Genomic DNA, 141,410 nt, shown 5'->3' with positions numbered 1-141,410 from the left:
ACATTGCTGAGAACTTGCCCTGGGGCTGCATCTCTTCCCGGCCCTGCCCGTTGCCCAGGACCTCCTCCCTGCCTCCCTTCCCTGGCCAACTCCAGCTCAGCCCTGGCTCCCAGGGGTGTGTTCTGGGCCCGTCTCAGTGCCCCAAGCTCTGTCCTCACCCTTGTCTCCCCTACTAGACAACGGGCCCCCAGGGCCAGGACCACACCTGGGCATCTCTGTGACCGCAGGGCCTGTGCACAGAATGCTTTGCTGAAGCTAATGTCTGTGGGATAGGCAGGTTGCCATAGAAACCCAGTTGAGGGCTGTCGTGAAAGGACAGGGCCCTGTGTGTTTGCTCAGCCATCCCTCCCTCAGCATCGCCCAGTGCTGGCCGGCTACCCCACCAGACTGCCTCTACTGGTGCTGGCCCCGACAGGTGACCCCCACTGCTGGCCTGTGTCCTTGCTCAAGCATGTGTTCTAGTTCTCAGGCTGCAGAATGAATGGTCACCACTTCCCACATAGGCTTCCAAACTCCCTGTGTCCCTCTGCTGGGAATAGATCTTCCCAAAGCAAGTGGGGAGCCTGGCGTGGGCAGGCCCATCGGCAGCCCCCCAACTGCCTGCCCGCCCCTCTTGCCCCCTCTCGGGGTGCCCTCTGTCCCTTGGTCCCAGCTCTCCTTAAAGCAAGTCTCCACGTCCTGCCCGGTGGCCTCCAGGCTTCTCCTCCGCATCTGCTCTGCAGAGTCTGTCCCCGCTCGACGGCCGGCTTCTGCCCTCCTCACCCCTCCCCAGGGCCCACCCCCACCTGAGGGCCCTGATCAACATCTTGGCACATCCAAAGGCAGCTTCCTGGTGCTTGTGTACTTGGTACATGGCCACCCCCCACACACATACCACCCTCTCCTGCTCTCCTGCCTGCCTGGAGAATGCTTGGGTTTCTTCAAGCTGCTCACCTGCCCCCAGGTGCTAGTTCCTAGGTTTCATCCCTGCCTGGCACCTGCTCCCACCCAGACCTTCCTGTGCCCCAACAAGCCTCCCTCCGGTTCCTGCTCAGAAGCCCCGCGGGCAACTGAAACTCACCCAGAACTACAGCTAGACTTGGTGTCTTCATCTACGAAACTGCTTCTTGTTGAGCAAGTGGATACCCCTCCCCTTCCACGTTTACACAGCACTTCTGATCCCTGGGGGAGGCGGCTGGGCCACCCTGGCGGGAGGAGCCCTGGGCTGCTGCTCTGGCCCAGCCTGGCTCCTGGGCACTGACATAACCCTGACATAGCTCCGCGCTGCTGGGGCTTTGCAGCCATGCTCTTGCTCATGTTCCCTACCCTGCCAGTTCCTGACTGTCTGAGCCCATGGCACCCAGCCCCTGCTCGCTCTCTCGGACCTCCAGCCCGGTAGTGGGGCTCGCTGGGACTGTTCTCTGCCTGCCCAGCTCTCCCCAGGGGAGGCCTCTGAGTGTGGAAGTGGGAAAGGTCCCAAATCCCTCACTTTTGGCCTCAAGCCTGAACCATGGGCTGCTGCAGTTGATCAGAAGCTGGTGACTTAGATTTCCATTTGACTATTGGCCTCGATGTGTGTGGCCCAAGTCTACGGGTTAGAATCATGGGGAGGGAAACAGGGTCTCAGGAGTGACCCCCACAGCCTCCCACCTTCTCTGCTTGTCAGTCACACAGGATCCTGGCCACCGTCCTCCATCCTCCCCTCCCCACCAGTCTCCAGCCTCTGCCCCAGCCCCCTGCGTCCTGCCCCCTTTCTCTCCTCCCCATCTGCTCTGCCTCCACTGGTGGGAGGGGGGTTCAGGCACTATCTCACCCCTCCCCCAGACTGCCCTCCTCCACCTGCGCAGAATGGTCCCCCGAGCCCGACTGCCTGCTCCCCAACCTCGTCGGCAAGAGATAAAATTCCTGAGACGCGTGGCGTGCTGGGCTCTGTGCGTGGTCGGAGTTAGCACTCAGTCTGGGCTCGCCGTCGTCACCATTGTCGTCATCGATGTTGTTGTTATTGCTGGACTTGGAGTCAGACCGAGCGAGTTCCAATCCCGCTCTGCCACTCACGAGCTGTAGTACTGAGGCTCCGTGCTCGGCCTCCCTGAGTATCGGTTTCTCATCCGTAAAACAGGATTGTAAAGGGCCCCTTGTGTTCCTGCTGAGATGATTACGTAAATTACATGTGCAACGCTAACAGCAGCAGCATGTATATGAAGACCAGCACCCAGGGGCACAGGGCCAACGTCAGGTCCCTTCCCTCCTGTGACAGCCCTCAGGAAAGCGGATCACGCATCCCTCCGGGCTCAGTTTCTGGCTCCCAGGGAGGTAATGTGTGAAAAGTGGTTCGTAAATGCTGAAGTGCTATAAAAATGTTTGTAACGGTTATTACTAATTACAGTTTGGGGCAGCTGGGAGAGAAGCCTGGAGCGAGGTGAAGCGTTGGCCTCCTGCCTCCCAGGCCTGGGAGGTGACACACCCGTGCAGAGACCATGAGGTGCATGCTACTCGGCGCAAGGAGGCTGGATCCCTGCAGACCCCCCGGATCTTCCCACCTGAGACTGCTGGTGCATCCACCTGCCACTCAGCCAGCACGCGATGAGGGCCGCTCTGCGCTGGGCACTGCGTGGGCGCCGGGCAGGAGGGCCAGGAGGCCTGGGAGGACAGCCCTGCCCCTGCCCTCAGGTGCTCGCGGCCTGTGGGTGAGATGGTGGGACGGGCCGTTTCCAGTGAGACGCGCTCCCCGGTACACCTCCTCCACGGAGTCGCCGCCGCACGCAGTGCCAGCCCCTCTCGTGCGTTGGTTCTCCCCGAGGCCCTGTCTCGTTTCCCTGCGTACCCCAACACCCGGCACAGGGCCTGGAGCCTGGAAGGTGTTGGGTAAATGAGTCGAGTTGAGTTAACTTAGTGAAAGGATGGACCGGGCGTGTGTTACCTGGCCTGCAGGTTATTGGTTTTGGTTTCGTAGAAAACAGGGAGTTGAAGTTTACATCTTTTCAGGCAGTTTTCCTGAAAGACAGCTCCCGGAGGCCTGAGGAGGGGAAGGACAGTCACCTGTCCATTGCCACCATCTGCACAGCAGTCGGCTCGGGCTGCCCTGGGATTGGCGTTGGCGCCACTCGGTTCTGAGCGCCTCCGCCCTGCAGGCTGGCCTGCAGCCACCCTGACGTCTTTCAAGTTCTCATTTTCTCCGGATTCCCATCACTTCCCGCTGGGCCAGAAACCAGCTTGCAGAGGACAGAGGACTGTGCTGTTGGCCATTCGAGTTATGTGGTTCCCTTGGGGACTTTTCCAGTGGATCAGAGAGAGGCTTGGTTGCCTTTTGTGTCTGCTGGCAGAGCTGAGCCTCCCCCGCCTTGCATGGGCTGCCCCGGGCTGCACCCTTGCAACAGCTCTTCCTGGCCCCATTTCCTCACCTCCGCGCCAGCTATCAGACTCGTCTTTCTTTAGAAGGGTGGCACTTTTTATATCCCTCCTGTGTGCAAAAATACTTCCTACACCCATCCCACTGTCGTCTGCAGGGTACATTCCAGACTTCTCACCTTGGCATCAAAGCCTTCCACCCTACCCCCTCTCCAGCTCTGCACGCCAGGCTGCCCTGCCCAGCACTCCCGGACACAGTCCACGTCCCCCACTCCGCTGTGCCCTTCTCATGGCTTCCCCACGTCTACACGCTCCTGCCTTCCAGTGCCAGCGGGTCGTCTGCTGGAAGCCGACTCCAACTTGCACCCTGTCGCTCTGTCTGCGCCGTCTCATGGCACTCATCCCTTTCCCTCTACGCCCACACACAGGCGTGCACCATCATCTGCACATGCAGACATGCGTGTGTGTACGCCACATGTTCCAGGCCTCAGGCTCCTCCTCCAACCCACCAGCAATTGGGACGCAGCTCTTGGCTTCACTTGGAGTTACTGAAAAAAACCATTCACACAGCAGTACTGAGCAACGCCGAACTTACCGAACAGCCTGCCGGGGAGCCTGGGTGGGAGAACACATCGCCTGCCCCATAGCAGACAACCGAACACCCCACCCGCCGGGACACTTCCGATCTCCTGGGATTCCCCCTCAGGGCACAGGGTCCAGCGCTGGATGGGGGCTGGAACTGTTCCTGCGACATGGCTCCTCCCAGACCCTGCCCCGGCTGCTTACTCAGGTCTCAAGGTTTCGGGTCACCCAGGTAAGCAGGACACATCCCACAGAAGTCCCGACTTGTGGCCAGAGCTCTGCAGTCCGAGGGTGACTGTTTGCTGCCTGTGCCCTGCCTGAAAAGCACCTTAAAAACCAAGGCCCCTGTGGACCCAGCTGCTCTGCCCTGCCTTGTGGGACCAATACTTCGTCACTCGAGGAGCTAACACATGTCTTCGCCATTGGCAGTTGCTGATAAGCACAACGTTGTTTACTTTCGCTCTGCTATTGTAGAACTTGTGACTGAAAAACCAATTGCAATATTTATTCTCCCCCTCATCATCCAAGCTGAAATCATAGTCACAACTGATGTGCCATAAGTGCTCACAATGGTCCAGCCCCTGCTATAAGCACTTAGCAGGCGTCAACCCATTTAATCATCACAGCCGACTCTGTGGAGCAGATGTTAGTGTCATATCCTCTTCACAGATGTAAGAACAGAGAAGTTAATTAACTTGACCAAGACCACACAGCTAGTGAGTGACAGAGCTGGGATTTGAACCTGGCAGTCTAGCTCCAGAGCCTGATCTCTTATTTGCTCTGCAACAAATAATAATGGAAATACAGTCACCCCTTGGTATCCATGGGTACCATGTCTCCAGGACTGGATACCAAAGTCCACGGACGCTCAAGTCCCTGGTATAGAATGGCAGAGACTTGCATGGAACCTGCACATCCGTGCTGCCAGTCGTCTCCAGATTGCTTACAATGCCCGGCACAATGTCCATAGTCCTTACACTGATTCAGGGAAAATGACGAGGAAAAAACTCTGTGCATGTTCAATACAGGAAAGTTTTTTCTTCAAATACTTTCCACCTGAGGTTGGTTGAATCCACGGATGTGGACTCCACGGCTCCGGAGGCCCGACGTGCCGTACGCAGTCACTCGGGCGGAGCACCTTGCTCTGTGCGCTGTGCCGAAGCTCGGCGAGAGCCCATTTCCTTCTCGACCCACCTCCACTGCACAGCAGTTTCATCTGGGTTGGTCCGGCCAGAGCCTGTCGGGCACCAACCTGTGTCCACTCGTCTTCTCCGTGGTGAACCTGGCGAAGGCACAACTACTCGGCGTGGAGTTTGCTGAGCCGGGGTCAATGCTGTGACCCGGTCGGGTCAGCGTGGTCGGCTGCATTAGGAAGAGGCTCTGCAGACAGAGCAGCTGCTTTTGCTGCCCTTGCACGGGGAGGCCTTCCTGGGAGACGCCTCGTCGGCCTCCGCGGGGGCTCCACCGGGCTGCTTGAGGCACGAGGCCCACAAGTCCTTAGGATGGCGTGCGCCCTGCTCAGCCCACTGTTCATGGGCAGTGAGTGGAAGAGCTGATGTGCCACCTGGAAATCGACGTACACCCCAAGTTAGTCCATCCAGACTTCTGGAACCTTCCCGAGCTCGGAACCAGGCATCAGATCTGCCAGCTTTCAAGCCTGGGCTTCCTCTAAACTGGAAACAGACCCCTGAGTCAGCAGCAGCACACCCCACTCTGGAAGTAGCACAGCGAAGGGGCCCTGCTGAGAAAGGGGTCCTGAGCTCTGACGTTGGCCCCACTGGCCACTCGCTGTCAAAGAGGGACACATGTCTGTCCCAACCAGGAGCCATGGCAGCAGATGCTCTCTGAAAAGCACTGAGCCTTGAGCAAGGCCCTGGCATCTCTGGGTCTCAGTTTCCCAGCTGTGCAGAGAGGAACGTTGTCTGCGCCAGCGCTTCCCAGCCCCAGGTGCACGTTACAATTGTCAGGTGAGCTTAACAGACGGCAAGGCTGGGGCCCTGCCCGGAGACTGCATTCATTTGGTCTGGAGTGGTCCAGGGATGGACGCTTTTGAGAGCTCCCCAGGTGGCTTTGACGTGCCAGGCTGAGACGCACAGGCCAGGCGGCCTCTGATGGGGGCCACCCAGCCAATCAGAAACTCTAGGAGCTGCTGGAAGAGACGAACAGAAGTTAACTGCAGAAGGGCAGGGACAGGCTGTCAGCTTCCTTAGCGTGCCTTTGGATGTGGGAGTAGTGAAAAGTCGATTTACAAGCACTGGCTAAGATGTGATTTGCTCTCTCCTTCCGCTTACAGCTTCCTTCTGAAAATCACAAGACAAGGCCAGCCCAGGCCCAGCCCTGAGCCCACACTTCTCTGTGGCACCCACTGGACTGGACTCAGACCCACAGCCTGGTTCACAACCAGTGATGAGAAATGTTTAAACCACTTGAAAACATTTAGCTGCGGGAAGGGATTGCATTGTTTTCATTTTATTTCCAAAGGTGACCTTGTGAGCCGGTTAGGAGTGTGGCCCAGGAGTGAAACGACTCAGATGTGAATTCCACACCATTGCTTTGTCACTGCATAGCCGTGGGCACTTGCACCTGCGACCCCACTTCCTCCTCTGCCAGGTGGGAGGTGAGGTCGTGTTCCCGATTCTAACCGAGCGCCCGAGCGTCCTTTCGGTGTGATGACTGATGCTCGAGCCCCACCGCCGCGGAGGTTGCTATGCGGCCCATTCCTCCTCTTTTGTTTCTCGAGTTTGAGTTCTTGGGGTTTCCTGTTTCTGGGGGCTTCTTCCCGAGCTTCATGACAACAGAAATGGCAGTGTAGTTTGTGTTTCGAATGTTGCTCTTTGATTACACGCCGCACCCTCGGGGCCCTAGAATCATTCTTCTTCGTCATCATTTGCGTCACTCTGGTCCCGGGCTCCCTGATGAATGGCCGGCTGCATCTCATTGCACTCGGGGCTGATTGCACACCGTCTGACGCCGGGCCTCTGCCTGGCCTGGGATGATTTGTGGAACTCCGAGGCAGGCTGACTCCCGACAACCTGCGCAAACCAAAGCCTGGGGCGGGCGCAGCTGAATCGCTGCCGTGCTCGGTAATTAAATGCCTCCTGGGGCTGGGCGTGCGTTTCCAAGACTGGAGAATGAAACATGCTGTAGTTTCGATACAAATACACAACCGAAGCCTTCAAACTCTCCTGCATTATTGGCTCACGGTTGCTATTCTTTTTTGAAGAATCACTTACATTTTTCCATTGCACCTGTATGTTGTACTTCACAAACACATTTTATTTTAAATATTAAAAATGCCCACTGTTTGCAGCCCCGAGCTGGCCGAGCAGGGCTGCGCGAACGGGGCCGCCTTCTCAGAGCTCTTAGGGATTGGATCTCACTCAGTTTTCCCTTTCAGCAGGTTGTGCTGCTTCCCGGCTGGGTGACTTTGGGCAAGCTACTCAGTGTCTCTGAGCCTCAGAGTCCTCACCTATACCATAGGGATAAGGATCAGTAATTACGAGATTCAGGAATTAGATAAAAAAATGTGCAGAGCAGGCACAATGTATTTAATAGGCGGTCCGGAGATCCTGGGTCCACTCTGCTTTGGCCAAGCCTTTGCTGTGGCTCGGTTACTTTCGCATCACGCCAGAGGACCCTCCAACTTCTAAGAAAAGGTGGCCCCGGAATTACACCCTTCCTGTCATGTAGCAGGTGCCTTTGGGATCCGATGCTACATTCCTGAGCCTGCCTCTGCTCTCAGCTTCAGTGACTTGTTCCAGGCAAACTCAGACTCTCCTTGTGCCCACATCGAGTGTGGGCTCCTGTCCTCTAAGCAGAAAATCTGTGAGGCCTGTTCAGAAGTGCTCTCGGGGCTGTGACCCCATTGCCTCCAGCCGCGACCTCAATACCCTCCTAGACGTTGGCTTCTCTGCCTTCCTTGTCTCATGTCTCTACTCCCTCATTCCCGCTCCCTGGGATCTCCCCCAAATAAACCACCTGCACCCATGTCCTGGTCTCAGGCTCTGCGTTTGGGGGAACTCAGACCAAGGCAGTCAGCTTTTATGAACTTCCAGAGTAATGGCTTTGCCCTTGGGTGAGTCACCCTGCCCTGAAGGCAACCCGATTGCCTCTGTGTGCTGGGGAGTGAGGGACAGCTGAGATGTGAGGGAGAACACACAGCACCTGCAGTCTGAGCTCTGGGGGCAGGTCCTGGGTCAGAGCCCTCATCTCTGCAGCGGGCAGGGACCCCGAGCCTCTGTGCCATGTGGGCGGTAGCCAGACACCTGACCCAAGGCAGATCGTTTGGGATTCTTCCAGGATCTTTCACTTGGAAACTGTGATTCTCTCTGCATAGCACCCCAAAATAACTCCACGGGCTATTAGTGTGCCTGTTCCCTGTCACAGCAGAGCAAGCCAGTGCAGAGTAAGAAAGGAAAAAGTCACAGCCACAGGGTGAGGGAAGATGGTAAGAGCTTCTTGACAGTGCTTGGGTCCTGGTCACAGCTGTGTGTGGAGCCCAGCCCTGGGATGGCCGTTCTTTCTTCCCTTCAGTTATGAGAGACAGCCTTGACATAAAGTCCCGCTTTCACCTAGGTGACACCAATTTGGTTTCTTTCACAGGCAGCCAAATTGTGCATACAGATACAAACTCTGGTATATTTCAGTAAAATGTATGGTTCTAGGTACAGTATACTTACCCAACAGGTGAGTGGGGCTCAAAAGGAAAACTCAGGAAGAAGAAGAGAGGGAAGTAACACGGATTGAGCTTCTAGAATGTTCCAGGCACTGAATTCACCACTTCCCATATATTTCCTCATGAGAAGGAAGAGGAAGTTAAGCAGGAGACATTTAGCTGCAAGCACGTTTATTACCTGCTCACCAAAGGAATGGCAGTGGGTGGTGTCAGGCTGGTTTCGCAGCTCAGTGATGCATCAGCTACTCAGCCACTTGCCACCCTCGGACCCACTGTCTTCAGCTTGCTGGCATGTTTTCCTGGTGATTATTGCTTCATGGTCACAAGGTGGCTGCTTCAGCTTCAGGCTTCACATCTGTGTCTCAAGAGGAAAAGGGACGGCAAACCTTTCCTAGACAGCTGCAGCGTATGTTGCCTTGAAGCTCAATGGTCAGATATGTCCATGAATGTGTCCCATGGTCACTCCTACCTGAAAGCCAATATCCATCCTTCCATCCTCCAGTCTAGGAGGTGACAAGGGAGAAAAAAATTGGTTATAGCTGTGGGTTGTGTTTTCCCAGAGTAGCACAAGTACACGTAATGGCATAAAGAACGAGCTGTGTCTGGGAAAGGCAGGAACTGGATACGACTAGAACTTGGAGCGGGTGGGAAAAAGTGATGTCAACAGGAAAGAAGAAGGGGGCCCTGACTTGGCCATGGGGGCCACTGAGGCCTGGGAAGGGGGTGTTTCGGGACTGGATTTACATCGAGAAGGATCACTCTGGCCCCTCTCAGGAGGGTGGTGAGGAGGGGAGTTGAATGTGAAGCAGGTGAGAGGCGCCCGCAGTGCCCACCCTATAAACTGAAGATGGTATTTTCAGGTGCAGTACTTACACAGACTCCTTTCTGTGCTGCTTATAGGATCAAAGAAGTGACCTGACAAACAATTGAGACTAAACTGAAACTCATGAGAAACACAGGAGAACTTACCTAGTGGGGAAACAGACTATGAGATGGCACCTACATCTGATTTTTGATTTGATGGAAGTGGCTTTTATTTGCATTTCTGTGTGCATAAGCAAATTCCAGGCTACATTAAGTTACTGACTCAGCCATGTAAAACAAGCTCAAGGTTATGTCCAAGTGAGATCAAGTACAAATTACTTTATAGAATAGGACATTAGACTCTGAAGGATTTCTAAGAAGTAAAAAATAAGAAGTACCACTGTACACATTTCTTCAAATAAATCTGCTGGCTTTGTAAGAGAAGTCACGGTATACTTATATAGGTATTAAAAATTCAAATTATGAAAATTAATTTTAAGTAATATATGTTTAATATAGAAAAACTAGAAAATAGAGAAAAGCAGTTAAGAAGAAAACATTAAAACTCATAGAAACAAAAGCTGTGAACATTTAGGCTCATTTCCTTTTTTATCCCTGTGGGCAAGTTTCCTTACAATATTCATCATCATCATCAGTATACAGCTTGATGTACTGCTTTTTCATCTAGTCTCATCTTACAGGCATTTTCCTCACACTAACATAGTCTTCATAAACTTCACTACTTTTCATGGTTACATAATGCAAAACCTTCCTGCCCCTGCTACTGAATATTTGGGTGGCTTCTTTTCTTTCCTTTTGCTAAAAAACATGATGTTTATCATGCTGTATAAATCTCTGTCTTCATAGAAGACTATTTCTCGGAGATTGATTCTCAGAAATGGAATTACTATCTCAAAGAGAATAAACATTTTTAAAGCCATTGACCAGCTATTGCTGGTTCAGAAATTCAAACGTGTGATAAAAATTAACTTAAAAACAGTCAATGCAGTGAGAAAGCCCTGCTTTCTGTATTCTTTCCCTTGGCAACCTGCAGGTCTGGTCGTAATGTCTGTGGACAATTTATTGCCTTGTTTCTAAGTGGGATCAATACACCAGGATCCCTAGTGTAATGAGATTTAAAGGGACCCCGACTCCCGAGCGCATCCATCAGTTAGACCAGAATGTTGAGAACAGCGAAAGTGAAAGTGGTCCTAATGATCTTCATATTGAAACACACATTAGGGTATTTGGAGAAAAAGGCATTTTATTTCTATCCATATTTCTGTACCCCATGCGATTAGGAAGCTCATGGAAATTGAACAGAGGTTTGTCTGTTTCATGGTATATGTTCTTTCCATACTACACACTAGCACGCTGACCCCCACTACCTTACTCGAAATTTATTCCAAGAATAGCCACTGCCTGTCTGCCATGCTCCAGGAATTGTGGAGCTCCCTGGCAAACGCCAGCTCTGCCACTTGCTAAGGCCTCTGAGTGTCATCTTTACACTAGCCCTGTGAGGCGGGTATTACCACCTTCCTTTTACAGATGGGGATGCTGAGGAAGAAAGAGGTATCATGATTTGCCAAGGCCACACAGGTAGTAAGTTCTAAGCTGGTTGTATTACTCATGTGTTTTTATTTTCTGTGTTTTGTGCTTTGCTGTCTTGGGGCTTTGTTGGCCGGGGAGAGATGGCCCCTGCCAGGGATAGCTAATTCCTAGAGATAGAAAATAATTCCCCAGCAAGCACACCTTTCATACGCAACCAAACGATCTAGTGCCTGTATTTCCAGCCTCCTTTATCTAACACTCACGCCCCAAGCCAATATTTCCCCTGCCCCCAGCCACCCAGGGACAGGGGTCAGATCACGCAGGGATCACGTAGGGATACATATCCCAGAGCCTGTAACATTTTTCGAACTGTGCAATCCCGGGCTTTCCCAGGCTTGCCTACCCCGCCTTACTCATTTTTTCCTGCAGAAACCACAATGAAGGCTCTGGGCCACACTTTCTCACTCCTCTGCCTCCCACGTGGCCCTGCCGGGTGTGGCACGCCCCCTGCTCTCGAAAGCTGTGAGTAATAAACTCTTCTTTCAAACATAGTTGCCTCTACGTCCGTCACGTTGTTGTACGTTTTAGGATACTGGCACATTTTACTGTCATGTTTCTTATATAAAGACAGACGTATTTCCTTGAAAGTAATTTGGAGACATTGCTAAAAATGGTTTTTGCACTGATCCCAGCTAGTTTTCTTCATAAAGTCATATCTACTGCAGTTATAAGACATTCTGCTCATTCTGGTTCTCTCCTAGTACTTTGGCAAAATTAATATTGTTATTAATGAGAGAGAATGAATATCCCTCTCTTATTTGTTCATTCATTTGTTTTATTACACGTACACTCCTCCCCTTACCCCCACAGTGCTGGAACTGGCTCCCCCTGGCTTGCAAGAGCCACGTGTGCGCATCTCTTATCAACTCCTCCGTGACGTCATATTAGTGGCTAAAAGTCAGCCGTGGTGCAAGTATTTACACCATAGAAATTGGGAAATGCTAAAATCCTGGTCTGGTTTTTCTAAGAGCCCGTTGTGAAACCTTAGCAGCTCACCACTGTAGTTCTTCTTTTCCGTGCCCCACCGGGAACAGAGAGCGGAGAGTTGCCTCTTTGCCTTTTTACCTCTGGCAGACAAAATGGACCATGCTACTTTGGGCGGGGGAAGCAGGCAAAACTGGGCTGTCCGCTCATTCTCTCGCCATCCTGAGGCAGCCACAAGGCAGCCACCGAGTCACCTGGAACCAGACTCACTGTTTCTGACGAGAGGCCCCTCTCTGTAAATGGACTCCATGCTGTGGTTTTTAATTGGCGTGTGAAATATTCCTTCCATGGCTTCCCACATATTCTAGCCGGTCTCATTTCAACTCTGTTCATGAGTGAATTTCCCGGTGGTTAGGGCTGTCCAGTGGAACAAGCTTCCCTGGCACAGGTGGTAGGCTCTCCAACAGAGGATGCATCCAAGGAAAATCTGTGCAACCATCCATCACAGGTGCTCTGTGGTGGGGGGGTGAGGAGGGGGGTGGTGTTCTAACTTTGAGAAGGGCCAGAAAATCCCACAGGTTCAGAAGGCACAGAGCGCAAAGAAATCCATCGGGTCTGATGAAACATCTGTTAGAGAAACAGGAATGTGGTACTGCTTTCAAGTTCAGTAGGGAGGCAGCATCCCCCAGAAGAGAGAGAACACCTTGAGAGTGGGGACTGTGTCGATTTCCCCTTGAACACCGAAAGAGCTTCTTGCCCAGGGCTGGGCACGTGGAAGTTTCTCGATGAATGACTGGCAGGAAGTGAGGTAGAGGGGGCATTGGTTGGAGAATTGGAAAGCCATTCCAAGCTCAGCCATGATCAAGCTGGGCGATTACTGTGGGTTCACTTTCTTTTCTGGAGTCTGTTTCTTCAGCTAATTATGCAAGGATATATTCTAGATGATTTCTTAGGAAAAGCTAGTATGCTAATTAAAACACCATGATTTGCACCAAATCTGTTTATAGCATAATCGGATCATAAACACAAACATTATTTAAAATATAAAAATTAGTGACCAGATGGAGCAGATTGAGTAGATTCTTCAATTTCGAAGGCTTTTGTTTGAATAAAAAAGTCATGAATTTTACATTTGATTCCCTTTACCTGAGAGAAAATGCTGACTATTCCCTAAGGGAATATGTTGGAACTGGGTTGTATTCAATAAAAATCACATTAAGTTGATCTGGGCTTAATCTCTCTGTGGTCAGCACCTACCCCATTCACAATTTCTCATGAACACAATTTCTCTTGGGGTCATTTGACAAATATTTCTTTGTCTTTCTTAAGAGTGTGCGTCCTGACCGATCTTGTTTAAAACCCCAGCTCCATTAAAATTGTTAAAAATGACCATAATACCCAAAGCAATCTACAGATTTAATGCAGTTGCTGTCAAAATACCCATGACATTCTTCATAGAAATGGGAAAAACAATTCTAAAATTCATATGGAACCACAAAGACCCCCAGTAGCTAAAGCAATTGTGAACAAAAAGAACAAAGCTGGAGGCATCATACTCCCTGACTACAAAGCTATAGTAACCAAAACAGCATGGTACTGGCATAAAAACAGACACATAGACCAGTGGAACAGAATAGAAAACCCAGAAACAAATTCACATATTTATAGCCAACTCATTTTCAATGAAGGCACTAGGAACATACACTGGAGAAAGGACAGTCTCTTCAATAAATGGTGCTAGAAAAACTGGATATTCACGTGCAGAAGAATGCAACTAACTCCCTACCTTGTCATTTACAAAAAATCAACTCAAAGTGGATTAAAGACTTAACTGTAAGACCAAAACTATGAAACTACTATAAGAAAACCTAGGGGAAATGATTCAGGATGTTGGTCTGGGCAACGAGTTTATGGGTAAGCCTTCAAAAGCACAGGCAACAAAGCAAAAATAGACAAACGGGATTATATCAAACTAAAAAGCTCCTGCACAGCAAAGAAAACAATCAACGGAATGAAGAGACAAGCTGGAGAATGGGAGAAAATATGCAAACTATTCATTTGACAAGGGATTAGTATGCAGAATATACAAGGGACTCAAACAACTGAACAACAACAACAAAAACCCAAATAATTTGATTAAAAAATGAGCAAAGGGTTTTATTGCTATCAACTGATCAATTGCTTCTTCATTTCCCTCTGGGCACTTAACACTGCTTATGGTGGCCAAGGCCAGTGTGCTCAGTCTGCAAGTTCATGTGGCTGTTGCATGATGTGGAGGACTTGAATTTCAAGAGACGAACAAGGAGAGGAAGGCAGGGCTGCACGTTGCAGGATATTCTGTGAGTCTTGCCAAGAAGCTTGGCTGCATCCTAAGCAGAGGAAGATGTGCAGTGGTTTGAGGCAAGGGAATGATGTAATGGCTTCCCAGGAATTCTGGCTGCTGCGTGGAGAGTGGGTTGGGGCGGGGGCGCTGAAGCAGGCAGCCCTCTTAGGGAGCTGTCCCGGTGGTCTGGGTAAGAGATGGTGCTGGGCTGGGCAGGAAGGAAGAGGAACAGACAATCCCTGTTCTGCACTTTTCGGGTGTGTTTTATCTGTGAAGTAGGTCAGGCCAGTTCTGCGTCGATTTACAGAACAGAGTGAGAGAAAGGGCAGTGACAAAGTGGTCCCCAAGTATGACCTTCCCATCTCTCTGTGTCCGCACAGAAGGCTGCATGACCTTGGGGTTAAGTGAGGGTGTCAGGAGGAGTCGTATCCATGTTGCTCTCTCCTGGCACACTGTTCTCTCACCCAAGAGCTTTTGTCTTCATAAAGGTCTGGGACTAAGTAGGCCATGGACTACTGTCCCCATTTTTGCCCTCATTTTGTGGCACCCCAGGGCATTCTCCCTCCCCATCACGTGGTCGTCTCCCTGCCTGGGATCTCCACCACCATCTGCCTCACATGCCCGCTTCCCCACTGGACCTGCAGTGAGGCTGCAGCCTGGTCATTTCCAACTCCCCAGGGCCTGTGATACCTGCCGAAGTTTCACAGAATTGGCACGTCGCGGAGTCCACTGGTCAATGTTCCTCCAGATGAAGGGTCCTCTCTGAAGTGCCCACGTGGGCAGCGTGGTGAACCTCCAGGTCGTCCACCCTGATGTCTCTGTCGGATCTCCCTTCCGACAGGGAGCCGAAGGGAGCCCTCTGTGGCTCCCTTCTCTGACTGACCGCAGCCCACTATTATTGTTGTTAATCCAGCATTTCATTCTGTCCGACATTATATTGTGGTCATTTGTCCATTTTACTCACTCAACTGTGAGGCCCTTGAGGACAAGTGGATGTGGGTTTTATTCAACTCGACATTCCTCTTAGCCTTTGACGCGGTGCCTGGCACAGAGCAGGTGGTCATGAGCAAATGAGTGAATGACAGAGTGAGGGAGTAGTCAGCTCTCCTCGCTGCAAAGTCCTTCTTTACCCTCAGCGGAAACCTGCCTGGCGTCATCCACCACTTCGTGCCTGTTGTCTGCTCATCCACCACGCCGTACACTGCTCCGCTCTGCCCTGTGACATCGTCTCACACGGTGGAGCTGCAGCGGTCTGCTTTCTGTTCTTCAGACACGCCAACCTGTCCCTGCCAAGCTCCTTCCGCTTTAGGGCCTTCACGCTTCTCCCCCTTACGCCTAGGATCCTTGGCTACATTTCTTTCCACAGCGGATCTTTCTGGTCATTTGAGTCTCAACTCAAATGTCACCTCAGAAAGGCCTTTACTGACCACTCAGTCTAGGGAACCACCTCCCCACATTTATCGCTCTGGGCTGAATTCTGGGTGATTTCCTCAGATCTGTCTTTTAGTTTGCTAAATCTCTCTTCATCTGTGTCTAGTCTACTGTTTAACCTGCCTGTAGAGGTCTTCTGTCAGCCACTCTATTTTCATTAATGGACCATATGGAATATTCTTATTTTAAAGTCCTTTCCAGGGTCCCCATTGCATGGAATCCCCACAAAGATTTTTCCTGTTTTGTTGCTTCTGCTGTTCATCTCTCAGAAGTTGGGTATCTTTGTAATTGCTGTAATTTTTTAAATGTAATTTTACCAGGAATTACCATCTGTTAGTGTCCCACATGGCTTTTGGAGGTGACCCTATGGAATTTATTAATTCTTAAACAGCTAAGACATTCATTTCTTGGTGAATGTATGATCTATTCAGGAATTTGGGTATCAACGTCATGTATGATGTAGGCAAGGAATGATGATTTCTTGTGTTTGATGTCACTCACTTGCTTCTAGTGACAGTTGCTAAAAATTTACTTTTCTGCTTTGTCTTTAGACTGGATCATCACTCAGTGCGGAGGTACCCAGATGCCGGGTGCTTAATGCATGAGCTTAATGCTTAAGAATCCCCAAGCTAAATACATGACAAGGGAACTGGTTGGAAACACAGATTCCTGAGATTTGCATCATGCACACTGAGTCCATAAATCTGGGATTGGACCTAGGAATCTGAGTTCTTATAAAGTTCTCCAAGTGATTCTGGTGTACAGTGAAGTTTGGGTACCAATGGTGCTAGAAGCTTTGAGGATTTGAATTGGGCTTGTTTTTGTTTTGCTTATTTCCTCCCAAAAACAGATGGCTTCATGTAGAAGCCATGCTGGCTGGTGTGTTCCCTTTAAGAACCCATGTCCCTGCTTTTTTGGTTTCAGGAAAGAAGACAGCATGGAGCAAACACAGCAAGCAGAGCACAGGTGGCTCCGTGATTTACAGTCCTTCCAGAGGGCCAAATTACAAGCCAAACAACCACCTTCCTATCTCAAGCCACCCATGGGAGATGTTTCTACTTTGCATGGTACCAACTGGGCGACCAAAGAGGTGGCTATTGACTGTAAGAAGCCTGTACATATTGGCACAGGGTGGTGGAAGGAGCCTGGGTCTGGAGTCCCAAGGACCTGCTGGCTCTGCCACTCCTGAGCAGTGTCACCTTGCACAAATCACTGACTTTCTTCCAACATCCTCTTCTTCATCTGCTCGAGGGTCCTGATGCCTACTTGACAGTTTTGCCCTGAAGACCAAATGAGCTAATGGCTGGAAAGGTGCCCTGGACGCTGTAAGATTCTTCCCCATGTCGGGGCACTGTTGCACTGTAGAACACGATTCCTTCTCTTCCCGCCCACTTCCCTGGTGGCTGCTCAGGAACAGGCTCTGCTGTGAGGATTTGTTGCATTTACAGTTCCACAGTTTCCACCCAAGACAGGGGATGGGGGATGGCAGGATAATGGTTTTAAAAAATAATCTTAGTCATTGTGATGTTCTAGAGCTCTTGCAGAATCCCGGGCTAAGATGGAGTTCCCAACCGGTGCAAAAAATTGTACGCGTGTGGCACGTTCCTATGGAGGGGCCATGGAGTTCATCAGATTCTCAAATGAGACTGGAATCCCTAAGGGATCAAACACCGCTAGTCCAGGCGAAAAGGACTCTTAGGGAACCTAGAGACCCAGCTCTGCCTCTAATTTGCTGGTGACTTTGAGGCTGTCCTTTGGCCTCTACAGGCCTCAACTCCTCTTCTGTAAAATGGGTGCAACCACATGCTTCCAGTATCTCTCCCAGCTCTGACAGCTGATGAGTCTGCCACCCCTCCCTGCATCATGCCCTACATGGGGCCTGCCTTTCGCCGAGTTCCTGCTGAGTGGCGGGGGGGAAGGTTCCAAACCCAGTCTCCTTGCTTCTGGTGTAAGCGAGAGCTCTTCACTTCTAAAACACATCACTTCGGGCAACTTGTGTCCATGGATTACCCCCAACTAACCACCGCGCCCCCGAGCGCTCCCAGCACACAGCCTTGTCCGGCTCTGTTTGCCGTCAAAGAGCATCGAGGTCCGGTTGCTGTGATCGGACTGAGGGATCTGCTCCCTGTGTCATGTCCCTGTAAGCTTCAGGACTGTGAGGCCAGCTGACTCAGGCAGCCGGGAGGGGGCTGACAGGGACATTTGAGATCTCAGCACTCCCCAGGAAGATGCAGTAACAACCGAGCATCTGCATGGGGAAACCTCAGTGTTTTCTGGCCCTGCTGCTGTGCGACAGAGGGTGACGACAGGAAGGCAGCCCTGGTGGATGGAGTTGGCCACAGGTGTCTTGGACTCAGCAGAACCTGGGGTGGTGGTCAGTGAGGGGTGAGCGACAGGCAGCCCCAAACCCACGGATTAGACCTGAGAGAGATTTTAGCCACAGTGAGCACCGTCCACAAACAGTCTTGTTTGGCTTTTCCCCTTAATTGTGGTAAATATATGTAACATAAAACTCACCATCATAACCATTTTAAGTATCCGGTTCAGTGGCATTAAGTGCATTTTCATTGTTTTGCAACCATCACCACTATCCATCTCCAGAACTTTTCCATCTTGCAAAATTGAAACGCTATGCTCATTAAACACTGACTCCCCATTGCCCCTCCCCCAGCCTCTAGCACCTCCCGTTCTACTCGCTGTCTCTATGAATTTGACTCCTCTAGGGACCTTCTATAAGTGGAATCATACAGCATTCATCCTTGTGTGACTGATTTATTTCACTTACCGTAAAGTCTTCAAGGTTCATCTGTGTTGTCGCAAGTGTCAGCATTTCCTTGCTTTTTAAGGCTGAATAGTACTCCATTGTGTGTACAGACCACTCACCTGCCAGTGGGCCTCCAAGTTGCTCTCGCTGTTTAGCCATTGTGAATAACGCTGCTGTGAACACAGCTGTGAAACACCTATGCTGTATTTTTAGTATTGGAATTAGCAAATGACATTTAAAAATCAAGAGATTTCTTATAAAAATCTGGATTTCTGGCTTCTCCTGGAAATTCAGTGGATCTAGCAACATTGGGTCTCCATCTCTGTGGCCACAGTCAGGAGTGAATGAGGCCAGTCTGCTCCCTCCCCACTGAGCGGCACTCCAGCCCAGGAGGCCCCAGGACCCCTCCCCCGGTGTCTCCTCCACATGCTACATCACCTGCCTGGCCTCCGTAGGCTGTGCTTGGAGACACATGCTCAGCGCCCTAATGTTATGGCAGAAATGCAGAGGCCCAGAGAGGGACAGTAACCTGGGCCCAAGGTCTCACAGGCTGGCGAGTGATGCAACTGCCTTCATGCAGGAGGGGCCTGGACTGGGCGTCACAGAGCCTTGGTTCTACTTCCAGCTCTGCTGCCTGCCTGTCCCAGTGTCCTGGGGCAAAGCCCTTAAACTTTCTGAGCCTAAGTTTCCTCCTCTGGAGGAAAATGGGAGAAATGGCGCCTTCTCTGGCAGCCTCATGGAAGTATGGCGAGGACAGGAGAGGACGCGTGTGGACTATAAAGTGCAGTTGGAACGTGAGGGGGACCATTAGCTGCACGTGCCATGCTGGGCAACTTGGAGTTGGAGATCTGGTTCTTAATCTACAAAATAGGAAGAGGGACCCCTTCTCCCTGACAGGGCTATTCTGAGGATCACCTGAGGTAGGGAAGGTGAGGCTGCAGCAGAGGGCTTGGCACCCAGCAGGTGCTTCACAAATGCTCCTTTCTAACAGGTGAAGCCATGTCTTGGGGCAGCAAATCCGCTTCCCCCCAGAGCACAACCCAGCAAGAGCCGTGATATTGTGGGAACCACTGGCTTCAGAGTCTGTCAGGCTGATTTCAAAATCCACCTGCGTTTTACCTGCTAAGGGCACTGGGCAGGTCAGGCCACCTCTCTGATCTGCAAACTCTTCCATCATTAAGTGGAGGAAATATCACTGTCTTTGACAGCACAAGGCGAAATGAGAAATGGAAGGTGCTTGGCGCATACTAGATGCTCAATAAAGTTGAATTCCCTTCATTGCCTTCCCAAGCAGAAATCCGCCTCCTAGGCTAAAAGGATGGCATGTTTTCCAAATCTTTCCAAAAAAAAAGAGAACAAGGAAAAATGTGGTTTCCAGCTTCCCATGGAGGTTTGTCACTCACTGGGTTTCATTCATTCATTCAGTCAATAAGCATTCATTGGCCACCACTAAGTGCCAGGCACCACTATAGGCCCTGAAGTTCTAGGAGAGAACAAAGCAGACCAAATCCCTGCCCTCGTGGGCAGGCCCGCACGTTAGTCAATTGGTGGGTCCGTCCATAAGTGCTTATTAAGTGCCTTTTCTGAGCTGGCTTTCCAGGGGCCCTGGCTTTAGCTTCAAAGTTCATCTGTTGCTGGATGTGAGTTTCCTCGGTATCTGGACCCCACCTGCTTCTCTGCCAGTTCCAGATGGCTTGCCTGCCCTAGGCTGCAGACCACCGCCACCACTGGTCTTTCTATCCACTTGTGCTGCTTCTATGACTATTTCTGTCCTTTTCGGAGTCCCCAAGGGAGGCCTCTGAGCCACCTCCAGGCCCATGAAGCACCCACTGCACACAAGACACCCTTAGAGGCCAGGTGTGGACCCCCAGCAGAGCCCTCTTATTTTACCTTTAGGCTTTGAACGAAATGGCAAATGAATGGAAAAGCACTTTGTAAACTCTTAAGTTCTGCACAATTGTACAAGATGGTGCTATTTGACTTTCTTCTAGAGAAGTGGCAGAGACCCCTGGTTTAGGAGAAAGAGGTTAGGGTTTAAAACCAGAATAACCAGGCTGCAGTCTGGGTTCTGCAACTTGTTGGCTCAAAGGGAAAGTGACTGCCCCTCCCCGATCTACTGGCCTGGCAAACAGAGGTAACTGAATACCTGCCTCAGGCCCTGCTGTGCGCGTGGGTGGAAAACTAGATGGAAACTCACCTTGCAGACTGAAGTGTTGTGTATACTCTTTATTCATGTCATTAATTTACTGCCTGTTTATTATATACCTACTGTGTGCCATTATGAACAAGGTGATCTGTCATATGACAATTTGACAAAAAGTCCCCAAGCTAAGGAAGAAAAGAATTGCTTGTCAGATGGTCATACTGCACATTCATAGATTATGATTAGCAACAGCCAGCAAGTTGGCATGGCAACGTTTCCCCATGAACTGCGAGGCAGTGTTCTTAAAATAGGTATGTCGGAGGTGTGGAAGCAGCGGGGACACGCAGAGGCTGTGTGGCCTGACTGCTGTGCAGACCGGCATGGGCTGTGTTCGGTGTCATGCCGTCACCCTTCCCAGGCTGGCCAGCAGAGCAGGAATCGAGATCACAGGTCTGGAAACAGCCATTGTTAGAGCAGGGGAGGGCCTCAGACTTCATCTAGGGCACATACCCTTCCTGTCCCCGTTTTACAGGTGAGGAAACTGAAGCCCAGAGAGGTTCACTGGCACCCATGGTCAGGGGCAAGGCACTTGGTTGCAGAGGAAACTGAACCTGGTTCTGATGTCTGCTATGGAAGGTTCTCCAACCCTGCCACAAGGCAGGCTCCTCCGATTCAGAATTCTAGATCTGGGTTCAATGCAATTCATTTTCTAGTAGGTTACAATCTATATGGCATCACCTAGCAACAGTATTAGTTTAAGGAATTCTTCCCTTTTATGTAGGATCCATGCTTGTATTTCTCCCTGGGGAAGGCCTGAATCCCAAGATATCTTGGAAACTCATCTCCTTCTTGGCTAGACATAAATGATTAAGGTTTTTACTGGCCTTTTAACAGCCTAGTTTCTCAGTGTCAAAATCAAGCAGCAAAGCTGTTCAAAAGTTTATGAATCACTTTGCAATGAGATTACTGTATGAGTTTTGTTGCCCATCGTTGCAGACGACGGGGAACCCAAGTCCTTCCAAAGATGAGTCCCTTTCTGTTTGTTTTACTCAGCAATTTATCGAGTACACTTTATAAACTCAAAGGGGCTTTGCACCTTCAGGCTGGGGAGCTGCTTTTAAGAGATTCACAGCTCCTGTTTGACTCCAGGGTGAAATTCCACGTTCAGAATGTGAAACTTTTTGAGAACTCAGTCAACTTCTGAGAATAGGGTGCTAGACATTTCTGACATATTTTAGATACTCAATCTTTTTTTCTCTGTTGAGACAATGCAGTGCAGTGGGGAGGAATCCAGGCTGGGAGTCAAGGTGGGGGTGTCACATTAGCTCTGACACTCTCCCCAATTCTCCCCTTCTAGGCCATTTACAGGATATAAAGATTGCAGTCTGTAGTGATGATTCTTCCTCCTGGTTGCATGTTGAACTCATCTGCAGAGCTTTTTAAAAGACTGAAGCCCAGGCCTCTCCCCAGGCAACTTAAATCAGGTTGTCTTGGGTGGAGTCCTGGACAGGGGTCCTTTAGGGGAGCTTACCATTACCCATGGCACCCTAACCCTTTTGCAAAGCTCCCCAGTGATCCTAATGGGCAGGTGGGGGAGAATCATCAGTAGACTCACAGTCCCTTTCAATTCTCCCATTGCCTGGCTAATTAAATTCCAAATGCCGCTCTGGGTCTCCTCCATGTTAGACCGTATTTATTTTTTCTCCTAGCTCAGAAAGAAATGTGCACTCAGAGTCGACAGGAGGGAACTTCTCATCTTTGGAGTATTTTTGACCATAAGTTGGCTTTGTAACTTTACCTTCAGAGGGCCTTTTAAGCAGCCAAAGGTCCTTGAGAAAATGAAATGTGTGATTTGCTATAGCATTGAGTCCGCTGTGGCACAGCCTGAGTGCCGTGCTTTTGGTGGCTGGTCACTGCACAGTCACATGAAAGTTCGGATAATACAATTGGGTGTTACAATAGACACGTTAAATGAGTCTCTTGGGAACAGCTGTTTGCATCCTAAACAGCTGTTTGCATCCAGAATATCCAGAAATAGATATTCTATGATAGATACAGATTTACCAGTTGTGTAAGCAGACAGAAGTAGAATTCTATTTGGCCTTTGCGCCAATGGCCAACTTCATTCCTACCCGGCTTTGAAATAAATTCTTTGAAATTCTTTGGTGCCTTAAGGAGGTGGAAAAAAAAAAACCCCTGGAGTTTGCTAATGTATTTAGTCTTCTTTTCTGTTATAAGACTTTCTTAAAAAAAAAAAAAGATAATTTGTAGGTTGGACCTAAAACTGCTTTCAAGAAGTCAATAGATGTGGGATGGAAGGCTTGGGCTTTCTTTATCCCCTTTGAACTTCCCTAAATCCTACTCTGGTTGCAGCAAGCACAGCTCCCATCTAATTCTGACTTCTGTGTCTTTGGTGTAAATGTAGTAGACAGAGTTATGGAATGACTAATGGAAGAACTGATAGCACAAAAATAAGGTTTTCTTCAACATCATTTTTTTTTCTCTGAAAACATCATCAGACTGTGCCAAAGGGTGGGCTGATGATACCCTTATGTGAAGGTAGAACAAGGAAAGAGAAAGACAAAAGAATGTGATTGTTAAAAATGGCTGAACACTTGATATCAACTTTGTATCAATATTTTCTTTTTAAAGTAATACAATATTTGTAAATATGACATTAAAGGTGATGGGGAAATTAATGCCTACACAGTGATATTATAACCATTAACTTTTTATTAGACTTTTCACTGGGACACGGACAAGGTCTGTACCTAACAGAAGTAGGAGAGTGAGTCCGGGTGCGGTGGCTCACGCCTGTAATCCTAGCACTTTGGGAGGCCAATGCGGGAGGATTGCTTGAAGCCAGAAGTTTGAGACCAACCTGAGCATGAACAAGACCCTGTCTCTACAAAAAAAATAGAAAAATTAGCCAGGTGTGGTGGTGTGCACCTGTAGTCCCAGCTACTCTGGAGCCTGAGGCAGGAGGATCACTTGAGCCCAGGAGTTTAAGGTTGCAGTGAGCTATGACCATGCTACACTGTAACGTGGGCGACAAAGCAAGACCCTGTCTCAAAAAAAAGAAAAAAAGAAAAAAAAGAACCAGTGTAGAAGAGTAAGTTCTAGGGCTAGATACCCTGGGTTTGAACCATGCCTCTGCTGCCAACTAGCTTTGCAAACTTGCATGGTGCATTTACCCCTCTTAGTCTCAAAGTCCTCCAAGAAACAATGGAAAGATTTGGGGATCAATGAGATAGCACATGAGATAGCACGTATTTCTTAAAGCACCCAGCACATGTTAGTGAATGTCAGGAACCTTCCCTCACCCCTTTGAAAATGGGCTCTGCACAGACACATTTCAGTGGAGACTGGTGCTCACTCCACCAACCTAAGTTTGGGGACTAAGATGAACTCTTCCATGGTTCAGGTTTTCACAACCAGCTTTTGATGGTCAGGCAGAAAAGGGGCATGGGTGTGTTACTGGCAAAGCAATGAGCAAGGCTTTTGAGTTCATTTTGACAGAACCTCTGTGGTCTCCTCATTCCCTCCAGGTTGAAACCTGGGCAGAAATCACCTGAAAGCTGTAAAGCACAGTCATCAGTTTGGAAATTGTGTACTTTCTCATTGGATCCCCAATGCACAATAATTCTATACCATGCAGTTGCATGAATCTAGGAGGACTCCTACACGTCTAAATTAATAAGTCCAAGGGTCAGAATTTTGCTAGTCCAAGTCCTGTTCCTCCCGCCAGTGAGATGCATCTGTTCATGTGGGAGTGGTCTGGTGACACAAGCAGACCTCTCCCCTTTGAATGCTCCTCAGCAGGACGCTCCTGGGGTCCTGGGTGGTGAGCTGTCCCCTGCCTGCCACGTGCGGTGGTCAGTCCTCGGAGAGCCTCATCAGATTGCTGGCCAGTTGTGAGTAGGGCTCAACCCTTCCTTTGGGATTTTTCAAAATTTGTAATGATTGCTTAATCTTGTGTAAAATAGGCTGGCATTTTCTCTTGTTATCGAGATGTATTTTTCTATGTTAGTAAAATGTATAATTTGTGTAATTTTGTACATTAAAATGTATGCTTTTTCACAATTAAAGTTTCTTTTCCCTTTTGAATGTTTAATTTATTAATGGTTTGTTACAAAATGTTGTATACCCTGACAAAACACAAAAAGACAATGAATCCAGGACCCTTCTCAATTTTTGGTGGGGAATAAGTTATTTTCTCAGTAGTTAAATCTACTTTACACAAATAATTGTTTCCCTTTATGATCCATTGTATGCCTATATTTCTATTGCTGCTTTGACAGATTACCATGAACCCAGTGGTTAAAAACAGCACACGTTTATTATCTTACAGTCTGAAAGTCAGAATTCCAAATGGGTCTTGCTGGGCTAAAATCAAGGTGTTGGCGGGGCTGAGTTCCTCGGCAGGTGCCCACACTCTCAGGCTCATGGCCCCTCCCTCCATCTTCAAAGCCAGCACCGTGGCATCTTCAGATCTCTCTCTAACTCTGACCTCTGCTTCTGTTCTCTGCGATCTCCTTCTCTGACTCTGACTGTTCTGCCTCTTTCACTTAAAAGGACACTTGTGAGGCTAGGTGTGGCGTCTCACGCCTATAATCCCAGCACTTTGGGAGGCCAAGGTGGGAGGACTGATTGAGGCCAGGAGCTTGAGATCGGTCTGGGAAACATAGTGAGACCCCATCTCTACAAAAATAAAAAACTTAGCTGGGCATGGTGGTGTGAGCTACTTGGGAGGCTGAGGCAGGAGGATCACTTGCGCCCAGGAATTCAAGGCTACAGTGAGCTCTGATTGTACCACGCACTTCAGTGTGGGTGAGAGAGTGAGACTCTGTCTCAGAACGAAAATAAAAAAAAAGGACTTGTGACTACATTGGCTCCACCAGATAATCTGGGATCATCTCCCCGTGTCGGGATCTTTGGTTTAAGCACACCCCAAAGACCTGCCTGCCGTGTGAAGTAACATATGCACCGGTTCTAGGGATTAGAATGTGGACATCTTTGAGGCCATAATTCTACCTACCACAATCCCCTGTGTACTGAAAGCAGAAACTTAGAATCAAATGGGCCTGGACTGGAACTGCCTCTCTGTCAGTTGCTGGCCATGTAACTTTAGGCAGCTTGCTCAACTTCTGTAAACCTCTCTTCTCACATCTAAGGTAAGCGCAATAGCCCATTACTTGCCTTGCAGATTTGCTAAACATATTATACATCTGACAATAAACTACTATTCCCTTTCCTTCATTTTTTGAAAACATTTGTTTTTACAACTAGTGCCATTAAGAAAAAAATTTTTTTTTGTCTGCCTAAAAAAAATCTGCATTGGACCTGAGCTGGCCTCTCCTTTCCTCTCTCTGCCACCATCTGACACGTCCGTTTCTGTTCTCTGCAGTCAGCCTGAAAGGCTTCATGGTCTGACAGGAGGAGCTCAAGGTTTGTCCTTCAAATGTCGCGGTATAATTCACTTATGAGAATTCCTTCCCTGTAGGACTGGGAGCACTTGGAGGACACGGTGGGGGTGGTTTCCTCAGGCTTCCTGGGCTTCCTCTGCTGGTCTCTGCCAGGCTTTGCTCTCCTCAGCCTCCCTGCAAACTGGTGGGTGCATTTCCTAACTTATACCCTGGGGGTTGTTTCCTGCCTCCCTTTCTCTGCTATGCTTGGGTTCCTGACCTTGAGATGAAATGAAGTGTTGTCGAAAGGGCTCAGGCAAACCTGAGTTGAAATCCCAGCTCAGTCACTTTCTGGTGGTTAACTTGAGCATTCCAACCTGAAGAGGGAGGTGGCATGATCTGCCACACGGGGCTGCTGAAAAAGCCTACAATGTCAGAAATGAACGATGTGCACAAAGCCACTTACGCATGGCCGTGTCCCACAAGCATCAGATCTCCTCCTTTGTGGGGGGAGAGAGCAGTGAGTAGGAGTGATACCAATTCTGTGACAGCACTGGGTGCCCCAAATGTGTGTTGGATGAACACTGAGTGATTAGTTGCCCAAGATTGCACAGAGAACAGGATTCTAACTCAAACATCTAGACTCTTCTGAATACACCAGCTCCCTTTATCTCTCCTCTCCCACTGGGACTGCCTCAGTCAGGCTTCTCAGAGAGAGAAAAGCATCGCAGTTAAGGTGTCAGGCTACCACGTTTAAATCCTAGCAGTCTCACTTGCCAGCTGTGACCCTAGGCAAGTTATTTATGCCTCTGAACCTCAGTCCCCTTATCTGTAAAATGAAGCCAAAATGGTACCTCAAAGGTTGCTCTGAGGCATAAAAGAGTTCCTGTATGTTAAGTTCCCACAAGGGTCCCTAGTGTGTAGTAAACTTTCATAAGTGGAAGCTGTTAGTATCCATTCTTGCTTCTGCATAAAGACAGCTCTTTCTCAATTCCTTCCCTAGATCATTCCCTCTGGTCCTGAGAATTGCCCAGCTCTTTCTCACAATGGAAAAGGTTTTCTTAAAAAGTAGTAAGATCTCCATCACCATCAGCAAAGCCCGGGAGACTGTCTTCTCAAGACATTGAGAGCAGATTCAAGCGTGGAGTAGGAGGATTGACCTCAAAAGTTCTAACTCAGATTCTTGGATTTTCTGGTATTTCTATGGGTTAGGTCACTATAAATATTTGTGGAGCTTTAGAAGTTTCTATGTGGTCTGCAACACGAAATCTCCTTGCCTGGGAATAGTATTTCATGGGACGGGCAGACATTTTCGTAATGGAAAACACGTGCAGCCTGGAGTCCTTTGGACCTCAAGAGGACCGTCTGTGACAGAAACATGTGCAGGGTACAGGAGGGAGGGACAAGCGGAGGGAGGAGCCGCGATGTGGGTTGGGTAGAAGACAGTGGATCCAGGGTATGTGTGAGATACTTTCTGTTCTTGTGTTCAGCGCTCTCTCCCCATAAAAATATGCATTTGTTGAAGGCAGGGACTTTATAAATATTCATGTGTCCCCCACACTAGTCTCTCTCAGGCACAGAAAATGGACTTGCTACATGCACATTGAGTAGGTGAACCCAAGATGCAGGCCTGCCTGAGTGGCTGCGAGATCCGGGCAGAGGCAGCCGCTTCCCTCCTCCTTGCCTATTTCCTCGCCTGCACAGTGGGGAGTCACCGTATCTCCCTGCTGCCCAGACTGGCTTGTCCTAGGGCTGAAAGACAGTAAACGCAAGGAGGTGTCAGCTGAGGCCATGGATCCGAGGTCCCCAGAGTCCTCAGCCCATGGGTCCCAAGAGTCACAAAAACCAGAGTGTGAATCCAGCTCTGTGTCTGGGTGTGTTAGGGCTTGGCCAGGCTGAGCTCATGCCTGCGCCGCCGGGTGCTGAAGGACAGCTCCCAGCGCTGGGAGGCGGAAGGGGACTGTGCCAGGCACTTATGCTCCCCGCTGCGGTCCCCACCCTGTCCTGACTCAGCGCATCTGGACTCACCCGCGGAGGGTGTTGGCAGCTGGCCATTCCGCCTGTCCAGAAAGTGCAGCTGGGACCACTAGGTCCCCAGGGGCTCTTAGGCCCCTCTGCTTGCTAATCATGGAGAAACAAGGGAAAGTGTCCAGGGGAGGCGCATGGAGCCTGGCCGCAGAGAGAGCAGAGGAAAGCCTCAGTAGAACGACCCCAGGTCCCCGCGCTCTCCCCTATGCCCTAGTCAGAGGAACCCTGGGACCCCCAGGCTGCAAGCTCCAGGAATAGCAAGGGTATGCTCTACCCGGGATCTGAGAGGTGCTCCTAGAATGCGGACTATTTGGGTGACTGCCAGGTGTATGTGTGTGTCATGTGTGCAGTAATCTATCTCTTTGTGTGTCTTTTTCTGGAGCGTTTCTATTTAAGCTTCCAACTTCCCTTATTTCTGGCGTGGATTTGTGTGTGGGCGTCCTGTCGGGAGTTTATGAGTGCATGTGTGTGGAGTCGCCTTATGAGTCCGCCTTTGGAATTGGCATGAGAAAATTTCTTTGTCATGCAGTGTTACTGGAGTGAGCATCGTGTACGTGTGTGAGTCACTGGTTCACGTGTAAGAGTGTATTTCTCTTGCGTGCCTGTGGGAGTGTGCTACTAGCACGTCCCTCTTTCGCGGCTGCACCAGCCTTCCTGGCCCGTAGCATCCCTGCGTATATCGTATGAGCGCTTTTTGTCTCCTTCCTCCTTAGAAGGTCAGCTCCAGGAGGGCAGGGACTTGGTCCATTTTTGTTCACGACCCTGTCCCCAGTACCTACCACAGTGCCAGGCATTAGTGAGCACTCCATAAACTAGTGTGGAGTGAATGAATGGTGTGCCCAATGTGTGTGTCTCTTGGTTGTGCAATTAGTCTTGGTGCGATGCTGTGTATGCATGTTGTTGTGTGACAATGAGAGTTTCCGGTGTGTGTGTACTGAACTTAGAATGTGTACAAGCATCTATGGGTATGTGTGTGCAAAATTGTCTATGGTGTTCGTAAACGAGCCTGAGTCTCGGGAACGTGTGTGTAATTGAGTCTTGTGTGTGCACCAGCACGGTTGTGCATTTCTCACGTGTTTGGTGTATTTGGTGTGAGGGCATGAACCGGTGTGTGCCTCCAGAGTGTGTGCACGTGTGTGCCGCTCGCTCTTCTCGCGCCCTGCACTCCGCCGGGGGGCGGGGAGTGGGGGTGCGGAGAGGGCACTGCGGTTCTGCCGCCCGCCCTCCGCGCTGCGGCTCCAGCACGTCACCGTCGCTCCCCGCCCCAGCCACGGTCCCCGCCTCCCGGTCCTTTGTAGCCGGCCATTGCGCTAGCCCGCAGCCGCCCGGAGGCCCCGCCCCGGCCCCGCCCCGGCGCGCGCCCAGCCCGCCTCTCCCCTCCGCGGGCCGCAGTCGCGCCAGGGCCGCCTCGGGCCGGCACCGAGGCGCGGAGCGCGGCGCACGGCGGTGGCGAGGGCCGCGGGCGGGCGGCCGGCCTTGGACCGGGATGGCGGACCGGCGGCGCGCGTGGAACACGGAGGACGACCTGCCGGTGTACCTGGCGCGGCCGGGCAGCGCGGCGCAGACCCCGCGCCAGAAGTACGGCGGCATGTTCGCCGCGGTGGAGGGCGCCTACGAGAACAAGACCATTGACTTCGACGCATACAGCGTGGGCCGCCGCGGCTCGGCGCGCACGCCGCGCAGTGCTGGCCGGCCCGACGCGGTCGGCCTGCCGGGACCCGGCGGCAGCGAGGACACGGCCAGCGACGTGAGCGAGCCCTCGGGCTCTGCGGTCAGCTCACCAGGCGAGCGCGACGAGCGGCCGCCGGCGCTGCACATCCGCTGCCCTGCGCCCCGCGACCTGCCACTCGGCCGGGACAATGGCCAGGTACCCTCGGGGCGCGCTTGGGCCGGACGTGGGGGGCGGGGCCCTCGAGGACCCTGGGCGGGGACTGCCCAGGGCAGTGCCCAGGCAGTAGTGCTGGGGTCGCTGCCACCAGGCTTGGGAGAGCCGCGGAACGGCCCCTCCCCCACCTCATCGTACAGGAGGTTGTGCGACTGGGTCAGGGTTGGCCCGCACAGTCCGTGAGACTCCGAAGGGGCCTCTGAGGTCCCGTCCCAGCTCCTCTTCTGCAGAAAGGGAGAGCGAGGTTGTGAGAGGGGAAGTAAGTTGGCTAAGGCTGCCGCATGGACCCTTAAAACGCGAAGGGACCTCTGGGATGAATCTAACCCAGGGCTCCTCATTCTGTTTTGTGCAAAGAACGAGAGCTCCGCTCCGTATTCGTCCATTCATCTATTCACTTACTCGACAGTAATTATAGAGCACCTAATATGTACCCGGCGCTGGGAGAGGCTCAGCGAACCGTCTGCGGCTTCAAGCTGGAAGGAGCATTTTTCCTGAGGGATCCTCATGCTTTCTGGGGGAAAAATGTGGTTGCAGATTGAGGTCATCTGGCAGTTAGAACCGGTACCCCCGCCCAAGCGGCGCTGTTGCCAAGGGCTACTCCCGAGTCCCACGGCACGACACCACTGTGCCCACTTCACAGAGCAAGCGGGAGGTAGAGCTGGTATCTGAACTGGGGTCTCTAGCCCCCAGACTGGGGGTTATTTTCCTCCTGAAAGGGGAGGTTGTTAGGGGAGGGAACACCAGGATGTAGGCCCTGTGGGTCTTCTCCCTCCAGCTAGAGGTCCCCAGGGAACGGGGGAAGACGGTGGATAGACAGCATAGCCTCTGGATGGATGGGCGAGAGGCAGAGCCCGGTGCTTGGAAAACCGAGCACCCGATGGCAATGGCGGGGAGCTGTCGGCGTGGTCCAGGACCCCGTGCCTGAGCGCTGCTAGGTGCCAGGCCCCAGGGAGCCAGTCTCTGGCTCAGCTACCTCGCTCCACCCTCCAGAAATTCCCCAGGCTAGGGTGAGCGACAGATTCATTGTGAGAATTAAATCATTTAATTCCGGTAGGCAGTGAGCATTCAATAAATGTTTGTTATTGACTTTTATTATTATCATTATCATTTTAATTCACCATTCCCCCCTTAAAAGCTATGAGAGACAGGAAGTGAGCCCGGAGAGAGGCAGAGATTGACCCAGACAGAAATCTGGGAGGGCTTCCTGGAGGAATAGGAGCTGGGGACTGGTAGACGCAGTAGTGATCTCCTCCTGCCCTTGTCCCATCGCCGGTGTCTCTTTCTGTGGCTCGGGAGCTCTCCGTGGTCCTGAACCTGTCGCCTGCGGTGGGGACGTCTACCGCACGGGTGTGTGCGGTGGGGGTGGTAGTGAGGGAGGAAGATGGTGAGAGGGCAGTCGCCTCTTCCCCCCTCTTCTTTAGCTCCTCCTACCCATCCCCTTTCTTGGTGGTCCGACTTCACTTGGGAGCTAAACTCCCAAGCCCGACTGGGAGGCTTCAGGGCCTCGGTCAGAGAAGCCAGGGCCAGAACCAGGGAACCGGGTTCCAGCCAAGGCGCTTGGCCTCCTGGAGCCTCAGCTTCTCCATCTGTGACATGGGGGGCGGCCACCATCCCCTAGCCTCCCGCAATGCGTAGTGGAGAGTCGGGGAGGAACTAGCGCTTTGTGCAGAGCCCAGAGCTGTCCCTAAGCGAGTCCCTGCTGGAGCTGCAGTCAATGTCATAAACGTCAACACCGGCGCCGGGGTCAGCCTAGGCCGTCCTGGCAGCCGCGCCTTGGCGCTTGGGGACGCTGGTCGCCTCACCTCTCGCGCTCCTGTACCCTTCTCCTTCCTCTCGCCTCCGTGGCCCCTCTGCCCTTTCTCCATAGCTTCTCAGGGACCGGACAAAAGGCGGAGCACCGAGGGCTCGGAAAGCACTCGCGGTTCGGGACTGCGGAGCGGAGAGGCTCTTGGTCTCCCTGGAGGGAGCGTTTTACTTTCTGCGGACCGAGCGGCCGTGGCGCTTGGGTTACAGCGGGCTCAGGCTCTGGGGCGGGCCTCACCGCTCCAGCGCTTTGCGTCAGGTGCCCGGCCCTTCCCCCGCCCGCGAGGTTCCTTCCTGGGAGGCTGCAGGATTTTCCGCGGCGCAGGCGCAACGCTTGCCGCTGCTAGCGGCTGAGCGGCCGCGGCGCTTTGTACTGGCGAAGTCTGCTTGGGAGCAGCGATCTGTTTGGCCGGTCGCAGGCGGGTGCTCCTCCCCGATACGCACGTGGTCTCGGCCCCATAGCTGGAGCTCCTCTGCCTAGATCTCCCGACCGACCCCGGGAACGCCCTGAGGCGTGGAACCTAGGACGTAACAACGCTGCGGAAGGGAACGTGGAGTCTGAGTCGGGGGAGGGAGGAGTGTCTCCACCCGCAGTTCCCGGTCATTGACAGGATTTAGGACACAGCTCAGAGCCAGGGCTTAATGAATGAAAGTAGGGAATGAACGCTGGGCAGGTGTGCCGAGCCTGCCTTCCGGATGCTGCTCTGCTGCAGCTGATGAGCTTTGTACCTGGGGTACGTCACGTTACCTCTGTAAGCCTCAATTTCCCATCTGTAAAATGGGGAAATTATGGCCCAGGTTCCTGGAATACTATGAGCTGCTACTTCTCTGTGAGCCAACCCCACCTCGTTTTAAGGCCTGGGTATCTCTGGCCTCCTGCCAGGGACTAGGGGGCTGGCCTCCGTGGCTCCAGGCCGCAGCTGGGATTCTGCCCAGCCCACCCTTCCTCTGGCTGGTAACCTGAAAGTAGAAAAGATGGGTCGTTTTATAGGGCTTGTGAGTTGGGATTTCACAGGCAGAAACTGAGCAGAGAAGGCATAGAGGATGCTGGCGTTTTATTCTGCCTGGTGACTTGGGCCACCTGTCCAGTGCTCAGGTGTCCTGCTGGGGCTCCCCACTTTCCTCCCTTTTCTATCTTTCCCTGTTATGAAGTCTGTCAAGCTGTGACCTGGCTTCCTGCCCACCTCTCTCTGGGCAACATCTGGGTCCTGGGGCTGGTGTCCACTCTGCTGGGAGGGAGGGGTGTCTCCTTTCTCCTCCTGAGGCCACACCTGTCCCCAGAGGCTGTGGAGACTTTGGTACCAATGGTCTACCCCTCCAAGCACTCCCTGTCCAGTAGGCAAGTCTATGGGGTGACCTGGTGGCCCCAATGCCAGGCTGCCATGTGGTGAGGGAGCAGCTGCAGGGGGTAGAGCAGGTCAGCGTTGACTGGGGCCTCTCTCTGCTGTCCCTGCTGTTCCCTCCTCCCGCAGAGAGGCTCCTCCTTAGACACCCTCTGGGAAGGCTGGTTCCTGATGGGATGGAAGGGTGGCAAGGAGAGGCCGCATAGAGGAGAAGGCATTAGAGATGGGGCTGGGAGGATGGGTAACCTTTTGTCCGGGGCAGGCTATTGAAGGAGCGCGTACAGCGCGAATAAACGCTTGGAGTCGGAATGGAAACGTGCTTGGTCCATTCCGGGGAGGCCGGGGGATGGACAAACGGAGGCCGGGGAACAAGAGCCAGGAGGGGGTGGCCGTTGGGCGCGATCCTGGAGGGCCAAGAACGCTCTTGGCAGCTTGGGCCGGTCCTCGGCACCCGGCCCACACCCCGTCCCCCAGCGCAGATGCTCCGGGAGGCGCCCAGATGCCGTGCCGCACACCTGTGGCCCTGCCCGCCCGCAGGCCGCCTGGGTCTTTGGGGAGAACCTGCCCACCGCCCGCCCCATCGCGAGAGCGAGGCCGGCCGCCGAGGGCGTGCGCGCGGGCGGGGGGCGGCGGGGCTGGGCGGTGCGGCGGGGGCGGGGTGGGGATCGGGAGGGAAGCGCTTCCTGGTTCGAGCCTAGAGGGGCGAATCGGGCTCCGCTCCGCGCCGCCGGGAGGAGCTGTGGGCCTGCAGCCCCCTCCCCCGCCCTCGCCGCTCCCTCCTCCTCCCGCCCTCCGCGCCGAGCCGGGCGGTGCTGGCAGCGAGCGGCGGCGGGCCGAGCAGCCGGGCAGCGCGAGGGCAGCCGCGGGAGCCGAGCCTCTGTCCCTCTCTCCAGCCCTCCCGGGCCTTTGTCGCTACGCCCGTGGGGAGCGGGCCGCGAGAGCCCGAGCGAGTCAGACAGCCCGCAGGTCCCGCGGCCGGGCCCAGGGCACCCGAGAGGGCCATGTCTTACCAGGGCAAGAAGAGCATTCCGCACATCACGGTAAGCCGCCCCCGCCCCGCCGCCCTTCTTTGTGGGCTGGGGGTGGTCGCCGTCAGGGTCCAGATCCGTTGGGGGACGGCGGGGGCGGCCCCCAAGGCTTCCTGCGTCGCCACGGGTGGGGCGGGGCCGGTCTCGGCATTTCAGCCCCCTCCCCCCAGTCCCTGGGGACAGTGGTGGGGGAGCCCCTCATGGCGGGGCGGGGCTGGAGCCTCGCGTCCCTCTCCCTGCGGGCTTGCAGACCCTCCCCCACGGGATGTGCCGGAGGATGGCGTGGACGCGGAGGATGCGGAGCTGAACAAAAGAGGGAGGGGCACGGGGTCCGAACCCCCTCCCCAACCCTCGCGCCAGCACGGGGAGGATGAGCTGAGGCCCCCGCGCGCTGTCCCGGCTCTGTCCCGCGCTTGCCCCTGGCAGCCGGGTCCTCCCCACCAGAGGAAGGAAAAAAGACCAAGCACCGCTCCCCACGGCCGCCGGTGCTGGGGGAGTGGAAGTCCGGAGACAGCGCCATGATGGAAGCCCGGCTCCCGCCCTCACCGCAGCTAAAAATAACCTTATGGGGTGACACTGGCGGCTGCGGCCCCCAAAGGGTTAACGCTGCTGAGGCTGGGCGGCTGGAGGGTGGGACGGTGGTTGGTGCTGAGCAGTCTGGCTGTGTCCCTGGGTGTGGCCGGAAACAAAGGAACCCGGGTCTTTACGCTTTGTCTAGGAGGTGGGGAGCTGAGGGCCCAGCGGCCAGGAGCTGGCTCCTCCACCCCACTCCCTGCCTGGCATCAGAGTGGAGCCAGAGCATTGCTGAGGGATGGGGACCAGGCCTGTGGGCCTGGGGTGGTAGTACAGGAGCAGTCGGGGTGGTAGGCAGGCTTCTGGGCAAGCAGAGTTCTCCAGGGGGACTCCTGAGGTTGGAGGACAGGAGACCCAGGATGCTTATCATGTTTGCAGAATTCAGGCTCAGGGACAGCCCTGGGGCACCTGCCAAATGGCAGCCTTAGGTAGGGGGCAGGAGCTGGCGTTTTCCACTAGGCTGCCCAGTGGCTTCGCAGTGGATTGTAGACCTTGTCTTATTGAATCCTGGCAACAGTCCCTGGAGGGAGGCCTTGTCCCTGTAGAGCTCCCAGGGCTGGCACATAGGCTGGAATCACAGCCAGTGTGAGACTGCCCTGCATCCACCCCAAACTCTAGGTTGAGTCTTGAGTTAGAAAATCCCTCCTGACCCAGCTTCAGCTCTTGCCAGCAGGCTCTGCTGAGTTCCCACCCAGAGGTGTGACTTCTGAGGGTGGGGACCACCTCTTTACTATCCCTAATCTCTGTCCTCTGGGACACAGAGGTGTAAGTGGCCAATTCATAAACACTGTAGTTGGCAAAGAGTCAATGGAAGGCATATGGTTGCCCCAGGCTAGGCAATGAGGGGAAAAAATTGGGCCATGTCATTCTGAGCAGGTCCCTGCTTTGAGACCCTCTAGCCCTGCCCCCCAGGGAAACTGAGGCAGATGATGGATGTGGGGTGATACAATAAGCTAGGAGCCCTGGGTGCCTTTGTGGTTGTGTGCCCGTGGTAGGTCTCTGCCTCTCTCAGCTCCCGAGTCTCTAGGGCAGAAGCTTAACAGGATGGTCTTTGAGGCAGGTCTGTGGGATGCTGCCCTGGGAGCTGAACTGTCAGTCTGCCGGGCCCAAGTGGTTTCCCTGCCTTCCAGCTGTGGCCCTCTGGGGTGGGGGTGAACTGTCTAGTCTGAATCTCAGTCTTCTGATATCCCGGTGGGCCGCTACATGGGACTCTTGAGCATCCCAGAAGACCCTGGCCAGGCGTCCACTGTGCACCAGGCACAGCGTAAGGGCTACAGAACCACTGGCCGGTCTGGCTGCTTTAGTCCTTCCTCTAAAGCAGTTGGTCACCTTGTGGGTACAGGAAAATCAGTGGGGTTGTTCCTACAGCCTCAGAGGGTGGTTGCAGTGAGCATGGAGAGGACAGATGCTGAAAGTGATGCTTAGCTCTTAGGAGAGAGGCCCTTGAGGAGGGATGTGGATCATTTGGCCCAGGAAGATTGTGGTTTGAAGGAGAAAACAATGAACCAGAGAGGCTAGGCCTGTGGAGCCTCTTTGCAGGACCCTTCAACTTCTTGAGGACCTTGTGCTAGTAATGCACATGTTGTGACGAAACCAAACCCTTCCCTCAAATGTCATGAAACAAACGAGTGGGCATTGCGGCTTTCCAAATGCTCCACCTTAACCTGGTCCATGGCAGTCATGTGATAAGTTGTTACTAACAGTCAGCCCAGGCCGTGCCGGGCGCTGGGGGATGTGGGAAGGAGATGGGTGGGCTTCCCCTGCTCTCCCAGACCTCAGCCAAGCTGACATCAGCCTGAAATGGCAGTAAAGCGTAGTGTAATGAGTATCCTAAGGGAGGCACAGGGGCTGGAGGAGACCCCATCAGGGACACTAAGACTAGACCTGGGTGGGGGGGAGCAGAGGGGACAGGCAGGAAGGTGGGGTTCTTCCTGTGGCCTGTGGAGGCCCAGAGGCAAAGGATTTGGCATGTCGGAGAAACTGAAGGAAAGTTTGTATCAGGAGCGCTCACCCTCTGCCTCCAAGGGCAGCATCACTGAGCAGATAGAGCAGTTCCTGTAGATGGCCAAGGTGATTTTGGCAGCCATGGTGTGTGTAGCCTGTGGAGAGATCTAGGGGCTTGAAAAAAAATCAAGGGCTGGACACAGTTGCTCCCACCTGTAATCCCAACACTTTGGAAGGCCAAGGTGGTAGGATTGCTTGAGCTGAAGAGTTTGAGACCAGCCTGGGCAATGTAGTGAGACTCCATCTCTACAAAAAATTTTAAAATTAGCCTGCTGTGGTGGTGCGCACCAATAATCCCAGCTACTTGGGAGGCTGAGGCAGGAGATTGCTTGAGTCCAGGAGTTCGAGGCTACAGTGAGCTATGACGATGCCACTGCACTCCAGCCTGGGTGACAGAGTGAGACTCTGTCTCAAAAAGAAAGAAAAAGATGTGGTCCATGGGAAGAAGTACGGGGGTAGCAGGTCCAGCTCTCAGCTGCATCCCCTGCCTCCCACCTGCTGGCTGCTGGTTCACTCTGAGCCCTGGGTGTCTCATCTGCACAATGGGGATAAAGGACCCTGCTTTGCCAGTGAATTCAGAGACTGGAGAGGGGAATTAGAGTCGGGAGGGGGAGGCGAAGAGCTTGACAGGCTGGGGAGTAGGGTGGACAAAGGCAGGGAGGCTGAATTAGAAAGATGTTCTACTCGTGTTGATTGTGTGGTAGTATCTTTCCCTCTTTTCTCCATCTCAGCCGGTTCCTGAGATGATAGAGTAGCCTGCTAGAGAAGGAAGAGGGAAAATGCGGAAACACTTAGCTTCTGCCCCCAAGGATTGTTTAAAATATTTATAAAGCTCTCTTTCATGCGTGGCTTTTTTTTTTCCTTAATGAATGGCACAGCCGGGGATTAACTCAGCTGAAGCTGCTGCTTATGCCCACTGCAGCGGTTAAGTGAGTAGAGCATCCTGGGTGTGGCTCTCAGCAGACAAAGGCACATGGCTTCATGGCCCTGGTGGCTCCAAATAGAGCCACTGAAGGGAGAGGTCTGCCTAATCGTGGGGGAATGTCAAGGGTGTCCGCCACGATGGTTACGAATTATGATTATTAAAAATAAGACTTCATGAATGCTGATCATGTGTGTTTGCTTTAGTCCAGGCATCCAGCATGATTGCCATTACCTCTCGGTTCTTAGAACAGCGAGGAAGGCAGCCGAGATATATCACCCTGTTTCCCAAAGGGTAAACTGAGAGATTTAGTGGCTTGTAAGGTTCTTGCACTGGCGTGGGGAGGAAGGAGAGCTCACATTCAAATGGGGAGGGTAGATGGGTGCGTCTGCCTGTTAGGAAAATCACTGTGTGTGTGTCTAATTGTGTGTGTATATGTATGTGTGAGTGTGTCTTTGGTGCGTAAATGTGTTTGTGTGTGTTCGATCAAACAGTGAAGGTAATCAGGGAAGACAGATTAAGTAAAGATCACATCAGGCTGAATGAGTTACTCTAAAGTGCAAGTACGCAAAAAAATGTGTGAGGCCTGTTACATTTCTTCCCAAGAGTGACATTTGGACAATCTGTAAATTTTCAGTTTATTCTCTGCCTTTCTGCACAAAGGATTTGAGATGCCTACAGTGATTTGTCACACTTGTAGTGAAATCAGGTGGAAGTCAAACACCAGGACCGAGGCTCTAGGAAGGACAGAGAACAAACATGCGAGTGATCAGGATGCTGGAGTGGCTGCAGTTGGACATCTGACACTAACATTGAGCTGCTGTCACCTGGGGCAGGGAAGCAAACAGCCTCAGTGATGTCGAGGCCATGATCAGAGAAGGAGAAGGGGACCATATTCTTAGGGAAAAAATTATTTTGCTCATATCATATTCTTAGAAAAAGTCTCAGAGTGATACTGCCATAACTATGTCACCTTAAGCATGAAGGCCCGTTTCATGCAATGAACTCGGCTAAGACTGAATATACAGAACACGCACACTCACGATATGACATACATGAGCGAGCTTGGCACATAGTCAGTGTCCAGCAGATCATAGTTCCTTTCTCTAAACTCATGCTCTATCTTTGGGGAAATGAAAATTCAGAACGGCAGCTAACCAGCAGGTGTGATGGGCAGGTAAAGTGTGTACACGTTAAAACATACACACACACACAGGATGATCCCTGACCTTAATGACCTTGCCATCTGAAGGACAAAGTGGATGAAACACCTGAAGAAAGGCTAAGGCTGAGCTGTGGAACAGAGCACAGGTGTCAGAGGAGTTCAGAAGAGAGAGGACTCAGCATCAGCAGAAGCAACGAGAGGTGGCTTCTTGCAGTTTGGAGGATGGCCCAAGCTAGGAGCGAAAGGGAGAACTTGCACTCCAGGTGGAATAGCATGGAGGAGGCCTGGGCTGGGATGGATCTGGTCGGAAGAGAGTAAGGAGTGCTACACTCAGCGAGATCAGAGGATGAGGAATGGGAACCAAATCTGAATGGGTGAGGCTGTGGGGGAGGACTCCATAAGGCTTTGGAAGTCAGGCAGCATGCACTCAAAGTGATGGAAATGACACAGGAGTTCAAGTGTGGCTCAGATACTAAGGAGTTGTTTGATCTTGAGCAACTCACTTTTTCTCTTGGGCCTTAGATTCCTTTTCTTTACGGTGAAAGAGTTAGATTAGATAATTCAGTTCCAAGCTATCGGATACTCTTGACTTTCTTCTATGGGCAATAGGATACTACTGGAAGTTCCTGAGCTGGGAGGGTGGTATGATGAAAGCAGCATGCGAGAATGTAGATTCTGAAGTCAGACCGTGTGGGTTTGAATCCTGGCTGTTTCGCTTGCTAGCTGTGTAATTTGGGCAGGTCACTTATTCTTTCTGTGTATCAATTTTCTCTGTACAAATTTACATTCATAAAATGGCAATAATAATATTTCATAGGGTTTTTCCCCCTGAGAATTAAATGACTTAATATATGTCAGATGCTTGGAATAGCACCTGCCTCTAGTAAATGTAGTGTGGGTTACTGTTGCGATTGTTGCTGTGGGATGGTGCTTTACTCAGCTTTGCTCCATAGCACACAGCCTCAAGGTCTCAACAACATGTCCTTACTTTTGCTCATAACACATGAGAGCTGTGGGGTGGCTGTAACTTTGCCCCTAGCTGCTGGTGGATGGTGGGTCTGCTCAGTGTTTGTCCTTATTTTGAGATCCAGACTGGAGGAGCAGAAATGCACAAGAGACTGGCAGCAACTTGCAGTGTCTTTAAGAACTTCTGCTCAAATTCGGCATATTTCACATCTGCCATAGTGTACTGGCCAAAGCAAGTCATTATCAAACCCTAAATCAATGGGGAGAAGCTCAAAGCCAGTCATTCTGGAGGGGATATGAGGATTAAATGTGACAGTTCTGGCATGTAAGAGATGCTAGTAAACACCTGTTGCAGCTGATGATGAAGTGGGCAGGAAGCATAGGGGTTGAGTTTGGAAGAAAAGGCCCAGCATTGGTTCTTAGGTTGAACTGGAGTTGGGAACAGGCTCTGAAGAGGTGTCTCAATGGGCAATTAGGAGTAGACTGAATGGGGGTGAGAGGTGAGAGCCAGAGGTAGACATTAGGGTCCCATGTACAAGAGGCATTGGTAGGAGATAGGAAAATGCAGGATATTCCAGCAACCAGTGATTCTCAGCCCATACGCTGTGAGCACAGTGGTGTACTGAGAAAACCCTCTGCAGCTGTGCTGCTAAATTTTGATCAGCATCTGAAGTTTGTGTTTGCTACAACCAAATCTACAAATTATTCTGGTAACATCTCTGAGGTGGAGCCATGAGCACTTAGAAGCAGAGAGGTGTTGAACAGACTCTGATTTGCTGTGAAAAAAGGTACCTCGTGCCCTGGAAAGGGAACATCAGAGGACTTTGCCCTGTGAGCATGTGAGAGAGAACTTGGTCAGGGCGTGGACAGCGCCGTGGTGCTGAAGAGTAAGTGAGCTGTTAGCAGCTGTCAGGTCCCGTGAGTCTGTCTCACTGTAGTAGGATGGCATGGTAATGGTTGCAGACTTATTTTAGGTCTTTAATTCCTTCCACAATGCCGAAAATTTTTATACTGTTTGTGTGTATGTCCTGAACATAGTAAAGTTGAGAACCAGTGCCCTAGAGAGGTGTGATGACCAATTCCTGACTTTGCTCTGAGAAAAGACAGCTCTGAATTGGTGCTGGTGGCTTGGGAACTGCAGTGGGGTCTGGGATGCTTCCTAGAGAAGCTTCTAGAAAACGAAGCAAGAAGCTAAAAGGAGGAAATGTCTGTGGACATAGGAGGTTGTAGCTCCCTACTCCTTCCCTGGGTGTGTGTCCCAGGGATCTAGAACATTCTCTTCGACCAGGCTCACCCTCTTTGGCCCTCTGCCTTTGCAGCAGCTGTGCCCGTTCTCTATGGAGGCTCTGTCCTTCTGGGGCTGGGTACTGTGAGTGCTCCCTCCTCAGAAATGTGGCTTCGTCACTCATGTCCATCTGCTCCACTTGGCCATGAGTACCTGGAGAACTGGGACAACGTCTGGTTCTTCTAAGCATCTCAGGAGCACTCTTGCACACTGGTGATTCATGGCAGGGACTCCACACTGTGTGGGTGAGCAAACGAAGCCCAGATTGTAAACTGTGATTCTTTGATGAATGAGATTTCAGGGCTGGGCGAGGTGGCTCCCGCCCGTAATCCTAGCACTCTGGGAGGCCCAGGCAGGAGGATCGCTTGAGGTCAGGAGTCCAGCCTGAGGAAGAGCAAGAGCCCTGTCTCTACTAAAAATAGAAAAATTAGCTGGGTGTCGTGGCACATGCCTGTAGTCCCAGCTGCTTGGGAGGCTGAAGCAGGAGGATCGCTTGAGCCCAGGAATTTGAGGCCGCAGTGAACTATGATGATGCCACTGCACTCTAGCCAGGGTGAAAGATTGCGACTCTGTCTCAACAACAACAACAACAACAACAAAAGAAGGGTAAAGTTTTAGCCACAACTGCATTTAGTGTTCCTTAACAAATACCCTATCTGTGGATTTAGCACTAAGGCAGTTTCCACCCAGAGGGAGATGAAGGTAGCATGAAGGAACTTTGGATTGCAAAGGAACAAGGAGCTTCTGTGGTGGTAGTTCGACAGTGGGGAGAAGGATCTGGTTTGATAATGGGGCTTCACTGCATTTCACACTGAAGAGTAAGCTTTTACGACAGGAGCTTTCCACGCACGAGCTGGATCGTCATGGTGCACATCTTCCTTTTCCCCAGGGCCTCCCTGAACAGTGACCTGGTGTCGGGTCTTGGGGTCCATCCCACAGCAAGTCTCATTGGATCTGACACAGAACTGCATAGAGCGAACAGGTGGCTGTTTGAGGAAACTTTGTATCTGTCCCCAAATTATTAAATATGGTGCCACATACTTTGTATCCTACCATAACCCTAGACCCTTAGGGCTTACGCTCTAATAAATTCTCAGCAAATATTTGATTCTATAACATAAACGTTGAAGGGAACCTTCTAAATTATGTAAAACTTGCCTGTTTGTGCATTTGAGGAGGCAGGAAAGAATGTCCATTGCTTCTCCTCTGCCCCCACGCTTCTCCCCTCTTGTGCGGGGGGACGGATGCCTCTCCTTGCCTCCCCCCCGTGCACAGAGTGCCACTTCGCACGGCAGCCTGCCTTACTCTTGCACAGCTCTCTTGCCGGAAAGCTCTGCTTTATGTGGAGTGAGAACTGCCTCCTACTCTGCGTTTGCCCTCAGAGTCTTCCCCAGTCCCTTTGCCGTGCACGCTGCCATGCCCAGAGGCCCCGGAAGGTAGTTCTCTGTTACCCAAGACCTTCTCTTCCAAACCATCCAGCTCTTTATTCATCATCTAGCACAATTTCCAGCTGCAATGTTTGGATTTTTCTTTACTTTTTTCCCCTTTCTTTTCCTCTTCTCTTATTTTTGTTCTTGCTACAGTTTATTTCTGAGCATGCAGAACTGAAAGAATCAAAAACAAAACTTTGTTAATAATTATTGGGCCCCTTTTAAACTAGTTTAAAGACTTCTTAAGGCCATAGACTCCTTTGAGAAGCTGGTAAAAGGCATGGAAACTTTTCCTGCTTCCTTAAATGCATAAACACAGAACATTTGGCAGAGAATATTAGATTTTATAGGCCAGTGTTCAGTGTATTGGGTGCTTTCACATGTTATCTTAAGTAATCCTGTGAGGCAGGTACTTGGGTTCCATGTATAGATGGGAAAACTGAAGCCAACAGAGATGAAACATCTTGCCAAAGATCACCCAGCTAAGGCACAGTGTGGGAATAAGCTGCCATCTCTGGCGTTGAGTCAAGGATCTCATTGTCTCCTGGAGGAAATAGAACACATAAAAATGGGTTGGAAGATGAAGCATCATGAACAGAGGCTGACCAGGGCTGTGGGCCTCTCGTTGTGGAAACTCCCAGGAGTGACCACCTGGTCCTGCAGCCAGGACACTGAACGATGCGGGAGTTGGAAACCAACTGGCAGAGCATTTCCGGCAGGAGATCCGTGCTCCAGGAAGGCCACAGACGAAAGCACAGGGGCTTTGCAGGTACAGTGTAGGGAGCCGGAGTGTGGTGTGAGTAGATGAACGTGCGGGGGCAAGGCCAAGAGAGGGCGGGGCTCAGGCCGGGGAGAGCACAGGAGGGTGTGCTTCGTCCTTCTTGCGAGGAGAAGCCGGTGGAGGCTTTCGAGGAGAGGCGAGACCGGGTTGGATTTGTGTTTCAGAAAGGTCGCTCTGGCTGCCGTGTGGAGGGGACAAGATAGGCAGCAGGGAGACGGATTGAGCACTGACCTGGGGCAGCTGTAGTGGGAGGTGGAATCGGCAGGCAGGTAGGAGAACATTTCCAGAGTAGAAGCAACAAGAGCTAGAAAAGAGTTAGGTTTGGGATGAGAGAGGTTAGAGAGAAGCTGCAGGTGGAACTGAGTGTTTTAATGAGATCTGTTTATTTCCCCATGTTGCAAGGACTTAAAAAAAAGGCACTGTTCTAAGTGCTATGCGTGTGTCAATTCATTTAATTTTCAAACTCCCCCTGTGCATTACGGATGGGAAACTCGCCTGCATTACGGGGTTTGGAGGTGTGGGGCCAGATAAGAGCCCAGGCAGCCCGGCCTCTGCACCACGTCCTTGGCCAGCCATCCGCATTGCCTCTTTGTTAAATGAGCTTGGAATGAGATAGTAAGTATGAGGGCAGCTGGCTAGCCGGGGACATTGTCAATGTTTATTAGGTGAGTAAGGTCTCTGCATTTAATATCTTTCCCCCAGAGAACCCCTTGCAACTTCCAGAGCCTTTAACCTGCCTTATCCTCTTTTGACTACCTTCCCAGCAGTCCTGTTGGAGGGCAGGTGAGGTGCAAGGCATGAGATATGTGTCTGATAAATGGCTGAATGGGTCACTGTGGTCTGCTGCTGCTTGTCCCCATTTTACAGAGGGGGAAACTGAGACTCAGACACATTAACCAGGTGCAGTGAAGAGAACACTGCACTGGGCTAACCACCAGGGCAGAGGGTGGTCGTGGTAGAGGTGCCAGGTGGAACTAGGTTCAAATCTGGCTGTGCCATCTCTCAGCTGTGTGACCTTGAGTAGATTACTTCACCTCTCTGATTTCCTCATTTCTAGCAATATACCCACTTCTTCAGGTGATCTAAGAACTGAAAATGAAAACCCATGTAATGCAGAACTGACACTTAGTATGAGCTCAAGGAATGTGAAGTTCTTAAGGCAATGAATTTCTGTTCAGATCTCTTTGTATAAGGCATGAAGCAGAGACCAGGAAACATAAAAACGGGCCAAGGCATAGATGGCATATATAGCTAGCATCATCCTCCCACAGGCAGTGTGGAGGCCCTGCCCACTCTTGGGGCCATGATAGGGGTGTGTTATTTTAAAGTCAGATATTCAGTCCACCTGGGAGTATTTCCTGAATGTCTGCAGGTATGACAAGGCGTCAGTCAGATCACACTGTTATAACTGCAGTTGCCATGGAAACGGGCCTGCAGTCCATGGGGACCACCTGCATTTCTGATTCATGAAGGAGGAAAAGCCGCCCTGCCCCCTACTCATGCAAGGGGAGGACAAATGTGTGTTAATTAGATTCAGTGTCATACCGGTTGCCACTTCCTGGGTTATGGCAAAGGGCCGCAGGCTGACAGGCTGTCCGGCTGTCCCCTGAGGCAAAATGCAAGGCGAACAGGAAGGTTTCTGTGGATCAATATGAGTGTGCAGCGGGCGTGGTGGCAGCACTTGCTGCTGTGAGGAGGCTGCGTGGGGGAGCTGGTTGGGGGAGCTGGGGAGGGGGGCGCCTCTATTTATTAAAGGCAGGAGCCAAGTTGTCAAAGTCTGAAGCATTTGAGCTGTGAAACCTCTCAGGCAGCAATTCCTGTGGCTCCCAGCGCACGACCTCGATGGTGTATCCATGCGCTTTGCTGCAACGCTGCCGCATAACAAGCACCCCCTAAATGCAGTGGCTTATGATAACAAATATTTGCCTATTGCATCGGGGTTTGTGGGTGGTAGACACTTAGCTGGGCCCCGCTGGATTTGTCTCCAGGCTTCTGTTTGGTCCTCATGTCACCTCCTCATACCACCTCACTCTGGGGCTGCTGTTCCTTGGCCCATGCGGTTTCCGTGGGGTAGGCTCTCAGGAAGGAGAGCTGAGCCCCACCTGCCTCTTAAAGCTCGTCGTGCTCGGACTGGTGCACTCACAGCCTCTCTCCCTCTCTGAGCTGTAGGGAGTCAGTGGGGCAGGGGCTCACTGCACCCACATTGGGGCATGGAGGGCGGGACAGTGGGAGTTGCGAATGAGTAACACAACCCACCAGAGGGTCTACACTGAAATTCCTGGGGCGTTTGTTAACAGTGTAACTTGCACCATCCAAGTCTGGTAAATGAAAGTCTTGGTAAAAACACGTAGACTGGAATTTTCAGCAGGCAATTGCCAGGCATCGTGAGGACCCGCCGGGCCGGGGTGCCGTGCTGTGCGCTGTGTGAAGGAGTGCCTGCCCAGCCTGTGCACTTCTAAGCTGCACACGTGAGCTTCTGCCTCGCTGCCTGTGGGTTCAAAGGCCTAGTAACTCTGAACACTCACCTCGACATACCCTTTGTCTTAAGAGGAAGCAGTTCCACCTGCATTCTATGCTTGGACAAGCACATTTCTACCAAAACAGAACTTTGAGGCTCATTTCGCTGCTCGCCCTTTGGAAAGGAAGGGTTTTCTCGTCTCTCAGAAGAGACTGACCATCTAGTTACCCCAAGCTTTCCTGCCCTTCCCACTGAGGAATCGGGCAGCCTCCTGCACATCTGCATGACCTCTGGGACCCTGTGTCGACACTCACCTGCTCATTGACCCAGGTTCCAGTCATTGCATTAGTGGAGCATGTAGGGGACATGGGACTTGCTTGGCCTCCCCGCAACTTCCTGGGGTGGGAGAATTAAGGTATTGAAAGGGGGACACTAGGACCTAAAAGTACTTGAAACCAGGTGCATCCATTGTGAAATGTCACGACTATTTTGGTTCTGTGAGGATGACAGACTAGAAAGTTGCCAAGAAGCCAAGAAGGAAAAGCAGTGAGAAACTGCAGAGTGGGGTGCGTAGGAGGGCGAGGGGCCTTCAGCATCCCAGGGTTTGGGGTTTGGGGAAACCTTGCTGTCCCGGTGCCTAGTGGTGTTTCAGCACCGTGGACAGACTCCCCCTGCATTGCGCACGTACGCATGGTACCTAGAACCCAGAACACTGTGTCCGTGTGTGTACTATTTATTTTTCTGGAGTGTTCCCCTTCTCCTCATTTTTCCAGCTTTGTGAACTTCTGCTTTCATTTCAGAACTCAGTTCAAATGTTCCCTCCTCGATGACATAGCCACTGTCTTTTTCTGTCTCTGTAATAACAGCTTTGGTTCTCTGCTGTTTTCCTGATAGGCAAGGTTGCTAAACCAGTGATTTTTGGTAAAGTGTTGATTTGATAAGAATAGCATCTCTTATTTTCTTCTAAGGATTTCCAGGCCTTAATTAATTTTATATCCCTTCTGACAGCCGCCTTCGAGGTGGAGATGACAGATTTTATTCCCACCATGAGGGAGGGAGCACAGAACCCAGGGGGTTTAATGCCTTGATCCAGAGCAGACAGTGATACACACAATTCACTGCGCTCAAGAACCTCCCTCCTTGCTGGGGCTGATCATTGTTGTCATTCATTTTGCTGGGTAAGAATGCATGAAGGTTTAAAGGCTAATTTGTGTAAACAGAGCTCAACTTAACATTTCACGTTCGTGAAAAGAACAAAAGTGTCGCGCCCACATCAGCTCTCTCCTCCCAGGTGGGGCTGGGATATAACAGTGAGTTTGGGGAAGAAGCTCCTCCTCTTGCCTGGCTGTCGCTCGGGTGCACCAGGCACCTGGCGGCAGAAACACGCTCGCTGCTGGCACGGGCTTTTGGTGGAGCCCTCGCAAGGAGGCCTCAGACAGCCTGCATCGCACAGGCTTTGCACTTAGCAAGCCTCTGTTCCAGCCAGTCGGGGTAGGTTTTTAGGGAATTTTTCAAAGCAGAAAAAGAGACTTTATTATGTGTCAGGCCACTCTTCTCCCCTTTCTGTTTGTTTCTCTCCTCTCTTCTTTCTCCCCTTTCTTTCCGTCTTTCCTTCCCTCTTTATCATTCTTTTATCTCATCCTCCTTTTCTTCTCACTCCCTCGTCCCTTGACCCTGGCTCGCCCCCTCTCCTGCCCAGCAGACGTTTACTAAATCCTGTGTAGGGCCAGCTCCTGCGGGTGTAGATGAAATGCCCAGGGCTGTCCCGGCCGTGGAGGGAGGTGCAGCTCAGCAAGGGAAGGCACGTGAACAATGGCCGTGAGGTGCGGCAGGGGAGGGGGTGTGCACTGGCAGTGGGGACAGGGTGCACCCCAAAGTCTCCATGGAGGTGCCAGAAGATCCACTTCCCCTCGAATTACTCCCAGATAGAGGGTTTTATAGTTTGCTTTTCCTCCTAACATTTTATTACCTCGCACTTTTGTTTGTCCTTAAAACTTCCTGGAAAATATTTTAGTAGTTGAATGCTACCCCATTAGTGGTGTGATTATAGTATTGTGATTAATTCTCGATCACATCTTTGTGATTAATTCTCGATCACATCTTTGTGTATAATTCTTTGAGCCTGTTTGGAATATTTTCCTGAGGAAACATTCCCAGCACTAAATTGGGGGTCAGAGGACGGGAGCAGCTCTAAAGCCTTTGACACGTGCTGCAAACTGGGCCACCACTTACTCTTCCCGAGGAATCCAGCTCTGGGGAGAAGACAAAGGGGATCAGTCACTTTCTTCCACATCTGCGCGGTGTGGTGTGATGTCTTAGCTCGAGGCATTCCTAGGTTTGGGTTCTTCCCTGATGCAGACAGAGCCCAGACTCCCTTCTGTGCATGGCGCTGGGGTCCCCGGGACCTGGCACCTGTGGACCTCTCTGGTTCCTCACCCCGAGGTGACACTTCAGCCAAAGGAATCCACTTAGGGTTCCCCAGGGAAAACCGGGCTCCTTCCGGCCTCTGCTTCTTTCCCTCCATGTTTCCCTCTCGGGGAATCTCTTTTCTCTTTTGCTGTGTGGCTGATTCCTTTGCTGTGTGGCTGATTCCTTTGCTCTTCAAGCTCAGAACACACATTTTCCCCTTGGAAGGGCCGGAGTAAAGGCCTCCTCTGTGCTCCTCTGCCACAGCCTGCCCGCGCTGGGCGCGAAGGCCTGCCGATGACTCAGTGTCCCTCACAAGAGCTATTTCTTTTAGCTGTTTCCACCCCTTCCTTAAACAATTCTTGATCAAGTGTAGTTCCTGCCACAGAACAGGGCAGAGAACGAACAGCGTGTAGTTCAGATTGCAGACCGTGCTGCCAGGCCTGTGCTGAGCACTTCACATACACACCTAGGAAGAAGAGCCAATGACCCCATTTTATAGATGAGGAAACTGAGGCTCAGAGAAGTCAGTCACATGGATAATAAGTGGGGTCAGGGCTGGAACTTCGGGATGTTTTGCTCTTACGCAATACTGATGCAAGGACATGAGCCACACTGAACATAATTTGCTTTAGGTCACTGTTGTCGCCATGGAAGGAACTGGCAGTTTCTGGTATACCCTAGCTAGTAGACTCAGCTGTTAGGTTCTCGTTGACTTTTTCATTAGGCATTTGATTTTCTTCAAAGTATATAAGTAGTCATTTTTATGCAGAGCATGCCATTGTTCCCATCTGCCAACTGTTTACCCCTCACGGTAATCCAGTGCAAGTCAGCAGACAGTGCCCGTATTATTTGTCAAGTGTGGGAGTTTTGTTATTAGGAATATATATTAAATAACATTATACATACAGTAAAATGTACTTTTTTGGTGTACAGTTTTGTGAGTTTTTACACCCACATTTCATGCATGAGAAAGGGAACCTTGAGCGCAAGGTCCTCAGATCACAGCACCTGGGGCGTTTCCAGGTTCCACCTTCTGTGGGACATCACCGATTCTAGACTATGGCAAAAGTGTGATTTGGTGGCCCAAACGCTGGACAGGGAGCTAGGAAACCTTGGGTCTAACCTGCGCCCTTGTTAGCAGTGTGAAGTTGGAGGCCACACCTGTCTCTGATCCCACCCAAGGCCGGTCAGACCTAACGTTCTGTGAGAGCGTTCAGTGCAAACAGCACCAAGGACACAAGCCTCTCAAAGCACGTTTCCTAAGGCGCCTTTCACGGACAAGCATCCTCTCAGATCTTCCGCACCATGAAGGGATCTAAGTTTGGAAAAGATGTAAACTCACTTCCCCTTTGGACTGTTCACAGCTCTCATCAGCAGAGGAAAGGATGTGAGAAGTTCTGTCGTAACGACTATCATTTTTTCCGTATACCCAGAATTTTCTAAACTCACTGCACTAGGGAACCCCTTTCTGGGACAATATCTACCCAAATTCTTCTGACCTAGAGTTCTGAAGAACATGGCGTTGAAAATGCCATGTGTAAAATGTTCAAGCATTCCATGTTAATAGGATCAGGGAGAAAAACAATAACAATGACAAGATAGAATAAACTTATTTTTATACTGGTAGAAAAAAAAAAGGCAAAGGAACTACCAGTTTTAAGAAAGAACATGAGAACATGAAAATGTCACATCAACTCTTACCTTACTGTGAGCTTATTTTTTCAGAAAAATGCTGGCACTTAAGAGACGCCGAGAGCTCGGAGCCCTGAGGTGCCTGTACGCAGCGTCTGGTGGTAGTTGGGGAGGGGGTGAGTTTGAGCACAAGCTCCGCCGTCTGATTCTAGAAGAGCAGAGCAGGCTGGGGCCGATCTTCTGACACACAGTGCATTAAAATACCGCCTTTCAGGCTAAGCCCAGAAAGCCCACTATTAAATGTGACAAGGCAGCCAGCTGCCTGCGGGGAGCTGTGTTCCGGAAGCCATGTGCCAGCAGCTGGTGACGCACGCTGTCCTGCTTTCTGGTGCCGCAGGAAACCTGCACTGCAGCTTGTCTGTGCCTCCTGGAGGTGCAGGGCCCAGGCCGCTTCTCTCCCTTGGGCTTGGATATCGTCCAGAGGGCTTGGCGAGTCTCCTCTCTGGGGATGCACAAATCATGTCTGGCTTCTATTTTAGGGATAAAAATAGGTTGTTGGGCCTGGGAGCAACTTAGCTTGAAGCTCCTTCTTCCAGACACCCTCCTTCTGGAGAATAGGGTGGGTTGCTTCACACTTCTCTTGCTTGACTCATGGCTGTGATGCCTTTCTCTCCCTCCTCACCCATTCATCTTTCAAGAATCAGTCCAGTCATCCATCCACCCACCCACCCATCCATCCGTCTACCCACCCACTTATCCATCCACCCATCTACCCATCCACTTATCCCTCCACCCACCCATCCATCCACCCACCCATCTGTCCATCCATCTATCCATCCATCTATCCATCTGTCCCTCCCTCCCTCCATCCATCCATCTGTCATTCATCTATCTATCCACCCATCCATCATCCATTCATCCAGCCATCACCCATTCACCCACCCACCCATCCACCCATCCACCCAGCATGCGGGCTGTGCCAAGGTATTGGAGATGCAGCAGTGCAGAATCAGACGAAGTCCCTGCCCACATGGGGCTAACAGCCTAATGAAGAAAACTGCTGGGCAAACTCCAGGTGGCACCAGACCCGTTGGTGCATGTGCCATTGGTCTCCTGTGAAGTCGTGCCCCCAAAAGTCAGGTGACACACCGAAGCTCTGACTCTGGTGCGGCAAGTCACGTTTCAGACAGACATGCAAGTATACAGTGTGTCAAATGTACTGTGACAAGTACTATGGAAACATAAAGTGGGTGGAGGTGTGTGGTGTTGCAGACACGACAGTCGAGGCGAGGGCTCTCAGATAAGGGACACTGAGCAGGGACCTGAAGGAAGTAAGAGCATGAAACTTGCCAAAATAGTGGGATTCTGTTTTAACTGGGGTCCCACCGACCTTGGCTTTCACTCTGAGGAAGATGCACTGCTGGAACAGCAGCAGCCCGCTGCGTGATCTCTTTCTGCTCAGAAAGTTCCCTCGTTCCTTAGTTTGCACTAAACTCTTCTCTGGGCTTGCAGAGCACCCTACGCCCATCTCTTACGGTAGATGCCGTAGGACCACTGGGACCCGGTCTGAGGGGCCATTCTGAGATGCCTTCTGTATACACTGCCTCAGAGGGCCCTGGCAGGCTCACGCCCACAGTGTCAGCCGGACCAGTCTGCACCGTTACTGGATTTATTCATCAGATAGATGCTGCACCCTGCCTCCCTCCAGCCCCTGGAATCACCTCTCACGACCCATCCATCCGTCTATCCATCCATCTGTCCATCACCCACCCAGCCTCCGAGTCCTCGAGGAGACACGCCTTCAGCAGCAGCTGCGCTGGCCTGTTCCTGTCCACTTCCCTCTCCCAACCCCAGGATGGGCTTGAGGGCAGACGCTGTGCTGTGCGCGTCACCACAGCTCTAGCCTGGAGAGGACACGGATGGTACCTGAGCACATGGAAAGAAATTCTCAGCTGTCGAGAAATTCAAATCAAATACTGATGACACACAAGCGGGCTCAGTGTCCTTGTGTGTGGAATGGGGCGACACTTCTGGAAAGCATTTTGGTTGTGTTCATCGAGAGCCACACATAAGGTTTATGCTGTTTGACCCCGTTGTCGAGCTTCTGAGGATTTTGCTTAACAAGTCACCCAAAGTAAGGGAAAAGTTTTGTGCACAAAGGTGTTCGTTGCAGCAATATACATCCCTGTGAAGAATTGAAAATAACTTAAATATCTAATAGTGGGGGAATAATTGAACAATTGATTATGTGTCCAGAAGATGGAATATTTTGTAGCCCTTTGAAAATGACAGCTGTGAAGAACACGTCAGCAGTTGGGACGTGCTCATGGTAAAATGCAGGAAGGACGGGGTCGTGTTCTTTTTGGTTTCTCCTATCTAAGGACAGGGTCGTGTTCTTTTTGGTTCCTGTCATCCGCTGCTCTCTGGGTTTGCATGTCATTCTCTCTGCCCAGCACTCGCTGCGTTTGCCCCCTGGCCTCCACTGCACAACTCTGCTTGGTCCAGCTTATCTGGACTTACTTCCTGGACCTGTGCTTACTTTATGGGCTCCCGTGCAGACCCCTCCTCCCCTTCTGAGCCCCCCACCCCCCATGACTTGTTAAACATCTGTCCCTCCATCTGTCGGCCCGTGAGAGCCGATTCGCGCTCTGTTCCTGGATCCCTCTGGCTCCTCGGGGCCTGGCCCTGGACTTGGAGCTGAGGTGATTGCTAGTAGCCGACGGGCGCGTGGACGAGGGAGGGATGTGTCCGTCAGGATCATAACCGAGGGAAGCAGAAGGAAGTGGGGAAGACATCCGAATGTCAATTGCAAGCTCTACTGGAGGAGGGGAGGTTTTCACTATCTTTTAAAATGTCTCTAAATTAATCATTATCATATTTAATAATGCCTTGAGAAATTCCTGTTCTACAAATGACCCAGTTTCTTTAACAAATGAATGACGTTCAAAAGGGAGGAGGGGCCGGCGCAGATGTTAACAGAGACAGCAGAGAAGGCTGAGGCAGGTGCACTGTGGGACTTGGGGTGGATCCTGAGCCAAACCAACCAGCCATCAAAAGACATTTGTCCAACCCAAGCAAGAGCAAGACCCTGGTCTCTACAAAAATAGAAAAATTAGCCAGGCGTGGTGGTGGCGCCTGTGGTCCCAGCTACTTGGGAGGCTGAGGCAGGAGAATCGCTTGAGCCCAGGAGTTGGAGGCTGCTGTTAGTTGGGATCACGCCACGGCACTCCAGCCTGGCAGACAAAGTGAGACCCTGTCTCAGACAAACAAACAAACAAACAAACAAAAAGGCATTTGTGAGACAATCAAGTAAAATGCAGTAGGGTCTGATTATTGACTGATAATTGGTTAGTTGGGTAATGAATTATGGTTATGTTTATTTAAAAAGCCCTTAACAGCCAGGGATACGTACTGAAGCATATATGGGTGGACAGATATAATGCTTGGGACTTGTTTTAAAATATATTAGCAAAAACAAAACAAAGATTTTCGGGGAAGGGAGTAGCAGATGAAATGAGAATGCTGGTGTATTGAAGGGTAGGTCTCAATGGGCTTTTGAAATGCTGTTTCTTTACTTTTGAAAATATTTGAGAATTTTTATATCAAAAGTTAAAAAGAGGCTGGGCGCGGTGGCTCATGCCTGTAATCCTAGCATTCTGGGAGGCTGAGGTGGGTGGATCACTCAAGGTCAGGAGTTCGAGACCAGCCTGAGCAGGAGTGAGACCCCGTCTCTACCAAAAAGGATAGAAAGAAATGATCTGGACAACTAAAAATATATATATAGAGAAAAAATTAGCCGGGCATGGTGGCGCATGCCTGTAGTCCCAGCTACTCGGGAGGCTGAGGCAGAAGGATTGCTTGAGCCCAGGAGTTTGAGGTTGCTGTGAGCTAGGCTGACGCCACGGCACTCACTCTAGCCAGGGCAACAAAGTGAGACTCTGTTTCAAAAAAAAAAAAAAAAAAGTTAAAAAGAAAAAAGTTTCTCTTGGCTTTTCCTCAATGATCCTGACTCCTTTGCTTTGCTTTTCAGAGTGACCGCCTCCTCATCAAAGGGGGACGCATCATCAACGATGACCAGTCCTTTTACGCCGATGTCTACTTGGAAGATGGACTTATAAAGTGGGTTGACCCAACAGACCTGTTAAGACACCTGTCTCCCCAGGCTGCCTGGCTTAGATGGAAGGGGAGGCCGGTGTCCTGCCCCAAAGCACCTGTGCCATGGTCCTGTGTGTCAGGGATAGAGGCCTCAGAGATTTGGGAAGTTCAGACTGCGAGTGGGGAAGGGACTAGCATTCACTGGGTACCCCTCTGTGCCAGGTTCTCTGCCATGCCACAAGGCAGCATCTCATTTAATGCTCACGCCGAGGCTGGGACGTGCAGACGTGGACCCCTGTTTCATTGTTCTGGAAGTGGCAGGCCAGTGCTGCTAAGGGCCAGCCCCGCGTTACAGGGTAGCTTAGGGCAAGGCCCGGGCTCCACCCTGGAACAGCTAACTCAATTCATGGCTCTTCCTTCTTCTACCTGCCTGCAATTTCTGGAATTGGGTTGAGGAGATGAGGGGAGAAAGGAGGAATGTACGGCTTCCAGACACAGCCTTGGCACCTAAAGAAAAGATCTGTTTCCTTTGCTTTCTCGCTCCCGGTGTGGCCAGCGTCTGCGCTCCCGTGTAAGGGAAGCGAGGAGGCAGCCGGCTGGCGGGCAGAGCCCTGATGTTTCACCTGGGGAGACCTGGGCTTGCATCTGGGCCCATCACTGGCTCACTGTGTGGCCTTGGACAAGTCACCACACCTCTCTGAGTCCCATCGTCCTCCTTTGCACAGTGGGATACCTCCCAGCTCACAGGGCTCAAGGCGGCAGATTAGAGTAGGCTCGCAGAGGGCCATGACCAGGCCTGAGATGAATGGGCCCCTAATTAGAGTACTGTGGCCCCCCCAGCATGGCGACCGAGTCACAGGCTCTAATTAGACCAGGCTGTGATTCCACGTTGCCAGAAGTATGTGAAGTACTCTAGAGTGACAGGCTGCTCAGACCACACTTGGCCACTTGATGGGTGCTGGTCCCACCTCTGTTGGATTGAGCTCTGCTACCACCTCTCCCTGGAAGGCTTCCCAGATGACCAGGCTGGGCGAAGCGGCCTGCTGCGTGCTGCCTGACCCTCTCTGCATTCTGCCCACGTGGCTTTCCTCCTCATCACACTGTGGCTTGTCCCCCAGCCCCTCCCCTAGGCAGGGCCTGGCCTGAGCTCTCCCTCTCTACCCAGGACCTGTGAGGGCCTGGCTCAGAAATGTTTACCAAGTGGAACTGAAGTTGCACAGGTGAGAGCCCCTTCCATCTGCCTCTTAAGAACCCAAAGTCGTCTCTGTTGTTTGCCTGCAGACAAATGGGAGAGAACTTGATCGTTCCCGGTGGAGTGAAGATCGTCGAGGCCAACGGCCGGATGGTGATTCCCGGAGGTATTGATGTCAACACGTACCTGCAGAAGCCCTGCCAGGGGATGACTGCGGCCGATGACTTCTTCCAAGGGACCAAGGCAGCGCTGGTGGGCGGGACCACGATGATCAGTGAGTGGCGCTGTCCCTGGCCCTAGGGACCTAGGCTGTGAGTTCTCTTCTTCATCACTGGCATCACCACAAGTGCTTGGCACACCCCAGGCACTTGGCTCAGGATGAGACTAAAGGTGCATTTAGAGTTTTAGAATGGAATTGATTTAAAGAAAAGTATTAAGTAAAGAAGGTGTGGATTATAGGTATATAAAGAAAAAAAAATGCTGCAAGGTGCTGTGAAGATGGCTAAAGTTTTGGAACCAGTGACATAGGTATTAATATGACAGATGGGGAGATAGAGGCTCAGAGAGGTAAAGTAACTTGCCCAAGGTGCCACAGCTTAGAAGTGGTTGTATTTGTCAGTGTTGCTGCCGTAACACCATGGTAATGCTGCGTAACAAACAGCCCCCGGATCTCAAGCAACGCTTGTTTTTCCCACTCCGGGGTCTGCAGGAGTGGGGCTGGGGGCTGGAGTGGCTCTACCTGGCTGTAGGTTGGATTCGGGGTGCCATGGATCTCCCGTTCTGGTACCTGTGACTCCCCAGCTGTCTGTTCTCCTGGTGAGTGGCAGAGTGTGGGGGGCTGGCCAGAATTTGCCACTCCTCCCCTCTTCACCTCACTTTCATGCTGTGACCTCTGCCCACTGCTGCTGGCCACAGTCACATGGCCAAGCACAAAGCCACCAGGAGTATGCTCTGCCCCAGTGACCTTAGTGAGGTTGGAGCAGGAAGGAAAAACCGTGGACATGTCATACTATTCTACCACAGCGGCCTGTCTGGGAAGCTGCCCCATGCAGCCTGGTGGTGGTTTTGTGTTTTGTGTGAGTAGCTGCTTTTGCTTGGATTCCATTTCAGTAAGTGATTTTAATTAAAAAGGCAACAGTTGATTGCAAATGTTCTTTTAACTATCAGGCTCTCCAATTGTGGGCAGCTTGTGAGCTGGCCCAGCCCTGCCCATCTCTGCCCCTCCTGCGAGTCCCTGTGGAAGTGCCCTCGGGGGGCAAGAGCCGGCCCCATGTGGGCAGAGCTGGAGGGTCCGCGCTGCCCCAGACCCCTGAGCCAGGCGGGTGTGGCTTGGCCCTTGGATCTGGGGGCTGGGAAAGGGGGAGGGCCCAGGCTTGGGCCCGGGCAGACCTGGGTGTGGATCCGGCCACCACGGTGTGAGCCTGAGCCCCACTGCTCGGGCCAGCACGCAGCCTCTCTGATCCCCAGTGTCCTCGTCTGTGACGTGGGCTTTAGGACAGGAGGCCCTGAGCTTGTTTGGACACATCCATGAGATTCCTTAATGTAGTGCGTGGCATCTGAGAGTTCTGAGAAGTGGAGATGGAAGCTCCAGGCTCAGGAGACCCACACAGGGCAGGGGACAGCACCCTGAGCAAGGAGCCAGGGTCCCTGGGATCTCCGCTTGCTCCTTCTCCAAGGCCCCGGGGAGCCCTGCCCTGTAGCCTCCCCTCCCCTCCTGTGAAGGGCAATTTTCAGTGTGTGTTTCAGCAACACCAAGAACCTGTGAAAGGACCATGAGGACTACGGTCAGGGGGTCTAACATGGGCCACTGTCCCATTTCTTCATTCAGCAGGTGCTGATCGACAGTCGTGCTACACCAGGCACTGTGCCAGGTGGACAGAAGCAGGAATGATGCTTGTTCTCAAGGGCCTTGCCGCCTCGCAGGGAGTCCCTGCTCACTGCCCGCCGGGACAACAAAGTGTGACGAGTGCTATGAAACAAAGGGGCACGGTGCTTTGAACAGCAGGGCAGGGGCTCAGGAAAGCATTCTCTGAAGAAGCAGCATTTGTACAGGGATCTGGATGAATCGGAATTAACTGGATGAAGAGGGCGGAGGGCACCAGGAGGCAGGAACAGCATGTGCAAAGGCCCTGTGGTGGGAGAATGCACCTCACACTCCAGAGGCTGCAGGAAGGGCCACAGGTGGGGTGCGGAGACTGAGGGGTAGACTCTCGTGAGGTGATACTGGAAGGTTGGGGGGTGCTGGGTCTTGGCGGTCAAGGTGAGGACTTTGCTTTTTTCATATGGGCGACGGGCAGCCACTGAAAGAGTTTAAGCAGGGAGTGATGTGATCTGTTTGGGTTTGAAGAGACCAGGGTAGAATGGCCCAGATGGGATGTGGCTGGACCAGTGGGGAGGTGATTGTACAGTTTAGCTGAGAGGTGAGGGTGGCTTGGCCATGGAGTGGACAGAGAGGACAGCTCCAGGGACATGGAGGGGACGGATCCACAGTACTTGGCGATGGACTGGATGGTAGGTATGTGAGGGAAAGGAAATGCCAGGGGCGACCCCGTGGTTTCTGGCTTGTGGAGCTGTCAGGTGGTGATATTGGGGGGCAGGTTTGCAGGTGGGGTGGGGGAGGGGACACTATTGCATGAGGTTCTGAACATTTTGATTTTGAGGAGCTTTCAGTCATCCCAGTGGAGAGGTCAAGGGCACAACTAGGTTCAGAGTATCTCGGAGGAAGTGGCCCTTTTAACGAGCAGGTGCAAGGAAAGAAAAGTTCCAGGACCAAGGCTGAGGGTCAGTCACTAAGGTTCAGTCACTTCGTGGACAAGTAGAGGACGCAGAGTGCTCAGGGACATCGAAAAGCAGCAGCCAGAGAAGTAGGTCAGAAAGCTAGAAAAAGCCAGCTGGCCGTGTGGCCATGCACAAAGGAGTGAGCTTAAGGAAGGAGAGAGTGACTCCTTGTGCCATGAGAGGCCGAGAGAGTGAGGATGGCATGCTTGCATCAGACCTGGAGAAGTGAGGGTCACATTAGCAAAGGCTGACGCTGTGGGTAGATGGAGGAGTGAGAGGGAGAAGGGAGTGGAGAGTGCTCTTCATGGCGCATGACTGTGAAGGGCGGGTGTGCAGAGAAATTGCTGCAAGGATTTGCAAGGTCAAGTGAGGTCGAAAGGACAGGCGGCTCCCCTTTCTGATCTACATTACATTTAAGATTTTATTTGAAAAATGGATGTCGAAGGTAACTTGTTTAATCTCTAAGGTTCTTTTCATCGTGACATTCTGTGCTTTGGGAGACAGCGTGGAGCAGCGGGTAAGATTTCAGCAGGTCTAAGGGAATCTTTTCCCCTCCACTTACCAGATGTGTGACCTTGGACAAGTGTGTTACCCTGTCTGAGCCTCAGTTTTTTCATCTGCAAAGTGGGGATATTAATATTCACATTACAGGATGGTTGTGAGGATTAAATGGGGTAATTTACATAAAGCCTCGGCAGTGTCTGACACAGAGCATTGGATGAATAGCTGTGCTGCTGCTGCTGTCAATGGCGGTGATGACCAAAGTTGGTGGTGACAATGTCACTGCTGATGCTGCGGTTGGTGATGGTGACAGTGATGGCAGTGTGACAGCAATGATGGTGGGAGTGATGATAGCAAGGATGGTGATGGTGACGGTGGCGGTGATGTGGCTGCCACTGGAACGCTTGGGTCCTAAGCATCGTGACACGCATTTCTCTGCCCCAGTTGACCACGTTGTTCCCGAGCCTGGGTCCAGCCTGCTGAGCTCCTTTGAGAAGTGGCATGAAGCAGCTGACACCAAATCCTGCTGTGACTACTCCCTGCACGTGGACATCACGAGCTGGTACGATGGCGTTCGGGAGGAGCTGGAGGTGCTGGTCCAGGACAAAGGTCAGTTACAGCCCCAGGAGGAGGCTTTGGAGTCCCTGGCTCCTGGGTAGATCCAAAGATCACATGGAGCGAAACATGCCTTTACCCGCACCTGCTCTGCACGATTGTGAGCTGTGCACTGCCACGTAAACAGCGAAGGAACGGGCCACTCCTTCTAGAGTCTGTGCTCTCCTTGAAGCCCCCTGGAGGTGTTCCTTGCTTGCAGAAGTGGGCCCCGTTTCCATAGCTGGGCATGCAAGGCCCTCGCGGATCTAGCCTCACTCTTCCTCCTCTGCTGCAACCCGTCCTGGGGACTTGCTGTCCTGGCTGCTGTCCCCGAAACCTGTGACGCTGCGGGGCCTTTGCTCATGCAGTTCCCTGGCCAGGAATGCCCTTTTTCCTCTGCCCACCAGATGCCACTCTCCTTCAAGACCCAGCTCAGCCAGCACCTTCTTCCATTCCCCAGTTGGAATTGCTGCGTTCCTTAAATATCCAAAGCCAGTTACTTGGGACTCTTGGGGGTACTTCTTCCATTGTGCTTGCATTGTGGGACGCTGGCTGTCTGGCTCTTCCGTTAAGCCCCAAGCTCTGTTGGGGAGGGGTCCATGTCTATACGTCTCTGCCTCCCACCTTGGCTCCCCTGTGTCTGAGTTCACGCCAGGTGTCCCTGCGCAGTGTGAACACCATGCCATGTGCGTTCTGTTGAATGGGGTCAGCTGAACAGAGGACACAAAGGAAGCAAAGGGCAACAGAGCAGAGCGAGCAGGCGCGGGCGCTCAGTCCAGAAAGGGACGGGCGGGGGCTCCTGCGCGGGCAGCCTAGACAGAGGCGCTCCACGGAGAGCAAGGGTGTGTTCGCAATTTTTGAAATACATACGCTGTGTTTCTCATTGTAAAAGTAGCATAATCCCCAATATTTGAAAAGCCAGAAAATAGAAGGGAAAAAAATGTCTTTCCCCTGGTTCTGTCGGCAGTGACAGTTTCCCCTTCGTGGAAAGGATTAAGGCTCCATCCCCATCTCCGGAGGCTCTTCTCCCTTGTGCGTCTGTCTGGTAGCTGTTGTTTGCAACCCTTCTTTTTTCACTTGACGTTTTTTGAGTGACATGATTCTTCATCAGTAACTTTTTAATGGCTCATAATACACAATGTAATTGTTAATTTGCTCAATGATATTCTTTTTGAGGGGCATTTAGGTTTTCTGTTGGTTTTATTATAAATCGTGTTATAATGAGCATCTTTGTATATAAATGTTTGTTTGCATGTCTACTTTTCTTTCTTAGATTTGCAGAAATGGAATGAGGAGGTCAAAAGTTTTAGCGTTTTTCAAGACCAAGCCACTTATCCAAAGCGGCTTCCTGAAAGATGCATCCACTTGTGCGCCCACAAATCCCATGCTGGAATTTCCAGCCCTATATGTTTCCTCCATTGGGTGTCGCTGCTTCTGTGAAATCCTTGCTAATTCTGTGGTTTAAGGACATTCTACCATTGTTGCTTTCATTGCAGTTCTTTAATTACTAATTACGCTAAACATTTTGCGTATATTTTTCCTTACGTGAATGTCTGATTGTATTCTTTGCCCACTGATCAATTTGGATCTTCATATGTCTAACATCGGGAAGGCATCATCCTTTCGTCGCAGTTACTGTGAGTCACACCACAACCACACACAGAGTCATAATCCAAGGCTATTGTCAATTTCGTGTCTTGCTTTTCTCACCTAAGGTTAAGTCCTGAGCAGTTTTCCACATCACTCCCTGGGCTTCATACAGGTTTAACAGCCTAACAGTGGATGCGGACAGGAGGGCCGGAATTCTTGCAGCAATCTCCATCAGGAGGCAGAGTGCATTTCCCCACTCCTTGAATCTGGCTGGTCTTGTGACTCAGGAAGCAGATGTTACACTACACGAGTTCTAAGCCTGAACCTCAAGAGGGCTTGTAGCTTCCGCTCTCACCCCTGGGAACCGAACCGTGAAGATGCCCCCCTGGGTGCTGAGAGGATCCAGCCATCCCGGGCAGGCCCAAGGCACGAATGAGCCGGAAGTAAACAGCAGAAGTGCCCAGCTGAGCCCAGGCCAACTGTCAGTGAGGGTCACCCAGCTCGCGGGGGGCGGTGGCATTGTTGGGGTCTTGATATCTATTACATCCCCTGGAAGAGGGCAGAGAGCTGTTTTCCTCCCTTGGCTAGTGACTCGCAAGGCAAAGGCCTGTGGACGGTTTACCTGCATACATGAGCCAGGCAGCTCCCTTCCTTGAAGGCGGTTTGAGCAGGGCTCACAGCTGAGGGTCATCTGTCTGCAGCTGTCCCAGACCCTGGGGGACAGATCCTTCATTCCTGAACTGGAGGTCTTGGGAACGCATCACTGCACCCACTGCGGGCCGTTCCGATTCTTTGCCATTTCAAATGGTGCGGTGGGAGGATGTCTGTGTGGAGACACCCAGGCTTGCTGTGCCAGTATTTCTCAGAGCAGACAGCTCTGAGTGGATGCTGGGTGCTCCTGCCCTCCGTGTGGGGGCACAGTCTGGCTCGGGGACGAGCACCAGCCTGCCCTACTGACTCGTACCAGCAGCACAAGTTGCTGGCTCTGTCTCTCACTTGCTTCCATCTTCTAAAACTGGCAGTCTCTCTTTCTCGCTCTTACACACACATGTGCAATCAGGCAACTTCCTGAGTGTCACGTGCCTTACAGGAAGCAGCAAGATGTGGGAAGACCCCAGCAGCCAGATGGCCTGGGGTCAGATCCCGCATCTCCCTCCTCCTGGCTGTGTGACCCGGGCAAGTCACCCTCCTGGTCTCCCTGAGGCTCGCTCACGGCCCCTCATCCACAGCTTGAATCTGTTCTTAGACCATTCAATTCCTGGCTTATTTTAGAAATCCCAAGGCACAAGGGGAAATTATTCTAGAACAGGCTAGTTCTGAGGCTCTGTGTGGACTTGACAGCGGAGAATGAATATCCCTCGGGATGGAATTTATTATAATAAATCACTGATAAGGGAGTTCTGCCTATGATGTCTAAGCTACAGACCCCAAACACTTAATAATAATTATTGGTTTTGTTGGATGTCAGCAGCACTTCAGTCTCAAAATAGAAACCTTAATTTAGAAACTGTTGAAAGGAGGAGAAAAAACACATTGTAGTGAGGAAAGGAACTCACATTGGCTGAGTGCTTCCTGTGGGTCGGGCCGTTGGTTACTTTTCATAGAACAGCAATGCAAGGGCATTATATAAAGGGTATAAACAGTATTATTCCCCTTTTTGCATGAACTTTCTGAATCTTTCTTCCAGAAATCTCACTGTCTCTTTATCACATTGTCCTGTGTATCAGTTAGCATTAGCTGTGTAACAAACTACCCACACCTTGGGTTTATAACATAGTCAATAGTCAGCATTCTGTTGGTTGGCAGCTTGGGCTAGGCTCAGTTGAGCAGCCTTCTGCAGATCTTGCCTGGGCTCACTGTGACATTTGGGCCTCAACTGGGATGGCTGGGGAGCTCATGAGCGATCTTTCATCCTCCAACAGCTCTGTGGGACTTCTTCCCATAGTGGCAGTGTTCCAACAGGGCGAGCATAGATGCTGAAAGGCCTCTTGAGGCTTCAGCTTGGAACTCGTGCACATCATTTCAATTGCATCCTGTTGGCCAAAGCAAGTCAAAAGACCAGCTCAGGTTCAAGGGATGGGGGAAAAGACTCCATCCCTTGCCAGGAGGAACTTCAAAGAGTTTGTGACCATTTTAATGTACTATAATGCCTCATTCTGGCCACAAATATTTATATTCCTCCCATGTGCAAAATACTCACCCTCTCCCTGCAACCATAAAAATTTCATCCAATTACAGCGTAAGGCTCCAAGTCCAGTATCTCATTATCAGCGTTAACATGGGATACAGATGAGGCTGTTTGGGTGTGGCTTCTCCTGATCCAAACACCTGTGAACTAAAAAGGTTTTAAGTGATGTTTGCTACCCACATGCAGCCAGCATACAGTGTGGTACAGTGACAGGGTAACCACAGTAAACACACTCATCTAAAAGGAGAAAAAGTGGGATGTTCCGTCATGACTCCTTAGAAGTTCTGGGGTCCAGCTGGGCATGTGCTTGCAGGTCCACCTGCGCTGGGAGCAGGAGCTGCTCCCTCAGCAGGACCCAGGCTTTCTCTCTGGGAGTCGTGCCTGAGTTCAGGGGTTGGCAAACTGCACATAGCTTGTGGGCCAAGTCTGGCCTGTGGCCTGCTTATGTATTGCCTTTGAGCTAAGAATGTTTTTTACATTCTTAAAGGCTTTAAAAAACAAAGCAAACAGCAACAGCAAAGAACAACGTGTGACCGAGACTGTATGTGGCCCACAGAACCTAAATCATTTACTAATCTAGTCCTTTACCAAAAAGTCCCCTGCACTAGGCCATTGCTTTGCATAGTGCAGGTTCCAGTCTCTTGGTTTGACACTTTGAGATATAGTTTCTTTTCCAAAAAAAAAAAAAAAGGCCCACATTTGGCACTGAGTAACTTTCTCAACTTTTCCGTACACATAGGAAGCTGTCAGACAGAGCCCCCTTTTCATTTTTAGCCATCTCAATCTCTTTTAGTCAAAGGTGGTACAACTTTCTTAAAAGCATTGTGGGTTTCCAGTGTATCAGATTCTAGTCTACTGAGCATGTCTTTTTTGAGACAAGTGTATTTTAGGTGACTGTCCGTGTGCGGTGTGACAATGCCTTTATGATTCTTAGAAGCCCTTTTGTCTAGCTGAGGAAGTTTACTGGGCACCAACTTAGATTTTTCTGAGGTCACAGCCAAGAGTTACAGATATATCCCTGATGTGATCTTTTCCCTGAGGCCATTTTTTACTTCGAGAATTTTGTAGGCAGTCCCGAGCAGAGATGAGAAACAATTTCATTTTCCAGTCCGGCGAATCATGGGCCTCCTGCGTGTCTGCTAAATTCTGCTTGCAGACTGAACACTTCCTTCTTTATCTCTTTCTCAGTTCCTTTCTCATCTCTCAGTTCCTTTTTATCTCTTTCTTCTTGTACCTCATCATATAGAGCTGTAAGAAGGCAATTGACATTTTCAGCGTTCACGGAAATCATCTCAGCTGGATTCCCAAGTTCTCGGGGTACATTTTGTTCCAAGTTCTCACAAGTGACTTTTTCTAATTATTTGACCCATTAATAGTCCCTTTTAGACTATCTGCTAAGAGTTAATTGACTGTTTTCCAACTTTTCCTAATAGTGCCCACACTACTCTTCCGACCTCTACTCACCAGTCGATCCCGAAGTCAGGGCTGCATGTTGTGGGCTTTGGCCACTGCAGCACCCAGCCTCTAGGTACCAACTTCTACATTAATTAGCCTTTGCTGTATAAAATAAAAACCACCAAAAAAAATCTAGTGACTTAAAACAGCCACTGTTAAGACCACAGTGAATACCATCTCACATCCATTGGGATGATTACCATACCAACAAAAACAAACCAGAAAATAACAAGTGTTAGCAAGGATGTGGAGAGCTTGGAGCCCTTGTGCACTGTTGGTGGGAGGGTAAAATGGTGCTGCTGCTGTGGGAGACGTGTGGAGGCGCCTCAACAATCAAGCCTAGCACTACCGTACGATCCAGTAATCCCACCGCTGGGTATATGCCCAGAAGAATTGAAAGCAGGGGCTCAAAGAGATCTTTGCACACCCATGCTCATAGCAACATTATTTGCAGTAGCTAAAGGATAGAAGCAACCCAAGCATCTGCTGACAGTTGAATAGATAAACAAAATGAGGTATATCCATACAATGGGATGTTATTCAGCCTTAAAAAGAAGGAAATTCTTACACATGCTGCATATGGAGGACATTATACTAAGTGAAATAAGTCAATCACAAAGGACAAATACTAAATGATTCCATTGATATGAGATACCTAGAGCAGTCGCATTTCTAGAGATAGAAAGTCACGTGGTGGTTGTCAGAAGTTTGCAGGGTGCTGGGGAGTTGTTGTTTAATGGGGACAGAGCTTCAGTTTTACAACATGTTAAGTCCTGGAGATGGTTGCACAAGGACATGAATATACTTAATGCTGAACTGTATAGTAAAAAGTGGTTAAGATGGTAAATTTTGTGTTATGTGTATTTTACCACAAATAGTAAAAAACAGCAATTGGTGATTTCCTCCTAACCTTATGAGTAGGCACGTTGGCCTGGGCTCAGCTGGGCACTTCTGCTGTTTACTTCCGGCTCATTCGTGCCTTGGGCCTGCCCGGGATGGCTGGATCCTCTCAGCACCCAGGGGGGCATCTTCACGGTTCGGTTCCCAGGGGTGAGAGCGGAAGCTACAAGCCCTCTTGAGGTTCAGGCTTAGAACTCGTGTAGTGTAACATCTGCTTCCTGAGTCACAAGACCAGCCAGATTCAAGGAGTGGGGAAATGCACTCTGCCTCCTGATGGAGATTGCTGCAAGAATTCCGTGAATTTAAAAAAATTGACCAGCCTGTTAAATCTCTTCCTGGCACCCATCTCTATGTGAAGCCATCTTATTTATTTGTTTACTGCTTGCCATTCCCCCTAGAATGTAGACAAGGATCCTTTATGCCTTGTTCACAGCTGTATCCCTACTTCTGGAATAGTGTTTGTGCACAGTAAATATTCAGTCAATATTTGATCAGTGAGAAGATAAATATTCTAAGAAAAAGGGCTTCTGGGTCCAGTAAGTTTGGGAAATGCTCCTTGTTTAATCTTTTCTTGAATATTCTTAATGCACATCATCATGTTCAAATTTGGGAGAAGCTCTGCAGTAATGAAACCTGTTTATTGTTGATGAATCCAGTTTTTCTTCATCCAGTGTAGATCTCAACATCCCTGTGCTTGACTGCAAACCACACAAGCCCTCCAGAACTGGGCTAAGCCAAAGGAAGCACATTTGCTTCAGTGGTAGCTGTGTGTGTCCAGGCTCCCACGAGAGAGTCTGTTCCCCCACTCATCTCTGCTTTTCTCCTTGAGTCAGCTCTACTATCTTAGCTGAGGCCTGCGTTCTCCACTGCCCTGGTCCTCACGGTGGAATGCAGCAGCCACCCTCTTTCTGGGTGTGCCTCTGTGCTTCAGAGGTCAGCCAGGGGTCCTTTGGCATCTACTGGACTCAGTTCCTCCTGCTGGTTCAGTTTAGCATCTGTCAGGTGCCCAGCCCTGGTCCGTGGTCTAGGGTCACATTGTATGAGCATGGCTGTTTTCAAGGTTCCTGGGTGGAAAGGGGAAAAGGGAAGTTGCTAGAAAAGTTATGCGAGTTCTGAGAATTGAAGGGTATTATAGAATAAATAGGCTGACAACCCAATTGGTGTTCCATACAATCGTCTAGAACTCGTGTTCCATGGACCCTCCTTGGAAAAAACATGTGATGATGGCCTTTGAGAATCTGGAGGTCTCTGTGACTGTCAGGGCCTACTGTATTTCCTGAGGCTCTAGTAGAATTATCCGGCCAGAAGTATGGAAACATTTACAGCTCTCGATATGTATTGCTAAATTGGTTTTCTAAGCGCTTGCAAACTGTGCCAATTTGAGTCTCATGTTGAGGCATATTCGCTAGCATTGGACAATAGATTTTAAAATACGGCATAATATTGAGGTTTTAATTGTAATTACTTTGATTATGAATAAGACCAAATCTTATCTTTATTAGTTAGCCATTTGCTTTTTCTTAAATTGTCTAACAATACTGTTTGCCTTTGTTGTTTTTTGCTTCTTGGTTTTTATTTTAATCCTTTTAAATATCAAGTAGAACACAGATACAGAAAACCACACAAACCAAATATGTGGCTTTATGAATTATTATGAGATTACCCCACTCAGGCAAGAAATGGGATTTTGCCAACCACCCTTGCAGACTCTTTCCTGGGCCCTGTTACAATCACAAGCCCCTCCTCCTCCTCAAAGTAACCACTGATGGATGTTCTTTAAATAGGATTTTTAAAAATCCTTTGTTAAATTTGTTGCAGATATGTTAACGATGTTGGTTGTTTGCTTTTTATTTTGAGTTTTTAAGAATGAACTCACAGAAGGTTTCCATTGATAACAAGTCAAATCTATCATGACTTTTCATGGTAGCTTTTAATTTGAGATAGCTTTACCCTGCTCCATCCCTCCCTGGCAACCAGTTCTAGGGTATATGTATTAATTATACCACTTTTTTTCTACTTCATTATTCCTACTCCTGTCTGTATTATTTACTTCTAATTCCTGGTGAATTTTCATTTTGTTCTTTTAAAATTGCTTGTTGTGGAAGCTTATTTGGTTTATATACTCTTCCCCATCCCTTTAAAAAACAATAAAATATTTAAGGCTATGAATTTACCTCTCACTGTGGTGTTACCTGTTTTCCCATCGATATTTGTTCTGTGTCTATAAACCGAGTTTTGGTTTTTGTATTTTTTAAAGAAGTTAATCTTTACAAGGAATACAATATCTATTAATTGTCATATTATTTTTATGTAAGTCTACTTGATAAATTAGAGAGCGATATTTTTATGTTCATCTCTGAATACGATTTTTAAAAATTTTCCTGATCTTTTGGGAAAAAAATTTTATTGTCATAGTTTTCTACAAAAAAACCCAAAGATTTTTGGCTTGTCTTCACTATTGCTTAGTGTAAAAAAACTGAATCCCGTTTAATACTTCTGCTTTAAATTCTTTTTTTCATATCCAAACATTTCCTGATTCCATTAGGAAGCCTTACTTGCATAGCGCATGTTTCAGATGTGCAAGACAAAATGAGATATGAGATGTGGTGTCTGTCCTCAAACAACTTGAAGGTGAATTAGGGAAAAGTCTGCCCCCTCCCATCCCCCACTGCCCCTGGCCTGCCAGTGTGCTGTGTGGTTAAGTCCCACATGTGACTTTTTCGAGTCCCCGCTCTCTTGCTCCATCCCTGCAGCTCCTTTCTTGGCTCGGAGCGGAGCCTCAGCACTCCCCACCTGCCTCCGTTTCTCCTTGCCGTTCACAGGCGTCCTCTGCACAGCTTCTGGGGTAGGCCTCCTGCCACGACAGACTGATCGTGCCACTCCCTTGCTTTAAGAGCACACGCGTTCTTAGAGAGAGGTGTGGGGTGCCTGACATTGTGAATGTACTAAATGCCATGGACTTGGGCAGTGTCAGCTGGTTGTGATGGCGAATTTTATGTTATGTGTATTGTGGCACGATTCTTAACAAATGGGATAGGAACAGCTCCTGCATTTCCAACAGCTTTCTAGGAACTGCCCAACTTGTGTCCATTCGTCGTCCTTGTCGTACATGCCCACAGACAGCCCCCTCTCAGCCTGGGGACTCCCCTCTTCCTCCTCCTCCTCCACACCTTCAGATCCAGCTTAGTTATGACCTTCCCCAGAAGCTTCCTGTGACCCCCGCCCACACCCCTGACTGTGTTAGGTATCCCCACTGTGAATTCTGATGGCCCCTTCTCTCCTGGGGCTACCACTCCACACTGCCATCCTTGATTTACTGGAAGGACATGCTTCTTTTTCCTTAAGCGTATTTTTCTGTTTTCCTTTTTATCTTGAAACAGGCGTCAATTCCTTCCAAGTCTACATGGCCTATAAGGATCTCTACCAAATGTCCGACAGCCAGGTAGGTCCCTGTCTCCTCTCCTGCCCTGCAGGACTGGGCCAATGTTGTCATTCGAGGCAGCACAGGGCAGGGGAGATGGTGAGAACTGGCAGGGAGTGCTCTGGGTTCAAGTCCTGGTTCCGGCACTGAACTGATGTGTGACCTTGTGTCAGTCATTGCTCCTACTGGGCTTTTGTTCCTCTCTATTAGAGTGGGGTGCAGTGGGGTCCCTGGCATGGTGGCTCCCCAACCCGGCTTGTCTTCAGCATCATCTGGGGAGCTCATCCAAAGTGCAGCTTCTTAGAGCGCATTGCAGACGTCAGCAGCCCGTACTTCCTGAAAGCTCTGCGGCGGGCTCTGGGGCTCAGGCAGCGCTAGGAACCATTTCATCGGCTCTGACACAGGGGAGAGCCCTGGCCTTCCCTTGCGCCAACTGCAAGATGTTAGGCAAGTCACCTCCTTTCTCAGTTTTCTCATCTGTAAGATGTAAAATCTCTGGCCCTGCCAACCTCAAACAATTGTTAGGTAGGTGCAAGGAGCTAAGGAAGATGATGGTGTAAGTTGTTCTCCAGGTGTAGAGTTGCACCTGGCCTTCTTACACCACTGGGTCTCCTGTGTTGTTTTGTTGTCACCCTCCTGCCCCTACTCGTTAGTGTGGTGGAGAGGCCAGGAGGCTAGAGCCAGGCTGCGTGGCTGCAAGCCCTGGCCGTACCAGCAGCTTGCTGTGCAGCCAGGGGCGGCTTTCCCAACCTCTCTGTGCCTTAGGCTTATAGAGCACTTGCCTCACAGAGGTTGTCAGAGGATTGAATGATTCAATACAAGTAAAGTGCTAGGGCAGGGCTTGGCACAGAGGGGGTGCCACACGAGTGCTAGTGAGCCGTTACCGGTTACTACTAGGGAATCGGTGGGCAGTGGGAGAATCACTCCATGTCCTGCCTCTCAAATAAACACTTGGGGTTATAGAAAGCAATTCGCCCCAGGGTGCCCTGGAGGGCATCAGCAATCAGCAAAAGGCATTTGAAAAACTGAAAATTGGTTCAGTTTCATGGAAAAAAGTAGCATGTGACATGCAGGCCTGTGACGTGCAGGCATAATCGTGATTCCCCCTGTCTCGTTCTAGCCACCAAAGCCCGGGCATGGGTGGAATCAAGCAGTCTTTGGGTGTGGGTTCCCAAACATGCCTCCACGTGCCCCCCGTTTGCTGTCTACATCTGAAAGCTCACATCCCGGGGCACGACGTGGATCAGTTCTGCCCTCCCCCTACCCAGCCCCTGCTTTTGGATCTGGAATGTGTCATGGCCAAGGGATGATCCTGTCCTCGTCTGGTTTGTGGACAGCGTGTTCCGTCGGTATGAGCAGAGCAGCCACGCTGTGTCTGCGAGCCGGCGGGGACGGCGGCGTGAGCAGAAGAGCAGTCTCTGTAAGCGCACGGGCTGCGACGCTCTTGTCTCACACCGATCCCTGTCCGTCTCTCCTCAGCTCTATGAAGCCTTCACCTTCCTTAAGGGGCTGGGAGCTGTGATTTTGGTCCATGCCGAAAATGGAGATTTGATAGCTCAGGTGAGTGTGCGAATTTCCTCCCCTTCCGCCTCGGTCTGTTGCTTGTTGCAAAGGGAATGGGCGAAGGGCGCTGGTTAGTGAGGTGACTAGGCAGTGAAGGGTTGAGACAGACACACCGGGTGAGAGTCACTCACGCACCTTTGGCAGGCCGCATTGCCTCCAGAGTCTGTTTCCTCACCCGTATGATGGGGTAGCATAACCACCCTCCGCACCTTGAAGGGTTTGCGTGGCGGACAGATGAGAATCTGAATGACAATGCTTTGCAAACCCAGGGGGACGAGAGGCGACACACGCGGAGGCCGGTGTTGCGCCTTGTCTTCGGGAGCTGGGGCCGGGCATAGTGGACGGAGCCCGGGATGGGAGCAGGTGCTCCATCCCAGCCTCCTCCATCTCCTAGCCTTGTGACCTTGGGCAAGGAACGCTACCCCACAGAGACTGTCATTCTCCATCCCAAAGCACCTACCTGGCAGTGTCGTTGTGAGGATTAAAGGATAACGTGTTGTGTCCCCTAAAAGTTCCTGTGTTAAAACTTTTATCCCCAGATTCCTAGATTAATGGTATTTGGAGGTGGGACCCTTGGGAGGTCACTGGGGTTTGATGAGGTCACGAGGGTGGGGCCCTCAGGATGGGATTGGTGGCTTTATAAGGAGAGGAAGGGAGGCCTGAGCTGGTGTGCTCCTACTCTCTTGCCGTGTGATGCCTCTGCCGGGCTGTGAGCAGCAGGAGGCCCCCGCAGATTCCGGCCCCTTGTATTGGACTTACCCATCCCCAGAACCATGAGAAATAAATTTCTTTTCTGTATAAATTACCCAGTCTGTGGTATCCTGTGATAGCATCAGAAAACACACTAGGGCATCGTGTACGTGAAGTTCCATGTCTGACACACAATAGCTGCAGCCGTGCAGATGTTTTGGACAGGATGAGACGTGAGCACAGTTTGAACCTTCTGGCTGTCGGGTGGAGAATTTGGGGGGAAAGATTGAAGTCAGGGTGACCAGCCAGGTTCTTTTCCAGCAATTCTCATAAGAGATGAAGAGAGGAGACAGAGAACAGAGAGGTGAGGGAGATAGGAGGGAAGCCCCATTTACAGGACTCGCGGATGGATCGCGCGGGGAAGAGGAGGAGGAAGTTGGTGGCCTCTGGGTCTCTGATGCAGAGGCAGGGATTAATCTCCAGGCCACATGGTCAAGACCAGGCATATAGGGGGAGGTTTGGATGCAGCCATAACAGTCAGTTAATGCCGGACATGATGTGAAGGACTGCGTAGATTGATACTCAAAACTACTCCGTGAGTTAGATATAATTATCCCCACTTTATAGGTAGGGAAACTGAGGCTCGGATATGAATAACTCACTCCCTGTCACATGGGGCAGTAGAGCTGGGATGTTAGCCAGTTTCCGCTGGTTCCGAAGCCTAGGGAAAGAGCAGCGTGATGGTTAAGTGCTTGAGGTCTGCAGCTTCACCATTAGTAAGGTTCAGCTTTACTTCTTCTTATCTGTGTCTTTGCAGTTACTCTGTGAGATTGAAACTCTTTAGAATTCAAAGTAAAAAATAAACAGGGCCTCGGTTTCATCATGTAGTAGAATTCTGTTCATTGATAACAGGTCGCTGAGTCCAGCCCTCACTCAGGAAGAAGGGATCACACAGGAATATCGGGAGGTGAGGTCACCAGGGCCACATCTGAAACTGCCCACCAGAATATCTTCACTTCCCTGCGATCGATGCCCCGCTCGCAGGCGGAATATAATCGCCCCGCCACTAGGCTCCAAAATCTCATCTCATGACAGCATCATCTCAGAGCCTGGGTCCTCATTATCTGAGTGGGGCCTAGGCGTGGACGCGGCTCCTCGGTCAACACTAACGCGGGCGGATTCCTGCCCCCACCCTCCCGACACACCATACGATGGTGGGTGGGGGCACACGTGCCTGTTCAACCGGGGGCAAATAGAAGGCATCGAGGAATCATTGGCTCTTAGCGACTCTGAAACACAGCTGGGCAGATGTGAGGTCTGAGAACAATCACCCTGGTTCTTGGCTCCCCGTTCCGGGCTCTTGGTTCCGTTCTCTGAGTTGTTCATCCTTTTTCATGAAAGGTAGCACGTGTTTCCAACTGAGTAGTTTCCGCAGCCTGCTTCCTGCCCGGTAAGCTTTTGGGAACCCAACTTCCTCCATTCATGTCGTGTGCCTTTGTCCCGTTCAGCCTGATCTGCCCGTGTTTCGCTGCAGCAACTCTCCCGAAGGCTTCGCAGGGCTCCTGTGAGTCCCACTGGGGTTGGCGCGTTACACAAAGGGGAGGCACAGCTTTCTCGTGGACGAGCCCCCGCTGCGCGGCTGGAGAGCGGAGGGGCATCTGCAAGCTCCCGGAGGCCCCGCTGTGGGACTGGGAGCATCACGGGCACACCTTGAATCTCTTCAAAGGGCCTTTTCGGTGACAGATTGCACTGGAAGGCCACCACGCCTTCTCTGAGTTCTTAGCGAAAGTTTGCAGAGTTGCACTGCTAGTTTTATCTGGGCGTGTTCTGGTGGGATTTGTTCAGAAGCCATTTCTTAATGTCATATCTTTGTTCTTTGGAGAGACTGAAAATTTTCAAAGCCCTCATGCTCTGGCTTTTTTTTAACAGTCCTTCCCTCCGTTTCTCTCCCCCACACACATTTTACTGTAAGCAGCAAGAAGAAACCAGGTGGTACCTTCAGTGCTTTGCTGAGAAATCTCCTTAGCTGGATCTGCCACCTCACTAGGTCTAACCTCCGCTTTCCAGCTGCAGGTGAGAGTGTCGCTGAGCTTTCTGCCGCTCCCTAGCAAGGATGCCCCCCCGTTTCCAGAGATGGGTTCCTCATTTCCTGTGCACATCGCTGGCGATGTCCTCACAGGCTGTTTCTGATAACCGTCTATTCAAGGCAATTGAATATGCTCCCTCAGAATTCTTCTTTCACTGCCCACTTCCAAAGCCACTTCCACAAATTTAGGTAACTCTTATGGTAGCACCCTACTTCTGCCACCAAAATCTGTGTAAGTTATCTATGACTGCGTCAACATTACCCCAGAACTTAGCATCTTAAGACAACAAGTGGTTATTTTCTCATGGTCCTGTGACTCAGGAATTTGGGTGTGGCTTGCCTGGACCCTCGGCTCGGGGTCTCCCAGGCTGCGGGGAGGGTGTCAGGTGGAGCTGGGGTCATCTCAAGGCTCGGGACAGGCAGGATTCACTTCCAGCGTCACTCAGGTGGTGGTTTTGGGGATTCAGTTCCTTGCAGGCCACCAGACTGATGGCCTGTGCTTACTGGCCGGTGGCCAGGGGCCTCCGTTGGTTCCTTGCCATGTGGGCAGCTGCACCGTGGCACTGGCTTCCTTCAGAGTGACAAGCCAAAGGGCAGGAGAGGGTGAGCCAGGTAGAAGCCAGAGTCTCTGTGACCTCATCTCACAAGAGATGTCCTGTCTCTCTTGTCATGTTCTGCTCGTTAGAAGCAAGGTGCTGGATCGAGCCCACGCTCCAGGGGTGGGGATTGTGTGCGGGCGCGACAGCCAGGAGGCGGGATCCTTGCAGTCGTTTAGAAGTGCCTGCCACACCACACGTGCCTAAGTCCCAGCTGGTTTTAAACTTCGTAAAAATGGAGGTCTGCCGTGTGTCCTCTTTTACATCTGGCTCGTCAGCGCAATCCTGGGTGTGTGAAATTCGTCCCTGTTGTCAGGTGGAGCAATAGCTTTCTCCGTGTGGAATTCCACTATGTGAATGTGTCACAGTTCATTCCCCAGTTGTTGGGTTATTGGATAGTTTCAAACTTGGGACTGGCGTGTTTGAAGCTTCTGTACACGTGCCTGCCCATTCTGTTGTCCGACGTACACTCAAGTTTCTGTCCGCATGCCCTGAGGGCTGGGACGGCCGGGCCGTGGGCCATGCAGACCCCTGCCTCAGTGGTTACTGCTGCACCGTGTTCCAGAGTGCGCCAGCGAGCACTCCCTGCGCCGTGCCGGGACTCCAGCGTGCAGCCCTCCATCCCTGAGTCCTACGTCAGGGGCTCAGCTTTCCTCGCTGCTGGCTGAGGACCTGGCTGTCGCAGCTCTAGGACGTCTGTCGCCTCTGGACATCTGCTCTCCACCGTTCAAAGTCTTGTTCCTGTTGTCCTCTCTGCATTTTCTTGGTTCTTGTACATCATTTTGTTACTTTAGTGGGGTTTCAAAAGGGAGCGAAAATAACGCATGTGCTTGGCTCCTTATCTTCAGCTAGAAATCCCGTCGCGTCTGTTTCCCCCTCATTCCCTCTCTTGTCCTCCCTCCCTCCCTTCTGTCCCTCCCTTTCTTCGTGCATACAGAAATAGTAACTGACATTTAAACAATTTTGCATAGGGATTTCTCCATGTCAAAAAATCTTTTTGTAAACAGTTTCTAAAAATGCTTTGTAAACACCATCTTTAGTAGCTGAAATTATTCCACTGTTTACTTAAATCCACTCCAGCTGTTAGAGCTTGAAATTGTTTCCAGTTTGTGTCCTTGTAATAAACTCGAGCTTAATAACCATAGATGCACAACTGAAATCGCGATTTTTTTCGCGGTCGCAGGGCTTGGGGTTCATGGTAAGGTTGTGTCCAAGAAGGAGACACAGAAACCGCAGAAGTTAAAATTAGCACAACTGGCATCTGCGCAGTGAGAGATCAGTGTTTCTGGGGCGGAGGAAACTTTGCAACAGATGGGTTTGGATCTGGGCCATCACACAGGGAACGATTTCAAGGTGATGCGACGGGTTTGAGGTGGTGGATTCCTGCCAGAAAGACAGATGCCGGGAGCAGGAGTCCGTGGTGGAGATATGAGAGCTGCTGCCAATTAACACACCTTCCTGTGCTCGGGTCCTGTGTAAGGGTTCTACACGCACCGTCTCAGCTATTCACTGTGTCGCTCCGTAGTACAAGCACTGCTGTCCCCAGTGGCTCGGAGAGCGTCGCTTGCCCAGTCACAGAGATGGCCCATTCTGGAGCTGGACCCCCAGGTTAGGGCGCTTTGACTTCAGTACCATGTCATACCCAAATGCCGTGTTTCTTCCCGGAGGAGCGCCCTGCAGGGAGACTTGGAGAAGGGGAGGGTGGGGGCCAGCTGCAAAGCTCATTCCTTAGAAGCCTGCTTCCTCACTTTGGCCGCAGGAGGTTGAGCGTAGCACAGGTGCTCGTGTGGATGTGCAGGCTGCAAGGAGAAAGTGGACGAGTGGGGTGGAGGGAGCACCAGCTCGCTGCCTCTCCAGCCCACTATTGGACCCTGTGCAAGCCCCCACCTCCGGGCCTCAGCTGCCCTCTCTGTCTAGGCAGGGCATTGGAGGAACGACTTCTCCCAGCTCTGATGTTCTATAATCACTGACTCTTTGGCTCTTGTCTTGTAGGAACAAAAACGGATCTTAGAGATGGGCATCACAGGTCCCGAGGGCCATGCCCTGAGCAGGCCTGAAGAGGTAAAGACTCCTCCACTTGGGCATGACTCTGACATCTCTGGGCACTCATCCCTATGCTGTTCCAGCTGAAACAGCCCAGCCAGGGTCCCTGGCTCCTTTCCATTCCCCGTGCAGGATCCTCCCAGACTATCTTGCCTTCCCTGGGAGCCCTGGGGCTGCAGGTCACTCACAGGAGCCAGGAAGAGGCTCCGTCAGGGCCCTAGAACTTCACTCCAAGGCCCCACAGACGCTGCAGCGTCCAAACTCCATAAGGACTTTGTGTATTGGATGATAGGACAGTGGAGCCACATGCCCCAAGCCTAGCACTCTGGAGACAATTGCTCCCTGCCCGCTGTGTTCCCAAGATTTGAGAATGGATGAGCCCCCTGGGGGTGGCAGGGTATATGTGTGTGTGCGTGTGTGTACATGTGTGTGCATGTGTGTGTGTGTGTGTGTGTGTGTGTGTGCATGTGCAGGGAGGGGACTGAAGGAATGGAACGGGTGCCCTAGAAGCCATCCTTTGAGTTGAGGATGTTTCCTGATGTCTTTGTCAAATTATGGACTGGTCTCTTGGACCTCTGCTCAGGCCCTGGCCCTGTGCTGGATGCTGGGGACACAGGCATGAGTGTTCAGGCTGCTGGCCCCGATGGGCTCTAGATCAGCCCAGTGCTCCTCACGAGCTATTTGTCCCTGGCCCATGCTGACTGCAGACAGAACCAGGAGACAGTGTTCCCAAACTTCTGTAGCGCTTGGATGTTACTGTATCCAGGTGTGTGACCAGTGGCTTCACCCCGGGGAGCAGGGTGGGGGACCTTTCAGGTGTTGTTGGACCCACGTGTACTTTCCACGTGTACTTTGATATAGTAGATTTCCCTTCTGACCATGTTTAAGTAAGGAAAATTGAAGGACAGTGATTGCAGGAGGACCCTGGGCACCAGGGTGAGTAGTGGCTGTGCCCCATCCCTCCCCCCGTGACCTTTGCATTTGCTGTGCTCAGCTGGAGGCCGAGGCAGTGTTCCGGGCCATCACCATCGCCGGCCGGGTCAACTGCCCCGTGTACGTCACCAAGGTCATGAGCAAGAGTGCGGCGGACGTCATCACCCTGGCCCGGAAGAAAGGTCTGCAGCCAGCCCTGGGCCTCCTGAGGGGTGGTGGGATCCCAGGAAAGGGGTGTCCAGCAGGTCCAAGTTCACTTTTGGAGCCACTGCCCAGAGTAGAGACCTGCCAGGAATGGCAGCCTGAGTTCCGGGCCTTGAGGCACATTTTGAGGGAGGGCGGGAGGTAGGCAGAGTTGGCTTTATAGCTTAGATTTCTGGTGTTCCGTGTTCTAGCCCTGTGACCCTGGGCAAGTCAGGGTTGTGTTCTGAGCCTCAGTTTCCTCATTTGTAGCTGGGGTAACGATCCCTGCCTTGTGGGGCCAAAGGAAACCACGCATTTTACAGCTTTGCCAACTTTAAAGCTTTCTCCAGGGTTTCAGATGGAGCTGGGGCAAGATTGCGCCATGCTGCCCTCTCCCTGGCCCACCTTCTGGGCCCCAGCCTGGGTTGGGCTCACTTGGGCCCCTCCAGGGCTGCACAGTCGGTGCCTTCACCCGGGGACCACTGCGGGGCCCGCAGGAAGAGTGTGAGCTTGGGAAGGAGGAAGGTGTTTTCCCAGAGCCAGAGGGTTTGAGAATGGCCTTGTGCTGGACACGGGGAGAACCAGTCTAGGAAGTCAGCTGCCCAGGTCTAAGACTTGGATGTGTTCCTTCTTCTCTTTGAGCTTCTGTTTCTTCCTCTCTGAAATGCACCCAGAGAGCCAATGCACGTGAGTCCCAGGTGCTGGGCAGGTGGTAGTTAATGTCCTTCTTAGCTCCAGATCAGCCGTTCACCTTCTGCCTCCGTGTCCTCATCTCTAGAGGGGCTTGCGGCACCATCCTGCCTACTGACCTGAGGATCATGGCGGGGCCTGCTGGACGGGCCCTAACCAGCTCGGGCTTCCCGGCAGGAGACCCAGAGGGGCCTGAGTGCAGTTCTCAGGCCTTTTTGACAGTGAGGTCTACAGTCCCCAAGAATCAGCAGACCAAGAATGAGGAAGGAGGCCCAGAGCGGTCTTCCCTCCCCAACTCAGAGAGAGAGACAGACAGACAAACAGAGGAAGGAGGGAGGGGTGGAGAAGGGGTGCCCCTTACCCAAGCTTGGTGGCTAAAATCCTTTGGTCCTAATGACCCCAGGACATTCCCCTGGATAAGGTCAGTCCTGTTTTCCCTTGGGTCATGTGAGGCTGACTGGGTGCTGTGGTCACAGGAGGGGGCCGAATGGGAACAAAGAAACAGCACAGAACCCTTCAGGGGCATCGCCATGCTTGGTGCATTGCGCTCACAGGAGCCTGGATGCCAGTGGAACCACCTCGTTTACAAGGAGTTCCAACAGGATATGACATTTAATATACCCAAAGTACTACTTCAGCGAGCTATCTTGCATGATTTTGTCTGTATTCTTTTCAAAATCCAGCGTGTATTCACACTCACATGGCACAGCTCACAACGGCAGGTGATTGGGAGCCACACGTGGCTCGGGGCTGCCATACTGGTTGTAGCGGCTTTGGACCCCAGATAACTGTAGCATTTTAAGGGCAGGCTGGCGCACAGAGGCTGGAAGGGCGCGGCTTGGCTGGCATTCGCTCCATTTAAAGACGAGGAAGCCGGGGCTCCGAGGGGGTTCAGAGATCTGGGAGCGGTGGCAGCTGGGGCTTGAGCATGCAGGTTCTGGAGCTACGCTAAGCCTTAGGGCAGCCACTCGCCACATGTTGCTATTTAAATTTGAGTTAAATGATGTTAAATAAAAATTACAAGTTAGTTCTCTGTGGCACCAGCCACTTTGCAAGTGCTCAAGAGCTGCGTGTGGCCAGCGGCTGCTGCTTGGGCGGCTCGGATATAGAGCACCCCGTCACCACGGAGACAGCACTGGACAGCGCAGCCCTGGAACAGGACTGCTGGTGCGCACGGTGGTGGTCCCGTCCCGCTGGGGAGCGGGGGCTCTTGGCCGTACCTCTTGGCACCGGTCTCCAATGCGAAGACCCCCACTCGGAGCCCTGGGACACTGCTCGCGGGCTTCTTGCTGGGAGAAGCCCGTCGGGTCCCCTCCTTGGAAAGCAGACCGGCGCTTCCGGAAGTTAGTGCGTGGGAGCAGCCCTCCAGCTGGCGGACACACACCCCAGCTCCCCTGCCCCTGGGGCGGGACGACGCCGAGGTGTGTTCTGCAGCCTCCCAGCGTCCCCGTGGGCCTGCGCACCAGGGACCCAGGGCTGCGCCCTTTATTGGCCTCTTTCCTGGCCTTGTGTCACTTCCTCAGTCCCCAGCCAGTGTTTCCGCAATCACCTCTCAAATAAAACGCTTGGCCTAGATTCCTTATTTGAAGATCTGCTTCTGGCGGAACCCAGACTAAGCATATCACATCTCTGTGCCTCAGTTTACAAGTCTGTAAAAGGAGGTGATAATGGTAATGTCCAAATACTAAAGCAGTAACAGCATGGCAAGGGTTGCTGGGTGGGTCAGCCGTTGTCATCCTCATAAAGCACTTGGCAGGGTGCTGAGGATGGGGTCGGGGGGCCTGAGCGCTGCATGTCACCGCAGTGCGGGTGGTGACCCTGCAGGAAGATGGGCCACATTCTGGCTTCTGCCAGTCTCACTCTCCCACCTCCAGAATCTTCCACTTTGTGCCACTGACGCCTCCCTTGAGACCATTTGCTTTTAACCAGGCTCATTTGTGTTTGCCCCTCCCAGGCCCCCTAGTTTTCGGCGAGCCGATCGCCGCCAGCCTGGGGACTGATGGCACCCATTACTGGAGCAAGAACTGGGCCAAGGCGGCGGCATTTGTGACCTCCCCTCCCCTGAGCCCAGACCCCACGACGCCGGACTACCTGACCTCCCTGCTGGCCTGGTGAGAGCCCTGGGAACTTGGGGCTGGGGAAGCAGCCGGGGCCTCCGGGGGCAGAGAGTTGACAGTGGGAAGCACAGGCTGGTTTAGACGCGCTGTCCTTGGGGAGGCTTGGCCCCATCTTGGGAGAGGACGGTACTCCATAGGGTTAAGAACAGGCGTTGAGGGACCTGAAGATCTATTGTACCCAATAACTGTTCCATTCACATTTGTTGTCCACCTCCGGTTCCTGCAACAACTGTTTAAGCACCCACTCTGTGCCAGGCCCTGTGCTGTCCTGGGAAGCACCCAGGATTAGGGTGTGAGACCAGGCTGTACTACCCTGGGCATGGCACGTTGCCCATAATATCTCTGTCACTTGGTGTGCTCAAAGTGGGGAGAATACAGTGCCTGCCTCGGGGCTGGTTGTGAGACATGCAGGTAAAGGCGCGGGAGCTTAAGGCTCCAGAAGCGGCCACTGCTACCTGCAGAGCAGCTGCTGTGGCCCCTGCACATAGTGGGAGCATAGCCACTGCAGCCCCTTCTGTTGCGTATTGGCCATTGTGAGGAAAGAACATTTAGTGGCAGCAGGTGGCATGGGGAGGCCAAGGGGTGAGGTGTGCAGGCTGCTCTGGAAACGTGCACACTCAGAACCGACCGAGAGGCTTGCAGAAGGCTTCGTGGAGGAGGTGACAGCAGAGCTGGGGCTCGGGCACAGGTAGGCGTTTGCTGGATGGGCGAGAGTAAGAAGGAGCTTCTTGGCCGAGGGAGCTGCATGTGTGAGGCAAGAAGGGGTGGGGGTGTGCCCACGCGGAAATCTGTCCCCCAGGTGATGCAGCACCCTTGACTTGCTCAACATCTGCAGCTGAGGTCCGTGGGCCGCAGCCCACGTTTCCTAAGTCCAAAAAGAGCTCCTGATCTCCCCCACAAAGCTGCTGCCACGGCCTTGCCCTTCCCAGGGAAAGGCAGGGACACGGGCCTTTGGCCCCGGAATCTGACCACTTTCCGCCGCCTCTGCTGCGGCCATCCTGGCTCCAGCCACTGTCGTCTCTGGGCTGCCAACAGGCCTTTCTATTTCCACGTGCCCCTCCCCCAGCCACATCACCGTCTGCTCTCAACAGGTGCCCAGACATTTTAAAACCTAAATCGGACCAAGCCACCCCTCTGCTCAGAAACCTCCGGTGATTTCTCCTCCCAAGGTGAAACCCAAGTCCTCACAGTGACCCGCCAGGCAGGACTCAAGCTTGTCCTACTCCCCGACTAGCTCCTCCAGCCCAGGCCTGGTGCTGACTCTGAACACCGGCAGGATCATGCCTCAGGACCTTTGCACTCCCTGTGGCCCTGCCTAGCTCTCTCTTTTCTTAGATATCACATGGTTTCTTCCTGTACTTCCTTCAGATCTTCCCTGGAAGATTCCTTCTCAGGGAGGCATTTTCCGATCATTCTCTTTAACACATCTTACTCTCACCCATCCAGCAAACTGCTACCTGTGCCCACCCCAGCGGCTTTAATTCAGCCCCTGACTTGCTCTCACAGCACCGCAGGTCCCGTCCGCGCTGCTTACTGCCCAGTCCCCTCGCTCACCAGCCAGCTGATGAAGGCAGGGGTCTTGTCTTTTCTGTTCTTAGACGCATCCCCGTCACCTTGCACCATACCTGGCACATAGGAAGCATGCAGCACATTTTGTTGAATACATCAGTGAAGATAAGTTCTAGATATTCCATGTGTCTAGGTGTTTCCTAATGTTCCTGGGCCTCTGGACTGGAGGGTAGGCTCAGCTTGCAGTTGTAATCACAACACAGTGGTCCACTCATTCCACTGACTCAGGCGTCCGGCTCCGGGGCTCCTACTGTATCAAAAGGGTATTTGCTTTCAAAACACTGAATGATTAAAAGGCAAACCCCAGTGAACTTGAGCCACTTTGCTGTAACCAATGCTTAGTGGTTTTTTTTTTTTTTTTAAGACAGAATCTTGCTCTGTCACCTGGCTAGAGTAGAGTAGTGTCATCGTAGCTCACAGCAACCTGAAACTCCCGGACTCAAGGGATCCTCCTGCTTCAGCCTCCCCAGTAGCTGGGACTACAGGTGCCACTGCACCCAGCTAATTTTTCCATTTTCAGTAGAGATGGGGTCTTGTTCTTGTTCAGACTGGTCTCCAACGCCTGGGCTCAAGCGATCCTCCCACCTCAGCCTCCCAGCACGCTAGGATCACAGGCTTGAGCCTGAACCACGGTGCCCCGCCAGCGTATAGTGCTTTGTTCTGCAAACACAGCGCTAGAACACAGCAAGCCCTTACACCAGCCACCTTCATTAAGAAGACGAATGTCAGTGCATATTACTTTGTGACATGCAGAGACATGCGGCCAGTGTCATAAATGGGACATCCCTGACCTGTGACACACACAGGCATGTTCTGGAGGGTTTCTCGCTTACTCATTGGCTTACTTATATATTTATTCATTCATTCATTCATTTATTGGCGGTAATATATTTTTCCTTCATTTTTAAAAAATTGAGATAAAATTCACAACATGAAGTTCACCACACACGCGATCGATTTTAAAGAGAAGAGGTCGGGGCAGGGAAGAGAGTCAGCAGAGTCCCTCCCTGAGGAAGGGAGTTTGCGTTTTGGTGCCTGCTGTGTGCTAGGTGCGTCCCTGCGTCAGCTCCGTGATTACCACAGTCCTGGTGGGAGGCCTTCGTCCTTGCCTGGCCAGGGGGCGGGAGACAGGGCTTAACAACAGGCCTGTCGATTTGCAAAGCCAAACCGTGTCAAAGCAGGGCTGCCCCGGGGATTCCATGAGGTGCGTGGAGGTGAGTCACCCCTTCCTCCAGCACCATGTGTTCCCAGCTTCTTCCTCAACACAGCGCTCCTGCGGCATCCTAGGGCACCCTGAGTTCTGCAGACCCGGCGAGGCTCGCGGGGCAGGAGGAGCGTGCAGATGCTCTCACAGGCTTGGCATTTAGGGTAGGGGCAGCCATCCATGTGTTTGGGGGATCACATCTCTTCAGGTAGGGAAGTGGAAGCCGCCTTGGGGACCCTTCCCCAGCCTAGAGCCCGCACTAACACAGCAGCCCGTCTGCTGACACCCAGTCCGGGGCTCTTTCCAGGTTTCAACAAAACACCAAAGGCCAAAGGGACTTCCAGCATCGTTCGCTAATGCCAGCGATGTGCCCAGAATCCTTGTCCCAAAGCCTGCTGGGGTCTGGGCTCCATGGCCGGTGCTGCGTGTCTGCAGTCAGGGTTTGCCCGTCAAAGTGAACTCAGATCTGACTCCGCCTTTCCTTGCCAGTGGGGACTTGCAGGTCACGGGCAGCGGCCACTGTCCCTACAGCACAGCCCAGAAGGCAGTGGGCAAGGACAACTTCACTCTGATCCCCGAGGGCGTCAATGGGATCGAGGAGCGGATGACCGTCATCTGGGACAAGGCAGTGGTAAGGTGTCACCATCTCTCCTCTCAGGAACTCCTAGGAACACGCCGCCTGGCCCATCGGAGCCAAAGCGCTGTGCACTGTCGGTTCTCAAATCTTCCTTTGGCACTCGGAGGCGGAAGTGGACGCACCGGCAGGGCACACGAGGGGCCGCGTGACTCTGCGAAAGCAGGGCTGAAGTCCCGTCCAGTCCTCTGCGCTCACAGAGGCCACAGTTTCACTTCATGCTTTAAGAATGAAAATGTTTTGTTTGGTTGTGAACCACATCTTAGTTCATGTGGAGATGGCTTTTGTGCATGTGTGTGTGCAGGCACGTGCGTGTGCCCAGTTTTGGGTGTTCAGTGGGAAGCGAGAATGCTCGTTGCAAAGGGAGCCGCAGGCCACACGCTGATCACTGACCCGAAGCCAGAGGACACACCTCTGCAGGGCTGATTCCCTCTCCCTGACGAGGCTAGGCCCTTGTGCACGCTGAGGCTGGCGTGTTTTCAGCTGGGGAGGGGGAGACTCCACACCCTGCGGGGGCTCCAGCCGGCAGGCCGACACCATGCCCGTCGCCCCTCCGCCCGGCCCTGTTAGAGATGCTGTTCTCATCAGTGGGTTTTGCCTTCAGGCTACTGGCAAAATGGACGAGAACCAGTTTGTTGCCGTCACCAGCACCAATGCAGCCAAGATCTTTAACCTGTACCCAAGAAAAGGGCGGATTGCTGTGGGCTCGGACGCCGATGTGGTCATCTGGGACCCGGACAAGGTGAAGACCATAACGGCCAAAAGCCACAAGTCGGTGAGTCCTGGCCTGTCCATGGTGCTTGGCGAGATGACGCTTGCTTTGTAATCATTTTAGAAGGCTCAGATTAAAAATGATTTGTGAATTTTACAACCAGAATGTGATCTGATATCTAGCCTGGTTCAAGTTTCTCCTCCAGTTGGAGAGAATGGGCAAGGGCTTTGAGCAGGCCCAGCTGAGCCGCTGCTGTGCCCTCACCTGCTCACCCTCCTCTCCTCCCCTCTCCCTTCTCCCCTTTCTCCCTTCTCTCTTCTTTCCCCTCTCCCCCCCACCTCTGCCCCCTGCCTCTGTGGCTCCTGCCCACAGACACACGCATTCTCAGCCACCTGACGCTGCTCACAATTCCCCGTAGTAAGCCACAGGGCTCAGAGAGGGGAAGTGTTAGGCCCAAGGTTCTTTCCTCAGTTTAATTATCAAGCTGGAGAGGATTTGATCTGGCATACCAGAAACCTGCCACTTGACTGTGGCCAGCTGCTAACAGTAAGACAGGAAGGAGTGGCCCTGAGCACACGAGGGTGCATGTTCTTCCACGTTCCACGCCCCGGCCTGCAACTGTGGGTGTGTCTGCCTTGTATCTTCTGTGCCCTTGATTTCTGCACCCAGCCTGCAAACCCACCAAAGATACGGAGATGGCACAAGATACCTTTGCCTCCCTTAAGGGCTTGCTTCGGCACCCACTCTGCACACCTGCGGTGGTCTTGGGTCCAGATTAACATTCACACTGGCAGATACAAGAGGCCACCACCTGGTCTCTGGCTCTGCGAAAGGATGCAGGCCGGAAGCAGAGCTTGTGCACAGTGTTGACCTGTAGTGGGTGTCCTCTCAGCCCCTGGGGGCGCTCACTGGTGAGGCATGTATGGTGACAGGACACCAAGCGCAAGGAAGTCCGATAAGAAAGCCGCAGGAACTACTCGTAGCAGCCAGGAGCTTGGCTCTGGGTCCCTGCTCGGCCATAAGAGATGTGGCCTGGAGAGCAGAGGTCTAAGTAGCTGTTCACTGTCCTTGTCCAGCTCGCCAGTTTGGGATCATCCGTATGATAAACAATGCTCCTAGCCACACTGTGGCTTCCTACCTCCCCCATCTCCAGGGAACAGGGTCAGGAGGGGACAAGCCCGAGGCTGTCCTCCTGCACAGAAAGGCTGATGCTGTTCCCTGCGTGCACAGTTCAGCGGGGCATGCGATTATGGGGCCCATCACTGCGAGTGCTGTGACATGCGCGTGTGCCATGTGGGCTCTGTGAACACAGGCGAGGCGACAGGAGAATGTTTGAGAAGGTCTTACACATGAGTGGGCGTCTTAGTCTGTTTAGTGGTGCTGTAACAGAATCCCACAGACTGGGTAATTTGTAAAGAAAAGACGTTTATCTGGCTCACATTTCTGGAGGCTGGGAAGTCCAATCACCTGCTGACGATGCCGCCTCTTGCTACCATCAAGACGGCGGCTAAACGCCAGCAGGAGTTCTGGGGCCTGCGCCACTGCCTCTTGCTCCCAAGGTGGTCCAGTCAGCTACTCAGAGGCCGCCTGCCGAGCACGCAAAAGGAGCAGCCCGGCACGTAGCCCTCTCGGTCCTCGCCGCTTCCGCGTGCAGTCGGGGGCCTGCCGCTTCCGCGCTCAGGAGCCGCGTGGTCGGCCAGATGCTGTTTTGTGGTTACTGTGTGCTTCGTAGTCTCTGTGTGTTGCCTTGTTTATCCTCATGGCGCTTGTCTAGCCAGTCCGTGGTGTTCGCAAGCAGGGACACGCCGTGGAAGCTCCTGCAGCCACCCCAGCCGAGCGCCACTCACTGGGTTGTTCCAGCAGCAGAAACGTCTTCCCTGAGTTCTGGAGGCGAGAAGCTGGAAGTCAGGCAGGGCTCAGCAGGGCCAGGCTCCTTGCGAAGGCGCCGAGGAAGGAGGGTTCCAGGCCCTCTCAGCGCGGGGTCCCCGCGATCCTTGGCGTGCGGGTGCAACTCCGGCCTCCGCCTCTGTCATCACAGGTGCTCTCCTCTGTGTCCTGTCACCTTGCAGGGGTGCCAGTCATTGGATTTCGGGCCCGCCATACCTTAGTGGGACCTCGTCTTAACTAATGACACCTGCAAAAACCTTATTTTCAAATAAGGTCACATTCCGAGGTCTCGGACACGTCTTTCTGGGGCACACAGTTCGGCCTGCAGCGATAGGTAACGCGCCTGCGGTTGCGAGCTGAGAGGTCGTTGTCTTCAGGTTGAACTCATGGCATCATCCCCTCTCCGCGTGGGGCCAGACTGGAATCCTTTCCACAGCAGCAGGAGGGCAATTTAGGGCAGCATGAGGCAGGCTGGGCCAAAGTTTGATTTTCTCTGTCCAAAGCAATGCCATTCACATACTGCAGGAAAGTAATTGTTTTCAGAACAGGGATTAAGAAATGCTGTATTATTAATGCCTATTTTTATAAGTTTTTAAAATCATTACCTTTCTTTTAACATTCCTTATATAGGGAGAGATCATTTCTTATATATTGATCAATGATTAAATTTTAAAATCTACTTTTCTGTAAAAAGAAAACAACTTTTATTTTTTTTACCTTAGTGGAAAACATATTTGCTTCCAAGTGCTGCATGGTAGGTATACACGTGTGTTTGTACATGCAGTGACAACTAGGTTTTTAGAACTTTTTTTATTGATAGATAATTCACATTCCATAAATGTCACGATTTTGTACAATGTAGTGGCTTTTAGTATATTGAGAAGGTTGTACAATCGTCACTGATTCCAGACCATTTTCTTTACCCCTCCAGAGAAATCCTGCCCCCACTAACAGCCAGTCCCCATCGCCCCGGCCCCCAGATCCTGTCAACACTAATCTACCTACCTTCTTTCTCTATGGACTTGCTTATTCTGGACATTTCACGTAAATGGAGTCATACAATATGTGGCCTTTTATGTCTGGCTGCTTTTACTTACAAACAGCATGATCCCCAAGAGGCAGCGTGGTCATACCAGCTTCCTTCTGTGGCTGAATAGACCACACTTTGTGCATTCACCAGGTGACCCACTAGCTTGCAAAGCGTTGTATGAAAGGAACTGGTAACAGCAGTCATCCCTGGGAGGGGATGAGGAAACTGGGTGGGGCTCATGGATAGAAGAGAAAAGAGGTATTCTTTAATCATAATTGTTGGTACTGTTTAAATTTTTTACATTGTTTGTGTATTGCTTTTGAGAAATGAAGTGATTGACTTTGAAAGTTCTACAGCCTTGTGAAATATAGTATGTGACATTTGTAACATAATCCGATTCTTGTAAGAATCCCCCAAGTTAGGAATTCCCCTGCAGCATGAATTTCCTTCAGGCAGGAGCAGGGCAGCAGGCCGGCCCTGGGCCGCGGGGCGGAGGGTTGGCCAGTTCCACCTGCACGTTGTACTGGCTTCCTGCCCCCTCCAGCACTCGCCATCCACACGTGTCCTTCAGCAAAGTGATAATCACTCCCCAGCGGGGCCACTCCAGGGGGACTCGGGAAGAATTAGATTAGCAAGTGCTAACGTGGAAAGCACGTGGTCTGCCTGGAGCCCGAGACGCAGCTGCCAGCAGAGAGGCCGGCACAGTGCTAACGGTCGTGTGCAGAAGATGGTTTGTCTGAGAACCCCAGTATATACCTAGAAATCATCAAAAACTGTAAGTGAATCTATTGGCTGGTTATAAATCAGTATAAAGAATTGGTAGCTTTTCAATGAAATAATTAAAAGCCACTTTGGAAAATAGAATGAAAATCAAAATCCTATTTCTAATAACAGTAAAAACCAAAGACTTACATAAATTCAAAGACTTTTATACTTAGAAGATTCAATATAGTGAGCATATCAGTTCTAATTTAATCTATAAATTCAATGTGATCCCATCAGAAAATTCAATAGGTTTATTTTTTTACCTAAGAAAGCGGAGCTCCTAGATGGTAAATGTGAGAACAGCCAAAATACTTCTGCACAAAGGGAAAACTAAGGGGAGAGCATGAGTGATCCCCAGTTATTAAAACATATTATAAAGCCACAGTAAACCAAACTGTTTGGCATGGGTACAAGAGGGAAGAGAGCCAAGAACTAGACTTACCACATGTGCTAATTTGATTTATAATAAAGGAGACAGTTAAAGTTAGTGAGGAAAAGCAGTTATTCAACCAGTTGTTGTAGGACACCTGGCTACTGTTACCACCAAACAAACTCAAAATGGATCAAAGATTGAGATGAAATAAAACTATGAACAGACTAGAATAAAACGTACATTAAAAAAAATCATCATTTTGAAGGAGAGAAGACCTTGCTAAACGTGACACAAAACTTAGAAATCACGAAGGAAAAGATTGATCTATTTGACTATTGACTACATAAAAATTAAACAAAATCATCCTCTGTATGGCAAAGAAAAAACAAGCAAAACAAAACAAAGCAACTTTATATAGAGTTCTAAAGACAGAGGACAAGGGGTAAAGGGAGTGTTTTCAACACACGTAACAAAGGATGCATTCTTTAACATTGCACATGTACTCAGAAATCAGTAAGAAAAATACCAAGACTCTAAGAAATGGAATAATGTGTAAAAACATAATTAACACAGTAAAAAATATAGAAATGGTGTGTGTTGATTTTAAAAGAGACCCAATCTCACTCATTAACAAATGCAGATAACAACCATGAGATGCTATTTTCACCGGTGCTGGCGACCGAGATCCAGGAGTCTCATATCCGTTCACTGTGAGTGGCCACCGGGTAACAGGTGCCGTAAGACTGCGGAGGCGGGCAAGCTCCTAGAGTGTCGCTGGGATCAGAAACTAGTGTTGCCTTTGTGGAGGGCAAATCTATCAAGATTGAAAATCCATTTACTCTTTGGTTCTAAACTCTGCATCTATAAACATGATCATGTGTGCAAATTGCATTTCAGCATTGTTTTTAGCAAAAGCACAGAAATGACCCACTTGTTTATCCTTGGGAACTGTGTGAATAAATGACAGGCATTCTCGTGACGAAATACGTGTAGCAGTTTAACCATGTACGTGTGCTAACATGGAACAATCTCTGAGGTAAGGAGAAGAGTTAAGGTGAAAACCGTCTGCAGGGAGTTACATATGTGTGGGATGATTCTTCATGCACAGAAAATACCTAGAGATACAGAAGAAACTCTTTAAGGCATTCGCCTCAGGCTGAGATAGCAGAGACACTTACCTTTTTATCGAATATCTTGTGTACCATTTTATTTCTTTCAATCGGGTGTCTGACCCACTTTTTAAATAATAAATAAAGAACAATTGACTAGCGGTAGTTAAAAACAGGGCCAAGTATTCACTTTAGGAATAACAAAAGAAATGTGTGTTTTAAAGGAAATGTCCTTTTGTCTTTTAGATTAACAAAAACACAAACAAATGGCATTACCTAACTTGTCAATAAGCAACAAGTGCTTTAAGAAAGCTCATATCCCTTGAGCCAGTAATTTGATTTTCGCAAACTATCCTAAAGACAGGATATTTTATTTAAACAGACACAAAAATGTGCAGTATAGTCCGAGTAGCTACGTCGCATCACCCCAGGGGACGCCTTTCACATGCGTGGTGGCCCAGAACAGCATTAATTTGATCAAGTAAAGCCCCCAGCAGCCTAAATGCCCGACAGTGAGGTGTTGCTTGTGCACACTGCGGAGCGCACCGTGGAATATTACACACCCCCGAGAAAGGTATTTCCCCCAAATGCTAGGAAATGGTGTTGGGCAAAGTCACTGTTGTGAATGATCCTGGGACGCACGGCGAAAGTGACGCTGGTGTTCTGGCCGGGCAGGCGGTCGAGTACAACATCTTCGAGGGCATGGAGTGCCACGGCTCCCCGCGGGTGGTCATCAGCCAGGGAAAGATCGTCTTCGAAGACGGAACTGTGAACGTCAGCAGGGGCGTGGGCCGCTTCATCCCTCGGAAGCCGTTCCCTGAACACCTCTACCAGCGCGTCAAAATCAGGAATAAGGTGAGTGGGTGCAGCGCGGCGGACCACAGCTGGCGCCTGTTCTCGGGGAGTCGGGGCCTGACGTGTACATAGCTCACGAATGTCACACCTGGGGGCCTCCCTTTCCTTGCCTGCTAAGTGGGCAGTGACACTGTCCTGCGCCCCTGTCTCAGGATGATAGCGAGCATCAGACGAGGTCAGGCAGGTTCTAGGGCTTTGCAAACTGTAAGGGGTTGTGCCCCAGAGGGGAAGGGAGGGTCGTGCCATCCTGTATCACCTCGTTTTGCAGGTCAGAACCCTAATGCTCAGAGCCGTGAAGAGCTTAATCGGAGTCATAGAGCTCGGAGACCCCTGGGCCCAGCCTTGTGATGGGGACAGATAACCTCTGGCGTCCTTGAGGGATGGCTCCCTTCAGAGCTGCCCCTGCCCGCCCCTCCCCTGCCGTTTCCACATCTGTCTTTCCTTTCTGTTCTGGAAGGGTCTTAGCACTGGCCCCAGGAGATCTGTCTGGCAGGGGCAGGCTCCGTCCTGTCTCTAGTGCAACTCAGAGGAGGGAGCTTCCCCACAGCTGAGATAAACACTCGCCTGTGGCCAGCTCCTTCCTGTCGCCACGGCAGCCTGCGTCCCACGTGGGACAGCTGATGCTGTTGGCCAGAAAGCCCAGCTCTGTGCGTGTGCATGTGTGTGCGTGTATGCACATGTGTATGTGTGTGCACGAGTATATGTTGTGTGTGCGTGTGTGTGTGTGTGTGGTCCCGCTCTTCTTGTGCTTCGTGATTGGCACCACCACCAATTTAGATGGTGAAGTCCAGAGACCGGCGTTCCTGGACTCCCAGTGCCCACTGGGATGCTCTGCGTCCGTGTGCTGCGGCCCCCGTGCAGCTCCCGGAAGGTGCAGCGCCGAGCTGTGCATCAGACGGGGAAGTGGTGGACGTGGAGCAGAAGCAAGGCAGGTCCGATAAGTGGCCGGGTTCAGCTGAGGGGCTGAGCGAGGACAGGGAACTCATGTACATCCCCGGGGGGGACACCCACTCAAGAGGCAGAAACATTCCTTGGCTGGCTTCATTCCTTCCAAATTGGTCTGAACCTGAGGCCTGTGGTTAAAAGTCAGCTTTCATGACAGCAGGTGCCTGATCTCAAATGCCAAGACATCAGTTTGCAGGAGCCAGAGGGCCAGGGGTCCCATGGCCCAGGACTCCTTCCTGCTGCCTGTGGGCAGAGGCCAAGCGCCAGGCCAGGTGAGGGAAGGACATGCACAGTGGGTGGGGGTGGAGACGTCAATCAAAGGACGTCACCCAGGAAGCCTGCTGTACAGGAGGGGGGAACTGGGGCTGGGGTCAGGAAGCAGAGCAGGAGGTGCAGAGAGGAGGGGCTCAGGGTACAGCAAGGACCCAGCTAGTCATGGAGCAGGGCTTCGGAGCCAGAGGAGGGCTGTCAACAGCATGTGTAGGTGCTGGGTCTTTGAACTTGGTGCTAAAATGAGCCTAGCTGCTATAGAGAGGGAGGAGCCCAGTGTGGGGTCAGGGTGCTATCACCTGCCGTAGAGGAGGGGGGAGCTGGGGCTGGGGTCAGGGTGCTATCACCTGCCGTAGAGGAGGGGGAGCTGGGGCTGGGGTCAGGGTGCTATCACCTGCCGTAGAGGAGGGGGAGCTGGGGCTGGGGTCAGGGTGCTATCACCTGCCGTAGAGGAGGGGGAGCTGGGGCTGGGGTCAGGGTGCTATCACCTGCCGTAGAGGAGGGGGAGCTGGGGCTGGGGTCAGGGTGCTATCACCTGCCGTAGAGGAGGGGGGAGCTGGGGCTGGGGTGAGAGTGCTGTCATTTTTCCATGGTGGGACCCTGTGCAGGGCCCTGGACACATGCTGTTCTCCAAGCCTGGAGCAGATGTCCTGCCCTTGGCCATCCTGTGGTCACTTGGGCTGCTGTTGGTAGTTTCCAGCAGGCTTTCCACCTCCCACCTGGAACCTCTGCCTCCAGGTTCTCTTTCCCCAGGCAGCCCCCTCTTTCCCCAGGCAGCCCCCTCCCCATGGGGTTGAGCCCCTGCACCCATGCCCTTCTTCCCGTCTTCCCACAGATCAGCTAAGGGGTGCTCCCTCACTGTCCCTGAGCCCTGCTGCCCACTTGTCACCCTCTCTGTACTGGGTTTTGTTTCTCCCTGTCTCACCTCCCCAGTCCTCCCTCCTTTCTGGAATCATTTTCCAAACAAGCTACCTGCCCCCAAATCCATGTCTCCCTGTGGCCTTCTGCAAGAACATAGGTGAAAACAGGCTGCCGGTCTGGGATTCAGAGGTCCTTTTGCGGGGTATGCAGTAGTGTCGGGGAAAGTGATTTCTTCTTGGAAATGAATTTGAGGTCTTCTTCTCTGTGTGTGTGTATGTGTGTGAGAGTATATATTTGTGGGGGGCAGTATATGTGTGCCTATCTGTGCAAGTGTTTGTACATGTGTGTATATCTTTATGTATGCATGTGTGTATATGTTTGGGTGTATATATTTGTATGTATATGTGTGTATGCCTGTATGCCTGTGTGAATATGTATGTATAATGCATGTATGCATGTGCATGTGTGTATGCTGGCATGTACGTGTTTTATGAGTGTGTGTATGCATGTGTGTGCATTAATGTGTTTGCATGTGAAGGCATGTGTGGTGTGTGTGTGTGTGAATGTGAATGTGTGGGTGCATGTGTATATGTGGGGGTGCATGTCTAAGTGCAGGTACACGTGATATATGTGTGCATGTGTGGTGTGTGGGGTACATGCATGTGTGTGTGTGAGGGGTGTGTGTGCATACATACATGCATATCCAAGGTGACCTCAGGTTTGTCTCTCACCCTCTGGGCTGTGCCCCATCTGGATGGAAAGGCACACATGCACGGTGTCGATCAGGCACCCTCTCCCTCCCTCCGTGTAGGTTTCTGGATTGCAAGGGGTTTCCAGGGGCATGTACGATGGTCCCGTGTACGAGGTGCCAGCTACACCCAAATATGCAACTCCTGCTCCTTCAGCCAAATCATCGCCTTCCAAACACCAGCCACCCCCCATCAGGAACCTCCACCAGTCCAACTTCAGCTTATCAGGTAGGAGCTGCAGCGGCCCTTGTGCAAGTGGACATGGAAGGGGGTGTGGGCCACTCTCCTGTCCTCCCGGGCGGGCGGAGTGGGCTGGGGCTGTCACCAAGTCAGGAGGGCGGGGTCCGTGTGTGTGGGGGGCAGCAGGTGATACTGACCTTGGTTTACAAAGAGTTGGCCCCACACTGGCCCTGTGCTCATCCTCTGCGCCTTGGGGACAGTTTCACACTCTTACCGGTGAGGGTAGACGTGGGGTGGTGGGGAGGACCCCGAGATGGCAGTAGCTGCCACTGGCCCGGTGTGTGCTCTGCACGTCTCCAGCCTGGCCGTCCAGTGCCTGTTGCCGGGCACGGTCACAGCCCACGAAAGCATTTATCCTCACAGCTCTGTGTGGAGAGGGGGATTACCCCTGTTTTTGAAAAGAGGAAACTGAGGCCCCCAGAAAATCAGAATACCAGGACTTGGTGCTCAACAAATGTGTGTCAACAAAGTCGCATGTTGGGTAACCCAGCAGACTCACCCAGGCCCCTGAGGCAGGTGCCTGCGGTTTCACCGGTGGCCAAGTGGGGGCAGGCACGTGCATGTTGGGAGCATGGCGGTGGCCTTTGTCCTGCAGGACATTTCAGGTACCAGCTACACCAGGCTGGGTGCTGGGAGTGCGGTGAGGACTGAGACGTGGGCGGGCAGCTCTCTGTCTAGCCTGGAATCAGCCAGCTTAATACTTTAGGCTTTGTGAGCTGAGAGGCGAAATCCAGGATGTCATATGAAATAGCCATTTGGTATGGCACGGTTTAAAAACGTAAAAACTATTCTCAGGTTATGGACTGTGCAAAAACAAATGATGGGCCAAATTTGGTCAAAGAACCATAGTTTGCCACATCCTGGTCGGAAAAGGCGATACGCTTAGCCAGAGAGTGGAAGGGACAGAGAGAGACAGAGGGTGAAATATCAACTTAAACTGTGGGGGTGGGGAGTCCATCACCCATTCGGGCGTGTCTGACTCGGTGCTTATGCAAAGGCCCTGGAACCGCCTGCCTCCCTTTCCATGAGCCTTTCCTGGAGCAGCTTCCAGTGTTTAAAGGTAACTGACATGCTTGCACAAAATGGACCCTAACTGCAACTCGAGAATCTCATCTGCTGCACAGTGAACAAAGCAGGGATTGGCGTCAATGCTGGGAAAAGCTGAGTGGGACGACACAAGCTCTCAAGGAGTTTGCAAACTGGCTCTCGATTCTCGAGTCACGCAGTGAAACACTGCACACTTGGAGTTAAACGTGTACAGCAGGTCCCTCCTAGTTATCCTAGAACAAGAACGACAGGGAAACGAAAAGCCTGTTAGCACCTCCCTGCCCCCCCACCCTTGTTCTCCCAGTTTCCCTCTCAGTCCTCTCAGCAGCCCACGGCTCGGCCCGGCCGGCCTTGAGGCAGTTTGACGGGTGTTTCCATTTGCTGCCAGCAGCATAGGTGCTTCGCTGTCAGCAACGACTGCACAGGTGCCCCTTTAAATACCTGTCTGACGCTGCACTACACAGACAAAGCACGATCTAGTGTCCCTTGGTTCGACAGGTATTTTCAAAGTACAGACATTTAACCAGCAAGGCACAGATGGTTGTGATGGAGAAATTAAGTGCCAGGCCTGATTCCTGATTCCTGGGCCTTTAGGAGGTTCCTGGATTACTGGGAAGACGAATTGTCTACAAGTGAGACCAGGGGAGAAGCACAGTCAGTGCCCTGGGCCACATCCTCAGTGGCTCACCCAGACTGCACGATGTCAGGGTCAGCAGGGGCTCATCCAGTCTGCTGCTCGTAGTTTTCAGAAAAGGAAATGAGGCCAAAGGGGTGGGGGGGTCTTATCCCAAATTGCCCAAGTGCAAGGCACGATTTGTACTAAAACCTGAGTCTCCACCTTTCAGCGTTGCCCATCCTTCATTGTTCACTCATTTAACAAATATTTATCGAGTGCCAGGCACTGGGCTTGCTGCTGGAATTTTAAACCTTCACAGACTGCAAGAGAATAATAAGATCAGAACGATGGTTGGCTTTGAAGATTTAAGACAAAAGTTGCCTCCTTCCCACTCCACACTCTTCTGCCCACTTCCGGGGGCGGGATCTGGCCTTGAGTCACTGACACGCACATGTGCACACTCATACACACACACCGTACACAGAATTCCTGTGGAGCGTGGGACACTACGTGTGAGAAGACGGACTTTGCGACAAACCAGTTCGGGCTTGAATTCTGCATTCGCCCCCCAACAGCTACGTCCCCCAAATTCTTCATCTATAAATTAGGAATAAAAACACCCTTTTTGTAGTAGTGTTGTGTGCTCTAAATCCAATAACAGCTGTCAAAGCACCACGTCTGTGTCTGCACACAGTAGGCGCTCAGTAAGTGTTTGCTCACCTGTCTCAGGAACATCAGATTCTGTTGGGAATTTGACAAGGAAGAGCACAAGGAGGTCAGGGGCGCGGGAGGGTGGCCCCAGGGCCTGAGGGCCACAGAGGAGAGCGGTGGGCTCTGCGGAGGTCCGGGGCTCCCAGAGGTGGTCCTGGGCTGAGTCCTGCCCCAGTGGGCACCCCGGGGAGCATTCAGAGACGGGCACAGCACCCTCCAAGGCAGGGCCCCCACAGCGTACACAGCCTTCAGGAGCAGCAGGAGGCACGGACGTGAACAGGTCTCACCCAGAAACGACCGGCCCTCTGTCTCTTTCAGGTGCCCAGATAGATGACAACAACCCCAGGCGTACCGGCCACCGAATCGTGGCGCCCCCCGGTGGCCGCTCCAACATCACCAGCCTCGGTTGAACGCAGATGCGCGATGAGCTAGAGTGAAGGATTCTGGGAATAATGTCCATTCCTTTTCCTGTCAGTGTTTTTGAAACCCACAGTTTTAGTTGGTACTGGTGGAGGGAGGGGGAAATCGAATGATGTTCTTTCCTTTTTTTGTTTAGGAAGAAGTGGTACTAGTGTGGTGTGTTTGCTTGGAAATTCCTTGCCCACAGTTGTGTGTTCACGCTGAGTTCACCTCGGAGCATGGTGTTTTCATTTCCCTTCCTAGTGAGCCGCAGGTTTTAGCATCGTCTTGTTCTGTCCCTTCCACTTCTAACTCCACTGGCTCCATGATTCTCCGAGTGGGGTTCCTTCGCACCCTTGTAGCTGTTCTAGGATAGTCGATGCATGTTGCTAGATTACGTGTGCAAGTCTGTGAGTGCGTCTGAGGGGACATTGCCAAGGACTGACGGAGACACGATGCCAAGACCTTCAGCCTTCAGGGGCAGTTCCAAAACTCTTAAAACGAAGATGTTTACTCGTCGTTCCCCCCAAGCCTATACTGAAAAGAAGCCAGCCCCGCCCCACCCCGACTGAGGTCTCCTGTGAGCTCTCCGGACAGCAGGGGACGCCTTCCACTTGGTTGCAGAGAAGCATCAGCCACGTCCTGTGTCAGAAACCCTGGTCTCTGTGGCACCTGTGACTCGCCATGCCGTCTTTCTGGTCTGTGTGTGCTCTTCCAGCCAGCTCTGGGCTTCAGGCCGAGCCGGGTTCACACTAAGAAAGGGGTCTCCCCGTCCCCGTCCAGGGCTGACCGCCATCTCCGAGGCGGCTGGCGGGGCAGTCATATTTTTAAAGTTTTGTACAAAGTTTTCCTTTGTAATCACCCCCATTTTTACTTAACAACCAACTTGTCGTGGCTCTTATTTCTGAATTCAAAGCTTGTGAAAAAATAAAGAAAATAAACTGCCCGCCGATCTGACTGGGGTGTTTTCATTTCGGTGGTGGTGTCTGGGTTGGGGCAGGCGCTTGGCTGTCCCCCAGCGTGATAACAGATGGCGGTGGCTGCTCCCTGAGGACTTGCTCTTGGCAGATCCTGGAGGGTGGGGAGGGAAGGAGGAGAGAGCCAGCCCGCGACCCCATGACCGCTGCAGGGTGAGGCCCCAGACCCTGATAGCCATGAGAAGCAGGAAGATGGCTGGTGGATGGGCTTCTGAGAAATGGGTTGGAATCCTGTGACTGTTCCCTGCGGTTCAGCCTTTCCTTGGTTCTTTCTTCTGGTGTCGTCTGATCACCTGCACTTCACGTTTCTTCCCTCCAGTCCCAGGAGCCAGATACGCATTAAAGGAGGATGAAAAACTCAGGCCAAGCTGCTTGCTTCCATTAGCTGTTAGTAGTAGCAGTGACGATGATGATGGTGTTGATGACACGGGCTGATATCTGTATACCACTTGGTATATATGCCAGGTGCTCTACGAGCTAGGGACTGCTGTCAACGCCACTTTACAAATGAGGAAACTGAGTCACAGAGAGGTCAATCTTGTCTAAGATCGCACAGGAAGTGGCAGAACCAGGCTTTGAAGCCAGAACCCAGGCAGTTTGCCTCAAAGTCCACAGACCCTCACTGCTGACAATGAGCTCTGTTGTCATTGAGGCAGATGGCTTTGGGTGGTCTGGTCCTACATCTCCTTGAAGGTTTTAGTGTGTTCCCCTCCTCTGCCCTTCAGCCTGGCCAGGACACCTTGGTTAAGGTCCAGAGATGTGTTGGCTGAGGGACACTTACAGACGTCCTCGAAACACAACTAAATATTGAGAAAGATCAAGAATGGATGGAAAGGATTTTTGATGTTCAGCCTTGGCCCATTTGGACTGTTAAAGGGCAGCACCGGAAACTTCCAGAAGAGTAAGTTAGGCACCCTGCTCTCTGCCTCCCACCTTAGTCCGTCGGGGCGGAAGTGGAGGCAGGGCAGCCCCTGCATGCTGTCTCTGAGTCCGACGGGGCCTTTGCCTGACTCCCAGGCCACAGCCAGCATCATCTGGAGCCCGCGTCCGACTTCAGGTCCCCCAGGACCTCCGAGAGGCACAGTCAGAGGGGGCGAGTCCTGGTCAGACAGACACATCTTAGCTCTTGGAGGCCGGGATGCAGCATTCCTTTTAAGGCATGTGATTTTCTTCCGTCTCTTGAGATCTTGGGAGGAGGGAGCGTTTCCCAGAAAGCTTTAGCGGGGAGGCTAGTCATTCTTTCATCCATTCACCTGCATCCTTAATCACCCCTAGCCACGGAACGCAACATACTCACGGCTCCAGGGATTAGGATGCAGACATGGTGGCGGGGGCGGGGGGGCACTATTCACGATAGTCTTCTAAGTTTTCTCCTAGAAGTTTTGTCTTTTACGCTTAGTTTTATGAGTCATCTCACAATAATCTTTACGTACAATGTAAGGCAGGGCTGAAGGTTCTCCTTTTCCCACATGACATCCAGTTGACCCAGCACCGTCATGGAAAGACCACCCTTTCCCCCACTAAGTTGCAACAGGGAGCCTGGGCTGTAAATCGGGTGACCATAAACGTGTGGGCCTCCCAGTGCAGTGGTCCAAGAGTGTGCTGCTGAATAGATGTTGGATGCTGGCTTGAGGGTAGGTAGGTTATAAAGCCCTGGTTTGTAGTGTTTGCTAATTTCTATGGACCTCGCTTCTGGTACCAATTTTCTGTCTTAGTCCATTTTGCACTGCTATAACTGAATACCTGAGACTGGGCAACTTATAAAGAAAAGGAATTTATTTCTTAGTTATGGAGGCTCAGTCCAAGATTGAAGATGTGCACCTGGCAAGAGCTTTCCTGCTGGTGGGCACTCTGCAGAGTCCCGAGGTGGCACAGGGCATGACACGGTGTGGGGGCTGAGTGTGCTAGCTTGGGTCTCTCTTCATCTTCTTGTAAAGCCACCAGTCCCTCTCCCATGATAAACCATTAATCCGTTAACCCATGAAAAGATTGCTCCATTTATGAAGGCGGCAAGACCCAATCACTTCTTAAAGGACCCACCTTTCAATAGTACCATACTGGACATCAGGCTGATCTCAGCCAATCTGAAGCTACCAGCAGGAAGTCAGTGAGTGTGGAGTCCATACAACGTGACAGTTGGCTCTGATGTCCCAGGAAGGGCTGGTTCTGGCCCCACTACGTCACCTCGCTCATTTCTGCACCAGGTTGCCTATTGACTCTTAACAAGTGAGACATAATGGGCAAGACCTTTGCATACCCTTTTCCCCCATCCATGTAAAGCCCAAACCATTTTCAGATGCCACATGCACTACCTGGCATGTTCTGGACCACAGAGTTGGTTTGGCAGCCTTGGACAGAGAGACTGCACGGGAGGCTACTGCCCCTAGCCTGCTGCCAAATCTCTAAGACACAGCCGAGCCCCTCTGCTGAAGTGCACAAGGACCCTCTCTGTTCTCTTTCCAATGTGGAAAGCGTGGGCTTGGTGATGCACATTTACAATGTCATCTGCCTAAAGTTTCTCTCCAGTTAAGTCAAGTTATGGAGTGAAAGGGTACAAAAAAAGGATTCCTGAACAAAAGGGACTCCTAGCAAACTGAAGTGTCTGTTTTCCACTTGGTGCAGACCTGCAGAGGTGCTGCAGGAGGAGGTACTGGGGCCTGGGCCCACCTGGCTCTGGAGTAAAGCTCTCGCTCACTGGCGGCCCTGTTCCCAGGAGGAAAATCATGGCATGGCTGTGCCAGGTCTCCAGGGCCCGCTGGAGATTTTCTGGGAATCCCATCAAAAACCTCAGGCAGCCTGTTCATTATTCCTGGTTGTGGACTGCAAACTCTTACCCTACCAGCGAGCAGTGAAATTCCAACGGGTAGCTTGGGATCCTGTTGATGCCTGGATTGTGGAGGGGTGGGCAGTTTGCAGTGACCATAGCCCCCAACCCTGGAGCAGGAAGGCCACTGTGACCTCCACCGGCCTTTGTCCAGGCTACTGCATTTGGAGGTAAGTGTGACGCCCGCGACCGCCATGGTTCCTGTTTCACAGCAAACAGGGACAGACGCTCCGCTTCCCAGCGTTCACCTGCTTTCTCGAAGAGCCATCGTTCTCCCAGCTTAGCGTGGGAGTGTACCCATGTGGGCGAGAGCCCGGTGCGGGGATCCTTCTGAGGCCCCCCGCTCTCCCACAACTCGCCTGCCTCTGCTCACCTCTGGGAGGGAGGCAGCCTGAGGCTGCGAGAGAGCAAGAGCGCGGGCAGGGCCAGGGCTCTAGAACTGCCTGGGCCCAGAGTTCTTAGGAGGCTGAAGGGCTTCCAAGCCTGAGCTGGCCGGTGCCTTAGTTCAGGTCCTCTGAGGCGCAGTCACTAGGCAGGGTGAGACATGAGCAAGACACTTACTGGGGGAAACGCCTGGGGCGCCGGGGCAGCAACAGTGGGCAGGTTGTCATGCAGATCTGAGCGCCAGGAAGGAGGGAGGCGGCAGGCCTCTGATGCCTTCAGATGGTTTCAGCAGGGTGAGCCAAGCGTCCTCGAGCCCCCGTGTCTTTCAGAGGAGCCGCGTCTCACAGGCGCAGACCTGCCTCCGTATCCGGCCCCTCGGTCCTGGCTGAGCGGCGGGGAGCCTACCTCCGCGCCAACGCAGGGAAGGGTCGTGGAGGCAGCAGCTGGGGAGGCCAGTCATCTTTGCCCCTTGCCGCCGGGACCGGAGAGGTGCTTGTTGCGGCCACCACATTCAGAACAAGATGGACAAGCAGCTGACCGCAAAGTACAGCCACCAGACCACAGGCCACTGGGGAGGGCGGCAGTGCACCGGGATGTGCGTACCCCACCAGCGGGGGCCCAGTGGGGGAAAATAGGTTCCTGGGTTTCCTGCCTAACCTGCTAACTCAGGATCTCTGGGAGAGGCCTGAGAATCTGTTTTTAATGTGTACCCGGGTAATTCTGAATGCAGCCCAATCTATAAGTCACAGGAGGAAGAGTATTACACAGCCTTCCTCCCTCCCTCTATTCCTCTCTCCGCGTGACTGTGAACGCCTATCACATGGCGGACGCCGCTCGGCCGGTCGAGGGGAATGCGATGGGTGTGCATCCCGGAGCACAGGCAGATACTAATCAGATTATTACCCGAAGTGCCGAACTGCACAATGCCAAGTGCCCTCCAGGGGAGAATAGAGAATGCTATCTCCCAACACGCATGTCTCCGCAGAGGCAGGGTTTCCACTCTCTGGGGGAGAAGTGTGGGGGACCCCAGCACCCCTCTCTCATTTTTCCCCAGGAAAGAGTCAGTCTGGGAAGAAGGAGCCCTTTCCTTTCCCTGAGGAGATGGCTGGCCTCAGGAAACACTTTGCCTCAGATGCTGTGTTGGGGATCAGAAACAATCCCCCAAAGTATGGCGCATGGCCATGCTGGCCCCTCTGAACCCCTCCTGTCTCTCAGCCCTCCGTCCCTCCGGAGGCACAGGAGGGGGCTGTCGTTGAAGCTCCCGTATCTATCTGGAAACCAGACCCCTGGAGAGGAACACAGTTGCCTTCCATCCTTTCCCGGAAATTCCACTAACCAGAGATTAAAGCTCAAATCACAGGAGTTTGGACATCATACAGCACGTGGGGTCCAGGTGAACTTCATCCCAAACCATCGGGAGGGTTCAGTTTTCAGAGAGAGTCATTCACGGCCATCTGCCTCCTGGCCCACTCTCTGCCCTGAAGATCACTTGCTACCCCTCAAAATTGCCACATGTGCCTCCCCCCAGAAAGAAGGCACAGGAGCATCGGGACCATGTTGTTTATTGGTCATCACACCCTACTTCCCGGTGCTATGCATGTTGAATGAATTTTATGCCTTTTTCTCCTCTTGATCTGCCTTTTGTCGGTTCCTTTCCAGGGATCCTTCAGAGGGAGCGCCTGCCCTGTGCCCTGCAGCTGCCTTACTGTGAGGTTAACAGAGCTTGGGGCTCATCCTGCACAGACCCCACCAGGCCCCGAAGTGCGCTTACCACGGTGTTCACCAAGACGGTTCTATACAGTACACGATACTGTGTCAGAGGTTTTAGCTGCAATCAGTTAAGACCACTGTTCCCTTTTCCTCTGATGTCCCTGCAGAGCAGGTGACACTGGGGAGGCCTGGGGCATTTGGGGGACCTGGGTAAGGGTTAGTCGAATTTGGTTTCGTGGGATATGTTTTTGTGGGTCCCACTGTACACTTCTGTGTATGGTTCTGGGCTTGGACAAGAAATAAAGGAATGTTACGTACCCCTAGCCCGGCCCGCCCGGCCCTGCAGCAAAGCACACAGCGCTGAGTCTAAGGGGGTCTTATCTGGCCTGGGGCCGGGGCAGGGGGGTCCCTGAAGATGTGAGTCCCGAGTCAGTGTGAAGGGCGGCTCGGAGCCGACAGGGCAGGGGGCTGGGGGGTGCAGGGGTGCTCCGGACAGAATGCACATCACGGGCAAGGACCTGAGGCAGGCAGGACACAAGAGGACACGGGCCAGGTGCGGAGTGAAGGGAAGGGGCACTGGCTGGGCTGGGGGTGAGCTCAGGCCAGGCCTCACTGGGCCTCCCGGTCCATGGAAGAGTTTGCTTTCTCACCTCGCAGCCAGGGAATGCCACCCACGGCCGTCGTCACATTTGTGTTGAGAAAGGTGATGGGCAGGTTAGTGGAGCGGGAGCAGGTTGGGAGCAGTGAGGTCCGCTGCGCCCTGGCCCGGGCATCGGAGGAATAGTGGATGAGACCGGAGAGTCCCGGGGGAGTGCGCTGACCCTGCAAACCCTGTTGGCTTCATCCCGGGGTCTCCATAGAAGAATTTATTCCCTAATTAACCTCGCTATGTCATCCCTCACGGCCCCCTTCCTGTTCCACCCCTGCCTGCCATCACCATAACAGCCCGCGATAAGAGCCGGGGATGGTGACCAAAGTGGGGGAGGCGGTTGGGATGTGTCCTGGGTCCCCATCACTGATCTTCACGGCTCAGCCCCTCTGTCCTTCAAGCCCCCATCAGCGTCAGGGTGTCCCCAAGCCTGTGCCTGGGCACAGCTGAGCATCCAGTGTCGTCCAGATCACCACGGTTCACTTTAATCAGGGAGGTGACTCTGCCATGTAAGTCTCTGACACGCTCCTGCTGGGAGTTACGGGCGTCGGTTTGTGATGCGATGAACACACACACAGTCCACAGGCCTCCTCGTGGAGTTCTGAGCCCCAGACTGCGCCCAGCACAACAGCTGGGCAGCGAGGTTGGGGCAGGGTCCCACAGCAAGTGGCATATTCCCCTGGGCTAAGGAAGTCACACCTAAAAGCAAAATGATGATCTATGCAGCAGCCAGGGAGTCACGCTGCAGGACTGTGGAGTGGGGAGCCGCCAGGGGCACCCCTCAGAGGGGCAGAGTTTGGGTCGGGCCCTGAGATCTTTAAATGGATGCTTTCAGAGATCTAGTCCCAGGGTGACGGGCCAATGCCCGTGCTGCAGCGGGTCTGCATTTACCATGCACACATCACCAAAACGGGCATCCCCACACAGGAGCCACCTGCCTCAGAGCCTCTGCACAGAGCACCCGTGTGACAAGGTACAAGTGATTTCTATGCAAAGCAGGCTCTGAGAATATGGCACCGAGGAAGCCACAGCTCCTTACAAGACTCCACAGACTGAGGAAGTATTTTATTGAGCCACAAGAGGGGGCTGTTGGTTAACTTTGGAAACGGCGCCTCCGCTGCAGCAGGAAGGAAGAATGCCCCAGCGGGGTTTTGGTTACTTCTTCCAGGAAGGAGCCACTCCTCCACTGAGAGAGTCCAATTCAGGTTTTGAGAAATGAAAATTCACAAATGGCCCAGAAAATCCACAGGGCCCATTACGTTCTGGGAGTTAGTGGACATATCGGCTCCCACAACCTAGACTTGACCGGGGCAGGCTTCGACTCTGGTCAGCAGGCGACACCCCCGAGGACACTGGGCAATGTCTGGAGACATTTTTGGTTGCCGTGACTGGTGGAGGATGCTGCCGGCATCTCGTGGGGATGCTGCCAAACATCCCGTTATGCACAGGACAGGTCCTTCCCTCCGACAGAATTATCTCACCCAAATGTCCACAGTGCTGGAGTTGAGAATCCCTGATTTCAACGAAAAGAGTAATTTTCTCTCCAGATGGGGAAGGCCTCTCCTGGCTGCGGATTATGTGTGGCTGGTCTGGAAGCTTCTGGATGTTCTCTCATCCATCAGGAGAAGCAGGTGCCCCCAGGGACATGACTCCTCCAGGGAGGAGCTGCTGCCCAGTCAAAGGACCCACCCCCAGGTGTCGCTGTGGCCGGGCACGGGCTCCCTTCCACGCACTCTAAGTGCCTCCCAGAGAAGACGCTGCCGCAGCGCCGCCATGTACCTGTGGCTCCTCAGCTCCCGTGGGTCAGGACAGGACTCCGGGCCAGGGATTCCCTCGTCAGGGTCATCAGGCCCTCAGAATCAGACGCCCCTATGGTGACCAGGCCTCAGCTGCCAGCTGCGCCAACAGGCAGGGAAACACAAAGCCGGGAACGGGTCCGACGAGAATGCTGTGGCCGCCAACGGCCAGGGTGCGTGGGAGGGAGAGGATGGGGCGCTGGAGGTGGCAGAGACGAAGGCCTCAGATCAGAAACACCTGCGCTGCGAGAGGCCCCTCCCTGGCAGCACTTCTCGGAGATGCTGGGGGCAGAGGGCCCCGAAGCCGTAGTGAGAGCACCTCGAGCTCAGGGAAGGCAGGCTCGGAGGCATCCGGACCAGGGGCTGGGGCTGGGGCACGGGGGGGAGGAGAGCCGGGGAAGGGGGCAGCTCCGCGGAAGACTGAGACCCTTGAGGACCCGAGCCAGGGCTCAGAGCCAAACGAGACGCAAACTCGCACCCGCATCTCCGACACCGCGTCTCCAACGCCGGCTCCCACTGTTCTCGGGCCACGGGGCCTGCCGTACCCCGCCATGCCTTCCAGCTTCCTTGCCCACCCCTGGCACGACGGGGCAGTGAGGCCGAGCAGAGACCCACGAGCCCTCCCTCTTCGGTCTCTCACGGCTGTGGCGGGGGAGGCGGTGTCCACAGGGCGTCCAGACCCAGGGCTTCAGGTTCGGTCCCCCACACTGGTCCGAAACTACAGATTGCTCCTTCTCTTGAGCGTCTTCTTTGAGTTCTCACCGTCACCAACGTCACTTTCCTGCTGACTCAGCCTTTTGCTGCTTAAAACAGGGAGGAAATGCAGTGGTTAGGACTCTGGTTCCGTGCCTGTTCCGTGCACGACTCACATAACGGGATTAAATGAAAAGGCATCAGTGGGCAATCAAAACAATTTTCACTATGACATGAGTTGTTAAGAAAAGCAAAAAACCAGTTTCCGTTGTTGGGTGGGCGACCATCCGGTGCCATGACTGAGGTGCCCCAGGACAGATCCCCTATTGCAAATCCCGAAGCTCTGTGCCCAGTGGCCAGCCCTGGTGACAGAAGGCACTGCACAGCAATTCAGGCTGGACCCTGATGGGGCATGGAGGTAGGTCACAGCCTGCCTGGCCAAGTGGGACCCAACAGTGGCAGGGACTGCACTTCCCGTAACAGCAGGGCCTGCTGTTCTCAAATCACGCCACGTAGCCCATTTCTCGGGCCTTCGCAGCACTGCCTCTGCGAGGAGGGCCGGTCTTCCTGCCCTGACACCAGGCACGTGGCAGCTGCGTGCACGCACCGTACTCACTCACAGGCAAAAGCTGGGGCCCCGTTGTACCTGAGCGATCCTGAAGTGTGGTCCCCGGAGGCAGGGTCCTCATCGTTGGGCACCCCTGGGTCGGCCCTCTCCCTGGACAGGGGCTTCTTCCTTTTGGTCCTTAGGAGCTTCTCTGTAGAAGATAGATGATCCCAGGCATTCTGTGACTTCAGATGATTGACAACTTCTCTGGGCCTCACTCCAACCCAGCCTGACATTTCTGAGCACCCTCTGAGCACTGCCACATGTGTGCTCAGTACCCCAGGCTATTATTCCCATTTCGCTGACAAGGAAACTGAGGCCCCGAAAGCCAGCACAGCTGGTTGGAGCTAGAGCTGGGATTTGAACTGAGGTCTGCCGGGCTCGCACCGTGCTGCCTCTCCACCCCACTGACTGTAAGACTTAACAGAGCAGTAAGAAGCTGGAAACATAGCCCCGGTACCATGGCTTCCATTTCAATAGATCTGTGTTTCTATGCTACCTTCGGAGTCACTCTCCCGTCGCCAGGTTAGGACATCCTGGGACATCACTGGAGTTGCTGCTGGCAAGGGGAGGAGAGCTTAGTATCTCCACTTCACAGATGGGGAAACAGAGTCAGAGAAGAGACACAGCTGGGGAGCGGCAGACCCAGGAACCAGAATCATCAAATGCCAGAGAGCAAGGGCCCTGTGGTGAGCCTGATCATTTACAGCCAAGGGCAGGAAAGCCCAGAGAGGTTAGGTGCAAAGCCTGAGGCCACACAGCTAGTTAATGGTGGAAGTGGGACTAGACTCCTATTTCACAGCCCCGAGTGCCTCCTGCTCTAGCGCAACGCCGTCTATGACTCACCCGGCAGCCCGCGCTTACTGGGGAACAGTTTGCTCTCAGCAAGGGGCACCCGGGCCAGCGCCGCCAGCTCAGAGATAAAGTTCTGCTCAGCTTCCTGAAATGCAAACGGAGATCAGTGGGGCCTCCCCTGCCTTCCTCCACCTCCCCAAACGCCCCTTTGCAGAATGGGGTTGACACCCTTGAGGCTGACAGGACGCTGCCCCAGACGTGGAGGAGAATTTTCTCAGACGCCCCCCAGAGACTTAGGAGCAGGGAGGAGGCACCTGCAAGGCAGGGAGCTACCACTCGCCAGCTCCTGCCAGATAACTGTCGCCTCATGCCTGCGACCCCCACTGTACAGATGAGAACACTGAGGTGAGATGGCCTCAGTGACCTGCCGTGGCGGTGGCAGCAGAACAGGATCTAACCCCCTTATGCCTGACTCCACAGTCTGCGCTGTCACCTGCCAACACAGGAGTTTAACCAGGCAGACCTGAATCCATGACTTATTACCTGCGTGACCCTGGATGGCAATCTAACCTCTGCGAGCCTCAGTTTCCCCATCCGTAACTGGGACAATAACAGTGACCACCTCCTCAGGTGCTGGAGGACGACAATAGATAGTGTGTGTCCAGCTCTCAGCTCAGCAGCTTCTACGACAGACCCTCAATAAATAGACACCAACAACCATTGCTGTCATTCTTTCTTTTTTAAGGCAGAGTCTCCCTCTGTAGCCCCAGGTGGAGTGCAGTGGCGTCACTGTAGCTCACAGCAACCTCCAACTCCTGGGCTCAAGCAATCCTCCCGCCTCAGCCTCCCGAGTAGCTGGGACTACAGGAGCCACCACGCGCGGCTAATTTTTCTATTTTTAGTAGAGACCTCACTCTTGCTCAGGCTGGTCTCGGACTCCTGAGCTCAAGCAATCCTCCCACCTCAGCCTCCCAGAGTGCTGGGATTACAGGCGTGAGCCACCGCACGGCCCATTGCTGTCATTCTTACTGTCACAGTTACTACTGCCTGGTGGGGACACACCATTAAGTGCTTCCATTCTGGAATATTTAAGTGTTTATATGTAGGTGGCCACTTTGCTTTATTGCTGGACTTTATAATCCCACACTAAGGAGATTTTTCTGTGATGAAATATCCACTTTATAGCAAGAGAGCTGAGCATGCTGTATGTTTCAGATAAGTGCAAATCTCAGTGACCACCAGCACTGCCTGGGTGACACAGACGTTAGCCTGACCCTGAGAAGCTTCCTGGTGGCCATGTGCACACAGGGAAAGGCTCATTTCTCTGTTGGGCCAGCAGACGTGGGCTGATTGGCTTGTGAGGGGCGCTGCAGCCACTTGGGGAGGTGACACAGCCCTGCCTGCCTTCCAGGAGCCCACGGTCCCACGGCGAGGCCAAGGCATTACCACAGTGGAAGGCGCGGGGTGGAGGGAGTCCCCTCACATCGCCCCGTGGCTGACCTGTGGCATGGGGTTGGCCTTTTGCCATTTCTACTCCTCTTTAAGCCACTGCCTTTCAGAGCCCCGGTTACATGACTGGTACCTGCAGCTGGGTCTCGAGCTGGGTTTCCAGAAGTTCCATAGCTCTCGCCTGCTGCTTCCGGGCGTCCAGGCGCATCTGCTGGTGCGCAGGGAACTCGGCCAGGAACCGCTTTTGCTGCGACAGCATCCTACGGAAGGGATGAAGGCCATTGACACTGCTCAGGACGGCAGGGCCACCGGTCCTAGCACAAACCTTCCTGAAAAGCCTGCTGAGCTGAGGCAGTTAGTGGCTATGAGACGTCCTTGGACACTCGGAGCCGGGGAGGAGCCTGGCCAGCGGGCACCACTCGCTGGGGCCACACACGCTGCAGCCACGGCGCGAGGCCCCACCGGCAGGCCGGCTCATCATGGAAGTGGACACCCCTTGCTTGATGCTTGGCAGTGTGAGGAATCCTGCACGTACATTTTTCACGCGATCTTTGGAGTGGTTCGGTGGCACAGGCAGGACAGAGCAGGAAAGGGAAGGGGAAGGAGAAGCCCACAGGTGGGGCCACCCTGAGGACATGCGGGTGCAAAGAGGCTGAGCAGAAAGTGGCATGTTTTCCCGAGAAAGCAATCTTACCCCCGAGGGAGGAATATTCCCCTAAAAGGACCAGAGGCCTGCCAGCCACCCGTCCCTGATTTTAAATTTCAGAAGCACCCCAGCCCCTCCCTTGTAAAACAGGACACTTCCTCGGATGCAGCAACTGGAGCTGGGGCAGAGGCCAGGCGGGTCCCTGACCCCGGGAGCTGCCACCTCCCTCTTTGGATACTTCACGTCCTCAGCTGAGTCTTCTCCGGCCCTTGGCAAACAGGAACATTCAAATCCAGCCACCCTGTTCCCACCATTGCCCTGCCTTCTTTCAATCTTTTAGGGTGGATTCTCTGAAAGGGGCTGAATTTCTACACCTGAAGGCAGAAGTCACCTTTAGCATCCATAGGCAGCCGTGCAAGTGGTGTACCCAGAGGCACAACAATGCCACCTTGCTTTGCTTCCTGCTGTCTGCAGTAATGCCTTTCCCCTCTTCTTTGTCTTCGTCTGGAGAACTCCTATTCATCCTACAAGACCCCATCATCCCTTCATCCACCCATTGATTCATTAAAGTGTCTCTGGCCTGCCAGGTTCTGTGCTGGGTTTGAGACACAGGTGTAAGAGACTCGCAGTCCCTGCCCTCATGGGGCTCTGCTTTGAGCTGGCAAGGGGATAGATGCTGAACACGTAACTCATTCGATTGACACGGCTGAAGTGAGCACTCCGTGGTAGCCTCTCCCACACCCTCAAGGAGGCCGAGTTTCACTGGAAACCACCTGTGAGTTCACAGAGACGAGGGAGGGGAGGGCATCCACAGCCGTGCACCAGCCCCTGCGTCACACGAGACGGGTCATGCCCCCCTCGCCACGGGCTTTGCTTTCTTCTTCCGTAAACCAGGGCAGGCCGGGTGGCTGCTGAGGCCCTCCTCTGGGATCACCTGGCTCAGAGGGAAGTCCTTGGACCACGTCCGTAGAATCCCTTGGTGGGGAGCACGAGGGTTAAAAAGTCAGATTCCCGGGCTCCATCTTTGAGGAGTCTGAAGCTGTGGGACCCAGAGTCTGCAAGCTCAGCGGGAAGCCAAGTGTGCTCCTGTGTCCCGGATCTGAGGACTGCCAGGCCCATCATTCGCCAGAGGCACAGAAAGTCAGGGCGAGTTCAGTCCTCGAAACCCGAGAGCAGGGCATTTGCCAGCTGCTGTGAGTGGCCAGTCGGAGGACTCAGGAGGGGCTGGGGGGATGCTGGCATCGGTCTGACCCAGGGGACACTGCGCTTCTTGTTTCCTGCACGAGCGTCCAGATGAGGGCTGGAGTTGACTTTGCTGCGTGTGGCGGGGCTCCTCCTTCCTTGCAGCGGGGGCGCCTCTCCCCCGGCGCCGCGCCTGCTCCCACTCAGTGCGTTCTCTCTGCCTGTGTCTCCCTGTCCAGGCTTGAGCTCCCGAGTGGCAGGAACTGCCCCTGGTCCCCAGTTCAAGGCCAAGCAAAGAATAAGTGCTTACGAGGGCATGTTGGTGCTGTGCCCACAAACTCTCAGCCCCCCGGGGGTCACCTGCACGTGCACGGACAGCTCCTGCACATGCCAACGGCTTCCTACGCCAAGCACCTGTGCCTACACCTTAGGGCTTTCTCTGGCCACAGGAGGGGTGTGCCTGGCTCGCTGGGCGCCAGGACACCTCCCGGACAGACCTGCTGCCAGTGCGGAAGGGGGGCCGCAAACGTCCTGTCTTCCCGGCCCCTTGAGGACGCAGCAGGGAGCTGTGTGCTCTGCACAGTCCTCAGCAGGGCCCCGTGGAAACCGTCCTTACCACGGGGCCGGCCGGGTTTTCTCCCGTTGCCACGGGCCACACCATGACCCCCAAAGATGTCCACGCCCGAGTCCCTGGAACCTAGGAGGACTCTACGTCACGTGGCAAACGAGACATGGCAGATGTGACTAAGGATACAGCCCTTGAGGTCTGGAGAGCAGCCTGGTGACCGGGTGGCCCTGGGGGGGCAGAGCAAGTGGGGTGCAGAAGGACAGTCCACGCGTGAGCAGGACTCGACCCTGTCGCTGTTCTTGCTGAGGGGTCACACGCAAGGACAGAGAGGGAGGTGGGGTGGCCTGTGGCTAGGGGATGCCGCTGAGGAAACCAGGACCTCCGTCCCCAGCGACCTGCACGTGCTCAAAGCAGATTCTTCCCAGCTGGCTGGAGGACAGCCCGGCTGCTCAACGCCTTGATCTGGGCCTGTGAGACCCAGAGAAACCGGAAGTGCCAACCCCGACTTCTGGCCTCCCACACTGCAAGACAATCAGTCTGTGTGTGGCGTGGGCTGCCCAGGTTGTGGTCACTGTGACGGTTGCTGTTGCAGAAAACGCCCATCCTCCCTGCACGTCCCTGTTCCTCAGCCTGCTTCCTGGAGTCACCGCCCAGGGGAACAGCCCGCACCCAAATCCCCGTCTCGGGGTCTGCTTCTGCGACACCGAGGTGTGGGTGAGAGGGGAGGTGCGTGTCCGGGCTGTAAGGAAGCCACCGTCACGCCTGTACCTGCTGGCTGACCTGCGCCAGGAGCTATCGCAGGTGCTGCGTGTAGACCACGGGCAGGACCAAGGCTGCTGGCTTCTGCGCTGCGCGGGGGAGCGGACGACGGCCATGTTAATGGGCACACGTGCGCAGTGTCACGTGCCAGTGTGTCACAGGGAGACGCGCTATACGAAGTGGCAGAGAATGACCCCTACAAGGGGGACCCCCGAGACCAAGGTGCAGACCTCACCTCTGGTGGACAGCCTGGGAGGCCCCGAGAGTTCCACCTGCCAGCCTGCTCCCCGACGAAGGGCCGCCGTGCTCTTGCTGTTTCCGCAGCTTGTGATTTTCTACCCTCTCACCTAGGCCACGGAACACGCGACAGTCAAGGGGTTGTCTGGGGGGTGCACTGTGGTGGGTCTGGGACAGGGGCTGGGCTTTGGGGAGAGCAGGACACACCTGCTCTCGAAGGATGTGCCACGACACCAGCGCGGGGAAGGGTGTGGTGTGTGTGGGAACAGATCATGCGTGGCAGGAGGAAACTGTCCCGTTGCCCTCTGTCCCTCTGCTCCCTCCCCTGCTTTCTCATGAGCAGAGGACAAAGGGAGGCAGACGGGAAAGACTCCACACTGAGGCACCACGCAGAGCTGGAAAAGCCGCAGCGAACAGGAGAAGCGACTCTCCAGAGTGCAGCGAGCCTTCTGAATGCCAGCGCCTAACGAATGCCGCCGCGGGTCTGGGCAGTCGGGCCTCTGAAGTCACGCCCCACTTCTTGGAGCTCTGTCCTGTTTGCAGATTTAGGTGCTCGTGGTCTTTAGAAGTAAACGTGAAGTGACAAGGTGTCCTGGGTTACCCGGGACAGGCTCGGTTCATGCCATCTGCCCGGGAGAGTTATTAACAGTACCCTTCACTCTCGAGAGGTCCTGGCTGGACAGTGAACCGCAGGACTGCCCTCTTCAAGACACCGCTCAGCTGGATAAGCCAACTCACCGGCCGGCAGGTCCAGGGAGCCCTGCCAGGAGGCCCGTGACACCCAGCTAGCTGTGAGACGCACAGCGGCCACTGCCTGGCTGGCCCCGAACTTGCTAGCACCTACAGAGAGACCAGACCTGGGTGACCTCACTGCTAGAACACTGTAACTCTTAAACAGAACAGCTCACTGAATGAAGACAAAGGAGTTCACGTGGTTAAGCTCAGCTACATTGTTTCAATGCATTTACTGTGGAATCCCCACATTACAGTTGGGGTGTCAGGGAAGCAAGAAATAAGGGCTGAGATGTGTGGGCGAGTCCAACCCTGGTCCCACAGATGGGGAAACGGAGGCCTAGTGAGGGGAAGTGACACCCCTGGATCTGGAATGTTCTGCAGTGGCAAGCAATCATGTCTCTTTCCTGCTAAACAAGCCCAACTTTGCTTCGGAAAACCATGAAGAATCTGTAGTCATCGGCACATTCCTGGGCATGTGCCCAGATTTTACTGGAATCTAGGCCTCTAATTCCCCAGGACACGGGGAAGACAAAGGTGGCAGCTGAGCTCAGCTGAGGAACAGCACTCGGGGAAGGCAGCCCCGGCCCTGCACCCTAACCACGACCCCCATTCCTCCGGGGATCGATTGCTACCTCTGTCCTGGGACGAACCAGGCAGAGCTCGTGGGGGAATGCGGAAGCCCCCCTGTTGGGAAGCTCCGGATGCAGGGAGGATGCTACCAGAAGTAGCCTTCAAGAAATGGCTTTCGAATGTTATAATTTGTATGTTATTACTGGAATTGGGGATAATGTCCTTTCCATCACCCCTGGTTCCTTTTACAAGAGCCCTTGGGAGAAAATTCTTGGGGTCTCAGGACCATCTCAGGGCCACGGCCTGCTCTTGTTCATGGTCACTGCAGTGGCTTTAATCAAGCACGTTTCCATCTCCTTGGCTACCAGGGAGCCTGGAGACAAACTCGCTTCCCATCTGAGTGGGATCTGCGGGTGCGTGTCCTAGATGACGACCCTCCCCGACTCTGTCGCCTACCTGTCCTTGCGCGGACCTACCCACTTACGAAACACCCTATTGCACCGTGTGTCCCTGTGCATGTGTTTCTTTAAGGCCTTTTGAAAAGCCGTTTGGGACAAAGCAGGGGATGAATAAATACATAAAAGCATTAAAAAATTAAATTCCCCCAAATAAAATTTGAAGCACTTGACGCCCCATCCTGCCCCAAACTACAAGCCTGGACCGTCCCTTCTGGGGGTCCCCACGGGGGAGCCGTACCCTGCAGGGCCTTCAGGTGCTGCAGTTTTCTCTCCCTGTGGTCCTGCACGATCTTCCCTATTCGCTGGTTGTACGTCTGCACGAGGCGGCTGATGCCGGTGCTGGTCACGTAGACGCTCTCCACTGCCGCCTCCACCAGCGTCCTCTGCAGGGGGAGAGAAGGACAGTGACAGCAGAGAAGTCACGCATGGCAGCCACGGTGGCCCATTTTGTGTCCTGCCTCCCCTTGCCCTGGTTCATCTCTTCCACCTACTCACCGACTGGGGTTTGTCAGGGAGCAGAGAGTGTGTGGTTGGTTTAAACCAGTCATGATAATCTTATATTTTCCTAGGTTAGGGATCGTCTAAGGCTGCCTGTGTAGCCCAGTTCTGGCCAATGAAATACAATGTTAGGAAAAGTCTGCTGGGGCGGTCTTCCCTCTCTGAACATTAATGAGAAGCCTCAGTGGGTAAAAGACTTTGCCACTTCCCTCTTCCTGCCTGGAATGCAGACCTGATGTATGGAGAGGCAGTGGCCATTTTGACACTATGAGGCAAAAAAAAAAAAAAGAAAAAAGAAAAAAGAAAAAAGCAAGAATGGTGGATTGGAAAGAAAGAGACCGGTCCTTGGTCACATCACAGGGAGCCACTGTGCCAGCTGGGACCAACCACCTCACATTTCTTGTTGCATGGCATAAGTAACTTCCATTTATTTGAGCCATTGTAGTAGGGCTTTCTGTTACTTACAGCTATAGGCATTCCTAAATGATACACCTTCAGACCAAAGCAGAAAAGAGGAAATGCTGAGACACTTCATTATTGGGGTTGTGTTGGTTGTGCTCTGACAAAGTTACCAACTTTTTCTTCATAAGATTATGGACAAAACTCAGAAAAGTTAAGACACAAAAGTGCCCATTTCAACATTTATTGGATGGTGTCAGGCTTTGGGCAAGAAAAGGTAAATACCCACTTATTATTATTGTTATTTTTGTAGAGGTGGGGTCTAGTCTGGTCTCAAACTCCTGGCCTCAAGAGATCCTCCTGTCTCAGCTTCCCGAGCAGCTGGGACTGCAGGCACAAGCCATGGCTCCTGGCCCCCACTTATTATTGAGTAATTACTATTGACTGGTTGTGTTCCAAGGGCTGCGCTGTCCACTCGTCCTCATAGCACCGTCTGAGAAACGTACCTGGACACGCAGGTGTGGAACCCGGGCTGCGGAGGTGAGGAGACTGCACAGCCCAGGTGGCAGTGCAGGTCTGGGCTGGTCTAACTGCCAAGCGCACCCCTGATTGCAGCTGGTTCTCTCCTCCCCCTCTGCCCGGCCTCCCTGTGCACACAGGGGGCTCTGACTCCAGACTCCACCCCTCGAGGGACCCTGGGCTCCGGCCTTGCACCTCCTGGCAGGAGTCCTGTTCTCTTCCCCTCGAGTGGGGAAACCCACCTGCATCGTCATCCTGCCCTGTGTCCACCTGCCTGCCCAGTGCAGCGGCGTCCATGCCCCTCCTCTGCCGCCAGGCCCTCCGTCTGTGGCCACCCTTCTCTCCTCCTCCACAGTTTTTCTGGCTGGCATCTCGTGCACATCAGCAAACAGATCTGCTCTAGTATTTTGCTTGTCCAACCCGGCCTCATCCAGGCCGGCGCTGCCTGCTGCCCTGCCCCCCCGCAGCAGAAGCTCTCCAGAACCTCTCGGCCGTGCCTCCCCCACTCTTCACCCCAGCAGACCTGAGCCCACGAAGGCAGGAACACTGCCCACCTGGCCCACTCTATCCCAGCGCCTACTGTAGGGCCTGGAGCTCTGGGAATAGACACGGAACACAAGTCCGTTCTTCTAGAAACTAAGCACAGTGTTCTTCCTTGCAGGTGTGAATTGCGGGGAGGTCCTGATTTTCTAGCCCCAGCTCAAAGTCCCTTTGGGAAGCTGAGGATGGAATTGGACACCCTTGCATCCTACTACCTTTTCATGCAGCGAGCAGTGATTATTAGGTAAGATTCGGAAAATTTTAGGGAAACAGGGGACAGGCCCCATTTCACCAGCCAGACAGAAGAGGCAGCCATGGACTATTCAGAACGCGATGTCACAGAAATGTGGGTCCAACCGCTTTGCTGCACAGGTAAGCGGAGTGACTCCCTACTAAAATGAAAGAATCCCTTGGTGGGTGCCTAGAAAGGCTCCGGCACCTCACGACACGAGGGCTGCCTGTTGGTCTTAGGCCTGTGACACCGCTGGTGTCTCCCAGCCACAGACACCCCCACCCCAGCCATCTGCAACGCGACTCGCGAGGGGCGGCTGCATGCAGACAGTGCACGTGCCCACACGCAGCGGCAGAGGGGTGCGAGGGCTGTGGGGAGAACGCCGTGACACGAGGCAGGCACACGCACTTGGCCTCGAGTGCAGTCTGACAGCACCTCTCCCTGTTATCAGTGTTGTGCCTGCTGTTAGCCACTGTCGTCAGGTACAGAGTAAGCCACTGTCTACTCAAGCCAGGCTGATTCAGCCGCGCTTCTCAGCTGTCAGGACGAACTCTGAAAAGCCTCCATGTGTCAGGAAAGCACACGTCTCTCCCTGGGGGAGGGACTGGCTCTGCCACTGCCCGGCTGCATGGCTCTGGGTGACACCGCGTCCCCTGAGGGCTGCTGTAAGGGCTGAGCCAGTGCCGAGAACGACGCAGCGCAGGGCTGAACAGCAGGCGGGAAATCTGCAGTCTGTTGCTGTGGTTCCCCACCGTAGAATGCTACGGGGAGAAGATCCCATCTTACAGAGGAGAAGAGAGCAAGGCTTGGGGAACTCGTGTACTCTGCAAGGCCAGAAGGTCCATGACAGGTGCTGCAAGACCAGACCCAGCTCTCAGATCCCACCCCAATTCTTGGTCCTGGGCGTCCCAGGGCATGGAAGGTTGGCACGTACCTTGAAGTCATCCCTGTCCTTGGCCTGGCTCTTGGTGGCCACGTTGCGTGCATACCCCAGCAGTGCCTGACCAATGGCATGCTCCGTGTGTTGCTGCAGCCGCTGCCCGACCTCCTGGGCCTCAGCCAGGAGCTGCTGCTGGAGCTGCAGCCGTGTCTGCTGCGCCTCCTCCTCCAGCCTGCCAGCCTCCTCCAGGACACGCGCCTCCTGGAGAGAAAGGCACGGGGAGGGGCCATGAAGCTGCCCTGTACGGAGATGCTCCGGCCAGGACCAGGGTGTGGGGTTAGTCCTGCCCAGGGCTCTAGGGTTGGGAAAGGGTTGGAGAAAGGGAGGAAAGAGGTGGCCTCTGGGCTTGTGAAAACCAGCACACAGTGGATGAGCTAGGGTCTGTTGAGATTCCCCCTCTTCTAAAAGGGCAATGATTGAGCACCAACTGTGTGCCAATACCATCTGTGGTCCCTCATAAGATGCGGAGCCTTGCTCACCCTTCTAGAACATCATGAGACCTGAACACTAGGACACATGAGAACACAAGGACTCAGAGAAGTTAAGTAACTTTCTAAAAATCGCACAGCAGAGCCAGGTTTTGAAGGCAGATCTGAGTCTCTCAGGACATCCTAGAAGCTGAGGCAGGGCACACAGGGGCCTGAGGACTGGCTGTCCTCGTAGGAATGTGAAAGAAAGAAGTGAGGGGAGTTGGCGCCAGGTGCGTGAGCCCTCGTGCTCCCCCAGAGCCCTCCTGGGCAGAACCAAGGAGACTGTGGGCTCGAGCCCGATTCGCGGGTCGAAGGACATCAGCTGCTCCCACAGGTCAGTGGCTGCGTGCAGGAGACCCCGAGTCAGCCAACTGGGGTTTAAATCCCAGCTCGATTTACAAGTTCTTTCTTTCAATGTGTTAAAGACCTCGAAGAGATTGAGAGGCCTCTTCTCCCACATCTCTGATGCCAACCACACCCGTCTCTGATTTCACATGGATTTTCTAGTGCGATTCTCGTTACTGAATAGCACCTACACTAGAACCTTCTGGCACATGGGTACCCCTACAGTGGGCAGCCGGTGTCCCCGCCTGTTATGGGTTAAATTGTTCTCCCTCAAAATCCATATCCAGAAGCCCTGACCCCAGCACCTCAGGATGTGACCATATGTGGAGACAGGACCTTTAAAGAGGCCATTAAGGTAAAGGAGGTCATGTGACTGGCAGGTGGGCACTGCTGTCTGGGGCAGGGGGAGCCGCCGCGCCGGCCTTACCAGGGCTTTGAGCAGCTGCCACTGGTGTTCGTCCAGGCACTGGGCGGACGCCTGCTCCAGGGCGCGCTGCTCACGCAGCTCGTGGAGGAGGCGCTTCTTCCCCGACAGCCTCATCTGCGCCAGGCTGGCGAGCGAGCTGCCGCGGAGATCCAGCCTCCGGAGGGCCGAGCGCAGCAGCAGGTTGTGGCCCTGCAGGATGCGCTGTGCCGACCTGGGAGGAAAGCGGTGGGGGCGGGCGTCAATGCTCTTGGCTTCACTGAGCTCCTGAGAATCTCCCCAGATAGCTCCCTGCTCCCCCAGGGAGCCTCTCCGGAAGGAAGTGGGCTGGAATCATCTCGCCATCTGCCGCCTGTCCTCGTAGACACGGGTGCTCACCTGGGTGCTACTCAGCCACCTGCTCTTGTGTTAACTTTCTTTTTTTTTTGAGACAGAGTCTGGCTCTGTTGCCCGGGCTAGAGTGCCATGGCGTCAGCCTCACTCACAGCAACCTCCAACTCCTGGGCTCAAGCGATCCTCCTGCCTCAGCCTCCCGAGTAGCTGGGACTACAGGCATGCGCCATCATGCCTGGCTCATTTTTTCTATATATATATTTTTAGTTGTCCAGATAATTTCTTTGTACTTTTAGTAGAGATGAGGTCTTGCTCTTGCTCAGGCTGGTCTCGAATTCCTGAGCTCAAATGATCCGCCCGCCTCGGCCTCCCAGAGTGCTAGGATTACAGGCGTGAGCCACTGCGCCCGGCCTGTTAACTTTAAATCTCTGTCCCACCCAGCCCAGCTGCCTCTGCCACATGGGCACTTGAGTTTCTTACATAACTCTCAAATCAACACATTTCAAACGGAAATCTTGAGCTATTTTTGAGTTCCTATCTAAGTGATCTGCCTAAGGCCCAGCGTTGTACAGCTTCAGGGATTCGCCGAGAGGCAGAAAGGCAGACCAGAGGGCTGGCGCCCGTCTACCAAGCAAGAGAGGCCTGGCCAACACGCCCGGCTTCCCACTGGGGCCTTTACCCTTGGAATAAGGACTCATCTCTCACAAAGACCTAGTTCTGTGTCAGCTAAATCCCCAAATGGGTGCAGTTAATCTACCACGACCCGCAACTGCTGTTAGAAGGAGGACGAACCCTCCCCGGAGGAAGATCACACCATCTGAAGTCATAAATCATCTCTACAATTTTTCATGCACAGGTTCATCATTCAATAAAAATAACCAGACATGTAAACAGATAAGAATTACCAAAAATAAACAGAAAGAGAGACAATAGAAACATACCTGCAAGATATCAGATAATAGAATAATCAGACATAAACTTTACAATAATTATGATTAATACCCACAAGAAATTAAATAAGATAAAGCAGATAACTGGGAACTATAAGAATCAAATGAAAATTCTAGAACTGAAAACACAGTAACTGGCATTAACAACTCAGTAGGTGGGTTTGGCAGCCTGTAAAACATAGCTGAAGAGTGAATGAAGATGGCGCGGAAGCAAAGACCCAGCCTGACCGCAGAGAACAGAATGAAGAACGCGGCCAGCAGGTCAGAGACACACAGCACGGGGAGGCTGACGAACCGAGGAACCGCAGCCCGGGAAGAGGCAGGGAGAGAGGGCAGAGGAAGGTTTGCAGAGAAAATGGATGAGAATCTTCATAAATTGGTATGAAAACCCAAATACGTCAGCATCAGGACTTACATTAAACGTAAATGGACTAAATAAACTCTAATACAGTTTAAAGACACAGGTTTTCAGGCTAGACAAATCCCCCAGCCGCTGCCTGCCGCCCTCAGCACGGCTCATCAGGTCCCCTGGTCCGGCCCTACTCATGGTCCTCTCTCGATGCCGCCCCCGTGAGAGTCAGTGCCGCAGCTGTGCACCGGCTGCCGGGCGGCACACCCAAAGCAGGCTCCTCGCAAAGCCTCAACAACTATGGTTATATCGAGGTAATTTTTCTCATATGAAATGAGGAAAAAAGAAATATTTTTCAGCAAATGGAGAAGACCATATTGCACTAATAGTTACAGCAAAAGTGTAAAAATGAATATAAAAATGGATCAGTAAATGGGGAGTGACTGCAAAAGGTCTATCGCCTTTCTGGGGCGATAGGAATGTTCTAAATTTGTATTGTGGTGATGGGTGCAAAACTCTGTAAATCCACTAAAAATCATTGAATTATACTCAAAATAAATATATGTAAATTATATCTCAAAAAAGCTGTTCAAAAAAGCTCCTATGAAGTAGGTATCCTTAGCCCCACTTTACAGATGAGGAAAGTGAGGCTGAGAAATGTGAAGCCATTTACACTCACAGGCAGGCAGGCAGGGGCAGTCAGTGTGTCCACCCGACAGATGGGGCACTGAGGAGCAGGGAAAATCATGGGGACTCCCAGCCCCGTCCCTCAGAAAGCTGTACTCACTCTTCAGTGAGGCCGCCAAGTCGGCCCAGGACTCCGCGCACGGTGCTCTCGTGGTCTTCCTGCAGGTGTGTCCGCAGCACAGCAGACAGAGCACACTCCTCCATCCACACCTACAGCCCGGGACAGAGCACAGAGCATGCATGTGGTCACTCAGCTGGAGTTCATCTCATCAGCCTTGCTGTGCTGGGCTGTGCCTTTTGTTTCTTGTTTAAAAAATCCCCCTATCTCCTGACGTCATAAAGATTTTCTCCCATGTTTTCTTTAAAAATTTAAATTTTTTCCTATTAACGTTTGCATTTAAGTCTTAAAGTATCTAAAATTTATTTTCCAAGGCGGAAGCGAGGAAGAGATCTAATTTTCTCTGGATCAATGGATAACTAATTGTCCTGCAGTGTTTATTAAATAATTTATTTTTTTCTGACTTTCCTATAATGCCACTTTGTCTTACGTGATTAATATATACTCACACAGCTAGTTCCAGGCTATTTTGTTCTGTTGGTCTGTTTGCTTCTGCACACTGCTTTGACTGCTGGGTTATAGCAATAAACATCATAGCTGCTAGGGCAAGTCCTTCCTCATTCTCTTGTTCAAACCTGAAAGATTATGCTTGGGTGTTTTTCTTTTCTTGTGACTTTTAGGATTAGTTGGTCAAGTTTAGGAAATAAATTTTCTTTTAAAAAAATTTCTTGTCATTGGGTTGATTTTATAGATTAATTTGGAGAGGACTGCCATCTTTGCAAAACTGAGTTTCCTACCCAAGAACGCCGCGTTTTGTGTATTCAAAAACATTTTCTGAACTTTTCCGTTGAGCTCTTTTACATGTTGGTCAGACTTACTTTCAGGCACCCTATGGCTTTCATTCTGCAGACGTTCTTCGTGTCATCAAGGGTGTTGCTGGCTGGGAGGAAATCCACTGGCTGGGATGTTGATCTTGCACGTGGCGGCCTTGCAGGGCAATCTCAATGTGACGGTGTGTCTGTCGATCCGTTCTTTGGCTTTTCAACAGAGACGCCCATGCTCCCCGCACACGACCCACAAAATTCTGCGGAGGAGTGTCCGCTCGACCTCACGGTGTGGCGCGGACCTTGTTTTCATGGCCTGACTTACAGTCTGATTGGCTTATCTGATTTTCTGTGAGATGGGATTATGATTTCGATTTGTCCGTTTTTCTTTTCAATTCCATCAAATTTTGCTTTATGTATTTCGAGGCTGAATTGTTGTATCTTCTGAGGCAGCGTGCCCTCGCACCACAGAACGGCCCGCTCCACCCCTGCAGGGTGCTTTCTGCCCGGTGGATGTTTCTTCTGGTCGGTATTGCCGGGTACGTCCCTTTCCTCTCCTTGGCTCTCTCACCTTTGGTGCCACGATGACTTAGCTGAGTCTCTTGTAATACCACATATTTAGATCCTTTTCCCGCAATCTAAGTGAATTTGCTGCTGCTCGCTGTGACTGACGGCGTGCTTGGACTTACCCCAAACGCCGATCCAGTGTTCTCTAGTTACTGTGCTTTCCTCTGCGTCGCCCCTGCTTCCCATGCTCCTTGGAGTGATTGTTCTTTATTGCGTATTTTCTTCTCTGCCTTGGAAGTGGCATCTTCTGCTCACTCCACTCTGTCGGTGCACTCCACGGATCACCAGGCGCGCCTGTGCTGTGCAGGCGGCAGACGTGCACCCTGGGGAACCGGCGACTGGATGAGGGGGTTAGAGGCCCAATGGTTGGGTGTGGCCGTGGGAGAGGACCTGGGGAGGCTGGGGGAAGCCACCGGGCTCTGGGCGGTGCTGACGGAAGGCGGGTCCTGCCCTGCACCTCGGTCAGTCTTATCTGGAGGGAGGGGCGTCTCGGGGGGGCTAAAGCCACCTCGCCTGTCTCAGCCAGGACGGGGCGTCTGGTCACCTGGGGGCTTGGGCAGCGTTCACGTCTGGTCTGTGTTCGGACGTGGTTGCGCAGTGGTCTCGCTTTTGTCTCCCTCTGCCACGGTCGGTCACGGAGTGGCCTTGTCTGAAGTTGACGTTCTGCGGCGCTGTTCAGTAGGACACCAGGCCCGGCGGGGAGCACCAGGCAGCTCCCGGATGGGGGCTGCTCCATTCTCCCCCCCATGGTCGCTCTTCATTTTACAAGTCGCACACTTGCTTTGTAGGAATAACGCGGACACTTCTGTGACCCCAGAACAGCAGGGGGTGTAATTCTAGAGATCTCCCCACAGCGCGGGAGCTGCTCCGCGGCTTTGGTTCCGTCCTGCTTCTAAAGTCTTTGTTGTTTGAGTCATCAACGCTCCCTCTCACAGGATTATTTATTTCCTTCACTCTTACTCCCTCGGTTCTCCCTTCCTGTCTTGAAAATGACGTATTCTGTTTCCGCAGAATTATAGACACATTCTATTTCTATAGGACTTCTCACTCTACATGTCTCTAACCTTCTTTCCTATCTTCCATGTCTTTCAATCACTGAGCTGCCTTCTGGGACCAGTTTCTCACATTTATATTCTAGTTCACACAGTTTTTTTAGCCACATTCAATCTGCTATATAACTCATCCATTAAATTGCTGTTTTCATGCCTAGAATTTTCATTCATAAAAGTATATGTTTTTTCATCTGTCTTGTCTTTTTTCATAATGTCTTGTTTTGGGGGGTATTTGTTCTTTTTCAATTGTTTGAAAAAACTTACTTTATAAGCACTTGCTGATAATGCCTTCATCTGAATTCCTTGGAGCTTGCTGTGGTCTAAACATCGCTGGCTGTGTGTGCAAACCCTTACGGTGGACTGTGCCCTGTGTTTTGTGATTCTGGATGTTAGTTCATCTTCAGCAAGGCTTTATCTGTGAAAATCCTACTAGGTCCAGGGCTGCACAGCAATAAATAGTGGAGCAGGGACTGAAATCTAGGTCCATCTGTCTCCAAAGCTCAACTCTCTCCCAGCTGCGCCATGTTCCTGACGCTCCCATCACCAGGGTGGGAGCCCTCCCTCTTCCTGCGCTTGCGTGGAAAGGCTGTGCCTCCATCCGCCTGGAGGTGACGTTGCTGCACGCAGACTACGAGAGAACTGCGGCCGGGAGGGAAGGACTCGCGGCCTGGACTGAGCCCTCCCGGGTATTGAGATGCGTCACACCTACACGCAATCTCACAAAACCACACTGTCACCTGGCACATTTGGGTAAAGTCAGCCTCTGACTCCATAATCTATCAAAGTGCTTGGGAAACCAGAACATTTTAGAAAATTCTACACAGTCTTGATTCTTTCAAAGGTGAATTAATGTCACTAAATGGTTTGGGGGTCTTCACTGTGTTTTGGGAGTGCAGATAAAACTGGCAGCAGGATTCAACGCGGATCAGGAAGGCCAAGGTCATCGGGCACATGGCCCCTGCCACTGCCACATGAGCCTCTTCAACACGGTCCAGCACAGGCCCAGAGACGCTTAAATCCAGCAGCAGCAAGTGGCTTCCAGGGTCAACGTGCTCACGCTGGTCATTGGTTGCAGGTCATTTTGCAATCAAATGCTCTACCACTGAGGAGGTTGCAGGTCATTTTGTAGCCCTGGATAAGGTACACACTTTGTTTCAAATTCACATATTGTACAAGGACTAAGGGAAGGGCACGGATGGTCGCTGGCCTGGTACATGCTGAGGTTTGGCAGTGCCCTCCAGGAACAGGTGGGCTCTGCAGTCAGCACCTGAGGCAACACCAGGGCACTGAGGATGAGGGAGGCATTGCAGCTATAAAAAGCAAGGTCAGGGTAGGCCTTGTGGTGAAAGTGACATGGAGCAAGGATCTGGAGCAGGACAGTGAGGCCGCAGTGTACCCAGGCAGCCAGAGGGACGCAGGGGGCCGGCGAGGCTGGAGGCCGAGCCAGGGTGGGAATGGGCAGGCTGAGTCCGGGGCTTCCGGGTCCTGCCGTGATGGGCCTTGCAGGGCAGAGGAGGATGCTGGCTTTGTTTTTGTTTTTTTTTTAAAGATGGGGTCCCACTGTGCCACCCAGGCTGGAGTGCAGTGGTGTGATCGAACTCCTGGGCTCGAGTGATGCTCCTGCCTCAACCTCCCAAGTAGCTGGGACTACAGGCACTAATCACCATGCCTGGCTATGTTTTACTGTTTGTAGAGAGAGGGTCTTGCTATGTTGCCCAGGCTGGTTTTTTGATCTGCCCATCTTGGCCTCCCAGACTCTGGCTCTTATCCTACATGAAATGAGAAATCAATAGGGGTTTTGAACAGAGAAGTTACCTGATGTGACTTAGTGTCTTTATCAAATCTATTGTGCCGATGATTGTAAGATGCTCAAATATTTTAGGTGTCACTAAGGAGAAAAGTTGGTCAGGCTCAGTGGCTCACGCCTGTAATCCTGGCACTCTGGGAGGCTAAGGCAGGCTGATTGCTTGAGGTCAAGAGTTCGAGACTAGCCTGAGCAAGAGTGACCCCATCTCTACTAAAAATAGAAAAAATTAGCCGGCGTGGTGGTGTGAACCTGTAGTCCCAGCTACTCGAGAGGCTGAGGTAGAAGGATCACTTGAGCACAGGAGTTTGAGGTTGCTGTGAGCTAGGCTGATGCCACGGCACTCTAGCCCAAGCAAGAGAGTGAGATTCTGTCTCAAAAAATAAAATATGAGAGAGAAAAGTCACTGCCAATTAAATTAAGATGCATCTCAATTTCAGGGCTGTTAATATATTTTTAAATGTGTATTGTTGGCATGTAGCATATCTTAGAAATGCCAGTCTGGATGGGGGTGAGGACAGAGGGCACCACTGGCCGCTGTGGCAGGACTTCAGCCAGAGGCACGGGAGCTCCGGCAGGTGCTGAGAGGAGTGCCGACACGCAGTCGCTTTCTGGATCAGACAAGCTGGAACCAGTGGGATTTCCTGCCAACCGTTGTAGCGTGTGAAAGAAAGCGGTGGCGCAGACGATCCCAAACCTTTTGCTTCGTGAGGCAGAAAGTGGGAAGAGGCCGTGGGTGAAGCAGCCCGGGCGACAGCTGTGTGGGACACACTAAATTTGCACGTCTTTCAGTCACCCAAACGGAGACTGCACGTAGAGCTGAGTTTGTGAACAAGTCTGAGCCAGAGGGATACATTTTGGGGCATTGGCTCTCAGTCCAACAACCCTCGAGGACCTGAATCCTGCCAAGAGCCTTGTGCGTGTGTCGTTTTAAGCTGCTGTAATAGTCTGGGATCTTTGTTATGCGGCATTAGAGAACTAACACAGATGGCGTGTGACTAAATGGGACCCCCAAGACAGCGCATGTGGATGAAAGACAGGACTGCAGGCTACCCCCAGGGGCTCTCCAGTGTCCAGGAACCATGAACCAGCAGCGCAGACTGAGAAGGAGCTGCCTGTGTGCAGGGAGGAGAAGCAGGAGAGTCAGGAGCATTTCGGAAGGCGGAGGACCCCAGTGTGGCCACATGCCGCCGCTGCCGAGTCCAGCAAGACGAGGCCTGAGCGCTCAGTGCACAGGAGGCAGATTTGGTGATGAGGCGACGGACACCTGCCTGGAGTGGGGTTAAGAGCAGGGGGAGAGGGGAGCTGGGACATAAACCTGGGTGGACCGCCTCCAGCACGGCTGTTCTCGCGTCATGCCAGAGAGCAACCCGCTGCACCTTCCCAGCGAGAAATGCAGGCTTATGTAGCGCTGTGTAAGCTTCCTGTGGCTGCTGTAACAAATTGCCACAAGCTTAGTGGCCTAAAACAACAAGAATTTATTATGTTACACGTCAGGAGACCAGAAGCCCAAAATGGGTGTTGTGGGGCTCAAGCGACGGTGTCGGCAGCCCTGTATTCCTCCTTGAGGGGCTGGGGTAGGATGTTTCCCCACCGTTTCCCCGGCTCACGGCCCCTGCCTCCGTCTTCCCATCCAGCAGTGGCTGGCTGGGTCTTTCTGCCACGGCATCGCTCTGACACTGGCACTCTCATGAATCCTTTTCCACCTATAAGGACCCTTGTGATGACATTGGGCCCAGCCAGATAAGCATGTCCCCATCTCAAGATCCGAAATGACTCTGCAAAGTCCTTTTGGCCTTGTAACCCGCCACATTCACAGGTTTCAGGGATTATGGTGTGGACCTCTTTGGGGCCGTTATGTCGCCTACCACAAGTGGACTGGGAGAAGCCCAGACACCTGCATTAAAGTGGGATTAAATTTTGAGAAATGGAAACCTGTCTTCATTGTGTAATCCACAAACTCCATAATTTTTAACAACTTTCCTGAGCAACACGTTGCGAAACCACCAAGGCCTTTTTGACAGAAAACAACGTGGGAAAGGCGATTCTCGGTCTGGGTGTGCTGGTGCTTTTCAGGACTAACATTCATCCAAAGCTAGAAAGTTCATTTCTCATTTTTGTCATTGATGAGGAAAGACGGCAAGAGGCAGAGAACGAGGATCTCTAAATATCTCGTGGTAATTTAAGGCAATTAAGCAATCAGTAAGTTAATTATGACATATAAGCTTTGAGAAACAGTCTTGGGTCACACTTATTTAATCAGTTGATGAGGTCATTAGCTCTTCTGCTTGCTTCTTGAATGCAAAACTCATTTTGAAAACATTCCCCACACGCCAAAGAAAATTCACAATCATATGCTCCCACAGTAAATAAATAAAAAAATAAAAAACAGAGCCATGCATAGTCTCATATTTACCTAAAATATTAATAACTTAAGATTCATAATCAGAGAGTTTTAGATGAACCACAGGTGTTTTATCGGAAATGAAATTTTGGATTTTTCACTGTCTATACTGTTGAATGATTCAATGGACACCGCGCAAAAGGTCTTACCTTGCACTACCTCACGGCAGCTTGTCGGGTATTTTGATTTCTTGTTTTCACAAAGAAGCTGGGGTTCTGGGACGCTTAGCACATTGTGCAAAATCACAGAGTTGCAGGATCTCAGTTAATCGGCTCAAGCCACACAGCCCATTAATGTGTCTGCTCTGGCTCAAACCCATGCCTGGAGCTCCCCAGGTTAGGGACCCGGTTGCAAAACCACGGTGGTCTCCAGAAGGTGGCCCCCCTCGCTTGGTGAGTCCACATCAGAGGCACATTAGGCCCACCTGGTGAGCTTTCTAAGCCACTGAGGGTCCTCCTGCCTCCCGAGAGACTGCAAATTAATTGGTCTGGGGCCCACGATTTGGTGCAAATTGGATGAATTCAGCTTCATTTAGATCCTTTGGAAGAATACAGGGTGAAGGTGACCCTGCAATAATCTCCAAAGCTGCATTATTGTTGCCAGGAATGCAACAAAATCTTCCTGAGCCCTTACTGCATTGCAGCCGCTGGGCTCTGAATAGGGGGTGTCAATATGAAATCAGGGTGCCGCCCTCAAGGAACTCAAGCCAAATGCAGGAGAGTCCAGTTACCTGTGACAGGGCAGTGGCCATGTGTTTGCATGACACTCTCCTCTATTTACTTCATACTTTCTACAGCTCCAACAAATTGCTTTAGAAAACCTCTTTTAGATGCATCAGTCAGAGGGGTCTTCTGTAACTAACTGAAAACCCCACATAAAGAAACAGGGGTTGTTTCTGACAAGAAGCACCTAGGGCTGGGCAGTCTGGGGCTGGAACAGTGGCCCAGCGCCACCACCAGGGACTCAGGCCGTCCAGGACTTTGTTCCACTGTCTGAGCACGCCAGGCTCTGTCCTCACACAGGCTGTCTGTCGGGCAGAGAAAGGCAGGAAGAACAGGGTTGCTCCAAGCAAGACCTGGCATTTGCATTAGGAAACCCTTGTAGGTGCCACGCCCTGTCTCATAGGCCAGAGCTGTGTCAGTCAGCGGCTGCTATTGCAAAGGATGCCGGGCTACTGAGCACGTTAGTTTTACAGCCTCTCGAGGGCAGAGGCGAGGGAGAAAGGAAACGTGGGCAGTGTTGGTGGATGCAGAATTTGGAAGTCCCTTCTTTTATTTCGTGGTTTTAAATTTTTTAAAAATAAAATCAATGAGTACTGTAGTAGTTTCCCATTCCTACTGTAACACACTGTCACAAACTATGGCTTAAATTTATCTTCTTAGAGTTCTGGAGGTCAGAAGTCTGAAATGGGTCTCAATGGGTTAAAGTCAAGGTGTCAGCTGGGCGGTGCTCCAGGTGAAATCTTTCCTTGCCTCTTCCAGCTCCTGGCCACACCGCTCTACTGATAGCATCCCCTCTCCACCTCGGAGCCTCCCGCCCCCTTTCATAAGAACCCTGTGACTACACCGGGCTCACCTGGATAACCCAGCATCTTCTCCAGTCTCGACATCCTTAACTTAATCCCATCTGCAAAGGGCCTTTTGCCATGTGCAGGGACATGTGCCCAGGGTCTGGGGATCAGACGGTGGACATCTGTGAGGGACCACGATTTTGTCCACAGCATAGATCCATGGCCCTAATAAGCAAATGACTTTCACTAAAAACACCCCCCCCCAACGACCTTCCTTTCTGCTGCCATTTGTTTGCTATTTATTTCTCTTGTTCTAAAACCACGCTTTGCTGCTCTTTCTTGATTGATCAACACAAAGCATCATCTCCTGACTTCCTACCATGGGAGAGACGGTCCTGCTCCCTATCCCACCCCGGTGGGCTGCTGTGGCGGTAATCTCTCTAGAGCGTCTGCAGTAGGCACCAGGGGCGCTCACCAAGCGTGACGTCTCATCATTCTTCCCAAGTCCCCTGGTTGCGACATGCACGCACCTGCTGTTCCTGCTGCAGGAGCTCCTGGAAGAGTTGCCACTGCTGCCTCCGGAAACGCTCCGACTCCCCCAGCTGCCGGGCGGCGTCCTCCCGCACCTCCTGTCTCAAGTAGTCACACGCCCCCCGGGGGAGGCCAGTCACGCCCGGGAGCCTTTCAAGGAACAGGACGTCCGCAAACTTCTGGAAAGTGTCTATGGTGCTGCAGTATAGTTCCTGAAGCCGAGAACCACACTGGGGTCATGGGTGATGGCAGGACCCCGCAGAGGGCCTGGGCCTCCCTCTGCCCCTCCCCCCCACCTCCCCCAAGACACAGAGGAGATCCAGGGATGGGAGCTCTCAGATCACATGTGTGCATGCACACACAGACACAGTCTCTCACACACACACGCACATGTGTACACATAGACTTGTACATACACCAGACATGCACACACATACACTTACGAATGCACAGACACAGGCACATATGCACGCATGAACACACAAACTCATACACACTTGCACACATACACACACACCCCTACACACACTCAGAGTCTCAGGACACACCTGCTGCCTCTCACCTCACCCAGGCAAGCTCCAGACATGCCCTGCCCCGTGGTCCCACTGGCCCCAGTGAGCTCTAATCGCTGACATCCCCTCTATGTCACCAACTGGGCCTCCCCCGGTCACCATCTGGGCCATTTTCACAACCGTCTCCCTGTCCACCCTGCACACTTGGGCGAGTTATTGGTGTAAACCTCAGATCTTACCGTGAGCCCTCCCCCGCCTGCTCAGGTAACCTGGATGACCCCGGAACCCCTCCCAGGGAAGGTCACCTGGCAGGGATTCCAGGCAGCTCCAAGTGTGGCCCCTGCTGTCCTGCCTCCCATCTCAGCGTCCTGTGACCTTCATCTCACCTCCCCAACCCTAGTCTTTTTCTAAAAATTATTTCTTTAAACTATGAAAAAAATCCCACACCATAGATAGATGATAATATTACACATCTGTGGATCCATGACTTGGATATTTTTTTTTTGCATTCAAAACACCAAACCTTGCGGGTTAAGCTGGACTCCTTCACGTGCCCGGCGGTTCTTCCCCTCTGCCCGTCCCCGTGAACATGGTGTCTCGCTGCAGTTTACCTTCCTACACTTTCACTGTGCGTGATGCTCATGAACATGGCTTTTGGCGTGTGTGTTCATTAACATACACAGGGCATCTCATCGCATGTTTTATTATGAAGATGCTCTTTCAAGCCTTTGCCCCATTTCTAGTCACTTTGCAGGGTGGGAGGAATGGACTCCTCCTCATGCTGCAGCCCTCCCTCCACCCACCCACACACAATCCCTTCTCAGAAGCCTTCCCTGGGCTGCCCCGACTAACCTGGGCATTTCCGACCCTGGGCTCTTTGGTTAGCCCGCCAGGGCATCCAAACCACAATTCGTGTGTCATCCCCCCGGACCGCAGCGCCCTGAGCTTGGAGGCCATACTATACTTGGGACTGCACCTGCCTCTCACATCCCCCCAGCCCAGCACCCGACTGCTCTCCTCCCGGCTTCGGGTGCCAACGTGACCAGAACGCGGCTTCCCCCACTGTGTCTCGGAACTCTCCACACGTGTTCTCGGACTCAGTCGAGGCCCCCTCTCTGGCAAGGCCCCTGACCATGGGGTTAGGTTGGGTGCAGTGCTGTGCAGCTGAGCCCCTGCTTTCCTTCTCGAGTTCTGGGATCTCAGCATGTGCTGGGCACGTGACCGACCCCAGCAAAACCCTGCGCTCCTGAGCTCAGGCCGGCTTTCCTGGCGGACGTTTCACACACGCTGTCACAACTCATTGCTGGGGGCCTTAGGTACATTCTGTGTGACTCCATGGGGCAAGGACTCTGGAAGCTTGTGCCTGGTTTCCTCCAGATTTTGCCAACATGCCTTTTCCCTTTGCCGCTTTTGCTCAGAATCCTTTCACTGTAATAAACCTGAGTCATGGCCACACCTGTACACGGAGCACCCTGAGCCGTCCTAGTCAATCACGATCTTGGTGTCTTGGGGACCCCGCCAGAGGTGCCCCTCCTTTGCTACTACCCCGGCAGCGCTCACCACTGATGTAGTCACTGGTTGTGTGACTGTCTTTCTCACGGACTAGACTCGGCAGGGCCTAGCAGGGGGCCTGGCAAATGGCAGGGACAGTAACTGTAATGGGTAATAATTATTAATTCTTGCCACTGCCAGAGCGTGATAAACACCGTTCTCGTATAATATCACTCAATCCTTACAACAGTCCAATCAAGATGTTGTATTATAATTGCCGTCATTTTACAGGTGAGGAAGCTGAGGCACAGAAAAGGTAAGTAACTAGGACATAGTTTGTAGACGGTAAGTCCTGGCTGTTGGACTCTTGGGATCTTAACTAGTATGCTGCGTGGATAATTGGTTTTTTGAAAGAAAAATAAACATATTCTGGTATGGTCTATGTACCTAGGTCATCCGTGGTGTGCTCAATGAATATAAGTTAAATTGAATTCCAATCAGTGTTAAGTAAACCCAAAGAATGTCACACTCTACAAAGCCAAGCCTGACTCTGGTCAGAACAAAGTAACCATGGCTAGGCCATAAGGGATCTGCATTCTTTTAAAAGACTTAGAGATTCTACTTGTGATGGGGCTGAATAGATAATTTGGACAAGTCCTCCCACTGAGGATGAATGAAAAAAAGAGCTGAACAAAATGATTATTTAATCTTCATAAAAGTTGAAAAGACTGCAAGAGGGTGAAGAGCACAGGGCCACGGTCTGGGAGAAGACACATCTCAAGGGGCGCCCCGCCTGGGGGCTGCTTTCACCGGGCAAATGGGTGAACTCAGAGGAGGAGGCTGAACAGCTGGGCAGGACTTTCGATGGCCTGAAGCTATCAGAGGGACGAAGTCAGAGTTCATGGTTCAGTGTGGTAAACCCTTCCATGCTTAGGGTTGGGACCCAAAAAGCTGCATTGGAGAAACAGGACTGAAAGGAAATGGAACCAGCCCAGACTTGTTATACAGACCGTGACCTGCAGTCAGGTTATACTGTTTAGATTGCCCAGGGTATTTCAAGCCCTGACCTTAAATTAAGATGAAACCTTGGCTTGCTAGAGGACCTGTCATCTGGCAAAAGCAAAGGAAAAAAATCCTCTTTGGAAGAAGAGAACATCATTGCGTATGTGAAAATATTTCTACAAACGAATGTGCAAATTTGAAATATAGTACACAAAATATACACAGACACGTGAAGAGACAAGACAACATGACCAAAGACCTATGCAAACAATAGACATCAAAAACAAATCCACAGGTACTCAAGAGAGTAATTATAAGACAGAGTATAATTACAAGATGTGGACTTTAAAGCATTGATCCTTACTATGCTCACGAAGTTAAAAGGTACTCTTAAACCTTCAAGCAAGGAGCTGGAAATTATAAAAAGTAATACTCTTTAGTTTAAAAAGAACCAACTAGTAGTTCTAGAATTGAAAAACATTGCCCAATATTAAGAACTCAGTGTACAGGTTTAATTGTAGTTTAGCTGAAGAGAGAATTAGTATACTGGAAGACAGATCGGAAGAAATTACCATAAAAAAGCAAGGAAAGACTAAAGGATGGAAAATATGAAGGAGAAGATAATGGCATAGAGGATACAATGAGAAGGTCTAACATGTTTACCTGGAGTCCCTAAAGGAGAGAAGGGAGAGTATGGACAGAATAATATCTGAAGAGTTAATGAAATTTCTCACACTGATGAAAGAAATTTACAGATGAGGAAACTGCAGCTTATTCTATAAATGTAAAAGAGAAGTCAAGTTGCAAGATTTACATGGAGGGCCCTGGCATTCAGGCTCCAGTGCCTAGAACCTTGATGCTACTCAGGTATTTTCAAAAGAATGAATGAATGAATGAATGAATAGCCAGCATCTAGTAAATATAGGATCACTTTTTGCTACATGAATAGCAGATAAAAAAAAAGCATTACTACACACAAAGGGGGTCACTTCCTAATGCTAAAAGGTTTAATTCACCAGAAAGATGAAAAAGTTCTAAATTTGTATGCACTTAATAGTATTACCCGAATCAATGCAATTTGCCAAGTTAACAGAATAGAGGAGAAAAAGATACTGATTACCTAAGTAGATGAAGAAAAAAAGGCATTTTACAAAATTTAATTTCTATGCATGAGAAACACACTTAGCAAATTAGGAATGGAAAAGAACTTCTTTAACTTGATTAAAGAAAACAAACAAACAGAAACCCCCCAGCTATAGCATACATTACATATGCCTAATGGTGGAAACTACAAAACAGTATTAGGAAAAATTAAATTAAAACCTAAATAAATGTAGAGATATATTATACCATGTTTCTGGATTGGAGGACTTGATATTGCAAACATGCTAATCCTTCCCAAATTGACCTATAAATACAAAATCCTAATCAATAACTGTACAGGATATCAATTGAAGCTACATTCTCTTTAACCCAACAATTCCACTCTTTGATACATATCCGAGAGAAATGTGTGCACACAGCGTCTACAAGAAGGTTCATTTCAGCCGCACATGCGACAGGCTGAAACAAGAAGACGCCAGAGGCCGTCCACAGAAGGGTGGACACATATGTAGTGTTTTATACAATGGAACACGGAGGCCACGAGGAGCAATGAACTACTGCCTCATGCAACCATGTGGATGGATCTCACAGAAGTAAAGTTGGGCAACAGAAGGCCGACATACGTGCTGTATGATTCCATCTGTATAAAGCTCAGAAACTGCCAAAGCTACACAACAGTGTTCAGGGGTGTGCTCTGAGGTGCACCACTGTCAATAAAGCTAAGGATCTGATTTCCGTACCAGCTGGAGAACGGCTCCCAGGAGTGGGGTGGACAGGCCTGGGAAGAGTCACGGGGCATTTCTGGGATCCCAGCCACATTCTCTTTCTTGCTCTAGGTGGTGGTTTTATGGATGGCTCTTAATAATCATTTGTTAATTTATAAGTTTATGCCTTATCCATGTATTCCTATACATTTCACAATAAAAAAACAGTTTAATAATACTGATGGACATTTTTTCCCAGTCTCTGAAGAGAACCCCAATTTTCTGCTAGGAGGCAGGTTATTTTGTTGTTGTTGAAAAACCACGGACTCCATCATTCTACAGCTGTAGTTAGGACACTGAGACAAACCTTTTTCTTTATTGTCCATGATTGTCAAACCACAAAAATATGGGTTTTGCAAATTAAAGAAAGGTTAACTTTGTAAAAGCTACATGGTCCATTAGTCTAGGCTCTTTCTAATCAAAAATGTGCCTGATCCTGTCTGCTCCCTGGAAAGAGTCAAGTCTGCGTTATTGTTGCACGCTCAGACAGGCAGCAAAACGCATCGCTTCCCACTTAACACTGGCCCGTGTCATGTGGGAGATACTGAGTTACTCTATGCCTGAAACACAACCAGCATTTATGTGCATTATTGCTCCTCGGTACGTGTAAAAGAATCAGGACAGTAGGGGACTCTGGGCAGAGGGTCTGGCCCAGGCTTCAACCCTAAGCTCAGGAGGATGTCCCCGTCCCCGTATGCAGGAGCACGCAGAGCCCAGGCAGAGGCAAACTCCCGCCTCGTAGCTTGCTCCTTCACTGGGCCTCTGTCTCTGCAGCTGCACCCAGCCCAGCTGCCCTCCACAGGTTCTTGCAGAGCAGCGGCTTAGGACGGAGAACGTACACACAGTCTGGAGCCTTTAAAAGCTGACCCAATATACCCAAGTCTCGGTTTTCTTATCTGTAAAAGGGGGCTGAGAATACCTGCTCTGAAGGCTGACTGTGACGATTTGAAAGGATTTATGAATGGCTGCGCACAGCACACAGCAAGATCTTAATAAACACAAGCTGTTATCATCAGATAAAAGTTGGAAAAGTCGGTGCGTGGCTCTCAGTAAGCGTTATCTATTGTTATTTTTATTCTAGGAACAAAGCATTCGGGTGAAGAGAGTTGGAAAGGACACCCTCCGGGCAGAGGCAGCTTCTTCTGGTCTGTTTGCAGGTGAGTGGAGGGAGGCGTTCCTGGCACAGCAACAGGGGTAGATGTGGGCAGGTGGCCCAGTGGGGCTGCAGTACAGGGTGTCGGGGGAGACACAGGACTAGCAGGGGGCCTGCACCATACTGGCGGCCCAGATGCTACACTGGGGAGTGGAGGCCTGGAGGACTGAGGTTCAGGTAAGGCATGGATGTGGCCAGGTGTGAAGACGCACTGGCGAAGGTGGGCTGCGACAGAGCGGATGGAATGGATCCTGCCAGGATACCGTGGACACGCCCTGGCCTGGGAAGCCTTTTGTTCCTCATCACAGGAACCCAAAATGCCCCCTCATAGGGACCACAGCCTGCTTGTTTTGAAGATGCACATTTAATGACTTCAGAGTAAGGTGTGCTCAGGTTCCCACGAGAGGACTGTCCTGGAGAGCACAGGTTGAGCTTGGGTCTCTTAAACACGGGAAGAGGGTAGGACCAAGGGTCAGCAGCCTTAGCACCTGCCGGCTCAGGGCCATTGGACAGGAGCATGGCCGTGGACCAACTCCCTTCCTCTCTGGGCCTCTTCCCCCAACAAAGAAGGAAAAGGTACGTGCCATGAACTTGCGGAGACTTTGGGAAATTGCACAACACAATTGAGCAGCTTGACACACTGTCCCCAGTGCTTTTTCTCTCCTCATACCCACGCTCTTTGCAGCGTAACTTTGCGGGCCTTCTCCCAGTGAGTGCAGAGCACTTCCCTGGCCCTTAACTCTGGGTTCAGGCATGTGACTTGCTCTGGCTGACAGAATGAGGTTGATGGAAGCGAAGTGTGCTGCCTGGGAGGCACACTTCTGCCTGTGCTATAGCTATGAGAAGAACATGCCCAGGCTAGCCCACGGGTCTTATGGGAAGATGAAAGACACATGGAACAAGGCCAACTGATGTTAATCAAGTCCAGCCTGGATCAGCCAACCACTGGCCATGGCACAGATGTTGAGAATAAATCTATTATTTTCGCTACCAGGTTTTGAGGTGTTCTGTTACATAGCATGATTGTGGTCACAGTTACATGGTACAACACTAGAGGGAAGGGGTCCTAAAAGTGAAAACTCTAGCATAAATATGTGTTTTGTCCTCATAGCATTCACAGGTTCATCGGCAAACATCTCTTGAGCACTTACTGTGGGCCAGGCTCCGCACCAGGACAATGCAGTGGACAGTGTGGTGAATGAGGCAGGCATGGACCCAGACCTGAGGGAGTTCCCAGCCCAGCAGGGGTCAGACATTGCACAAGTGCTTGCCATAGGCTGTGACAAGTCTCAGGACAGGAAGAATGGAAGCCCTAGATAGACTGGTCTGGGAAAGGTCAGAGAAGGGCTCCCTGAAGAAGTGACATTTCAGCTGAGACCCAAAGAATGAGAATAAGCTGGCTGGGCAAAGTGGAGGGAATGACAGGAAGAAAGTTTCAGACAGTGGAAGATCATGCGTGAAGGCACTGAAGTAGGAGGGACCAGGGTGCCTTTGGGGAACTGACAGATGTCTGAAGTCAATGGGAAGGCAGATAGCAAGGGACAGGACTCCAGAAGGGGTGACAAGTCGGCCAGGCTGTGTGGGCCTTATGGGTTAGGTCAGGTGGGACTTCTGGGCCAAGTGGGTAGGTCTCTTGGACAAGGCTGGGTGGCCTCCTGGGACATGTTAGGTGGGTCTTGTGGGCCAGCTTGGGTGGGAGCTTCATGGGCCAGGTCAGGAAGACCTTGCGGCCAGATTGAGAATAGTTTGAGGATGGGCTAGATGGATAGACTAGACGAAGCTAGGTAGGTGGTCACTGTGGGCCAGATTAAGGATATGTTGTTAGACTTTATTCTGAGAGCTATGGGTAGCATTTTTGGGTGTTAAGTGGGTTCTTCATATGGTCAAGAACTTACAAGGAAAGTAGCCAAGAATTCCTGGATCAGAGAGGTTAAGTGATATGGACTAGGCCACACAGCTGGTATGCAGCTGAAATCGGCCCACGAAATGGTCTGTCTGTTTCCTGAATTACTCTTCTTTCCTTTGCAACTCTTTGCAGGGAGGTGAGGTGGTTGTAAAAATTACTAAAAGGAAAGAGGGGTAGCACATGATACCATAAGGGTACTGGTGAGTTTTACTTCTGCAAATAAAGAAAACATAAATTAATTATCCCAGTAGTTTCATTAAATTAAAATAAAAAGCAGACAAAAACATACACTGGGGAAAGGACACCCTATTTAATAAATGGTGCTAGGAAAATTGGATAGCCATGTGCAGAAGAATGAAATTGGATTCCTATCTCTTACCATATTCAAAAATTAACTCAAGAAGGATTAAAGACTTAAATGTAAGACTTGAAACCATAAAAATGATAGGAAAAAAACTAGGAAAAACTCTTCTGGACATTGGCTTAGGCAAAGAATTTATGACTAAGGCTCCAAAATCAAATGCAACAAAAACAAAAATAAATAAAGGGACTTAATTAAACTAAAAAGCTTCTGCACAAACAAAAGAAATAATCAACAGAGTAAATAGATAACCTAGAGAATGGTAGAAAATATTTGCAAACTATGTATCCGACAAAGGACTAATACAAAGAATCTACAAGGAACTCAAACAACTCAGGAAGAAAAAAAATCAAATAACCTCATTAAAAAGTGGACAAAAGACATGAACAGACATTTTTCAAAAGAAGATATACAAATGGCCAGCGAACATATGAAAAAATGCTCAACATCCTTAATCATTAGAGAAATGCAAATTAAAACCACAGTGAGATACCGCCTTACTCCAGTCAGAATTGCCATTACCATAGAGTCAAAAAACAGTAAGTATGGGTATGGATGTGGTGAAAAGAGAACATTTATACACTGTTGGTGGTAATGAAAATTAGTACAACCTCTATGGAAAACAGTATGGAGATTTCTACAAGAATTAAAAGTAGACTCAGCAACCACACTACTGGGTATCTACCCAAAGGAAAAGAAGTCACTATATCAAAAAGCTACCTGCACCCGTATGTTTATTGCAGCACAATTCACAATAGCAAAGATATGGAATCAACCTAAGTGTCCATCAGCTGTTGAGTGGATAAAGAAAGTGTGGTGTATATATACCATGGAATACTACTCTGCCATAAGAAAAAATGAAATAATGTCTTTTTCAGCAACTTGGATGGAATTGGAGGCCTTATCCTAAGTGAAGTAACTAAGGGATAGAAAATCAAATACCTCATGTTCCAATTATAAGTGGGAGCCAAGCTATGGGTATGTGTTGTCACAGAGTGGAATAATATTCACTGGAGATGCCGAAGGTGGGAGGCTGGGTGGAGGGTGAGGGAGGAAAAGTTACCTAATGGGTACAAAGTACGCTATTCGGGCGATGGGTACACTAAACGCCCAGATTGCCCCACTATACATTATGTCCACATAACAAAACTGCACTCGTACCCCCTAAATCTATTGAAATAAAAAATAAATAGAAGCCATGTTCCCTTAGCCTGCTACTATAAAGGTATATTCCAGAGTATCCCAGACTACGTTTTCAGTTTCTGCATCCTTGATGATGCTTTATCTCCCTTTAGCCCTAATAAAGGACCATGGAAACTCACTCGCCCTCTACAGCACCTGTGGACACCTGCTTTCCAGACACATGGGCATATGGAAAGAAAGAATGTCTATTGTTTCCTTCTCAAGATTGGCTTCATATAGACTACTACCCAGAAATCAGTGTTTTCATGGTTTTTCAAGAATTGATTTCTTTTACTCTTTGGAAATTCACCAGTTCTCTCTGTAAAAGGCAGGATAACAGGCCCCAGAGATATCCACATGCTACTCCCTGGATCCTTTGAGTATAAGCTGACACGGGCAGAGAGGCTTTGCAGATGGGATTGGGTTAAGGATCCTGAGACGGGAGGTCACCCTGGGCGGCCCAGGCGGGCCCATGTCCTCACAGCGTCCTTATATGTGAGAGAGGCAGGAGGGTCAGAGTCAGAGAAGGGAATATGAGGACGAAAGCAGAGGCAGGAGTGACGCCCTTCATGGCCGTGGAGATGGAATGGTTTTTGCCCTAGAGCCTCCAGGAGGAAGCAGCCCTGCTGACACCTTGATTTCAGCCCAGTGTGACAGGACTGCGCGTTCGTTCCTTCTCCTTGCCCAGCAAGTCGCTGCTCCCACCCGAACGCTACGAGCACTGAGCTGACTCGAGGCTCGCCAGCTGAGTGAGTGACCTCCGACCACACTGGAAACTTCCACTGCTGTGCAGTAAATAGTTCATTTTGACCAAAGAGGGCTCTGGCTTTTACCTTCGGCTCCTGGGAGGTGACCTCCAAGTCCCTGGAATTTTCAGCCTGATTGGCGTGTCTTTATTCACCTGGAGGCCTTGAGCCCTGCAGACAGTCTCTGCACTAACAGTGTGATTTATGGAGGGGGCCTTGGGAAACGTCATATCAGCTTGACCCACCTCCTCTGTGCGGGTGGTCAGCCATGCCCATACGGCTGAACCCCAACAAAAACCCTGGACACCAAGGCCCGGGTGAGCTTCCCTGTGTGCCTTGTCATACACCACCACCAGGAGGAGCTAGCGCCGTCCCTGACTCCACCGGGCGAGGACAGCGGAAAGCCCTGTGCGGGCAGCTCTCCCGGACTCTGCCCCTCTGCCCCTTCTCTTGGCGGGTTTCAGTCTGCACCCTTTGCTGCGATTGGCCCAGCACGGCCACAGCAGCTGTCAGCGCATTCTGTGAGTGCTTCTTGCGAATTAAAGGACTGGAGGGTGGCCTTGGGCACTGCTCTCGGACACTTCCTCAGGACAGAGTTCAATTGTTTTCTCTCTTTTTCTCAGTCCTACCTTCCCACGACAGCCTGCAGCTGAGATGCCCCAGCACGACAAGGCTGCGATCTTACCACCTTCTCACAGGTGGTAAGAGAAACAGTTCAAGAGAAACAGTCCAATGTGAAATCCAAACAGATAGGCAGGTCTGTGCCGCCCCTGGAATGAGATGGCACCAAACTCCGCTTGGAGCCCTGTCGTCGTCAGGATGGCTCTGGGCTCGTGGCAGCGCCTCTTGTGAGGTGCCGAGCCGCAGAGCTCACGCCACGTGCTAGCATCCAACTCAGTCGAACTGAGAACGCACTGTCTCCTTAGAGGCCAAGAGACGGTGGGAATTTAGAAAGATGCACTTTTCTCTGCAGCCCTGAGAACCATTAGGTGGCAACCAAGTTGATCTCACTGACCGTCCCTGCAATATCGTGATTGGTGTCAGGCCTAAAGAAAGGGTAAAATTATGCCTCTCTGACTGGGCCCGGCAACAGGACGCCAGACAGCAAGGCAAAGGGCCTTGTGAGCACGTTCTGTGCACAGACACCTTCCTAGATGGTGACAGAGAACAACTATGACAACAATGACACATTCTGAGTGCCCACTGTGTGCCTGACACTCTTCTCTGTGCTTTACAGGGTGACCTTATTTAAACCTCTTAGTAGCCATAGGAAGGCAGCCTCTTGCCCCGCCTCAGTGGAGGAGGAGGCAGGGCTGCTGACTGTCCACGCAGTCCCAAGTTCCTAGGCTTTCTCACTGCCTTGTCAGACCACCCTCGTCCAGGCCCCCAGGTCTCCTGCATGGGCCACTGTGATGCCTCCCGCCAGGGCGCTCTGCCTCCCCTCTGCCCCCACAGTCTTGTTTCTGCACGGCAACCAGAGGGACCTTTGTAAAACATAAAGCAAGCCACTTCTCTACTCAGACCACGCTGGTGATTTCCCGTCTCGCTCAGAAGCAAATGTAAACGTCTTGGGATGGTCTGCAAACCCTCCCAGGCGAGGCTCTCTGGCCTCAGTCCCCACCTACCTGCCCCTTCCTCCTGGCTCCCCTGCTGCCCGCACATTGGCTTTCTTGCTGCGGCTGCGGCTGCGGCTGCGGCTGCAACCCCGAGCATGCTCCCATCTCTCAGCTTTGCACACGTAAGCACTTTAACTGCATGGTTTGCGGCTGAGCCCTTTGCACCGCGGACTCTGTGCTGCACAGAGCAGTGCTCTATAGCACGTATTGAATGAATGAATGAATGAATGAATGAATGAAGAAACTCTCCTGAGGTCACTGGTTTAACCAGTGAGTAAGTAGATTCATGCTCAGGATCCCAGACCCAGATCTGGGCTTGCCCCTATGGGGCTCAGTGCCTCCTGCCAGCCACGCTCCCGTGGGGTGGGGAGGGATTTCCTGAGCACCCACCCTGTGCCAGGCCCCAGGCCTGAGGCCTGCCCTCCTGTGCTGGGTGCTGCCATGAAGGTGAGAGGCTCCCGTCTCCATTCCACGGAGAGAGAAACCGGAGCTCAGCGCAGGGCAGGCCCCGCCCAGGGACGCCCAGCCCGCAAGGCGCAGCCGGCATCCCCATCCGCAGCAGGGGGCTGCAGCCTCCTCCTTTTGGAATATCAAGTAAAGCAGTTTCCAGTAGCCAAAGGCAATGATTTCCAAATTAAGGAACTTAAAATAAACCAAGCCACCTGGAACCTAAGGGTCTGAGATGACATGACAGAGTAAATCTAAGGAAATACCCCTGGACTAATCCAGAGAAACAAGCGACGTGGGCCTCTGGCCACTTCCCTTAAAGACACGCAGGCAGATGCAGAGAACTGTGCTCACCTCCACTTGCCCCTTGACACCCTCTTACGCAGCGTATGTCATGTACCCCCTCCTGAACCGTCACCTCGTGCGCACCCGACGGCCTCTCTTGACAGCAGACCAAAGGGCCATCTTCCCTTCCTTGGCCCAAGCTCTCATGGGCCCCACAACTAGCTCCACGCACAGAACAACCAAATGCATGACATCCTAAGGATGTGGCTGGGACACATGAGGCTGTGGTCACTTCCACATCTTTGACAAACCTTTACTGATGTATTTACCGGCACCCACTGAGGCTGGCGCTTGCCCACACGTGGCCCAGTGTACCCCTGCAGCAATAATTGCCGGGGTTCATCACTGCTTCGTAGAGGAGGAAAGAGGGATTTAGTTGGTCAAGATCTTAGATTCACAGCCCAGCTTAGGAGGGAAGTGTCAGCCGCTGGAAACTGTCCCCACCCAGAGGTGAGCCCAGGTGGGCCCAGGGGGTACGGCGGGGAGGGGCATGAATAGCAATTCCCCACCCGGGTGTTAGCTCCTTGAAGTCTCGCCCCATCTTCTCCAAGACGGTGGTTCTCCATCCTTGCTGTGTGTCAAAATGTCACCAAGATTAAGGACACTGAGGCACAGGTTAGATAACTTGCTCCAGGTCACACACGCAGTAAATGGCCTGGCCGACAGCTGAACCCAGGTGTCTAGCTGCAGAGCTTGGTCTTCTCACCGTTATGCTACACACCCACACTGCACTGACATGAGAAAGATTTTATTTTAAATCCCATCTTCACTGCTTGCTGACGTGTCAAACTTGAGTAAGATACTTGGGACAGCACAGAGAGGTTATGTAACCAGCCCAAGGTCACACAGCACTCAGAGGGGGATTGGAACTCCGTTTCCTCACTCCTAGCCAGGGATTTGAGTCTTGATGCCTCAGGGGGCAAAGTTGTTCCTTTCCTGCCTGCGGGGCCTGGGGCTTTGATAAATTGAGTCCCACTGTGCGCATTTCTCAAGAAAATCCCTCCTAATTATTCA

General features: G+C 52.0%; 2 protein-coding genes across 5 annotated transcripts in view; one reads left to right on the top strand and one right to left on the bottom strand.

Moving 5' to 3' along the window:
* Positions 1–29,414: 29,414 nt before the first annotated feature.
* On the top strand, positions 29,415–96,263 carry CRMP1 (collapsin response mediator protein 1). 4 transcript variants are annotated; one of them, XM_012662853.1, is made up of 15 exons: positions 33,894–33,950; positions 34,015–34,088; positions 53,732–53,820; positions 55,078–55,262; positions 58,712–58,876; positions 68,375–68,436; positions 69,895–69,975; positions 75,343–75,411; positions 76,388–76,508; positions 79,154–79,310; positions 82,579–82,720; positions 83,328–83,498; positions 89,275–89,454; positions 92,342–92,507; positions 95,212–96,261. In XM_012662853.1, the coding sequence occupies exons 2-15, from the start codon at positions 34,050–34,052 to the stop codon at positions 95,301–95,303; spliced, it is 1,719 nt and encodes a 572-aa protein (XP_012518307.1). In that variant the 5' UTR covers positions 33,894–33,950; positions 34,015–34,049; the 3' UTR covers positions 95,304–96,261. The 4 variants fall into 4 exon arrangements, with proteins under 4 accessions (XP_012518305.1, XP_012518306.1, XP_012518307.1 ...); XM_012662854.1 differs by lacking the exons at positions 33,894–33,950; positions 34,015–34,088 and adding exons at positions 34,491–34,902; positions 35,176–35,184 and having other exon boundaries at positions 95,212–96,263; XM_012662851.1 differs by lacking the exons at positions 33,894–33,950; positions 34,015–34,088 and adding an exon at positions 29,415–29,884 and having other exon boundaries at positions 95,212–96,263.
* A 6,868-nt stretch (positions 96,264–103,131) lies between these two features.
* EVC (Ellis van Creveld protein) overlaps positions 103,132–141,410 on the bottom strand; it is a 71,062-nt gene continuing 32,783 nt past the window's right edge. Inside the window, exons 12-21 of the mRNA XM_012662850.1 lie at positions 127,767–127,979; positions 119,118–119,227; positions 116,702–116,912; positions 115,454–115,660; positions 112,570–112,714; positions 110,567–110,678; positions 107,310–107,436; positions 105,779–105,872; positions 104,972–105,083; positions 103,132–104,432 (exon numbers count right to left, since the gene is read on the bottom strand). Of these exons, the coding sequence (XP_012518304.1) occupies positions 104,351–104,432; positions 104,972–105,083; positions 105,779–105,872; positions 107,310–107,436; positions 110,567–110,678; positions 112,570–112,714; positions 115,454–115,660; positions 116,702–116,912; positions 119,118–119,227; positions 127,767–127,979 (1,413 nt within the window). The 3' untranslated portion in view covers positions 103,132–104,350. The remainder of the gene's footprint in view (positions 104,433–104,971; positions 105,084–105,778; positions 105,873–107,309; positions 107,437–110,566; positions 110,679–112,569; positions 112,715–115,453; positions 115,661–116,701; positions 116,913–119,117; positions 119,228–127,766; positions 127,980–141,410) is intronic.

Source organism: Propithecus coquereli, unplaced genomic scaffold (genome assembly GCF_000956105.1).
Source record: "Propithecus coquereli isolate 6110/MARCELLA unplaced genomic scaffold, Pcoq_1.0 Scaffold785, whole genome shotgun sequence".
NCBI classification, from domain to species: domain Eukaryota; kingdom Metazoa; phylum Chordata; class Mammalia; order Primates; family Indriidae; genus Propithecus; species Propithecus coquereli.
This window is presented reverse-complemented; position numbering and strand designations above follow the sequence as displayed.

Excerpts from the sequence above, each read along its gene's own strand:
- CRMP1 (XM_012662851.1), top strand. The coding sequence starts at position 29,504 with ATGGCGGACCGGCGGCGCGCGTGGAACACGGAGGACGACCTGCCGGTG. Across the intron at positions 29,885-53,731 it reads TCGGCCGGGACAATGGCCAG|AGTGACCGCCTCCTCATCAA; the intron begins GTACCCTCGGGG and ends TTTGCTTTTCAG. Across the intron at positions 89,455-92,341 it reads GCGTCAAAATCAGGAATAAG|GTTTCTGGATTGCAAGGGGT; the intron begins GTGAGTGGGTGC and ends CCCTCCGTGTAG.